The sequence below is a fragment of the Alexandromys fortis genome, unplaced genomic scaffold, assembly GCF_014885135.2.
Source record: "Alexandromys fortis isolate MF-2015 unplaced genomic scaffold, M_Fortis_MF-2015_v1.1 scaffold_156, whole genome shotgun sequence".
Taxonomy (NCBI): domain Eukaryota; kingdom Metazoa; phylum Chordata; class Mammalia; order Rodentia; family Cricetidae; genus Alexandromys; species Alexandromys fortis.
In genome coordinates, this window is record NW_026068028.1 from 3,529,296 (window position 1) to 3,672,604 (window position 143,309).

General features: G+C 44.4%; 3 protein-coding genes and 2 long non-coding RNA genes across 7 annotated transcripts; 4 read left to right on the top strand and 1 right to left on the bottom strand.

Moving 5' to 3' along the window:
* Positions 1-17,461: 17,461 nt before the first annotated feature.
* LOC126514991 (basic proline-rich protein-like) lies at positions 17,462-18,656 on the top strand. Its single transcript, XM_050164284.1, has 3 exons — positions 17,462-17,719; positions 18,090-18,209; positions 18,255-18,656. The coding sequence occupies exons 1-3, from the start codon at positions 17,462-17,464 to the stop codon at positions 18,654-18,656; spliced, it is 780 nt and encodes a 259-aa protein (XP_050020241.1).
* Prkar1a (protein kinase cAMP-dependent type I regulatory subunit alpha) lies at positions 17,726-35,685 on the top strand. Of its 3 annotated transcripts, XM_050164319.1 has the most exons (12): positions 17,740-17,862; positions 18,090-18,302; positions 20,978-21,160; positions 25,848-26,018; positions 26,744-26,835; positions 27,013-27,074; positions 28,000-28,046; positions 28,685-28,843; positions 30,631-30,691; positions 31,762-31,883; positions 32,652-32,733; positions 33,464-35,685. In XM_050164319.1, exons 3-12 carry the CDS (start codon positions 20,984-20,986, stop codon positions 33,634-33,636), a joined length of 1,146 nt encoding a protein of 381 aa, XP_050020276.1. In that variant the 5' UTR covers positions 17,740-17,862; positions 18,090-18,302; positions 20,978-20,983; the 3' UTR covers positions 33,637-35,685. The 3 variants fall into 3 exon arrangements, with proteins under 3 accessions (XP_050020277.1, XP_050020276.1, XP_050020278.1); XM_050164320.1 differs by lacking the exon at positions 18,090-18,302 and having other exon boundaries at positions 17,726-17,862; XM_050164321.1 differs by lacking the exons at positions 17,740-17,862; positions 18,090-18,302 and adding an exon at positions 19,935-20,086.
* Fam20a (FAM20A golgi associated secretory pathway pseudokinase) lies at positions 33,903-90,212 on the bottom strand. The gene is made up of 11 exons (XM_050164318.1): positions 89,161-90,212; positions 49,167-49,351; positions 48,447-48,497; positions 46,893-46,971; positions 44,327-44,419; positions 43,388-43,503; positions 42,765-42,945; positions 41,655-41,764; positions 41,484-41,565; positions 41,029-41,088; positions 33,903-39,754 (listed from the first exon to the last, which is right to left on the bottom strand). The coding sequence occupies exons 1-11, from the start codon at positions 89,562-89,564 to the stop codon at positions 39,490-39,492; spliced, it is 1,626 nt and encodes a 541-aa protein (XP_050020275.1). The 5' UTR covers positions 89,565-90,212; the 3' UTR covers positions 33,903-39,489.
* LOC126515015 (uncharacterized) lies at positions 76,450-89,154 on the top strand. The gene is made up of 3 exons (XR_007595725.1): positions 76,450-80,750; positions 84,469-85,978; positions 87,315-89,154. It is a non-coding gene; the product is annotated as an uncharacterized lncRNA (long non-coding RNA).
* A 14,543-nt stretch (positions 90,213-104,755) lies between the features above and the next one.
* Positions 104,756-119,665, top strand: LOC126515018 (uncharacterized). The gene is made up of 3 exons (XR_007595726.1): positions 104,756-104,831; positions 110,507-110,711; positions 118,231-119,665. It is a non-coding gene; the product is annotated as an uncharacterized lncRNA (long non-coding RNA).
* The last annotated feature ends 23,644 nt before the right edge of the window (positions 119,666-143,309 follow it).

Here is a 143,309-nt window from a genome sequence, read left to right on the forward strand (position 1 = left end):
CATGTCTACCTGGCACTTGTGTGACTTGGGGGTCTGAACTCAGGTCACCATGCTTGCATGGCAAGCACTTCACCTGCTGCGGCTTCTCTCCAGGCTTTGTCTTTGTTCCTTTATTAGCGACAAGTCGCCCATGTTCGTGTGGCTCTGTTCCTGGCATTCCCATTCAGTTCGTCCATCTATTCGTACATACTGATGTCAACAGACGTACGTTATTTTATTGCTAGGGCCGTATGATGACCTCAGCCCTTCGCCTCTGTTCTTTTTGTAGAGCTGTTTTGGCAAATCTTCATCTTGTGTATTTTTTTTTAAAGTATCTATAGTTAGTTAGAATCAACATGCTAATATCTGCCACGAATCGTTCAACAGGTTTATCTTTAAAGATTTTACAGTTTTTTCATTAATACACTAAACGCTTTAAGTCAGTTTTATTTTAAGAGTGTTTTGTCTGCATGGATGTCTGTGTACCACATCTGTACTGGTGTCCGCAGAGACTAGAAGAAGGCATCAGATCCTTTGGGACTGGAGTTACAGATGATTGTGAACTACCATGTGGGTGGGTGCTGAGAGTTGAACCCAGGTCTTCTGAAGGGCATCCAGAGTTCCTAACTGTTGAGACATCTGTCCAGCCCCTAAATCTTTTACAGTTTTGAAGCTGTTATAAATGGCTTTTGTTTTAAAGTTTTGATTTCCAATTTTTATTTCTAGTTCATAGAAACCAATTTTTGGATTTTTTTTCATGGTGTTCTACAATTTTGTGGTGTCTCTTCACAGCGCTAGAAATCCTAACCAAGACAGAAGTTGGTACCACAAACTGGGGTATTGTTGTGATAGACCTGACCATGATTTCATTTGGAGGAATATGGACCTTGGGACTGTGGATTAGAGAAACAGTTGACTTTTGACTGCTTTAAGTGCTGCTTCATAGGGTATCCTAATAGGAGCATGGAAGACAGTGGTACTAAGCGATTTGAAGTGTGTGTGTGTGTGTGTGTGTGTGTGTTTGGGGCAGGGGGAGGGCTGGTTTAAGAGACTTCAGAGAAAAGTTTTATGTTGCTTGAGATTGTTATTGTGATATTTTGGTAAAGAATGTGGTTTTTTTTTGTCCTTGTCTGAAGAGTCTGCCTGAGGCTAAAGTGAAGAGTTCTGGACTAATTCCTTTGGCAGAGGAAATCTCAATATAGCCTAGTATCAACTCTGTTGTGTGGTTATTATTGATCACTCTTAACTCAGATTTATAATAAAAAGGAAAAAGAAAATGTAAAATTTGAGGAGAAAAGGAGCACCAGGAAGTGAAATGGAGCTAAGTTCTGTGTTCAATGAGATAAACAGACCAAGAAATGGAATAAAGAGTGATGGCCTCAGGGTAAGATCCCATTCAGCTAAATTTCCAACTTGTGAAAAAGAATTAAATAAAAGTTTAGAGCCAGGTGTGGTGGCTTTAATCCCATCACTGGGAAGGTAGAGGCTGGCAGATCTCTGAGTTTGAGGGCAGCCTGGTCTACAGATCCAGTTTCAGGACAGCCAAGCTTAGGTAGTAAAGTAAATTATCGAAAACAGAAAGCTGGTGAAGATATAATTGAATGAGGGCTTCGTGTCCCAGCCCCAGTAAGTAGCAGAACTTGGTAGCTTTAGTCACATGGTTCTGCAGGTAAGGATAGAAGAAACAGGGCATGGAATTTGCCTCCATGCCTAAAGAAAGCCACTGAAGCCAAGCATGTGTCTGAGTGTCCCAGAATTAAGGCCTAGGCTATTGCACAAAACTGTAAAATTGAAGCCTGCATTGCCTTGGAGACCCCCAAAATATTGGAGATGCCAGAGCCGTGGGATACCCGCCAAGGAAAGCTGCTAACAGAGAGTGGAAACAGCCCAAGAGAAAGAGGCGTTGTAGTCAACAGAACTAAAAGTAGTTGGAGATCTGAAGAGCGTTTTAACAACAGACACGGAGATGCAGGGTTTGGAGTTTGCCCAGGTGATTTTCAGTCTTGCTTTGATCCAGTATTTCCTCACTATGTTTCCTTCTCTGTGTTTTAGAACTGTAATGTATATGCTGTGCCATTATTTGCTGGAAGCAGATGATGTTTTTTTTAGTTTGATTTTACAGGAAATTACAGTTAAGATAGTAGCTCGAATAAGTTAGCAATTTGAGTAAGATAGTAAAATGAATCTCAGAAGAGGTTTTGAACTTTAGACATTTAAACAAATTTGAGACTGTAACAGATTACGGGGACTTTTGAAGTTGGACTGAAGGCATTTTTTGCATTATGATGTGGCTAACAAGCCTTTGGGGGCCGGGGAGTGGAATGCGGTGGTTTGAAAGAAAATGGCCCTGAAGGGAGTGTGGCACTGTTAGGAGGTGTGGCCTTGTTGGAGTAAGTGTGTCACTGTGGAGGTGGATTTTGAGGTTTCGTATATGCTCTAGCCACACCTGGTGTTCCAGATCACTTCCTGTTGCCTGCAAGCTAAGATGTGGGAAACTCAGCTCCTTCTCCAGCACCATGTCTGCCTGCATGCCACCATGTCCCACCCTGGTGATAATATGCTAAATCTCTGAAAATGTGAACCGTCCTATTAAATGTTTTTCCTTTATAAGGGTTGCTGTGGTCATGGTGTCTCTTCACAGCAACAGAAATCCTAACCAAGACAATATCCGATAATGACAAACACGTTAGGCATCTTGTTTGTAAGCTATACGGAATATGTAAAGATATTACAGATGTATTTATGTATTTTTTTTAAACCAAGCACAAACCACGGAATTTTGTGACTTGTCGGACTCAAGAGTAGACATGGGCTACTTTTCTCCTTCAATATATTATTTTATCCATCAATCATCTTGGGAAATACTGTAGAAAGGAGTCAGTCATCTGTGCGAATGATCTAGACCTAGAGGTGCAATTCAGCATAGGTCGGGGGCAGGAGACGTGACTGACTTCACAGGGAGTGGAAGGACAACTTCTAAGACCAAGGCCGTCTGGTGCGAGGCTCTTCACTCAGACCTCAGGCTTCCTGCGCCTCCTCGGCCTGCACTGTGAGAAAGCAGTCATGGCCTTGCTTTGTGGTACAGGGAGAGCAAAGGACACGGAGAGGACATCTGTTCCTCCTAGGAAGTTAAGCTGTCTAAAAATATTTTCTCTGCCGGTGGCCCCTTGCTGCTTCGGCCCTTTGATCTTTGGCTCCAGAGAGAGGATGCTTGAAGTTTCTGTATCCCTCTGCCGTTAGGAAAACGGTGGCAATGTCTGCACCGCTACAAAGCGGACTTCATCTCAGGTGTAAAACTTTTGGAGGTGCAGGCGTTGTAGTGAATAGGAAAGGCAGGATTCCCGTGCGTGTGTGCGTGCGTGTGTATGTGTGTGTGCGTGTGTGTATGTGTGTGTGTGCATGTGTGTGCGTGTGTGTGTGTATTCATGAATGCATGTATGTAGAGGCTAGAGGTTGATGTTGTGTCCTCCTCAATCACTTTCCACTTTATTTTTTGAGACAGGGTCTCTCACTGAACCTGGACCTGCTAGATTTGGCTAGGCAGACTGGCCAGTGAGTGCCAGGGACCTCTCTTCTTCCCCAGGACTGGGATTGTGGGCAGGCACTTTCACTCTAGCCTTTTATGTGGGTGCAGGGGATTAAACTCAAGCCCCCCATGCTTATATGGTAAGCACTGACTAACTAAGCTATCTCCCCAGCCTTCTATTTTTTTCCCACAAAGCCCAAAGAACTACATTTTCTTCATTTAGAAAAGGATGCTCGAGTATGCTCTTTTCGCAGGTCCTAAAGGAACGTCCTTTAGATTGAGTGATGACGTTCCAAGCCCATTTCCTGGTGAGTCAGAGAGTACCGATGGACCAAAATGAGAGAACGGTTTTCTCGGGAACCAGCCAATTCTGCAGTCAAGTTAATGAGTCAGATTGATGTCTCAGCGAAGCGGCGAAGACCCCACGAGAGTTTTTGATGTCGGTGTGACAGTAGAGTCTGGAAAGCACAAATAGCTCTCAGGGCACTGTTCCATGAGAGTCTTGGAGTTGAAGTCCATTTATAGCGTCAGGAGTCATGAGCTCTCCACTTAGAGACTCCTTGTCTCCTCATTCCATCTTCTCCTCCTCCTCCCATGCTTCCTTCCTAGCCCTTTCCTTTATCTTCCTTCTCATCTCCATCTTCTTTGTCCTCCTTTATCCATTTTTCTTTTCTCTCTCCTCCTTGAAGACAAAAGTCCCCCCCCCATTCATATTATAAGAATAAGTTAGGCTCATTGAGGAAAGTAACAACCAGCATGGCATGACTCTTGCTTTGGAATCAAACTTGATTTTAAGACGGCATTCTCGCCAGGTGGTAGGGACACATACCTTTAGTCCCAGCACTTGGGAAACTGAGGCAGGCAGATCTCTGAATTTGAAGCCAGCCTGGTCTACATAGTTCCAGGATAGCCAGAGATACACAGAGAAACTCTGTCTTGAAAAACAAAACGAAACGAAACAAAACAAAACAAAGCAGTATCCTCTTGGGTTGAGGGAGATCACGCAGGTGTGAAGTTCTTGCTGTGCAAGCATGAGAACCCGAGTCTAGGACCACAGCACACACAGAGTCAGGCACGTCAGTGTGCACCTAGAATCCCAGCGTTCTGGAGAGGTAGAGTCAAGAGGATTCCTGAAGCTTGCTGGCCAGTTGGTCTGACTGAATTAGAGAATCTATGTTGAGTGAGAGACCCTGTCTCTAAAAACAAGGTGTAGGGTGATGTGGGATTCCCCTCTGTATGCTGTGATTACCATTGATTAATAAAGAAACTGCTTTGGATCTATAGCAGGGCAGAATAGAGGTGGGCTGGGCAGGGGGGGGAACTAAACTGAATGCTGGGAGGAAGAAGGTGGAGTCAAGAGATGGTATGTAGCTGCCACCAGGAACAGATGAGCTGGAACCTTGCCAGTAAGCCACAGCCATGTGGCGATACTAAGATTAATAGAAATGGGTTAAACTAATATGTAAGAGCTAGCCAATAAGAAGCTGGAGTTAATAGGCCAGGCAGTGATTTAATTAATACAGTTTCTGTGTGGTTATTTTGGGGCTGAGCAGCTGGGAACAAACAAGCGGCCTCCTCTCTTACTACAGTAGAGGATTTGAGGAAGACACTCATTGATCTGTGACTGTCACATGTACACACCCACACCCCCCCACCCCCCCACCCCCCACACTGGTGTCCATAAACACACATGCACATTGAACATGTGTGTATATGAGCATGTTCACACATACACACAAAGTTCGTTGTTGAGTAGCTGTGTAATCTTGGAGAAGTGACTCAAGGACACATGCAACATAGTGCAAGGGGTAGTAAGAGTGCAAAATAGTGTTTCACTAATGAAAATCGGGCAAATGTAGGTTATTAAAAGTGCCTGCAATTCAATGGCTGGAAAAGAAGCCTTCTGCTGAGACCCTATACAGCTCTTTATGTTGTGATGATCCCCCACTATAAAATTATGTTCATTGCTACTTTGTAACTGTAATTTTGCTACTGTTACGAATCATAATGTAAATATCTGACATGCAGGATATCTGATCTGCCACCCCTGTGAAAAGGACATTTAATCCCCCAAAGGGGTCATGACCCACAGGTTGAGAGATACCGTCTCAGAGGTTCTGGAATGTTCTCTTCACCCTTAGTGCTGTGCTGCCAGCCGGCCTCAATTCATCATTCCTTCCCCTTGCCTAGACTACGCTCCCCACCCTATGCTTCCTCTTTACCGTCCACCAATTCCTCCGCCACTCTGGCAAATCCCTTTAAAAATGAGCTCTAATGGTTCTTCTAGGAAGACTTTTCTTCTTCCCGGCCGCTCAGACAGGGCTCCATCTCCTCTGTGCTAATGTTGTGCATTTGTGCACAATGCTTCCTGTCATTCACTCGTCATGTAGACTATACCCTTGTTCTCATGGCTGGCTCTGCCACTGCTCTGTGTATCATTATTATTATTATTATTATTATTATTATTATTATTATTATTATTGTGGTGCTGTAACAAGTTGCTGAGCATGTGCTATAAGACGCTGGTCAAAGAATCCCAGGCTAACTACAAAATAGACCAATTAATTATATTTTCTTTATTATAAGGGGCAAACTCACGAAACAGGAACAAGAAGTCCAAACTCAGCTATGTAGTGTGGGAAAGAGAGAAGGAGAGAGCCCTGAGCGGGTGGCGGTTTTTCTCTGGGTACCCAAAAGGTCACGCCCTAACCTGGTCCCGCCTCTTAAAGATCATTGGCTGACAGAGATTCCCCATCAGGCATAGCCTTCCCTCAGCATCATGAATTTATTATCTCTACTCTGGAAGTCAGAGATTCTGTGTAGCTCTCACTAGACTAAAATCAAAATGCCGGCAGGTTGGGTTCATTTCTGGAGGTTTTGGGGGACGACCCCCATTCTTTTCTGTGTTATTTAGCTTTCTGTGGCTGAGACAAGATACTTGAGCTCAATCAGCTTAATAAAGAAGAAGGCTATTTTTTTTTTTTTTTTTTTTTTTTTTTTTTTTTTTTTTTTTTTTTTTTTTTTTTTTTTTTTTTTTTTTTTTTTTTTTTTTTTTTTTTTTTTTTTTTTTTTTTTTTTTTTTTTTTTTTTTTTGGTTTTTCGAGACAGGGTTTCTCTGTGGCTTTGGAGCCTGTCCTGGAACCAGCTCTGTAGACCAGGCTCTGCCTCTGCCTCCCGAGTGCTGGGATTAAAGGCGTGTGCCACCACCGCCCGGCTAAGAAGGCTATATTTTGGTTCACAGTTTCAGTCCCTGATTGTTTTGGCTTCGCCGCTTTGAGGTCCATGGCAAGGCAAGGACATAATAGAGAGTTGGCAGAACAAAGAGAGAAGAAAGGTCTGGGATACTAATGGCTCCTTCAAAGACTTACATAGCTCCAATGACTCTTCTTTCTTCTACTAGATTAGACTCCTCCTCTGAAAGAGTCTACCCACCAAGACTTATGCATTTGTGCCTTTGAGGGGGACACTTAAAAATCAAAACCATAACATTGTCTTTTCCAACTGCCAGAGGGAACTTGCATTTTTTGGCTTGTGATCCCTTCTCTCATCTTCAGCCTATGAAGCTGAGTCTTCTTGAGGTGGCTTCATGCTGACATGGGTTCTTTGTACCTTCTTCTTCGTCGTGGGTTGTCCTGTGATTGTTTTGGACCCATCCACATGATCCAGGATAATTTATCTATCTTAAAGTCTTCTGATTATCAATTTTAGACCCACCCAAAATGTTAATTTCTGATTTGTATGTATCACAGTTGAAGGACTCTAGTAGATCCAAGCACAGCAAACACGACTCTGGCAGGCCTTGCCCTTTCCCCGTTCCCTCTTCCTTGTTAAACCTTAGATTACATTCCCATTCCCTTATTTGGCCACTTCTTCCTCTTGAGGCTGACTACCAAGGTCCAGTTGTCAAAGTATTGAAGTCCAGCAATCAAGAGCCCCCCTTTGAGTACCCCAATTAGCATGCCTAATCAAAACAAACCAACCCATCCTAACATGGGGTTTCCCCTTTATAAACTGCAATTGCCTATGGGCCATGTATATCTCCTCTCTATCCAGAGGCAGTCCTTTCTCTCTCCAGGGCAAGCATCCCTTCCTCCTCTCTCTTGTTCCTTTCCCATCTCATTATACCGAGAACTTGGTCTTGGTGTGTCCTGTGACTATTCAGGTCCTTTAACCACTATACGCACAGATTTGGGGAGTAGGCTCAGGACACTTTGGGAGGGGCATTAGTTGGTTATCAGTGAGCTGTTTCAGCCCAGAGTTTTAATTTCTGCACCATTCTGGAGTATATCAGAAGCCTGGATATATTTGCCTCAGTTACTTTTTGCTGTGATCAACAATATTTGAGAATTTGAGAGAGGAAAGAACTATTGGCTGACAGTTTGAGGGTACAGAAGTCCTTCATGACAGAGAAGTCAGGAAGCAGGCACGGGAGACAGCTGTCTACATTGTATCCACAGTCAGGAAATGATGCTATTTGATCTGCTAGTTTTCTCCTGTTTTATTCAGCACAGGGCTTAAGCCCTTGGATGCCGCTGCTCCCCTCCAGGAGGTCTTCCCTGTTCTGTTAACTCTTTCTGAGAAAACCCACATAGACATTCCTGGAGATGTGTTTCCACAGTGATTCTAAATCCCAGAGAGCTGACAGTGAAGATTAGCCATCATGACATCACGCAAGAAGGAACATTTGATTTAAGGGAAATGCATGAACTTGTTACTGTGCAGTGTACAAGCCTAGTGTAGGTGTGTCTGTCTGAAGAATAACGTTTTGTGACACATGGAAGTTAGAAGGAATTTAAAGCTTCCATGGTTTCACTGGAATGTAGCAAAGCTTATTCTTCTTATGTAGCATCTATTGCCGTTCCTGCTACAATAGTAAAAGCGAGGAGTTGTCAGTAAGACCTGTGGCCACAAAGTCTAAAATAAATGCCTGGCCCTTTATGGGGAAAAAGCTGCTAATCCTTATGATGGTTAATTTTGATCATCAGCTGATTGGATTGAAAATGGCTAGGAGATTGGTGAGCTATGTCTATGAAGACAGTTCCACAGGCTGAGAGTTCTGGCCCAATGACCTGCTTAATTCAACAGATTCAAAGATTTAAAAAATTAATTTTATTATTATTATTATAGTGATGAGTTGTGTGCTTGCGTGTGTATGTGTGTGTACATGCGCGCCTGTGTGTGCTTGTGCGTGCATACATGTGTGTATATGTATGGCAATGTATGCCATGGTGCACAAGCAGAGGTTAGAGGAAAACTTGTGGGTGTCATGTCTTCCTACCTTGTGGGTCCTGGGGATTAAACCAATGTTGTCAGGATTGCATGGAAGATGCCTTTGTCTAACAACCCTGACTCCCAGGCCTAGACTCAGATTTTGAATAGACTAGTGGGAGGGTGGTAGAACTGTAGAAATTAGGTCCTGCTTCTAGGACAAAGTTTCATTTGGGAGGGCGTGTCTTTGATAGCTCTAGCTTGTCCTGGCCTCTTTTTACTGCAACTCCGCTCTGAGAAGGGGAAAATGTTGAACAATGATCAGGGACTGGGTATTTTCTGGTGCTAGCAGGCTGGGTCCTGACTTTACCAAATCTCTCAGCCTCTCAGGCACAATTCCCATGCCCTTATCTCCCACAGCCTTGGCTGGGATCTTGGCAGCTCCCCATTCAGTTCTTGGAAACTGGACAAATGACCTTCATTTCAACCACGTTTGCTGCCCCCTTGCTTTCAGAATGGCTCCAAGGTCTGTTGGCATCCTTGAATGTTAACTCCCCAAGGTTCTCAGTTTCGATCTTGCTGTTGTCATTAGCTGGCTTCTCTCTGCCCTTTTGACGTACCCTGCCATCAAGACCCTCCTCCCCCCTTGAGGGGATCCAGTAGTTCTCTGGTGAAAGGCCAACTTGTAAGCCTCACTCAAGGTCCTGGTCTTGCTTACGTGATTTGCGCAAGGCATTTATCTTCTTAGATGCCTCACCTGTAAAACGAACCTCAAATTTCACCTGTCTCACAAGCTGTGGCCGGGTCAGACGAGGTGGCACACTGGAAGCACTCCAGTGACTTCAGGCTCAGAGGAAACCCTCGAAAGTGTTGTCCACACTGTAGTGAGCAAGTCTCCTCCTGACGTTTTTAGCTTGATATTCACCCGATGACTCGGCTCTCCAAATGCGCGCAGCTAAGACCCTCCTACTTCGGCGTACTTTACGTCGGTTTCTTCTGCTCAAAATGTGTTCTTTCTCCCTCTTCGAGAGCTCCTTTTGTTTGCTTGGTCGGTTTAAGATACCATCTCACTTTGTAGCCCAGGGCTTTCCTTGGACTTGTAAGCCTTAACACTGTGTTACCATTTCCCCAGATGACCTGGGACTTCTGCTCCACACTCTCAAGTTCTGTGATGATGGCGTCAACTCTCCCTGTGTCTTTCCGTTCGTTTAGAGCCACCCTCTTCGGAAACGCTGCTGACCATTGTCTGTCAGAGTAGGCTCACATTGAATTGTAATAAGTCAATGCACAGGATACTTACAAACGTATGAGCTATAATTATACAAATCTAAAGCCAGGTGACATTAAATCCCAGCTGCAGGCAGCTTGTTGGTCTTCTGTTCCTATGGGTTCTGCGTCTGAGGAGTCAATGACCATGGATAGAAGATACCAGAAAAATCCTTGGCCTATCTTTTTGAACATGCACAAACTTTTGTCATATCATTTTCTATAAATAAAAATATAATAACTATCGAATATCATTTTTATTCACTTAAAGTGTAGATGCTTTCTGCTTAGCAGAATTGTTTTAATAAATTTGTAAGTTGAAGATGCATTTAAAATCCCATTAAACCCAGTGTAAAGTGGAAAACGGTTAGCGAAACCATCCTAAGTTAGGGATCATCTGTGGACAGGGTTAGATGCAAAGGCTGTGCCATTCCAAGCATTGCTGGATTTTAAGTGTTTGGAGAACTGTATTTCGAAAGCTAGAGTGACTCATGACTTTTGCTTACACTATTGCCCTTGACGGTGCCATCTCGGCTACTAACCACCGAGGCCCATCCTATCAGCCTTAAATCACAAGCACCCCGGACTTGTACATCACATAGTGCCGACACCTCGTTCTTCCAGCGGAGACTGAAGAGCAGGCTGAAGCAATCAATGAACTGTGAGAAAATGGTGACCTGCAGGGAAACACAGGGGCAGGGCCTTAGACTGCGCCATGGACACTGGAGGCAGGGAAGGGTCTGTGAAAACCTGAGTCATGGCTAGGAAGCACAGAATGCCATACTCAGGGTAGAGAGCAGAAATCTACCCCCTCCCCGTGTGTGTGTGTGTGTGTGTGTGTGTGTGTGTGTGTGTGTGTGTGTGAGAGAGAGAGAGAGAGAGAGAGAGAGAGAGAGAGGAGGGTGGACAAATGGATAATATAAATAATCAACAAAGAATGAAAAAATTCCATCTCGAGAGTCAAATCCAGGAGCAAGCAGGTCTGTAAGTTGAGATCCCCACCCCCCCAGGAAGACCAGTGCTATGAGCTCTTTATGAAGGCTCATCCTTACCATCATGGAGACTGTTTCACAAAGATGTTCAGTGTAAAGTTGGAGATTGTCTACACTCTTTTTATTGTCTAAGACTTTCATGCATGCATATAATACATTTTGATCAAATCCAACCCCCACTCCCCCTCCTCCTAGTCTCACCAAGTCGACCAGTTGTTGATCTGTGAGTGGATCACCATTTACTGCCAAAAGGAGCCTTCTCTGAAGGCTGAGAAATACACTCATCTGTGGGTGTAAAGGTAAGTACTCAAGGGGCAGCTTAACACTGTCCATTTAGCGGAATGATAATAGTAGATTCTCCTTCGGGGCCTATGAGCTACCCAGCCACAGGTTCTTGGCCTATTTCACAATAGTAAACGTGGTTTCCATTCTGTGGAATGGGCCTTTAAGCCTGGCTGGACAGTGGTTGGTTGCTTCTGCACCATTTATGCCACTATTGCACCAATGAGCACATCTTGTCAGGCCAGTGGTTAGTGTAGCTCACGGGCTTCACAGCTGGGTAAGGACTGTTCATTTTTTTTTTCCCAAGTATTGTGCCTTCTTATACCAGGAAAACTATCCAGTAGGGGTGAAGCTTCCAGGTTAGTAACAGGTCGATTTCTCTCTGTCCTCTGACTGAAGTACATGGTATCTTCAGCAATAGGGTCCTAGCATTAAATTCTGAAGGGTGAACAACAGCAATGACAATAGCCTGTAGAGTTTGGTGGGATGGTGGCATCTGTGGAATCCTACCAACTAACAATTTGAAAAGAGGCAACCCATACCTGGCACTAGGATTTTGATTTGATAAGCTTGTGGTATCTGGGAGAGGCATTGTTCCTTGGTTATAGGGGTAACTCCATTTAGACGCCTTTTATATATGTATATAATTTAGGAAACTTCTACAGTAGGTTTCCATGTGGCTTTTTCAGAGTCTTCAGTGTTTTACCCTGACCTCCCATCCCCCACATCACTTACACCTTCTGTTCCATTACTTTGCTCTTTTTCCCTCCATACCAACGCGTATCCTCTCCCGCCTCTCTTGAAATCTCACCATGGCCCCTCACTAGTTCCCTGTCTTCTCTGGGTATTCCAATTTAAACACATGTATGTAAAGTTCAAAGTTAGCAGTCACATATGAGACAGAACATTTGACATTTGTCTTTCTGGATCAGAGTTACCTTATTCACAACAATTATGTCCAGATACATCAATTTACTTGCAAATTTCATATTTTTCTTTACAGATGAATAAAATTCTGTTTGGTGTATGTACACATCTTTATTATCCACCTATAGTTGGCAGAGAACTTGGCTGTTTCCAGTTCTAACTATTGTGACTGGAATAGCAATGAATATGGATGAGCAAGTATCCCAGTCAAATGATACAGTCATTTGAACATATGATCAGAAGAGATATAGCTGGATCATACAGTTGACATCTCTCTCTCTCTCTCCTTTTCTTTTCTTTTCTTTTTTTTTTTTTTGAGGAATCTCCACCCTAATTTCCATAGTAGCCATACCAATTTGTACTTCCATCAAAAGTAAATAATCTTTCTCTTGCCCAATATCAAAGCCAGGATTTATTGCCATTTATTAATGTTAATTTTTTTACTCTCTTATCAGTTTCTGGAGGAGATTTGTTTGTGTTTGTCCTATATAGTGGTAGTCACAGCACTTGGCAGAATGATGTATTGAAAGCGATGGCCCCTGTCTCAGTTTCCTGCTCCGGACTGCTGGATACACGCCTGTGATAGTTAACTTAGTATGAACCAGAGAGGCTAGGCTAGACTCTCAAAGACCAAGGCTAGGCTAGACTCTCAAAGACGATGCTGGCTGTCCTGAAACTTACCCAGTAGACCAGGCTGACCTTGAATTTATAAAGATCCTCCTGTCTCTGCCTCCCAAATGCTGGAATTAAAGGCAAGCTACACCTCTGCCTGGCTAATTGAAGGTCTTAAAAAGACTGAAGAAGTTGGGGTGGAGAGATGGCTCAGTATTTATGAGCACTGGCTGTTCTTCTAGAGGACTCTGGTTCAATTCCCAACACCCACATGGCAGTTCACAGTTACTGTCTGTAACTCTACTTCCGGGGGATCTGGCACCCTCATGCAGGCATACATGCAGGCAAAACACCAATGTAAATAAAATAAAAATAAACAATTACAAAGAAAAGACTGAGGAAGAAGGTCCACTTGAGGGTTCAGACTGCAGCATCAGCTCTTCCTGGGTCTGGCCTGCTGGACTGTCTTGCACCTGCCCTGTGGGTTTGAGATTGGCCAGCTCCCACAGTGGCGTGAGCCAATTCCTAAAAATAAATCTCTCTCTCATACCCTTTAGGTTCTAATTCTCTGTTGAACCCCTACTAACCATTCCTTCTTGTTGCAGAAAACTGTGGAATTTAATATGCTATTTTGGATGAAAATATGTTTGGGGTAAAGATAGTTTTATTTGGAACTTATTTATTAGGGTTAGGCCCAAGATTGGAATCCTTTTTTTTTTTTAAGTGTTTCAGTACATGAGGAAGATAAACACCCCTCTTTAGTTCAGCTCACTTGCCATTGGGGAGCAAAAAATAGGACATCCATTGACATTTGGATATGTGCTGGGTTTGGGTTTTATTTGGGACCACAACTTTAGGTCCCTTAGGAATCATACTTAGCCCAGTTCATAGCTCAACTAGGTGGCAACAGTCCATAAAATTTTCCTTGGAAATTTGTGGATCTGTGTTTAGCTAACAGGAACTTTAAGCATAAGAAGCACTAAGAGATGAGCCTTCTTCTTAAAAAGTGTGTGGTGTGTGTAGCTGGTGTTGATATTTTCCTCGGTCTCTCTACCTCGTAGACTGAGGCTCTCTAGCTTGAACACAGAACTTACTGACTCAACTAGTCCAGCTAGCCAGTTTGTTCCAGGGATGAGTTTCCTGTCTCTACTTCCTGAGCCCTGGGGTGACAGGTGTGCTATTAAGTCAACCTAGCATTTAACTGGGTGCAGAGGATCAAAGAAATTTGGTCTTCACTCTTATGGGGCAGGCCACATTATCCATTGAGCCATCTTCCCAGCCCATATTCCTTACCAAAAAAAAAAAAAAAACAGATTTTATTTAGGTACACATGTGGTACCTATATATTTGAATGCATACAGCATGCAGGCCTGGTGGTCTCTCCCAAACATGCTTCTTGCCTGAGGAGTCCAGAAGCGAAGTTAGATGCCCTGGAACTGGAGTTACTGGAGATTTTGAGCTGCCATGTGTGTGTGACAGGATCAGACTCCAGATCTTTTGCAAGAGCAATAAGTGATTTAAAGCCTGAGCCATCTCTCTAGATTCCCATATTCCTTTTTTTGGGGGGGGGGGTATTTTTGTACCTTTGTATTTTTTTTGTTGTATGATGTTTTACTCTTTTGACTTTTGGGGGGACCCAGCTTCCAAATAAAGCACACACGGAAGCTTATTATTACTTATGAATGCCCAACCTTAGCTTGGCTGATTTCTTGCCATTTTTTCTTAACTTAAATTATCCCAACTACATTTTGCCTCTGGCCTTTGATCTTTCTCTATTTCTGTATAATTGTTTTTTACTTCTTTCTCCGTGGTTTGCTGTGTACCTGGGTGGCCCCTAGTTTCCTCCTCTCCTTGTTCTCTGGCTCCTTGCTCTTTCTCCCAGATTTCTCCTATTTATTCTCTCTGCCTGCCAGCTCCGCCTATCCTTGTTCCTGCCTTGCTATTGGCCATTCAGCTCTTTAGTAGGACCATCCAGTGTTTTAGACAGGCACAGTAACACAGCTTCACAGAGTTAAACAAATGCAGCATAAACAAAAATCACAAACCTGGAAATAATATTTCCCAACATCTTAAAATATCTTTTATTATTTTTTCACTTATTTCACGTACTGACAACAGTTTCCCCTTCCTTCTCCTGTTCCCTCCCTGCACCTTGCTTCTACTCCCCTCCCTCATCCACTCCTCCTCTGTCTCCATTCAGAAAGGGGCAGGCCTCCCACTGGGAGTCAACAAGCCTGGCTCTTCAAGTTGATGCAGGACCAAGCCTGCCCCCCAGTCCCCTCCCACCCCCGCTGCAACTTTGAGCAAAGCACTCAGGATGGGGAATGGGTCCCATATTCCTTTTTCTAAAAAAAGATATTTATTATGCATATAGTGTTCTGCCTGCAGGCCAGAAGAGGGTGCCAGATCTCATTACAGATGGTTGGGAGCCACCATGTGGTTGCTGGGAATTGAACTCAGGACCTCTGGAAAACAGCTAATGCTCTTAACCTCTGAGCCATCTCTTCAACACCTCCCCCCCCCTTATTTTTTATGCTACAATTTCCCCCCTGCTTTTGCTTGTTAATGTCCCAGTGAAGTTATTTTGATACTGTGTCACAAAAATTGTGATGGCAATTACGGAACTCAAATAATAAAATTTACTTATAAACGTACTGATCTAGAAATGTAAACTTCTTAATGGCACAGGCTGAAAGAAAAACGACAGCTCTTTAAATCTAGGGCAGATCGTCTTTAGGGAAGGGAAGTCTTGAAGATGCTGCAGTCAAACAGCTGTTATTTCTGCCTTGTAATTGACAAGTTGGTATTCTCAGAGCGCCCCAGGGAAATTGCAAGGCCATTTGCGCCCTTTGGAAAGCCCGGAGGCTGTTGGATTTCCACAACAGCTGTCTCAGCGAACCTTCCCAGGCTCAACTATCCACTGGCCAGTTCTCTTTTTGTCTTCTGAAGCCCTGACACGAGAATCTGGCAGCTAGAACAAGGCTGAGAGCAACTGACACAGGAAACGGTGGTGGCCTGATGCCTGCCTGCAGTTGAATGGGGACACACAGCCAGGTCTTAGCAAGGAAGCAGCTGTCACTCCAAACATCGGGCTCAATGTCACGAGCTTGCTTGTTTCCTTCTTCTAAAGTGGTTTAACTGCCTTAGGAAGGTAACACCAATGCTTGGACACAGTATCACTCGCCCTTAACCTTGCAGTTTAGGAGGCAAGAGAAATAAGAAATAAACTCTCATTCATTTACTGTTTCCTACATGGTATGTGATGCTGTATATGTGTGTGTGTGTGTGTGTGTGTGTGTGTGTGTGTGTATTGCATGCTGCTAGGGAGGTAATTTATGGTTACTGCCTGGGTTTGAACCACACTAGTTGTAAGTCACCTAACTTCTTGTAAGTCACTTAACTTCTTGTAACTCACCTAACTTCTTGGAACTCACCTAACTTCTAGTGTCATGTTCTTTCTGAAATGATAACACCTTAGGATGATCACGATGATGTCTGAAGCTACTAGGACTGTTTACAGACATGGTAGGCACTATATTGCATGTTTGCTTTTATCTATGTTAGTTAGTGTTAATACATTTCCATTTATTCTTTGGAGATGGAGGGAAATGAGGCTCATGGAGATTAGGTCCATCACCGGAGATGGCAGAGCATGAAACCAAACTCTGATTTATCTGCTCTGCCCCCCCCCTCTCCACCCCAGCACGACCAGGCATGCTCAATCCTATCAAATTTCCTCTCCTGTTTGCCAGCTCAGGGTTGAATTTATCAGCCTTTCTTTGTACTGGAGAGGCTGAAATCCTATATGACTGTCTTTAATCCTCCATTTCACCCATCTCTGAAGAAAAAAAAAAGCCAATATTCAACATGCTGGGGAGTGGGGGTGCATGGAAGGGAGTAATTTCCTTCTCCTAGTCCCCTTTCCTTCCCCTGACTACCAGAGCGTAGTCATAACTAATATTCAGAGCCCTTGTTTTAGTCTCCGGGATTTAAGGATGAAGACAGGTAGGTTCCTAAGACAGCTCTGCCTAACAGAAATGGGAGACAGGAAATGGAACTAAAAGTTTCTAATAGCGACATTGAAAAAGTAGGGGAAAAAACGTGAAATTTAAAAATACCATTTAGTTTAAATATCTTAACCTGGGACCAATGTGAAAATTATGCAGGAGACAGTATTACCTTTTTGGGTATTGTTTTCTACATACTGTTTTTTTTTTTTTTTATACACAGTGCCCCTGAACAGACATGATGAGGCCGTTAACACCCACAGCCACTCAGACCCGTATACTGCAAGAGCCTACTTTATGTATTTAGGCCCATTTTATTCATGTGACTTCATATGCCTAAAATTGTCTCCCCTGTTTTCATTTTCAGATACTTATGGAGAAAAGTTGGCTGAAGGAATAACGGAGTTGCCTTTTCTCCAAAATTCTCCTGTTTTCTTCCTGCAGCCGAGATTTCTTGTGTGGTCAGTGACTCGATCTGTCCCCTTGTACTGCTCACCACGCAATCAGACATGATATGAAGGGCATTAGCAGGACTCAGATCTCCTTTGGGAAGTTTTTTCCTCGTGTCTTGTGCCTCTGTAGGCACCATAGGGCCTCTACTGATGACAGCAGTCAGATTAGCCTAGCAGAGGCTTGACAAGGGCTCAGATTTCTTGGACCGGATGACAGGCCGAGTCCGGAGCCCCGGCTATCTTCGGGGCCTACTCAGGATGCGCAGTGTGTCCACCACGAGCATCCCAGCATCCGCTTGCGCTCAGCTGTGGCAGATCCGCCAGGGCCTCCGCCTCCTCCTCCTCCTCCTCGAGGGCCTGGAAAACAGCAGGAATCTCCCCGCCTGCCCGGCGTCCAGAGCACCCCCTCCCCCTCCCCGCAGGACCCAGGGCGGAGTCGCCCACCTGTCACCAGAACGTCCCACGTGGGTCAGCTGGAGGAGGGGTTGAAGGGAGGGAGAAAAGGCAGAGGCGTGGAGGGAGGCAGACGTGAGAGGAACCGAGGAGGAGAGAGGCTGAGAGCTCCGAACAGCAGAAGAATCTAGAGGACCCCCTAAGACACCTAGAGACAGGTAAGGATGGGGCAGGTGAAAGAAAGGAGACAGAAACTAGGCTTGCGGGAAGAGGAGGAAAAGATGGGAGCGAGGAAGGGGTTGTGCACACGCGACGAGATAAGATGGATAAATGCGTTGCAAGAGAACGATTCTAGCCAGAAGACGACGGGCTAAGGGGGGGGGGGGGGGGGGGGGGGGGGGGGGGGGGGGGGGGAAGGAGGAACTCAGGCGTCTGCCCCTTTAAGGTTGCCAAGGCAACCGCTCTGGCCAGAGCGAGGCGCATTGACGTCAGTAGCCGAGCTCTGATTGGCCGCGGTCGGCTCGTTTCCGGTGGAGCCGTCGCCGAGCCGCTATCGCAGAGTGGAGTGAGGCTGCGAGCTGAACCCTGAGGACGCCCGGTACCCCGGCAGCCTCGCCCCGTGCAAGTCTCGCCCGCGCCGCCGCCCGCCCGTCCGCAGGTGAGTGCGGGCCCGCGGGCTGCTCCGGGAGCCAGCGGCCGCGATGCCCCGCCGCGCGTTCCTGGAGGCGCGGGAGCGAGCCAAGATGGCGCCCCGGGGAGCGCGCTGCGGGGGGACGGCCGCACCCCCTGCGCCTCCGAGGCGGCCGCAGGCCTCGCATTCCCGGGTCGCATCTGCACCCCCTCCTCCTCACGGGGCCCTAGGCCACCCGTGTCCCCCACCGTCCCGCCCCCGGCCTTCGCGTCTCCGTCTCCCCAGCCCTGCGCGGCCTTCGGGCCTCCCTCGGCTCCCCGGCCGCCTCCGCCCCCGCGCGCCAGCGGCCTCCGCGCTCGTCCTCCCTCCCCCACTTCCTGAAGGACAACAGCTCGATTTTTTAACCGGAATCCGCCACGGTTCTTCGTTCTGGTCTTGCTACTCGGCTGTCGTCTTCATCTCCGCCCGGTCATTTCTGCGCCCGGTCATTCCCCTCCCCTCCTCGGGCTCGTCCCCCCCCTCCACCCCTCCACTCGGTGATTTCAGGCTCGCTCCCTTTCCCTTTGTCCCCCCTCTTCACTTCTCCTTTCCCGAGTTCCACCCCCCCCACCGCCCACCCCAGCCTTCCCAGGCCCCCTGCTCGGCGTCAGAGGCCTCCGGCCTGGTGAGGGATGAGGGGTCGCCCTTCTGCATTCAGTGCCCATGACCGTGGCCTAAGTGAAGTGAAGGGCACTCTTCTGTCCTCCCTCTCGAAAATACGCGGCGTCTGTTAACCCCTGCAGCTCAGTCCGGGTGCGGGGACAGCCGGTGACTCGAGGGAGCCACAGTGGTTAGGCTTCTTGAGCAGAAAAAAGAAAGCTGGAACCAGATGACGACCCCCAAGGCCGTGTTGGTGTTCCTTGGCATCCTTCAGGGGCCAAGCAACAGGCTCTCCAAACGTTTTAAATATGTCTTCCAGTGTAGCCCTTCTGCGAGCAAGAGTTTCGTTAGAACCGAATTTTCTTCTGTAGACAGTGCGGTGATGGCTTTGAAGTGTTTGTTTTGGAGGGTAGCTGAGTTGTTGGGCTTTGAAAAAATAAACACAAGTGTGGAATTAGGACATACCCGATTAAAAATATTCAGGCCATGAAATTAGATTACTTGGGGTTGGACATGGTGACTGCAGTAATTTGGGGGGGAGTGTTTGTATGTCTTTACCAGCGCCACCTTTTTGGTCTTGGTAATGCATAAACCATTTTCCACTCCTTAGGCTCACTTGAGCCATCTTTACCGACCAGAGTCCAGATCGGAGAACGATTTCTCTGGACAATTAAATATACATGTGCTGGCCTTCTCGAAATAAGACTAGTTGTTTTGAACCATAAAAGATCTGCGTTCTGCACGTTTCTGGTGGCCTTTGGCGTTTGAAATGGAGAAAATTCCACTGGAGTAGATTCCACCTTGCATATGGTTGTCGGACCTGGAATCAGGGCAAGGACAAATGCTATGTTACAGTGAAAATCTTCCCTTTAGAGTTACAGTGAAAATCTTCCCTTTAGAGTTATTCTGAAATACCAGCGGGCCTGCCTCTGTGGTTTCTAATTTGCGAGCTTATCCTGGAGCCACGAACTTTCCCCTGGTCTGTTAATTGCTTGTTATTGACTTTATTTTGAAAGTTGTCAAAACAAAATGATAACAAAATAGCACTTTGAAGTAGTTCTTTATCCTGCAGTTTCTCTTAATTTCATAGGTTTACTTTGCTGGTCTGTGAGCATTTAATCTGAAAAGCCGTTTGCAGAGCGGAGAGGGAGTCAGTCATCTTTTAATCTCAGGTGCTTAGTAATTAAGAGGAAAACTGAATGACAGCAGAGTACCAAGCTTTTAATTCTGTGACAGTTTGGCTGCCCATTATTGTGTTTCTGTTTCACATTATGTAGTTTGGAATGCAGGCAGTTTTATCTATTGGGCCATCCTGCAAGCTTCAATGTATTTTAGCATATTCCTGTCCAGATGAAGGAAATCTTAGTTTGCTTGATAGAGCTTATTTTCTTGTAGTACAACCTTTTCATCTCTTTCCACTGATAATTGTATTACCATCTAGGGTTTAATATGGTTCAGTGAAAGATTGCTGAGAAAAGGCACCCGAAGCCTCTTTTGTGTTTCAGAAAATTTGGTTCCGCTAATATTCGGCTAATCCGCTCTTTTGCCCTGGTGGTTTGCTGTGTGACATTAGCTGTGCTCAAGGGATGGGAGGTGTGCACAGGGGAGTGTCAGATGTTCCTCACTGTGCTCTGTGCTTTCACTTAGAGCCGACCTGTGCGCCCTTGTAATTCTCCGTCCTGTTTACCGTTTACACATTTCCCACGTCATCATCATGATGTCTTTTGCAAGACTATTACTGAGTGAAATTCCCTCAAGGCCTGAGTGCTCAGCACTGCCTTGCTTGCTCAGCAGGGCATACTGGCTCATGCTTCGTCAGAGGAGCTAAGGGTCTTCTCTGACTGTGCTTACTGACCTCAGATTAGGAACTAAATGAAATGCTTATTTTGAAGAATTCAAATTCTGTACATATTTTATATCCCAGTCCTCACCTCCTTTTAAACTCTATTGAGTAGAGAAAAGACTGATGTGAATCTGTTGTCTTAGTGAATTTAATAAGTCACAGGCCAAATTCGCGTCTGTACTTTATAGCTTACCCAGCACACCCGTGCTTTTTCTCCTAGAGAACCATGGCGTCTGGCAGTACTACCGCCAGTGAGGAAGAGCGGAGTCTCCGGGAATGTGAGATCTATGTCCAGAAGCACAACATCCAGGCCCTGCTAAAGGATTCGATTGTGCAGTTGTGCACAGCTCGACCCGAGAGACCCATGGCATTCCTTCGGGAATACTTTGAAAGGCTGGAGAAGGTAAAAATAAATGAGGGGAGATATGCGATGACCATGGCAGTTGTTGTGAGGGTTAATGCTTCTGGGTGTTGCTGATTGTGCCTTTTGGGAGAAGAGGAATTCTGACCAACAGTCGAACAGAAATTCTAATTAGCATACAGTGAAGGATTTCTTAGTAATTTTAATCAGATCTATCACAAATTGAATCAATATTGTTTGGCTATTAAAGGGTTTTCAAACGGATGGTTTTTGACTATTTTAAATAATATTTAAAGTTGACTTTACCAGATAGAGTCAATCAAATGTGGTATGACAGGTATATGAATTGAGAAATAGTTAAAAGCAGTTAGTGTTCTTCAAGAAAGTGGCCAGCTTTTAGTTTCTCCCACCCTTAAAACTACAGTCACACATCTACATCTAGCTTGGGGTGGTGTTATCAGAATAATTTCTGAACTCCTGTTTATTGTTAGATAGACGAATCAGCTGTAGGCTGGGAAGGTAGAGATTGGTAACTGTCAGTTTTACCATAGTTATAATTTTGGTTAGGACTTGTCTCCCAGAAAGTATGCAATTTGATTTTTTTTATTCTGTGTTGTTGCATCTGTATTTTGTGTGTGTCATTGTGACCCACAGACACACAGGTTGTACATTTTTTTGTTTTAAAAAAATACTTACTTACTTTTATGTGTATGAATATTTTGCCTAAACGAATGAATGTGTGTGCATTACGTGCTTGCCTGTTGCCCACCACGGTCAGAAGAGGGTGTCAGATCCCCTGCAGCTAGAACTGTGGATGGCTCTGAGTCTGAGTCCTCTGCAGAGAGCGGCAAGTGCTCCTAACTACCGAGCCTTCTCTTCAGCCTCCAGGAAGTGCATTCCTAAGCAGAATTGCAATTTTGCATCTTGGATCTTCTACGCCCTTTCCTCAAGAGATGATGTGTATAAAAGTTTGGTTCGCCCAGTATGATCAGTAGTTGGTTTGATTTGCTTCTGTCAATCATTGGGGGTGAATGTGCCACTTTGCTATGCATATTCAAGTTTTGAAGAGGTTCCGTATACTGGGACTCATTTCTCTGATAGCATATTTAATATCTGACTGTATAGTAGAAATATCTGCAATATTCACATTGGTTTGGACAGTTTCTTACTGTTGAAGTTTCTACGTAAAAGAATATGCATCTGAAGAAGTATTTGAGTAGCCAGTAAGCAGGTATTTTACACTATTTCCTTGGAAACCTTTAAAATGCTATTGTTCAGAATGATTAGACTGAGGGGAAGAAAGGAAAACTGCTAAGAAGTCCCTCTGAATACAGTCTTGCCACCTTGGGTTTGTAGTAGAAATACTGGCTTTCTCTTACTTAAGCAATCACTAAATAATAGACATACTTGCCAGGAGTGTGCTCTATTTTGAAATCAAGCGTGTTCCTGGAGATCTGGTTCTGAAATGGGTCACGGTAAGGCGATCCCTCTTCTTTGGACATCAGTAGAATCAAATGAGAGGATTAAGTCGGTGAGACATTAAGTGCCTATCTTTTTATAGGAAGTGTTGAGTGTGTGACACTAATTTCAAAGCCTGAATTTACCACAGGAGTGTTTAAGGACCAACTAAGGAAAGCCACAATGGTTATTGTAGTTTTCCTTGGATGGGATTTTAGAATTAATGTGCATGGACCCTCCTCCCTCAGTAAGTTACATTATAAAACACCTTTCTTCTATGTTGAGGTTCTTTGTTGACTTGCCAGAGTTGAATATGTATATAATATTCCACTTTGTTTTTTAATTAACTAGATTTTTGACCTTTTAACAAATTAGTTATTTCATATATCATGTGTTAATTTTTATTTCTTGAAAATGAACTCACATTCTTACCTCCTTCCCTATTAACTAGGGGTTATGTTTCCGGAACCTGCTATGGCTTCAGGAGAAATACACAAAAAGAATAGAGTTAGTCAATGGAGACAACTGCTTTTTAGTTCAGACCGTTGTGCCTGGAACCTGAGTTCTCTTATGTCTGTATTTACTAGGACTTTGCCTTTCTGCTGGATAAGAGGCGTTGTATCTACTACTGTTGAATGTCTCTTGTTTACTAAATACTGTGTGAAGTTCCACAAACAGACACACACATACACACACGAGAGACACAGAGTCTGTCTCTTTCCCATTAGTTTAGATGTGTAAGCTGGTATTGATACCATTTTGCTGAGGCAGCAATTGAATCTAAGGAGAGTTAAATCATAGCTGTGATCCTAGGAGTTAAGTATTACAGCCACAACATGTAACCCTGGAATTTCAGTGTATTTCTTGGTCATGTGCCTATCTTGTCTTTACTTTGTATCTCGTTCTCTGTCTGAGTAGAAAGAACAGCCATTATCTAGGGCTTGTTGATCTCCAGGCAGAGAAAGAATAGAAATCCAAGGCCTCTAGAGGCAGACCACAATAGCGTTTGTGGTGTGACATGTCCACTTCCAGACGAGCAAATCATGTGCCCAAGTCTCAAGTCTTGGGGTGGGAAGCTTGTCCACAAAGAAAGAAGAGAAGGGCAAGGAAAAACAGATACTTAGGAAAACGTATTTAAAGAGTTGTGGAAACAAATTTGAACCTAAGAGTTGAGAGTTTTAAGCTCAGTTTAGTGCAGAGCATATGCAGAAGAGTTAGGAAAATTACTAACCAGTAAATAGATTCAGAGCTAAGAGAGAGACTCACAGCTGACTGACAGTAGCAGAGTGAGGCTGTAAAAATGTGTCATTGTACACACTAGAAATTGATGATCTCAGTAATGTCTGAGTCATCAAGAGTAGCTTATATTCAGATTGCTGGTTTATAGACTCACTAGAATCCACAAGACTTAAAGTCAGAATGTGTTTTTTATTTTAGAATTATCTTTAAAATTTGGTTAACTAGAATACAGTCCCAAATGATAGCTCATTTGTGAGGCATGTATGTGTAGTATATAACGTTTGTGCATGTAGTGTATGTTAGTGGGTGCACGTGTGTGTATGCATGCGTATAGAGGCCAGAGATTGATGTCAAGTACTCTCTGTCTTTTGAAGCAGGATTTCTCACTGAATTTGGAGTTCACTGATTGGCTAGCTGGCTAGACTGGCTGATTCAAATGCTAAAGGGGTCTGCTTGTCTGTTAAGATGTGTGTACACACACTTAAGTCTTGGGGATCTGAACACAGGTCCTCATGCTGGCATGTCAGGCCTTTTACCACCCCAGCCATCTCCCTAGCCCCTCATTTGTAAATTTTTAAATGAAAATTTTCTGAAATGACAATGACTAGTTTGAAGGGTAGATCTTTTTTCATTGCTTTTATACTTGGAACTTAGGTGAGTGTTGTAGTTCTGTGCTAATGTGGGATAGGAAGGTCTTGTTAGTTACTAGGATTACCTGAATGAAATGAGAGTCATTTTCTAAAATGTGCAAAGTTTTAAATGAGTCACAGACCGGAATTGTGCCAGTATAGAAGGGTTCACAATGACAAGTCTTCCCCTCCCGTTACTGCCTCTGTGTGTAGCCAGTGTTCTGGAGGTAATCTCTGGGCGCTTACAGAGGCATTCATTTCTAAGAGTGGTTAACTTGCTCTTTGTGTATGTGTGTTTGTATGTGTCATATAGGTAAGTGTGTGGAAGACGGAAGACAACCTTTGGGTCCATTCCTTAGTAGCCATCCGCCTTGTATTTTTGAGACAGGTCTCACCTTGGCCTGAATCTTCAGTGAGCTGGCACTGTCTCCTCCCCAGTGCTGGGGTTACACATTTGTGCCATGTCTCTTTTTCAAGGAGGACCTCATGCATGCTCAAGCACCTGACTGCCTGAGCTAACTCACCAGCTAACACAAGGGCGACACCCAATTGTATGAGTACAGTGTAACCATTGCCACTGATCTTCATTTTGTTTTCCAATGTTTTATTTTGAAAAACAAAAACCAAAAAAACCAATCAGAAGAAATGTTTCTGTATAGATGTCATTTCACACATAAGCTTGTTTAAGACTTCCAGAAACAGAATTATTAGAATACTAAGTTAAGAAGTAAATGTACTTACAGTAAAATACACTCATGGATATATTTTTTGTTTTTCATTGTGTTTTTTTCTGGTTTGATAATTCTTCACTACAGCCCAGGCTCTGCTAGTACCTCTCTCAGGTAGTCACAGTTCTTGCCTTCTTTTGAGATGTATGGAGTCCTTGAATTGATCTGTTTGCCAGAGGCAGGGTAGGAATATAGGAGATAAGAAATGACTATCTTAAGGTGTGGTGGTCTTCCTCTTTTTTGTGTATGTCACTTTTATTCTAAATAATTTTCTTACTGCTAAGTTGATTTGAATTTGAAAGATGTTTTGAAGAGTCAAAGAATGGGTGAAATGAGTGAAGAAATAGAAAATAACACTCTTATTTTATTTCCTTCAGGCCCAAGAACTTTTTTAGTAAGAGGCCGAGTAGATAAGAAGTCCTTGTCACTTTTCATGTGACTTGGCTCAAGAAGCACCAATGGCGTTGCCACTAATAAAGTGTGCTGTGGCACCGAGTAACTGCGCTGGAGTGATTTTTCTCGGATTTTACTTTGTTGTGTGCTTCACCCCACCCCCATTTGGAACTGACTTGTTTGTTCTTTTGTTGGTATTGGAGTAGGTTTGAAGTGAGCTGGGCTGTCACTGGGATTTGAGAGTACCAGCTTTCAGATTCTGAAAAAACAACTTTCTTTCAGGAGGAGGCAAAACAGATCCAGTGTCTGCAGAAGAGTGGCACGCGCACCGACTCCAGGGAGGATGAAATCTCTCCTCCTCCTCCCAACCCAGTGGTGAAGGGCCGTCGGCGCCGTGGTGCTATCAGTGCTGAGGTTTACACAGAGGAAGATGCTGCGTCCTATGTTAGAAAGGTAGTTTTGATATCTACATGCTGGAAGCTGTTTCTGAGGCCCACCTTGTTGTCAGCTCTGTTCCTTTGATGAGTACATATTCTATTTCAAAGAAAGACAAAGACACAGTTGTTAGCGCTTGGGAACAGACGTAATAGCTCCTCAAGAGAGAGTGGGTGATTATAAACCAGTGAGTAATTGCATCTAGGCATTGCTGATTCCCATTCTTGCAGCAGAAGTGGGCAATACTCCTTTTTCTCTTAGTTCATGCTGTCAGCCTGGTTAGGGAAAGGGTATGCCACCGTGTGATTCATGTTTTGGCTTTTAACCTTTATCCTCCAGGGTGCATTCATCCTGCTCCGCTCTTCCTCATAGCTTGCCAACATTGAGTTAGGTTTTGTGAAGCCAGCAATACTGTATGATCACAGTTCACAAAATGATTGTTGTAAAATAGTTTTGCCTCAGAATAATGATATTGGTCTAGGTATTTTTGGTTTAACTTGGAAATTTTGTTAACTTGGAATCAAGTACTGACCTTTAAATATAAGCCTGGCTCTCGGCAAGGGGATTAATCAGTATTTATTGAGTACTTTGTGAATCATACAGGTGTGTTGTAGTGAAAATATTTAACTCAATAGCCTGGTTTAGATACCATTATGTGGCATGGTGTTTAATTGAAATGCAAGATGCACACATGAAATGTCTTTGGTTTCTAGGTTGTCATTTGGCCTTTAATATTTTTCTAGGTTATACCAAAAGACTATAAGACAATGGCTGCTTTAGCCAAAGCCATTGAAAAGAACGTGCTGTTTTCACACCTTGATGATAATGAGAGAAGGTAGGTGCAGGTACTGGTTACACTTTTCACAGTGGGGTGGTGGTACCAAACTTGTCATTGTTGCAAGTTCTAGGCCCAACTGACAAAACTGAGACTCAGAGAGCTTTAATGCTAAGGTTGTTTGAAATCTGTATATGAGACCTGTGAAGTCTAACCCAGGCCTCTTCTGTCCTGCAGTGACATTTTTGATGCCATGTTTCCAGTCTCCTTTATTGCTGGAGAGACGGTTATTCAGCAAGGTAAGGGCTGCTGTGCATTGTGATTATAGAAAAGGAGGTGAGATGAGGCATGCTCTTTTTGTTTTATTGGAGTCTGTTTACCTCATTGGCCTTTGCATTTTCTTCTTTATTAAACAATTCTCTAAGTTAAAAGTAATGCTTTCTCTGTGGGATCAGTATTTCTGATAACTTCACTATTAAAGGGAATGCCTATCTTGTCATTGTATTTTGTACAGAATTTCAGAACAGTAAGTCACGTTCTTTTTATTGGTTTTAAGATTAAATAAATAAGCAAAACCACCCACAGTCTGCATCATCTAGCCCATCTGTTATATGGTTCTGTGCCTCCTACAGAATCTTAACCATTTTTGCCCATGTAGACTAACATGAATCTTATTTGTTGAATATTTTCTTGTTTTCTTATTCTTAACATTTTTATGAATCTTCATAAGCCAAATCTTTCCCCATTTTGTGGCAGCCTAGCCTTTTATTACTGTTTTGAGTTGTTTGTTGTATTTGCACATTCTATAGCAGTTAACTTTTATGTGTAAGTAGCTTAATGTTTTTAAAATGACGTTTTATTGATTTATTTTGTCTATATGTATGTGCACATGTGCATGTGTGTGCTACAGCATTGGGTTGTGGAGCTCAGAAGACACCTTGAAGGAATTGGTTTCTCCTTCCTGCATGTGGGTCCCAGACATCAAACTCTGCTTGTCATATGTGGCAGTAGGTGCCTTTAAACACAGAGCTGTCTCATGGCTCCCATAAGTGGCTTTATTAAAAGTACAGTTTTAAAAGATACTGGGAGATGACCAGAAGGAGTGATTAATTTCACATCGGTCTTTTGAAAAAACCTTGCTTGTTTTTCCTTAAGTTCAGTCACTTAGCTTTCACCCACATGTTGACTGTTTTGTTAATGATCTGACTTTTTACTCTCTTCCAGGTGATGAAGGGGATAACTTCTATGTGATTGATCAAGGAGAAATGGATGTAAGATTTAATAATAGCAAAAATATGTTGATACTTTGGATTTTTAACTTTTAATTGTTAAGCAATAAGCATAATGTTTGCAAGGGTAGATGATTATGGCCTTGATAAGTCAACGCCCTCAACACTTGTCAAGTATTTTTATGAAACAAGCTTTTTATAGATGGCTTGCCTGTCCATACATATTGTTCACTACTTTCACTGGGGAAGCAGTTGAAAATGCATGTATCCTGTGGTGTAAGGAGAGCTCAGGGCTCCACTATAGGATAGTACAGCTTTTAAATTTTCTGTTTTTTTTTTTTTTTTTTGTCAGTGAAATGAGGGTAAAAATCACCTCATTCTCGTAGATTATTAGGAAATTCAGTGACCTAATACACATAAAGCCCCAGCACAACTTTCTGTAAATGTATGTCATTTGATACTAATGGTGTCTGAACATTCTCTTGGCATCTGCTTGGGTACCTGTATCAGATGATTTAACTTGTGAACTGTTAGTGGTTTTGCTCTGCTCTGTTTTGCAGATGTATATGTAGTATGTATGCTCTTGTTTAAAACAGGTTCAGAATTCTTCCTTCTGGAAAAGTCTGAGAACATTTGTATATGTAGATAGAAACACTTTTTTGCTGTCATTTTTATTTTAGGTCTATGTCAATAATGAATGGGCAACCAGTGTTGGGGAAGGAGGGAGCTTTGGAGAACTGGCTTTGATTTATGGAACACCTAGAGCAGCCACTGTCAAAGCAAAGACAAATGTGAAACTGTGGGGCATTGACCGAGACAGCTATCGCAGAATCCTCATGGTAAGAGGCCGAGTTTTTAGAATGTGATTTAGAATTCTTATCCTTTTTTATCACCAAGTTAAAATATTGCTTTCCCTACCTTTAATGGTTGAATAGTTTTGTGTTTAGGTTAATATATCACTTGAGACAAGGTTAGTAAAACAAAAGTTAGGTCAGGAGTAACCAGAGAAACTTGTGTGTGTGTGTGTGTGTGTGTGTGTGTGTGTGTGTAACGATCAGCTCCTCTTAGCAATCTGCTAGTGGGTGAATCTTAACTTAAAATTACCCCCTTTAGATTGCCCACTAGATTGGTTTTAAGTGCATGTGGTCATTTAAAGTCATTCAGAAAGTCATCTTTTCTCAACTGAAACGAGGTTATCAGTAATAAACGCATGCTGCCTTCTTAGAGGAACTATCAAAGCAGTAAGGCCATGGAGGCATTCTGCTCACAATGAGACTTCTTGAGAAATTTGTGATAATCTTACAGAGGAACTCTAGATGTTTTAATTCCCAGTGAACGATCCTGATGTTTTTTTAAGTTCCTGATGCTCATATGGCTGTTTGAAGATACAGTCTGGAGATTTCATATACCAGGCAGCTCACAAACACCTATAACTCCAGCTCCAGGGGATCTGATACCCTCTTCTCGACTGCATGGGCATTGCACTCGTGTGCACAAACCCATACTCAGACATACACATAATTTTAAAAAAATATGCCATCTTTTGTGTTTTGAAATCTTTGTATATTTCTTTTTGTTTAAAATGTTTTTCCTTATTCGTTGACACTTTCATAGTCCTGTACCTGAGAGAGAGGGAGTCTTGTCCCTCTCCCACCTCTGCATATATTTTTCCACCGAGTTTTGTTAGTGCTGCTGGAATTCACAGTGGTGCATGGGCAGCTTTGCAGCAGCCACACCCCTGCAGAAAGCTGACTCTTCTTCCCCTGGCTCCTGTCCGTTTTCATTAGCTCCTTAGCTGCAGGCTCCTCCCCTCTCCCCTCCCAGTTTTCTATTCTATGTGCATTAAAACCCATGAACGAATGTTCAAGTCCCTTATCTAAAATGACAACACTATTTGCACATAATCCGTGTACATAGTCTGTATGTGCTAAACTATCACAAGCTTAGCTGAGATGTTTAAAACACAGTAAACATTGTTTAATATATTATCCATACACTCTGTAGGAAACAGGAAGAAAGTCTGCCTGTTGAGCAAGTGTGTCACCCCTCCCCCCATAAAACTTTCTGTCTGCAGTTGACTGCAGATGTGGAACCTGTGGCTATGGTGGGCAGGTGCTGTGTGTCATATGCACATGTGTATCTTGTGTACATACTTACACAGGTATATGTAGTAGTACTGGGGTCATTTATCTTGTGTGCAAAGTTTATCTTAAGCACATACAGTATTCTTGTTTTCTTCCAAGTATACCCAGTAAACTTTGTCTTAGATGAGATCTTACGTTAGGACTGTCTTCCTCACTGCAGGTGGCAGTAGTGTGCTCCCTGCCTGCAGCCTGTGGGGAAGGAGATAGTCAGCTACACTGTTGTCATGCATTGGCTGCTTAGTTGGCTTTTTGGAGAGCTGCTTGGCATTTCACCTTGATAGAAATGTGCCCTCCCTTGGGCTGCACACCTGCTGCTGCTTTAGATCCTAACAGCTTTGTGCAGGAGCTCACACTTCAGAACAGAAGTAGCAAGCTTTGAGTTTACTTTTTCTTGTTTGTGCAAAATGAAAATAGATTATTTAGCAGTGTTATGTGATAATTGCATCTCTTTTGGACATGCCTTTTTTTTTTTTTTAAAACAGGGAAGCACTCTGAGAAAGAGGAAGATGTATGAAGAATTCCTTAGTAAAGTGTCTATTTTAGGTGAGTTTGGAAAATTATATGAAGAATTGATAAATTGGAGAATTTGTGATACTTGGCACAGCTTTTTTACATAAGTCTTCAAGCTCATTCATATGTGTTTTCATACATGTTTTTGTTTGCTTTTGCTAAACATGAACATATGTAATTTTGTCAGTGCTGAAAGTTTGTCTAAGTTAACAGTAATTTTAACGTGTATTCATTTAATTTGCTAATAGATGCCAAGCCCTGTAATTAGACCTGGGAAAAGCTTTCTGGTGCTATAGAGGTTGTTTGTTCCTTTTATAGGAGCAGGAAGCTCTCAGTGTCCTTTGTGCTCTGGACATTTAGTTATTCCTGCTTCAGCTTCTGTCCTGCTCCCAGGAATGGGTTTTGTCTGAGAAAAGTTAGATATCTTTATTGGTCTCTTTTGATAAGATTCAGACCTGTTGAAATTTGAAAATGAGCAGATTAATTGGACATACCTCTTGAGATTTCCTTACATAGACTGAGAGATGTTAAAACCTGTCCTTTGTAGGATGTGGGGGATCATTTTTCCCAGATGACAATCTGATGTTGTTTTGTTACAGTGATTTGACTTTCTTGCCTTATTTGTCCTTTATTTTAGTGTTTTGAACATTAGTTGGGTCTTTGGGAACAAAAGTTACTTTCTCGCTCCTTGTTGCTCACAAGGTAAACTGAGTTGAGGGGTTAAATGGATAAGTTACTTCTTTGAACCTTTGGAGTGGTGTGTGGGGAAGGTATTACTTTGGTTACTTACTTGTAGATTTGCTGTACTTGATGCTAATGTTCAGAATTGCATTTTCTTAGCCATTTGCCATGGGATGCCATTGATATAAGCTAACTAGAGTTAAAGGAAGACTCTGAGGCTATCTGTAGTTAGAGGAAAGTAGTCCTGCTGAGACAGCAGTGACTGAAGACACGTGCTGTTGCCAAGCACCTAGAACAGTCCTATTGGGATGTTGAGTGGGGATGCTATTTGGTTGTATCTCTGTAGAGTTTGCTTTTGCTTAAATTTTATTATTTTTAAGAATTCCAAATACATGGAGAAAATCTGGATTCTTGTCTTTCAGAGTCTCTGGACAAGTGGGAGCGTCTCACAGTGGCTGATGCATTGGAGCCTGTTCAGTTTGAAGATGGACAGAAGATTGTGGTGCAGGGAGAACCAGGGGATGAGTTCTTCATTATTTTAGAGGTAAAGAGCTTGCATTTGACTCCTGATAGTATTGTTCACCTAGAGGGAGTACAGCTGATCTGATTCATAGTTTAGTTTTAGGGCTACCTGACAGTTTTATTTCATAATTATCTTTTACTTCAGAATATAATTTTGTTTTTAGGCTGCTACAGTTTTAAAAGAATAGAGTGAGAATTCTGGAAGGGCTTTAGACACAATAGGTGATATTATTCTTTACTATGCTAAAAACCCCCTCAGTTGTAGTATGATTCTGAACCATTGTTTAAAACACAAGTGTGTAGGCTATTGGGTATTGATTTACAATTCTAAAGTTAGTGTTATCTGAAATAGATCTACCTATAATCCTGCTTGCTAAGCAGGTCCAAATAGCATCTTCAGAGAGAGAACTCTTGTCACACTGCAAATGCAGCCATAGAAGCATGAACCTTGAGTGTGATAGTCTTACATTTTATTTTCGAAAGACACAGCAAGCTTGGGCTTGGACCTTTACATAAAATTTACTAACCCAACTCCTTTTTAAGTGCTTGAGCTTGATAAGAACCTTGATAGCGGGGTCCTGGTTAAACGGAAATCACAGGGTTGGAAGTGTGGGAGAGGGGAGGGTGACGTGATTGACCCCTCTTTGATCCTTGACCATTAGTCCACAGACAAGTTGAAATAACTGCTGAGTCCTCCCTGCCCTTTGCAGAGTAGCTGAGATTGCACAGGTTCTTTCCATTTCCCTCGGTTAGGAAGCATCTATTTAGCTTCCTGCTGATGTTATTACAGGGCACAGCGGCTGTGCTGCAGCGTCGGTCAGAAAACGAAGAGTTTGTTGAAGTGGGACGACTGGGGCCTTCTGATTATTTCGGTATGTTAAACTTATTGACAAACAAATACATGGATTAAGTATCTCTTAGTTTTCCATAATTGGTTTTTGAATTTCTTTTTTACTTATTTACTTATTTTTGAAGCAGAATCTTTCCTGGAACTCACCCTGTGTCCAGGTTGCCCCCCAAACTCACAGAGATCCACCTGCCTCTATTTCTAGAGTGATGGGATTACATGTATACACCTCCATGCCTTGCCTTTGTTTTTGAGATAGGGCCTCAGATAACAGTGCAGGCTGCCCCTCTTTAGATCTACTGCCTTAGCCTCCTAAGTGTTGGGATGATAGTCATGATGCCTGCTGGATTTCTTAGCCTATACTCTTTTTTGTTCTCAGAGAAATACTGTAAGATTTAACTTTACTCAGTTAATAAATGGACATGGGGACACATAAACTCACACCTGTGTCTTATGTAGCCTAGATGCCTGGAATTCACTGGAATTCAGTGAGGCTGGCTTCCAACTACTAGTCGTCTTTCCGTCTGTCTCTGCCCCTTGAGTGTTGGGGCATGAACTGTAGGCATGACTGACTGACTGTAAGGACTTTATTACCTACCTGGTAGTCGGCAGTATTTTTAACAAGCAGTTCTTGTGTGGCCTCTTAAGTTAGTAGAAAAGTAAATTTTTGTTCTCATTCTCAGAAGTGGACCCTTTAAGGAAATGGCTTCCATAGCTGTTGGTTTGGTCTTAGTCATGGCTCTTCTCTTTTCCAGGTGAAATTGCCTTGCTGATGAATCGTCCCCGGGCTGCCACAGTGGTTGCACGTGGCCCTCTGAAGTGTGTTAAGCTGGACCGGCCTCGGTTTGAGCGTGTCCTTGGCCCATGCTCAGATATCCTCAAGCGAAACATCCAGCAGTACAACAGCTTTGTGTCGCTGTCCGTCTGAGACCCGCCTCTGTGCCTCTCTCCCCGTCCGTGCTTCACTCCTGCAGACTGCTTTCTCTCTCTCCGCAGCGCCAAGTGGCCACTGGCTTCACAGCTTCTGTCTCTTTATACTACAAGTTGCTTTATTGCACCATTTTTTCATTTGGAGCATTAACTGAGTGCTCATTCACAAATAAATAGAGAGTTGTATGGACTTGGCTCTTACTGCTTCTCTCTGTGCAGTGCTGGTGTCCACCTGGGCAGTGAGTGCCATGCTTTTTGGTGAGGGCGGTCCTGCACCAGTGAGTTACCATAATGTAATAACAGTGCAGGTTTTAAGTGACACAAATTTCCATTTCCATATGACACAAGTGACATACTTAGACTGTGGCCATGTGTGCTGTATTTCTTTATAGAATAAATGATTTTTAACCTTTAAAGAATGGTTATAAAAAAATCCTAGTACAGTAGAAAGACATCTGCCTGTAATTCAACTAGTTGAAGTGTGGGAAATGCCCATGTTTTGCTAATTACTAGACAGAAACTAGTGCAGCCCCATCAGCCTGGTTTTGTTTTTTATATTGCTAGTGTTTCTTCTCCAACCCTGAAATATTTGCTGTGACTGACTATACCTGCCTTTTACGTTTGAAATCAAGTTGTAGATGGCAACTGCTGGGTTGTGACTTAACTCACAGATTCTGATGATAGCTACTCATCCAGCTGGTGCCAAATACTGACGATGATGTGCAGAATTGTGAGTGACAGTTTGAGGGCTACACCTGTTAACTGTGCTAACTGGTGTGAGCGTTCGCAGTTACTGATCCTAGGAGATTGGGTTCAGGGAGAATAGACAGAGACAGGACAAGCCCCAGATAAAGAAATGGAGGCAGTGTTGCTGAAGGTGGGTGGGGTCAGGTGTCCAGAGACAGGAAACTTTGTTCTTGAGGTAGTCTCTCTCCCCAGTTTATGTTAATGAGGGTGGGTAGGATGGCTCAGACCATCCTGTCGAGGGTCCTGCCTTTTCCTGTCTAACCTTGAATTTCTCTGGTGAACTTTATTGATTTTTGTTTGTATGTGTCTTTGTGCATTTTTTTAAAAGTAAACTTGTGTTTGAGTCTTCACTGTATTTCAGTATTTTCCAGCCTTATGTGTTACATTATTCCAATGATAACCCAACAGTTTATTTTTATTACTGTTATTTTTTAAACAAAATTTCACAGTTCATTACTAGGCACGTTGTGATTTATGTGCAATGTCGGGTTCTGTATGGGAGTGACTACAAGCATTTTCCGTGTGCGTGCAAGTGCTTCTGTTCAGTAAGCCCCTCCTACCCGTTCCCAGTTAACTTAATTGGTTCATTTCTTTTTTCCTTGATAGCGTGAAAGGCTTTTAGGTTGTCACTGACTTGGGAAAGAAGTTTGATTTAGGTTTTAGTGTGGGGTAAAAAGCTACCTTGTTGCTGTTTCTAAAATTTCCATAACCTATATTAAATGAGGGTTTTCTGTACTTTTGTGTTTGGCTATCTTTTTTATATTTAAAAATAAAAATCATTATGTTATTAGATTAAAGCTTAATTTGATATTTGTTTAAATGCCAAAATGTACTTAAATGAATGATGTAGAATGCCATAAAATGCATTTTCATGTGTATATATCCTCTTTGTTCTTGTATACAGAGATACACACCTGCTTTCTAGAGAGTTCTACTCAAATGCTAGCTTGCCGGTTACTCCCTTTGTAGTTTTCACCCTTAAGACTTTTCAAGATAAGTCTAAATTTAAAAGTTAACACATTTAAAGCTTTATCTTTGTGCAATTTAAATATCAGTCAGCAGTCATGGTTGGCAGACTGTCTTTGTGGACTGTAGGCACCATTATCTCTGGATGGATGAGTGACTTTGGATCTGCTGAGAAAGCGGAGCTAGCCAAAGGGACAGTGGCTTTTTTTTTTTTTGGATACTAGTCTGATATATACTGTGTGCTAATCTAATATACGCTGTTCTTTTGTTACAGACTGTCTCAATGGTAGGTAACGGAATAAAAAAGATTAAATAATTTAAATTCTTAAATGAATCAGTTTTTCTTTTTTTTCTTATTTTCCCTCTGCTCCTCCTGAGAAGTTCAGTGGGCAAGAATGAACATGAATTTTGGGATTAATGGTTTGGTAAAAGTATTTATTTTTTAAAATACATTCCAATTCAGTTTGTCAAAGGGTGGACCTCAAAACCTTGCTGGGTTCATGGGTACATGACAGATTCACCAGCAAGCTGTGAAAGGAAGATTCTGTCCAAAGTCACAGTTTCCTTTTTCCAGGACAGATCTGTGTGCCTTGTGAATTACAGACTTGCTGAGAAACTTGGTTTCTACAGCAGCAGACCTTTGGTTAGTGAGATCTGCCCTTTAGCTACTTAGAGATGTGTTTGTCTTGCACATAGCAAGCCTGGTTTCTGATGTTTACTCCTCAGGTTTGAGGAGTGAGCTAATGAGTTACTCAGGGTATGGGCACCTGGGATCTATCTGCACGTGCCGGGAAGCCAGCATCAGTGTCCGAGTTCTGCTTTGTAAGGTGTACCTTGAACAGGTTCAGAATTCCCTTCCACCAGCTGAACGGTCCTCAGCATCATCTAATCCTTCTGTATAGCCATTGCCTGGACATTTTAAAACTGAAGTAGCACAGCGTCAGTGGGGTTCTGTTCTGTTCCTTGTATCACTTTATCTCCAGCCACAAGTGGTTGGACCCTAAGCCCTGGCAGTGTTAGGAACGCTGGCTGACCCTCCAGCATGTCTGTCATGGTGAACCCCAAGTATCTTTCTCCCTTCTTACATTTTGGGGTATTTTCATAGGAATCACCATTTTTGTATACATACACAGCTAAAATTTGTTTCTTGGCATAACCAGAGCTGTGACTTCATTGTGACTCCCTGTAACTAAAACCATCCGTGGTTCATTTTCTTTGTGTAAGAACTAGATTGACTAGCTTTGTGGTTGTAAAAAGTCGCCACTAGATGGAGAGCTTTTTCTTTATTTTTTGTCAATCCCTATGAGTTGCAGCCGGTCCTTGGTCTGCGGCTTCCGTGTTTGCAGGTTTGCCTGCTTGGTACATTTTAATGTGAGCCTGAGATCACTACACCAGCAGCAGCATTCTTGGAGGACTCGAGATTTAAGTGTGACCTGGGCACTATACCGCCTGCAGCGTGAGCTGAGCAGTGAAAACAGGCTTCTCGAGTGCATGCTCTCCTACCCAGCCCTAAAGGATCTGCAGCCTCATTTTAGCAGTCCATCGTGAATGTGTCATTTTTGGTGTGTTTTCACACTTACCACTATTTAAAAGGTCCCTAAGGATAGTGCTCATGTGTTGGCTCATGTTCCCGAGGGTGAGAAACCGTAGCTTCCTGTGAAAGTATAGAGTAGGCAGATGCAGTGTTAAAGGACCAACAGTGTAAACCGATGGATGCATCTTGACCACACAAGGTGAGATTCTGTAAGTACTGAGCTGGCGAATTTGACTGGAGAGTCCTCGGAGCCGAACTTGGCATTTCTCCTAGGGACAGTAATAATCTGCCGGTTCAGCGGCCAGGGGTTTCCTAGGACTGAACTGCTGCACACGAGAGAGTTGGTTTATCTTGAGGTCTAAATTACCTGGTTTTTGAGAATGCTGGGGCATATCCCTCCAGACTGGTTTCTACCAGTTCATACAACACACCGCCTTCGTCTGTTTCATTTGCTTGTCAGTAGTAACGTGGAAAGTTCCCACGCAGACCCAGAATACTTTTTTGTGGGAAATTGAGCAGTGATTGGGCATGAGCAAGCAGTAAGAACTTGATACCTCTGAGAATGGAATGCTTTTGTTTTCTGGCATGTTTGAAAAATGCTGGTCTTAAGGGTTTTTTTTTTCTTTTTGTTGTTGTTAGATTGAATTTTAAAAGTAAAAGTCTATGTAGTTATTCAGCATTATTTAACAGATTATGATCAAATTCAGTTACTTGGGTTTTGAAAAGTAGAGCAGAAATTTTCTAGAATGTTCAGAAAACTAGTCTATGTCAAGGGAGGGTGCGTTGGAGATGGGCTGCAGCTCACCTGAGACTGGTGGAAAGTCTCAGCCCTTCTTTGAACATAAGGGACCCCCCCCCCCCATTCTTCAGTGACTCCCTAGTGCTTCCCCGTGGGGAGAGCAGAAGCGCTGATGATTGGAAGCGGTGCCTCATGAAGGGGCCTCCCTGGATGGGAGAGTCTTCAGCACCACGTGTTCTCTGTTAGAGCTGGGTTTTGCCTTTTTTTCTTTCCGTAGCCCAGACCAGCTTTCTCAACTTTACACTTTTGTCTCAGTCCCTCAAGGGCTAGGATTTGCTCGCATGAGTCACAATGCCCAGTATAATTTTTCTTTACAGCTAACAAATTTAACTTCACAAACTTTCCAAAACCACAAAATGATATGATTTTAATCTTTTGGGAGCCTTAGTTCTCTTCCTTGCACATTGGAGGCAGGGAGTTGTGCACGTTCAGGAGGGTTGCAAACCCGTGTGTCAATTTTCAGGCTGGTAAAGTGTCTGGGGCATGGCAAGACTTCAGGGCGAACAGAGGCAAGGTTATTGAGCAAACTGGATTTAGGGATTGTGCACCCGTAATGTGGGGTGCTGGAATGAGTCAGAACCATCCACTGCAAGACAAACGCGGTGACTCATGCCTGTCACCCAGGCACTTGGGAGAGGGGAAGATGAAGAATTCCGGCAAGTCAGGACTACACGAGCCCTCAAGTCAGAAGACCAAAGCAGTGGCACCCTTGTCGTTTGTCCTGTCTGTCTTTGGACATACGTAGAAGTCTGACCATTTCTAGTTCTTGACTTTGCTGCTCTCTGGGCTGCCTCTTCTTCCCTCATTCTTTTTGATCCTCTGGCCTTTATCAGAAGATAAAGTGACCCGCTGAAGCCACTTATTTTTACTCGGCTCTTCACCCACGTGATCCGAACTTGCTGCCAGTTTCCCCTGGGTGTTGACCGTCAGTTTTGACTTAACCGTGTTATTTTCTCACTCAGCCTAGGCTAGCCTTGAACTCACTGTGTAGCTGAGGATGTCTGAATTTCTGGTCCTCCTGAGTGCTGGCATTGTGAGCTTTGCCAGCCTGCCCGGTTTTATGTGATGCTGGGGGGATGGGAGGGTCCAACCCAGGGCTCTGCATCTGCTAAGCAAGCACTCGGCCGGTTGTGAGGCACACAGCTCCTCAGTTGCCGGTACTCTTCAGACCGAAGTGCCCCTTTTCTGAGCAAATTTACCTTCGGTTAGTATTTCCAAGAAGTTACTGGAGAGTGACTTGGTGGGGATTATTGTATTTAAATAGTGTTAGGGACTGGAATGTCGGTGGAAAGGGTGATTTTTATTTTTGCATCAACTTGAGATGTATAGGTTTTAGGTCTGTTTGGGAGGTGAGTTTTTTTAAGTGTGGAACAGGCAATAGTATACTGTACCTGCATATACAGTAAGGACTTGGAGGAAGCCACTTGTCCATTTGATGTCCCTTTATTTGACATGGCAGAGTAAAAACTTCCCGAGAACAGGGCCTCCACACCTTCCAAGCCTGGCCCAGCTCTGGGTTTCACAGTGTGCTCAGAAGACAGTCCACAGCCTTGACGGAGCCAGACCTTGCTAGGAAGATGGAGCCCCAGCCAGTGCACTGTAAAAGCAGTGACCTCCATCCAAGGGTAAAGATAAGGCTTGGTGGATCCCACTTGCTCTTTCAAAGCATTCCTGCCTCCTCCCTGAGCTCATGACTTGGCCTGCTGCAGCACCCCAGGGTGGACTGGGGCAGCAGGGGCCCACACACCATCACCGGTCACTGGCTCCAATTGTATGTCCTGAGGTTTCACCCTTATAGCTAGCCGTTAGCTTGTCAGATTAGCCTGGCCAGAGTCTGGGGCTGACTGCTGTATTCGGCCATCAGCTACGACCCTCTGTTCCCCGTGGGCCTCTATGCAGTCCTCTACTGTCTTCAGGATGATTTGGAGTCTGCGGTCCAGGGCCAGGAGGTGGGGTTCCGTGAGGACAGGGGCAAGCTGGTCTTGTAGGAGTGACTCCCGCATCACGTCACTGAGTCTGTAGTCAGCCTGAGCCAGCAGCTGAAGGTGCAGAAGTGTTTTCTTTTTTATCCTGGTGAGACAAAGCCAGTGGAACCAGGTCAGCAAATTAAGGAGAGGAGCTTGCTCTGCACTTGCCCAGTTCCCACAAACAGCTCTTGTAGCTTGTATTCTTGGAGCTATTATTTCTAGGCAAACACAGTTCAGTGAAAGCCACATAGAAAAAGAATTAGCAGTAGGGGCAGCAGCCTTCGTCCAGTCGTCTTTAGTCAGGAGTTGCCAAGCTGTTAGCACTCCGTCACATCTTGTGTGTGTGCGCGCGCGCATGTGTGCGTGTAAATCAGAGGGCAACTTCGACTTGATTCTTTCTACCATGTGGGTCCTGCAGATCAACTCTGGTCCCTTTACCCACTGAACCGAGAACTCTAGTAATTGTAATGCCATCCATGGTGATGCTAAGCCATATGCAATTACTCTGATGGTGGTAACAGAGTCAAATGAAGTGGTACTTGAATTTGTTTTTTTTTTTTAATTTTTTTTTTAAGATTTAAAGCTGATGGAAGAAGCTTCCAGTAGGTGAATGAAATTGTTTAAAAATTTAACTTCCTCTTGCCAACTTCAGAATGTGTCTCCTGCGTCAGATTCTAATACCGTAGGAATGACAAGCCACTAGGTCCATTTTGACTTTAGAGTTTTGATTTCTTTTAGACTCAGGCAAGCAGCATAACTGGCTGATTTTGGATACAAACAACCACTCGGGGAGAGATGCTTAAATTAACCCAAGGTGTTGATTTGGATCACGCATGTGCCAAGGGAACCAATGGGATGGTTTTGTTAGTTCGGAGTCACACACACCTTTATAATTAGCTCTATCCAAAAGGGACCTACTGTCACCAGCCTGGTTAAAATGCCACAGATACAGAAGCAGGTGTCCTTTGGAGAAGGGGATGGAATTGGAGTCTGACCCAGCTTACCAGACGTCGGTCAGGGTTTTGCATAGATGGTGATGAAATACTAATATTTCAGAGCCTACACGAGGACCAGGAAAAGTGAAGGGCCACTTATTATTAATATCAAAGAGCGTTGGTATCTGCAAAAGTGGATCATTATCAGGGTGGGCCAAAGATTAAAGTTGGCGACTTTAAAAGATCAGACCTAAACTCGGTTTCTGCTAAAGCAGATTTTGCTGGGGGAAAGTTGCCCTGTGGAAAGCAAGGCAGCTGACATCATTCTGCCATAACGTCCTTGACCAGGGAAAACCGATGAAGGCTTCCATGCTAGGCTCCACGCAGGACGAAATGTCTGAATTGCCGCCTGCCCTTGGTATGTCATAGAATAAACACTTACATGCAACACTGTGAGAGAGGGGCGAGGATGGAGATTTCATCCTGGGAATGTCGTCCAAACCTAGGAGAAGAAACGGGCTTCAGCAAGCCTGGAGTCTTTCACTCTCTGGATGCTCTCTTCCCTCACACTTTACATAATTGGGGTACGGTGCCAGACATCATGGCAGCTGTCTCAATAGCTCCCTCCTCAGGTCACAAAAGCCTCTGAAGTTACAACCAAGCTCCGCCCTGCCTCTGCAGGCCAGCGGCTGAAGCTCTGCTTAGAGGAAAGTAAAGGCTAGTGAAAAGATACGGGGACTCTCAGCCTGGTTCCCTGGTGGGCCCCAGAGTGCTCTGACACTGGAGGCTCAGTGGTACTTAGCAAAGCGCAGGCCCTCCTCAGGGCCTCCAGTGTCCGAGCGGCTGCAGGAAGTACGGCTGGAGACGGAGAGCTGGGACGTGGTCACGGGCGCTTACCCTCTGGCATTATCAAGATGAATAAGGTACCCGTCATCCCCAAACTTGGTGAACATCTCATAATGGTGGCGGTCCATGTTTCCTGCAACGGAGGGGAGAGATCAGAGCAAGGGTTTGAAGGCAAAGCACAGACAGTGCAGTTCTGCCAGGTGCCCTGCGTGGGGTACCCACCAATCAGGAAGTCGAAGATGGCCATGTCGATGATGCCGAGGAGCCTGTTGCTGCTATTGTATGGGTAGATCTGCTTTACTGTGTCGCAGTAGAGGGGGTTGAGCTCCCACCTGAGGGGGAGAAGAAGTCCTGGGGCTGGAAAAGCCAAGATGCCAGGGTGTTGGGGGCCCTCTCCACACAATCCCCACGTTCCCGAATCCCGGCTCCCCCAAGCTTGCCCTGGGCTAGTGACTTCAGGATGCTAGGCGGTAGCTGGCTCTCTTCAGGAGGACTCGGGAAGGGAGGCTGCAGATTCCAGGTGATGGGAAGGCAGGCATCACACTGGGTTGCTCTTTGTCTTGGTTCTCTAGAACTCCTACACCACCCATGAACCCCCACAGACTGGCCTCTGCTACATGCCCCGCCTTCACACAGCCTCACAAAGTCCTGTCTGTCAGAAATTCTGTCATCTTTTCTTCCCATCAGAACTGCGGTGATTTGCCAATGGACCTGTTTGTTGAGCCCGCTCCTTTGGTGTGTCTGCTGTGCAGATATGTTAGGCCCTGGGCCTACAGCCAGTGGGTTTTGCTCGGGGGGTTTCACTCTCTCATCTCTGTGTGTTTCTTTATTGAGTTGCATGTGGTATGCATGTGTATATGTACACATGTTCATGTGTGTATGTACACATGTGTGTAGGGGCCTGAAGTTGATGTCCAGTGTCTTCCTCCATCCCTCCCCACTTTATTTATTGAAGTGATGTCGTTGCTGAACCCAGAACTTGCCACTTCTCTCTGGTCTATCTAGCCACTTTGAGGTGGGGAGCCAGCGTCTCTGTCTCTCGTATTCTCAGGTAGCTGCCATCCCTGCCTGGCTCTTTAAGTGGGAATCTGAACTCTGGTCTCCATGCGTGCACGGCAAGCACTACCCACTGAGCATCTCCCCAGCCTCCTATGCGGTTCTTTGCTATAGAATAAGCACTTTACAGCCTAATACATGAACTGCAGGAAGTGACCATCTAATCTGTTGGCCCTAGGATCAATAAGAGGATGGGGCAGCTGTTAGTGGTAGTTGTGGCCACTCCGAAGAGCAGGACCCCAGGGCCCTGGTGCTGTGGTCAGGAAGCCAACTCACTCCTCTTTTCCCGACAGTGAGTAAGAGCGTATCCAGGGGTTGGGCACAGACAGCCTGGGGGCCAGGTTGAGGGACGGCAGGAAGGCAGAGAGGGATCCCTCCAGCAGGTGTGGGTTGCCGCAGACCGCGTACTCAGTCTTGCACATGTACGGACACTTGGCAAAGAAGCACACGTTGTTAGCTGGAAGTGGAGGGAGGAGAGAGAAGTCAATGGGGGCTTAGAGCTATGTCATCTTTTGCTCTAAGAAACCCCTTGGGAGTAGGATGGGGACTTTTGAACTCCCAGCTCAGGAAAAGGCTGTTGGGCCTAGAAGATGGTACTGAACAGAACATCTTGGGTACCAAGTTTCAAATGTCTCAGAGCATCCTATCGTGTGGTGAACATTCTTTGGTAGGCTGGACGGATTATCTCTGGCTCCCGAGAGGCCAGCATTGTGGGGATGGGTCAGCATCTCACACACCTTCTTACTGTCCTTAGTTTATCTGGTGCTATGTTTAAGCAGGCATGGGTGGAAGTGTTGGGTGGCAGCACCCTCCCACCCCAACAATGCTTATGTTAATAGCAGAGCTCAAACCACCACTGAACCTAAGGGCGGACATGATACCTCTGGCTGATACTGCACCTGGAGAGACAAAGAAAACACTCTGCAGGATTTCGTTCTTGGTGACCTCTAGGATCTCCTTGGTGACATTCACTAGCCTCCCCACTGTTGGCGGCACCCGTCGGAAGTCCAGAATCCTGGAAGAGAAGGAGCCTTGTTCAGATTTGAGGGCCAGACAGGGGCTGGGGAAGAGCCCCGTACTTGTGCCAAAGCTTGTTAGGACCTGGCTTATATGTCTTAATATAGCAGTGGTGTAGCAGCTCAGGATGTTTCTGCTGCGTGGACCCGATCAAGTCCAGGGCAGATCCCACCCTGAATGTTATGCTGGATGGGTCCTTCTTCCATTGAGCTCCCGGGTGAATGCTCCCGGCATCCACATTGTGTCCTGGTCAGTATTTCTCAGACTTGAACGTGCATGATAGTCAGTTGAGGATCTAGACAAAATACATGTTCTGATCTCGTGGCAAATAGGATTGCATTTCTCATCTCCAGATCAGGAAGTAGGACAGAAGGCAATGTCATTGCTACCATGGCAATGTGACTGACTGTCTTCTAAATTGTTTCATTTTTCCAGGCATAGCGGTGTATACCTGTAATCCCAACATTTGGGAAGCAGAGACTGGAGGATCAGGAGTTCAAATCTAGCCTCAGCTTTGAAGTGAAGTAGAGGCCAAGCTGGGCTACATAACAGTCCATCTCAGCAAAACAAACAAAAAGATTAATAAAAAATATAAAGATAAAATAAAAACATGCATAAACTGTTCATTACATTTAAAGGCCTTGCGTGTTTAACCTAATGGGGTTGGAAGGAGAAATTGAAGGCGCTACACTTGAGGTAGAAGAGATGAAAAGCCAGAAGGAACAAGTATTGTCGAGTTCTTCCCAGAGGTCTGGGTAGCACCCCTCCCAGGAGGGGACTGGCTCTTTGCAGTCTGTGTCATCTCCAGGGGCTGCACCTACCTGTCCAGGTGGAAAGCTGCGACCTCAGCGTTGTGTCTCTGAAAGTCTATGAAATAGAAGAAGTTCTCGGGCGTCTCCTCCTCTCGTTGCTGTCTGGAAGGAAGGAAGGAATCATGCCCTGGACTCAGCCTTCCGTAGGAAGCCTGAGGAGAGAGCCTCTCGGATGCTTTTCATGTGGGTGTAGATGGTGGACCCACAAATTAGGACGGGGCCTCTCCCTTCCTGAGTGGGGAGGAGACATGTAATGTCGGAAGAGGCAGGCTTTTTATAGGCACCGTCATTGCGAAGTTTCCTGCTTAAGAGGCTTTGGGAGACAGCGGCTGATTTTGCCCAAAAAAAAACCGAGGGAAGAAAGCCAAACATTCTCGTGCAGGTGTTAGCAGGAGAACGCAGGCTATCAGAAGTGGTGGTGGGGGATCTGGATTGCCCAAGTTTGAGAAAAGGTGAGGTGTGAGCCAGAACCTGGCCATAGAAAGTGCGAGAGAAGGAATTCAGTCTGATTGTGAAAGATATGGATCTGAGGGAGAAATACAGGTGACAGAACTTTTAGAAGCTCAGGTGAGGCTTGAGAATGGGCCCAGCCAGAGGACTGAGGGAGGCTGACAGAGATGAAATTGATCTGGTTCCGTTTCCAAGTCGCTAGTGGATTGCTGAGGAGCGTCGCCTTGAGGAGTGTGCCGGGAGGTGTGGTTAGGAGATGTTAGGAAAGCGCTTCTGGCATCCTGGGCCGACTTCCGGCCTCCATACTGACTTCACTTTCACACTAATAAATGATAAGGATGGCGGTCTTGGAATAATTTTATAGTACAGTGTGTCAACCTGCTCCAAGGACTGGGAAAGCAAAGGTAAGCATAAACGGGCGTCGAGCCACAAAACCCACCACGCAAACAGCCAGCTTCCCCAAGCCAAATAGTAAGGCACGCTGCCAGAGGAGAGCCCAAGTCAATGCTGAAACCCCCGCAGTGAGGCTGCTGGAAGTGGAGCCTAGAGATGCAGCCAGGTCTAGCGTAGCCCTCACATCCAGGCTGAGGGCCTTGCAGGATGCTGCGTTCTCCTGTGAGAATATAAGATTTCTCAGATTTTACATGTGGAATATGATGGATTTAAAATTGGAAGGTGGCTGGGTGGTGGGAGGTCACACCTTAGCCTGGTCTACAGAGTGAGTTCCAGGACAGCCAGGGGTACACAGAGAAATGCCCCCCTCTTTCTCTCTTGCATATTCACACACACACACACACACACACACACACACACACACACACACCCCACGTTATTTTTACTTGACATCAATGGCTCTTCTATTGTGAGCACTAAGGGATGTGCGTCTCGTGTCCAATATATTGCACATTTTACACTTTAGAGGAGCACCTTGGAGTCAGTGAGATGACCCAATTGGTAAGGGTGCTGCCACCTAGCCTGATGACCTGAGTCCTCTCCTGGGTACCACATAGTGCAAGCCCACCGGACTCTGAGGGGGTGTGACTGAGACATTGCAGCTGTTCAAAGTTCCAAAGGGAATCCAACTCGCAGCTCACCGACTGCAACCCTGTACTTAAAGAGGTGCTTCTGTCCCCTAAGTCAGAAAGCTGAGACACATTCAGAGCTCAGGTCTCTCGGCTCCACCACCACAGCCCGTGACTGGGCTGTTCACTAGGCTTCTCCTTGGTCAGTGGACTGCAAAATGTGGATCTAAGTTAACACGAATAAACAGCACGAGAAGGCAGAAGACTCTGGAGGAACACACGACTCGAGCAACGGAACCCTTTATGGGGACATTCTTTCCTATTTAAGTCATCCACAAGAGAACATTCTAACGAACCAAGGCATTGCACTCTACTCCAGGAAACCCAGGCCTCTGGCCCGCAGACCCTCTGGGGGGCTGGTAGTATACACATGCACACAGACCCTGACAGACAGACAGACACCCACCCACACATACTCACACACACCCACACACATGAATGCATGCCCATACCAAAGTCTGCCATCATTTCACTCATGGACATGTACTATAAAGCCCGAAGACACGGAAAGTGTTGTTATGAATAAAATACAGATTAGCGTATACACGGACAGGACTTCATAGCAACCTTCCTCATTGTTTCCAGTCAAAGCGAGTATTGTGTGAAGTAAACTTTGTGATGTCAAAGGCAGGGTGATTGTTGGTGCTGGGCAAGGCGGAGGATTCATTATTGGAGCGAGCCAGCTCAGCAGTCTAGCTGCTTGGCTCTAATTCTTGGGCCTGCTATGTGCAGTGTGGAGTCTGGGAGAAGCTGGCTTCTCACAGGCTTGGTATGTTCACCTCGGGGTGGACATTATAGTAACACTTGGGTCACGAGGTTCATGAGACTGTTGATGTCCAAACCCACAATTCATGTTGTGTGTGAAGCGTTGAGGCTTCCGAGGACCCAGCTCAACAATAAGAGTGGCTATTATTGTTTTTAGTTATCACCGCTGTCACCGACATAGTTCTACATGTGAGGCAGACATGGATGAGGATACTGGGTTACCTTTATTATCTCCAGAGTTGCCACCAGGGGCATGGCGGTGAGGAAGGTTCACTTACCTCATGGGTTTGAACATGGCTTTCCCGAAGTCCGAGAACCTCAGAACCAGCTTCAGGTGGACCCCACTGGGTTTCACAACTACGAGGGGTAAAGGGTGATGTCTAAGTTCAGGGCTGACGCACCACTCATAAGCCCAGTCCTTTTCTGTTACTGAAGAAGACCCCAAAGGCAACATGCTTTGTGAAGCTTGAGGGGCAAACCCCACCCTGTCTGGCCGTGTTCAGAAGATTCAGTACAGTTATTCTGTCTGTTTGGGAAGAGGACAGATATTTGGGGAACAGGATTGCCCAAGTATATGCACTGAAACTCCCCATAGGTTGTTTTCCTAAAAGGACCAGGTTTCTCTTTTCATTCCAGTTGTGATCTTAAGATTCCCTGCTATGATGTCTTTGAATTAGATGTCCGTGTTCATAATGGCTTCCATTTAAGATTCTTTAAGACTGTAAAATTCTTGTTTTTATCAAATTTGGTTTGCGATGCTTGGATCAAACCCAGGAGCTTTTGCTTCTGATTTTAAAAGAGTATTTTTGAGAATGTCATGTATGGACCTGAGAATTCATGACTTTGAAGATTTATCATGACACTTACGCCTCTCGTTAACCTGTCATTCTTCCCTTCCCTTTCCTTGCCTCTCCTCCCTTCTCCTTCCTACTCTTCTTGCCTTTTCATCTCTTTTCTGTACCCTCCTTTCTTCAATTTCTTCCTTTCCTTTCCCCCTCCCCTCTTGTCCCCTCCCCGCTCTCCCTTCTCCTCCTCTCCTCTCCTTTCTTCTCCCTCCTTCACCTTGAGATAGGGTCAGCTGTGTATAGCATAGGTTGGCCTTGAACTTTTGAGTCCAGTTTGACCTTGGACTCAAGATTCTCCCGCTTAAGCGTGTCAAGTTCCCGGTTTGTGTCATCACATGCATATGTGTGTCAAGGCGTGTGTCATCACATGCATATGTGGAGATGTGTGTTCAGCACACATAATGAAGGCCCCTCAGGGCTGGGGGCAGCTTGCAGGCTTCACTGTTCAGATCTACCTGAGACAGGTTTGCAGCACCCTCAGGGCAGCCCCAATACCTTTTTCTCTTGGCTTTCCCATTCTGTCTGACATTTTCCCCAGTAAGTTTCAACCGTGGTTGCGTGAGAATCAGCTGGGATATTTTAAAAACATTGCCATGGGCTTCCCTCTCTGCAGCTGAGCCCAGATGTCTGGAGGCAGAGCCAGACGATAGCTCGTTCTAAAGCCCTCAGGGGTAAGATGCAGCACCAGGAACCACTGTCCTGTGCAAGTGCCTCTTGGATCTGAAATCCTATTCCAATCTCCAGCTATTCTGTCAACAGTCAGATTGTGATGGAGAGAGTCAGAGCAGAGATGGAGATTCTGTGTTTCTGACACGCTCCCTAATGATGCTGATGGTACTCTGGCCTGCATCACATTTGACCACTTTGATGCTCCCCAGAGTTTCTAAGATGCCTTTTACTATGGGAGGCTGGGGGGAGTGTTGAGTTCTCAGAGACTGGTCAGGGAGAGCCCCCGTTGGAAGCTGAAGGTTGGGTCAGGTCACTTACTCTGTGAGCAGTCACAGGCCCCCAGCAAGGCCTTTTCATCCTGGCTGTAATCTGTGAAGGAGAAGAAGGGCAATGAGCGATTCCTGCAGTGATCCCAACAAAGAAAGGCTCCCAGCTCTGACCTCGCTCCACAGGAGGAGGGACTGATGTAAGCTTGGGAATCTCAGGCATGAGGACCCAGAAGGCTACAGTGTCTTCCTGCTCCTGCCCAGACTCCATTCTTTCTAGCCCTTCCCTGGATACTCCAGCCATTCTTGGTCTATTTCAGTCTCTGCTAATAACTCCCCCATGTCACTTGTCTTGTCATAGGTGCTTGAAAGCACAAACTTGGGGTGAGTAGGCCTCTGTTTGAACCCTAGCTCCGGCACTGGCTTTGCCCAGCTTGCCTAACCCCATTTATAAATGGTAGTGATGTTTACACCAGATGGGTATAAGAAAGAACGCATCACCTGGTACAAAGGATGCACTCAGTAAACAATGACATCACTTTCCATGAAGAGAGCAGAGCATCTAAGTCTCTGTTGCGTCTTAGGTTTCTCTCTGTGATGAGATTAATGCTGTAAGATCTCCTTCAAATGGAACGCAATTTGCTTCTTATTAATCTTGTATAATCATATAGTGGTGTCAACCCTTGACTAGTTCCCGGAGCCTGGGCTGAGAGGGCTCAGTTCAGCCTCTGAGAGAAAGACAGCTCCTCCTGGCTAACCCCATGAACCTCACCAGCGCTGATGGTAGGGAAGTATCTCATGTCATGGAGGAGCTTGTTGACGACAGGGCTGGACCTAGAGTATAGGCCGTGGCTGTTGATCCCCAAGTGGAACTGCACCCAGCTGGCCTCTGGCCGGAACTGCAGCGGGGGATCCAAGGAGGTGAGGTTGAATTGTTCTTTGTATATCTTGTGCCGCCTGGAAGAGCCAGAAGAGTGATTGGGTGGTTAAATTGGCAGAATAAGAATGCAAAGAACCAGGGAAGCACTTTATCTGGACACTCTGTTTAGACTTTCATGTATTCAACAAGCATTTGAGCATCTACTACTGGCTAGGGCTTAGGCTGATTTTAGGATATCACAGGGATCAAACAACCCCTGTTTCCTCCTTGCCCTCAGAGAGTTTCCAGTCTTAACAAGAAACAGCCAAGTTACATGGTTATGCATAGACACAAATACTGGATTATGAACTGTCACGGATCCTGTGAAAAAGAAGGCAGGTGGCTAGGAGGAGAAGTAGGCATGTCCTATACTTTGGTACCCTTGCTGCACTTTGCCAATAAAAAGTCTATTTTTTATATCCCACAATATTTTATATCCCAAGGCGCCGGGAGGTAGTGGAGAGAAGGCAACTGGTGAAGAGAAAGGGAGCGGAGGGTGTGGGGGTCCTGACATCGAGGAAAAGGATGAGCAGCTGTTCACTGACTGACCTTACAATAGATTTTCCTGTAGGGATAAAAGCAGAAACTGACAAGGCATTGACACTTTCAGAGAGTCCCCACTTGGGAGGCAAGCACTATGCCTAGGAAGTAATTAGGGAAATAGAGAAAAACTCACCTTCAAATTCCAGTACCTTAGGGGCTAATACTCCTACTTATGAATGAATTCTGAGTGTGCAAATAGTCAACACATGGCAATGTGCACTCTTCCTCACCATCTCTGTCCATCTATGGTGAACACCAGCTCACATGGGTGGAAGGACTTAGAAGTTTATGATTTCTGTTAGATTAGAGAACATGGGCTGAGGACATTTCCTCTCCTTAGAAAGATCATTTTATCTGCAGACAGTGAGCTACTTTTGATCAGGTAACAGAGCTTTAAAACATTTTTTTTAAATTCAAACATTTTATTTATTTATTTATTGCTTTATAAATAATTTTTTTTAGAATTTCATACATGAGTACAAAGTATTTTCATCATATCCACCTCTCCTTGCCCCATTTCAACTCCTCCAGTATCCCCCAACACCACACTTCCAAATTCATGGCATTTTCCTCTATATTAGTCTCTCTCTCTCTCTCTCTCTCTCTCTCTCTCTCTCTCTCTCTCTCACACACACACACACACACACACACACACACACCCTACTGAGTATATTTAGTCTGTGCCTATGTACTTTGCTGTGGGACTGACCATGTAGGCATGGTCAACCTGCAATCTAGAGGTTTGTTCCAAAATAAAACTTGTTCCCCCTTCCTCAGAAGCCATCCACCAATGTGGGGGTGTGGTCTTGTGGTGTAGGAGGTTCTTCTGTTCATGTGTTACTTTCATTGGTTAATGAATAAAGAAACTGCTTTGGGCCTGATAGGGCAGAGCTTAGGTAGGTGGAGAAAGACAAAACTGAATGTTGGGACAAGGGGCAGAGGAAGGGAAGCCATGGATCCTCTGCTGGAGATGGACACCAGTTAGAATCCCTGGTAAGCCACTACCACATGGTGATACACTGATTAATGGAGATGGGTTAAACTAATATGTAAGAGTTAGCTAATAAGAAGTTAGAGCTAATGGTCAAGCAGTGTTTTAATTAATATGGTTTCTGTGTGGTTATTTTGGGTGTAAGTTAGCTGGGCGGCTGGGACAAACAAGCGGCCTGCTCCCACCAACAGCCTTGAGAGCCCTTCCCTCATCCATGATGCCGTGTTGATTGGTATGATCTTGTGTGGGTCTTGTTCGAGTCACTGTACTGTTGAGAGTTCATGGTTGCAGCATCCTTCTCATATACAGAAGACACTGTTTCACATCAGTCTGTTTGGTCCTCTGGCTCTTATGATTTCTCTGCTCTTTCTTCCTCAGTGTTCTCAGGGACCTCACCCTTTCTTGAAGTACATGTTAGAATACATCTTCGGCTAAGTGCAAAAACAAAGCTCAATGATGTGTGGAGAGTGGGTGAATTCCTGAGGAAATCTGTATTGTTGAGGTGGGTATGGTCATGCCAACAACCCCAGTGCCTCAACCCCATGAGAGTGGCAAACCCTTCCGCAGGGGAGTCCCAGAGAAACGAGAAACCCTTTCTCTGGTCCAAGTTTGAAAGTTTATGGATGATTGATCAGTGTGTGTAAAAACTCTCACTCTCAGCTTTCTCCTTCATGAGGACCACAACCTGAACCTGAGACTGCTCTCCTACTAAGCTACCCGGCCTTGCTAACCAAATGTGCTGAATTTCCTGGTTGCATAGTAGAACCCTCCATCAATGTGAGCGCAGCCTGCCTGATCCAGCTTTCTCTGTGTGTATTTCTTTACTATCAGTTGTTCCTTCATTCCCACGTTGCCCCTGCCTGGTTATTTTATTATTATTAAATCTTATGTTCATGAAAGTGATTTCCCTTCGTGTTGAAGAAGCCCTGAGGAGGCAATGACAAATTCAGTTTCTATCAGGCTTTTAAGATGTTGGCTGTAGAAGACCCTGGGAATCTGGAACATGATTAGGCTGTTCATCTGGGCATGCTGTCACCTGGGAACCAACCTTTCAGCATCTGGCCTTGGTTCTTTCTAAAGCCAATGATGAGTGACATGGTTTCCAACTTGTTGTTGGATGAAGACTTCCTTAGTCTTCGGGGAAGTTCTTAATACTTGGCATCGAATAGCCACTCTGACCCCTTTGGGCCTCTGCCACCTTTTGTTCTTGACATTTGAATTCACTGTTTGTTTGGTCTTTTGAGAACTGCTTTCGCATCTAGGGCTAAGTCAGGCTGCCTGCTTAGCTAGGTTCTGAGTCTGGAAGTAATGCCATCTTATTAAAACCAGGTTTATAAATTTCACTGAGCTTCCTACCACAAGTCTGTTGGATCAATCTTGTTCCTTGTGTTTTGTTTTCGCTGGCATTTATGACCCTGTGCTGTCTCCAAACAAAGCGTGATAGACCTCTGTCTTGCCTATACTTTATCCTTCTTATCCTTGGTTTTAGCTCTCTTTTCCGGAGTCTCACCCCAATGGTCACCCCTCAAAGCTCTGCTGGCCGGATACTTGTGCCTTTCAATAATAAACAATTTTTTCTTTCTATCTACATTCCATATTTTGCTTTTTCAAATTTGATTGTGAAAATAGGTAACTGGAAAAGAGGATGTGGTGAAGTTGATTTTAGACTCTAACATTTCCCATCATGATGGAGAACAAGCAGAAAAAACTGGAGGATTTGGACCAAAGAAACAGCTGAAAAAGAAGTAGCAATGTCATAATCAAACAGTGACCTCATGGTTGGAAAGACCTCAAGGGAATGCTGGAGATGTAGCTCTCAGTTCATGGAGTGTTTGCCTAGCATGCATGAAGGCCTGGGTTTGATCTTTAGCACAACATAAATTGGGTGTGAAACATGGGCTCGAAATTCCAGAACTCAGGAGGAAGGGGCAGGAGGATCAGAAGTTCAAGGTCATACTCAGCTGCATAATAAGTTCAAAGTCAGCCTGAGCTATGCCATTTTTTTTTAAAAGGAAGGATAAAATGTGTGTATGTGGGTGTTTGGGAGATGTTTCAGTGGTTAAAACACTTGCTGAACAAGCAAGATGGCCAGAGTTTGGATCCCCAGATCCTGTATAAACAGTGGGTGGATATGGTGGCTGTTCCATAATTCAAACCTTGGAAGGAAGAGACAGGGGATCCCTGAGAAGCAAGCCAGCCAGATAGACTAACCATATGAGTGAGCTCTGGGTTTAATTGAGAGCTCCTGTCTCGAGGAATAGGTAGAGAGTGATCAAGGAAGATGCCCGAACTCAACCATGGGCCTCTACATGTGCATGTAAAAACAAAGAAGGAGAAGGAGAAAGAGTGGGGGTGAAGGTGAAGGGGAGGGGGAGAGGAAGGCAAGGGGAACAGAAGAAGACACAGAGAAGAAGGAGAAGGAGGAGGAACCTAGAGGCCCACCTAACCCGACTCCCCTTCCTCTTGTCATTCTTACTAAGTTGTTACCTCTTCAGTCTGGAACAGTGCCAAGGAAAGCATCATGCCACAAACAGAGGAACTCAAACAATCTGTTCACCTCCCTTCGCACAGAGCCAAAAATCTTCTTATTCCTTCCCTAATGAGTTTTATTTTAGGCTCCTGGAGTTGGGCAAAGAAGTGAAGTATCGCTGCACATTCCTTTCTTACATTATAGCCTTTAAAATATTAAAAAATAGTTATTGTGCGATCTTGGCACTATCCCATGTCCATGTTTAGTTTTCCTTTCTCCCCCATGACTCTGCCAAGGCCAGAGGTTGCGTCCATCTGTGATCTTAATTGTTATGGTGGACAAAATGTTCCTGCACCCCCCTCCAGTTCACAGGCTGAAATCCTGGCCTCCTAAGTGATGCTATTAGAAGGAGAAACCTGTGAAAATGTTTGGACCCAGAAAGCAGAGACCTCCTAAATCAGATCAGTGTCCCGTGAAGAACTACAGAGACACAGTCTTGCCTCTTTTGAGGTACAAAATGATAACAAGAAGCTAACTGACTACGAACCAGGAATAGGTACATATTAGATGTTGCATGGACTGGCACGCTGATTTTGGAAGTTCCAGAACGGTGGGAAGTACATTTCTCTTATTTATGAGCCACCCAGTGTGTGGTGTTTTGTTACAGTGGTTTAAATGGATCGAGACAGTTGTGTTTACACATTCTTTCTTATTCCTGACCTCCAGAATGAAATTTGAGACCTCAGCTCTAGGTTGCCCAAGGAAGGGGAGAACGGGGACCAGGCACTGCCCTCATTATGGGCATGCCCCTTAGATTACTGTAACCAAAGGCAGAACACATTTTGAAAAAGCACATCTCACAGTGCTAAGAAAATATGAGCATGTTTTCATAGATAGAATTCTGAAGTTGGCCTCACACATTCCATGATCTCATTCCCAGACCTGGTCTAAGATCCCTGTTTGTCATCATGGTCACGCTAGTGTTCTGTGATACAGCTGAATGGAACGAGATTATTGAGCTCTGTCTGACCCCTCCTCGCCACCGTGACCACACTAGTGTTCCACGGTACAGTTGGATGGAACAGGATCACTGAGCTCTCTCTGCTATGACCTTTAGAAGCAGAGGTCTTCTCTGACCGTCAGCAAACATGCTGGTAGCATAGAAAAGGCGGGTAGAACACAAAGCATTAGGAAGAACCGAACCATGGTGGTCGGCTCTGAAGGTGGAGTGGGTCAAGTTTAAGGACCACCAAGTCATCACTAATGGCTGAGACTGCTTCCTGGCTGAGGGCCAGGTGGGGAACTCAGCCTACCAACATTTGGAAGGGGCTCCAAAGGGGGCCCCTTAGCTCCAGATAGACAGTCCACACCTTGGTTTTAATCTTATGCGAGAATAAGCCGACGTGCGTGTCCTCGTAAGACTTCTGACCTTCAGAACAAACTGGTCTCTAAGTTGAAGGGAGTTTATATAAAGGAGTAGAAGATGGTACATACTCTGTTCACAAAGCAGAAAGGCCACACACTAGTGATTTAAGCCTATGTTTTCATCTAGTTTTAAAATATATCCTATAATCTCAGCACCTAGCGGGCAGCTCTCGGTGAGTTCAGGGCCAGCCTGGTCTACGCAGTGAGTTACAAGACAACTAGGGCTACATATTGAGATCTTGTCTCAAAAACCAAAACCAAACCAAACCAAAACTATGCCCAAAATTCCTTTCTCTTTTCTCCCTTGCATCCTCCCACCCTTTCTCTCTCTCCCTTTCTCCCTATCATGTATATATGTATGTATCATTTATTGTGTATCTATGTATCTATCTGTGTATATGTGTGTATGTATGTATCTACTATCTATTCATTTATCTATCCATCCATCTACTATCTATTCATTTATCTATCCATCCATCTACTATCTATTCATCTATCTATCCATCCATCTACTATCTATTCATCTATCTATCTATCTATCTATCTATCTACTATCTATTCATCCATCTATCTATCATGTCAAGGCTGGCCCAGCATTTGAAATTCTCCTGCTTCAGCCTCTGGAGTACTGAGATTGTGAGATTATAGGTATGTACCACCATACCTGGTCTAATATTTTTCTTAAATTAGACAACTTAGTTCATATTTCAGACTATTACTTTGTCCCTCGAGTGGTTAACCAGCTTTTGGATGGATTTTTTTTTCTTTGAGTTCTCTGGGGTCACTGGGCAGGAGACATATAAACTTTATAACAGTCACAGAGAGAGGGCCGACTGATTCAAATGCCTGAAGCAACTGCCAACTCAGGAGCAAAGAGTGCTCAGGCTGGGCAGGCGGCATAGCTGAGCAGAGAATGCAGGCTGAAGGCAGCAAGGAGCAATGAGGAGTTTGTCAAATGCGAGAGCAGACTTGCAGGTAAAGGGAACGGCCGCTTTCGCTTTTCGCTCACTGTTGTTTGAACCGACACCACTCATTCATCAAACGTCTGCTGAGAGCTAGATATTGATCTGTATTTTAGAACTAGAGCTGTATACGAAAGAAAATGGTTTTCTTGGTCTCACAAAGCATTTTCCAGGCAAATAATTTATTCTGAGTTTTCAAAAAGGAAGCTGGAAATCCAGATTGTTATTCCAATTAAGCATCTCCTTTTGTAAAGAATAAAAAAATGTCGGTTCAAATTAAACATTGTCTCACGCGAGGCCAAACGAGTTCACGGTTGTTGTGAGTTTGCTGCCATACTGGAGAAGCATTATCAATGTTAAAGCCCCACTCACTGCTCTCCTGATACGACACCCTGAGCAAAGTATACAAATGATTAGACAAGACAATGACATACTCTTATTATTTAAGACATTAGATCCAGGAGCAGAAAAAAAAACCAGTGGCTGAATCTTCTTTTCCACAAGAGTAAGCCCCTTTGGCCTTGATCTTGAGGTGGAGGGAGGGAACTCAGGCTGGAGAGGGCTCTGAAGTTTAGAACCAAGCCTGTGAGTCACTCCTCTTCCCCCTCCCCAACAAAGGATCAACGCGTACTATTTTTTATAATTACTGAAAACGACCAACATTACATTTTTCTAGACCGTAGCATTTTATAAAAATCAAGGGAAAGGGCAAATGGTTGACCAGGTCTCTAGCCAACTTCTCCCTTATTAACATTTTATTTTTAGGGGAAAAATAAAGAAAACAAAAACAAACCCCCAAATCTGGCAGGCTCAAGTTCCCAGGGCTCTTTGGAGGCTACAGCTGTGTGATTGCTAGACTCTCCTGGGAGTCTTCTGGAAAGAGTAGGAAGTCTCCGGCCAAGTCAGTCACCCTGAACCAGAACAACACAGAACATGGAGGAGGAGAAACAGTTTTTTTCTGGCCCAGCTGGGTTTGGGGATGAGGTGACATTTTCTCAAGCGATGTCAAATCGATTGCAGCTTCAGCCACGGCTGGGGATGCAGCATCCAAACTGAAACACCCGTTTCAGTCAGCCGAGTACAACGTCAGTACTGTCATTGGCACAGTTTCCTCTCAGGTGGGGACACATACGTCTCTGATTGGTTCTGCTGGCCTTACCAGAGCCAGAGGTCCACTCTTCCTGGGACAGGGTGGCGCTGTCAATGTCCCCCTGTGTGTCTTTTTAGTGGTTGAAGTAAAACTGCAAAGACTGACCTATTTCTTGCGGCGACTAGACAGCAGGGGGTGGGGTGGGATGGGAGGTGAGGTAGGGTGGGGTGGCGGAAGGTGGTGGGATGCTGGGGTTGGCTCGGACACAAACATGGAGTTAGCTATGAATGCAACCACAGCTGGAGCATTTACACCATGGCCATTGGCAAAGGTTGCAGCTTAGAGCCTTTTTACCCTCAGAAAAGCTGGCTGCCCAGATCTAGCCCATCTGATGGTGGCTGTGTGTTTACAAAATAAAAATGTTTAAACACTCAGAGAGTCCTTTTGCTTCCGCCATCCTGTCTGTCAGGCTTGAGGGAGACATCAGGTTTCCAACAGAGTGTCTCAATGGATTGTAGCTGGGGGTGAGGTCGTCAAGGTCACCAGATAAGACAGAGGACAGGACTTGGGAAAAATTGACAAAGCTGGCCTTGGCCGTTCTGATGAACACCCGTGAAACCTTCCCGTGGAATACACTGAAGACAAGGCTATTCTTGAACTTATTCGTGTATCTAATTCATGTAATTGCAACAGACTAAACCGTGGATAAGGATGGCTTCTAAAAAGAGCCTCCACCTACTCTAGGAAGGGACCACCACAGAGCACCTTCAGACAAGGAGCTATCCATGAGGTAGCTGTGGACGATGCAGAGTGTCAGGTAACTGTGCCCCTTGATGGTCAGAATATCCCTGTATGACTCAACATCCTTGAAGCTGCAGTTAGCTTGATCCCACTTTATCAGAAACTAAGGCACCAGGGCTTCCTCCTACACTTGTGTAGTAGTGAGGTCTGCATCCTCAGAGATATGATGACAATATAAAGCCCTTGCTTTGTGGTTTTGCACAGGAAGAAATATCCTAAAAGGGAGATCTGGTTCATCATAATTTGGGGAAAAAACCATGCCGTTTAAGCAGGCATGAGGTTAGACACACAGCAGAGAAGCAGCCCTGTGATGAGAGGGGGTGCTTTGGAAGAAGGGTAAGGAAGCCGGAAGTATCAGAAGAAGCAGACTTAGGTTCCGGTTAGCCTTTGAAAGAACATCACTATATTTTAAATGGATATATAAAAATTGGTTTATATAATGTGAAGTTCTGTGTGACAGGGTGAACTATCATGACAGTACCCCAGTTTTAAAACTAACTTTAGTTCAAAGGAAAAGAAAAAGCACACAGCATGAAATCGAAGCACTAAGTATTAAACGCTCTATACATGGCTGTTGCTCCCATCAATAAAATACCTTATTTGCAAGTCATGTGACCTTGAGTAGTAAAAGCCACTCTCCACTCCTTTCCCCAGGCAGAGAAGAAGTTCCTTTGGTAAATGTTCCCTAAAAACCATGGCATCTCTTTTGGGTAAAAAGTGCTATAAAATGTTAAATGTTGGATTCTTTTTTTTTTTTTTAACTTATTTAGTTTTGAATAGAAACCATGTTTAAATAACTCAAAACTTTAAATTTCAGGCATCTTCTTGTTCCCTGGAGGCAAAGGATGTTGCCAGTTATTTATTTTTTTCATTCTTTGTTTTCGCCTTTAATTCTAAATATGCGGTGCAGTAAGATTTTCATGAAGCTTTGTTGCTTCTCATCAAAAAATATTGGGAAGTTTTCAATTCAGTATATAGAATTCTGTCTTGTTTTTTTTTTTTTTTTTTTTTTTTTTTTTTTGATAAGGTCTTGCTATAATAGTCAAGATGGGTCTGGAACTCCCAGTTTTCCTGCCTAGACCTCCTGAATGCTATAATTACAGGCATGTACCATGGTGCCTGACTTCTCTATTTAGAATGCGTTTTTAAAGACCATGTTATAGTCTGGTGTGTGGAAATCATGTAATTAACCCGCTATGGTATGATGGTTAGTGTTAAATGTCAGCTCGCCACAGCCTAACATTACCTGGGAAGAGAGTCCCTGTTGAGGAATGATCTAGGTCAGGTTGGCCCATGGCCAGTGTCTACGGTGGTTGCCTTGCTTGTTAATTGAGGTGGGAGGATCCGCCCTCACTGTGGGCATGACCATTTCATTGGGTTGGAGCCTGCATTGTCCAAGAGTAGAGAAAGCAGACTAAGCGCTAAGCAAGGAAGCAGCTAAGCAAGCAAGCAAGCAAGCAAGCAAGCAAGCAAGCCAGCCAGCCAGCAAGCAAGCAAGCCAGCAAGCAGCTAAGCAAGCAGGCAACATGAATTCCTTCACTTCTCTCTGCTCTCGGCGGTGGACGTGGTATGGCCAGCTGTCTCAAGCTTCCACTGCTGTGGCTTCCTCTCCACCTTGCACTGTAACCTGGAACTTTGAGCCTGATAAACCCTATTCTCCCCTACGATGTTTCCAATCAGTGTTTTTTTTTTTTTTTTTATAGCAGCAACAGAAAGGAAACTGTCACGTGCGATGTGGGTGTTCATGCCCTCTCCAAATACAAAACGTTGAGTCCTGTTCTCCAAGGTGATAGTATCAGGAGTTGGGGATCTCACAAGGTGATCAGGCCTTTGTGGTGGAGCTCTGAGGACTGGGGTTAATACTCTTTTAAATACCATCCCAGACAGCTGGCCCGGCCCCACCACCATGGGACTCACTTGACCCCGGGTTTCCCAAACATTCTGAATTGTGGGGAATAAATTTTGTTTATAAGCCACCTGTTCCATCGTGCTTTATCACAATAACCCCAATGCATAATACAACTCCCTAAAATTCTGAGTTGTTGACAAGCAGCGTTCCTATACGTGAGGGTGCGTCTGTGTGATAAATTCCTAGGAAGGTAACGTAATGGATAAAGGTAAGTAGGTCCTTGCTGGAGCTCCTCAGATTGTCCATCCCTGTTATGCATGGTGCAGGAACATCTTCACCACGGTGTTGTTATGCCTCTTTGGTCTTTGTCAACTTGGTAGGTGAACAGTGGTATCTTGGCGTGTTCTGAGTTTGCATGTCTATATTGTTATAAGTGAGGCTGTCTTTTTAGATGTGCTCAGGAGGCATTGGTATTTTTCTTTGATTCTTTTGTAGTGAGTTGTTAATCTTTCCCCCATTGTTTTGATGTGATTGAAGTGACTCTTGCTAAGATTTACAGATAATACAGGCTGGACTGTATGATATCCTATCATGGGAGGAAGGAGGATGAGACTAAAAATGAGAAGCTGCTGGCAGCCAGCAAACCCTCCCTATTGTCATCGTTGGGAGAAAGGTAAGCAGAGAACAAGACGTCACCAGATGGCCCAGTGGCATCTTTTGTGTATCTGCAGTCAGCTGCTTGGACTTCATGCTTATCCCATTGAAACGCATTCCCCCACAGGCTTGGGTGAGATTTCTTTCTGCTGCCCTTTCAAAGAGTCACGTCTTCCTGCTACGCCACAGGACAAACAGAGACCATGTCAGCTCCTCTTCTACACAGCCCAGACCACAGCGGGACAGAGCCAGCCACGTTCTCTACCTTATAGTGTCCAAGTAAGGATCATCTGCCAAGTCCACAATTATAAAGGACTTTCCCTCACCCCCTGCTTCTTTCTACGTAGTTTTGTCAAGACACAGTCTTGCCATGTAACCCAGCCTAAGTGCTGGGATCACAGGTGTAGCCACCATGCCTAGCTTTGACTTTTTTTCCCTGAAGGAAAACCACTTCCTTACTCTCCTCTATGCGAAAATGAACATGGGAGGTGCCTTTCTCCTCTGTCATGACACCACTGGTGCGTAGTTAACCCTTTGTTACATCTCTAAATCAAATTATAGTCACTGCTGTCTTTCTCCCTGACAATCCCTTCCTCAGGAAGGACCTACATCCAGTCCATCTTAACATCAGTCTTTACCTAGATAGCTCCTTCAAGGACCATTCCAAAAACTCACAACAACCTATCTTTGACATTCTGGATAAAGAATAAACAGCACAAAGCAAAACACAAGGTCTATTTTTATCAGCAATGATGACAATGGCATGTTTGGAGCCCTGTTGGAATGATGAGAGCGTGGTGTCAAAGATACACAGCAAGCTGAACGAGACTGAATCAGGAGTGCTCTCACAGAAAAGGACACAGCCTGTGCCCCGGGGAGATGTCACAGTGGATGAGGGGCTTGTTTATATAAGTCGGAGGACTGAGGCTAAGTCCCCAGCACCCATGCACAATGTGGCTGCATCCATACTTGTTACGCAAGCACTGGAAACCCTAGCATTGAGGCAGAGACAGGAGGGTTGCTGGGGTTTGCTGGCTGCTGGCCTAGCACTAGGTTCAGCGAGAGACCCTGCCTCAAGGGAGTAAAGCAGAGACTGTAGAACAGGAGTCTCCATTCCTCTTCTGGCCTCTATTTGTGCTAGCGCACAAGCACACGCATATAGCGCCTCCCCACAACCTGTGACCTTGAGGGTGGAGCAAATGCTGAGGTTGTACAACAACATTTCAGAGGAGCCTCCCACTCCTGGGCAAGATGCCCACTCTTACCCACAGTTTGCAGATGAAACAACTGAGAACAAGACGTGACCTTAGGATCAGGTTACTGTCTCTGAGCTTCAACTAACCTACTGTGGACAATGGAGGTCCTGATTGCCACCTCCTTGTATACCACAAAGATTAAATGCATTAACAGGCAACCAAAAGATAAGTGTCCACAGTAGACTCTTTTGTTTTTTTTTTTTCAAGACCAGGCTGGCTTTGAACTCATTTGTCTCTGAGAATGCCCTTGACCGTCCTGCTTCTACTTTTCCAGTTCTGGGATTGTAGGCAACAGCCTGCTTGGTTTGTGTGGTGCCAGGCAGGCAACCCAAGCTTTGTCCATGTTAGGCAAGCCCTCTGCTATTTGAAGTACATTCCTAACCTTTGAGTGCTATTTTTAATTGTTATTATTATTATTATTATTATTACTACTACCAGTTATAAAGATGAGAAACCAGGAAGGGGAGTTTCAGAACCACAATTCTACTGAGTAACTAGAAACAGCCTGTTTTGTAAGCTAGAGAGAAATCCCTGGAACACACCACAAGTAAGGGGGCAGTGTCTATGTCACAGGGTTTTCCCCCACCATTGCACGCCTTGGTATGTCTTCAAAAGCATCCAACTGATCTCAGAGACCCGCCGGAGCTTGTTTGTGGTGTCTCAGTGTGCAGGCTAAGTTTTAGTCAAGCTAGAACAAGGGAACCCAGGCCGGTCTGTGCTTGGGATGCAGACAGGGACATCTGTTAGTGTGGGACCCACAGGTGGTCAGCCTGGAGGCGAGACTCGGGTGGATTACACAGGACCTTGAGCTTCATTAGCTCTGTGTGATTCAAGGAGCTGAGGGTGCCAGATAGCACTCTGTTTCCTTCCAGAATCTGGAGGGCAGAGCCACTGGGGTGTGGTACCAACTAGACAGGGACTGTGAGACTCTGAGGGAAGACAGCTGTGACTCAGAGGATTCCAGAAGGATCTAGAAGGTTTTCACAGGCTGGGACAGGTTCCTCACACACCTAGCCACCGGCCACATAGCTTCAGTTCTAGAAGCAACCTCCTGTATTTTGGTCTTGAGGAAATAGAAAAGCTCGGATTGACACCCCCAATCCATACTTCATTTTAGGACACACGTATTGCTTTCATTATATGCATAGTTTCTTATGTGCTGGGTCAGGCCCTTTTGGAATAATTTTGGCACCAGACCAGACAGATATAAACACAAACGTATTTTCTGGTGGCTGTTATAGATATAGAGATATGGGGACAGGGTTGGAAGGGAAGGTAGAGAACACCCCTCTCTCATATGTGAGTGAGTGTGTGCGTGTGTGTGTTTTCTTCTGACAGTGTGGAGTCAGCTCTCTGTTCCTTAGACCTCCCGGCTTCACACGCATCTTTGACCCCCTTTCCTTCCACATTCTATACTTCTGCACCCACAGACTCTTAACTTTGCATGTCTTCCTGCAGCCTGTGTTGTAACTCAATTCTCTTGCTCGGATAATGGAATAGTCCCGTAACAGGCCTGGCATAAATGAAGCCATGCTAAAGGGACACCTGTGTCTCTCAGTGTGACTACCAGACTAATGAAACAATGGACCCCAAAGAAATGGGACTGTCCCCCCAGGAATCTCATCCTGGGAGAAGGAAAAGCACTAGCGAGAGGGGGAACTTTGTCTTCCTAGAAGAGATTTCAAACAATTCTAAGGACCCTTAGATTGAGCCCAAATGATGGGTCAATGGTGAGCAGGACCACACCTTGGTCAGGACCGCTAAGATGTACATATCCTTGGCTCTATTTAAACTTGATCTCTGGGCTAGAGAGGTGGGCTCAGTGGTTAAAAGCACGGGCTGCTCACCCTGAGAACCTGAGATGAGTCTGAGAATGCACTGCATGGATCCCTTTCTATCTCTAACTCTAATTTCAGGGCATCTGACACTCTTCTGTCCCCATGACACTGCATGCTCATGATATACAAACATACGTGGAGGCAAAACACCCATATACACATAAAAAACCTTAAACTTTAATCTCATTTCAGAGCACTGAAGACGGACACAAGGGACCCACTGGCTCTCCTTGTCTTTCTTCTGAATGTGGCCATATTGAACACATGTCATTTTTTCTGCTTTTCATTTTTAATTTGGCTCTTTTAATTGGCTTATCAAGGATGGGTGGCTCAACCTGACTCAGGGCACAGATTGTGACCTCCACGTTTGATAACAGCCTCTTGTTTGCTTGAGACAGAGTCAGATATATCTCACACTGGCTTCAAACTTGCCCTGTAGCCAAGGACGAACCACTACGTCCAGGTTTACGTGGTGCTGGGGATTGAACTCAGGACCTCATGTCTTCCAGGCAAGCACCGTGCCAGCTGAGCTGCATCCCTCCCCAGCACCTGAATAGCCTCTTAACTAATTTTATGGTATCTGTCTTTCTTCTTGTTGTTCTTCTTGTTCTTGTTTTTCTTCCTCAAGTTCTTGTTGTTCTTGTTCTCCTCCTCTACCACCTCCTCCTCCTCTTCTTCCTCCTCCTCCTCATCCTTTTCTTCCTCCTCCTTATGAAGTCGCTGTCCCACTGACCCAGACTGCCCCTATGGCTTCAGGTGAATTTGCTCTATAGACTAGGCTGGCCTTGAACTCAGAGATCTGCCTGCTCTTGCTTCCCAAGTGCTGAGATTAAAGGCCATTCCAGGTAGCTTGTTGGCTTTTTTGAGACAAGGTTTTCAAGTGGCTCATACTGGTCTCAAACACTGCATTCCCCTGCCTCAGCCTCAGCCTCAGCCTCAGCCTCAGCCTCAGCCTCAGCCTCAGCCTCAGCCTCAGCCTCAGCCTCAGCCTCAGGGGCCCTAGGACTGTATACAGATCACATCTAGCCTTGCTTCCTTATTTTCTTAAAGTCAGTGAACATTCCTCCACCCACACAGTTGAGTTTATGATTTTGCTGCTATCCTGGTGAATCTTAACAGCGTTCTCTTTGTGGGTGTGTCCTGGCAAAAGAAGGAGGTCCACAATTGTCGGTTTATCCTATTTAACCTGAAATCTTTAACGCTCGCATTTGAGGAAGGAAGAAGAGCAGAGGTTTAAAAAGATGATCAGGGCTGAGTACAAGACGGGATTCCTCTTACTGACTGACGAGATGGAGCTGCGTGTTCTGAGAATGGCAGCCTGTAGATTTGACCCGGATTTGAAAGAAGCTCATCAGAACCAACTGAGGAAGTTTAGTACTGAGCTCAATCGCAAGTCCCGGGAAACGCTCCAGAAACTTAGCCACCTGGGAAGAGAGAACATGATCAGACAGAAGACCAGTGAAGTCCGAGTTCGGAAGCACCAATACAGCCTCCGGAAGACGGAGCTGGAGAAGAAGCATGGGGAATCTGCCAAAGTGAAGCATTGCTCCGGAATGCAGACTGCGATTTAGAAAGGAGGGAGTCTCTATTGCTTCACAACCCAAAGCCGGCTCGGACCGCAGGCCCGCGTTCCTCCCTGATAATAAGAATGAACAAAATGCTATGAAGTCTCCTAAGACATGTCACTCCGGACCCAGACACTGCTCATTCTTCCCTTGTCTTAGCCGAGGACCTGAGAAGCACGGGGTTTGGAGAAAAACCACAGAGTGTGCCAGACACTCCAGGGAGACTGGACTCCGGGGCCGCCCCGAGTGGATGCTCTCTGCACCCAACACGGAAGCACTGAAGAGGCAGGCAGATCTCTGAGCTTGAGTCCAGCCTGGTCTACAAGAGCGAGTTCCGGGACAGGCTCCAGAGCTATACTGCCTTCTGACACACTTGCACCCACAGTTGTGTCTTCAGTTGCTGCTTCTACGCAGAGGACTCACAAATTGATACTCCAGCCCTCCGAGGTTCTTATTAAAGTCCAAGATAGCAAATATTTAAGTCTTTGGGGGGACGAATGGTCTGTGCCAACTGCTCAGTTCTGCTGCGGCAGTGTTGAAAGCAGATGTAGCCAATTTGTAAGTAAGTGAGAGGGGTCTGCTTCTAGAATCCAGGTTCTAAAGTAGGTGGTCATGGACAGGGTTGATTGGCAGGTCGCAGCTTTCTAACATCTGTTTGAGGAGCGCCAGCACTCACCATGTTGAAAGCCAAATCCATGACCACCCCTCTAAATTTGGGCCTCAGATATGATTTTGTTTTTTGCCAAGCACAGGCCACATATCTTGGTCATAGACGTTTCTAAAAGTCAGCCTGGGGGATGGCTTGACTTACAGTTGATGAATAAATCCAAGAAGAAACTGGAAAAGAAGGAAGGAAGCAGGGCAGCTTGAGGAGGCAGACAGTGGATGTTGTGATCTCGGGCTTAGCTTTATTTTCTGCGAGCTCCTGAATTGCTATCCTGAAAGCTGATCTTGTCCCGAGTCTGAGTATCTGGGATTTTGGGTGCCCTTTGGTCTGGCACAGGCTGTCATCCTTCGGAGGTAAAATGACAGAGCAGGGAGTGTTTATGTCCTGTGGTTTCCATGACAAATCACCACCGTTTCGATGTCTTAAAGCCACGGGAATGTCTTATCTCATTTCCGTGGTCCAGAAATCCCAAGTGAAGGAGTCAGCAGGATGGCGTGCTCTCTGAAGACCCGTGGGTAGAATCTATCCATGAATGTTTGTTTTGTTTTGAGACAAGATCTCACTCTATATCCCTGGCTGGCTTAGAACTTGTTATATAGTGCAGACTGGTCTTGAATTGTTGCAATCATCCTGTCAAAGTGTTGGGATTGCAGGTGTACTGCATCACACCCAGTTCCATTCATCAGTTTTTTTTTTTTTTTTCCAGCTTTTGGCGCTCTTGGCATTCCTGGGCTTGTGGCTACAACATGCTAGTCTTTGCCCACGTGATCATCTTGATTTTTCTCTCTTATAAGGATCTGTACTTAAGGCAGCAATTAGAATTTACCCAGTCTAGGATTATCTTGGCCATTTCAAGATCTTTGACTTAATCTCACCTGCAAAGACCCTTTTCCCAAACAAGGAAATCCCAGCATTCAGAGGTATTATGAGCAGGGTAGTGACACATGCCTTTAATCACAGCACTCAGGCGGCAGAGTCAGGCAGTAACTCTGTGAGTTTGAGGCCAGCCTGGTCTATATAGTAAGTTCCAGCACAGTCAGGGCTACATAGTGAGACTCTGTCTCAACAAAACAAACACAAACAAAACACAGAGTTATGGTTTGAATATGGACTAGCCCTCATAGGCTCATGTGTTTGAATGCTTGGTCCCTTAGATACTGGCATTGTTTGGGAAAGCTAAGGTCAGTTGTTTTCAACCTGTGGGTCATGATCCCTTGGAGTCAAACAACCTTTTCACAGGGGTTGCCTAAGACCATAGGAAAACACAGATATTTATTGAAGAATATTTGTTTATACTCTGTGAAGATGTGTCACCATGATTGGTTTAATAAAGAGCTGAATGACCAATGGCTAGCGAGGAGAGAATAGGTGGGACTTCCTGGCAGAGAGAGGAACTCGGGGTGAATCTAGGCATGCAGGAGACCAGCCAGACACTGAAGACATCAGACATATAGTACAGAAAAGAGGTAACCAAGCCACGTGACAGAATGTTGATGAATAAAGACAGGTTAATTTAAGTTTTATGAGCTAGGTGAGAAAAAGTCTCAGATAAGGCTAAGCTTTCATAGTTCTGACTACAGATATTTACATTATGATTCACAACAGTAGCAAAATTACAGTTATGAGGTAGTAGCAAAAATAATTCTGTGGTTGGGGAATCACCATGACATGAGGAACTGTATTCAAGGGTCTCAGCATTAGGAAGGTTGAGAACCACTGCTCTAGGAAGTGCGACCTTGCTGGAGGAAACAAGAGACTGATCTTTCTCTGCTTCCTTACTGCTGACCAGACTCACACCCCAGCTTTCTTGCCTTCCTAGCCTTGATGAACTGTGTCCCCTGGAGACTACAAACCAGCAAAAAGCTCTATCCGTTAAGCTGCTTTTATTAGGGTGTGTTATAACAGCAACAGAAACTAAATCAATGCAAAAGCCTTCAGGTATTTCTTTCCTAGAGCCACTTTCCTCTTAAGTGTATAAAGTAGAGCTCTCAGATACATCTAGGTCTTTCTAAGGGTTAGGTCAGTGTCTTAGCCACTTGGCAACACAGCGTACAGAAACTGGAGGGTGAGTGTAGAGCTTGAAACGGACCATGTCACTATCCATCTGGTTGAGCTAGAATCCCAGAAGTATCCTAAATTCCCTCCTCCCACAGCACCAAATCATGCAGTTGTTACATCTTCACTAGTTTTTGGCTCTCTCTACTCCTCTGCTCTCTGCCATCATCACCAGAGTCTAAGTCAACTGGACATCTTCAAGAGCGCCCCATGTGGCTCTACCCACTCACACGCTCCTTAATCTGTTCTTACTGTAGCTGGAAAGATTGCTTTGTCCAAATCACAGTTCCTGTCCTGCCACCCTCCTGCTCAGATGTGTTCAGTGTCTCTGCATTGCTGTTAACAGACAAGCTTCTTTCACAGCAGATTCGGACCCTGTACCGGGAATATGTGACTATTTACATTTGAACACATTACTATTTAAGCACAATAAAACTGAGTTTGGTTCAGCAACAGTGTAGCCACCTTTCAACTTGGTAGTGATCACTTGTGATTATAGGAGAACATCTCTACCATGTGCAGAGTTCTCTGGGTCAGGTGGTTGAGGCCCATGTTCTTCTCCTCTGGCTGGGGCCCAGTGATGCACCCATCAGGAGGACTCGATACATGCTACTTCCCCAGCATCGTTCTTCTCTTTGTCTCTCTTATTCCCCTTTCTGTTCTTGCTATGTGTCTAAGGTCAGTCTGGAACTCCTTATGTAGGAGTAATTTGTGATGTTTCTGCTTCAGGCTCCCAAATGCTGAGATTACAAGTGCAACACCAGGCCTGGATCCTTATTTTCTTCAGCTAGAATCTCAGTTCTTGGGCAACCATATCATCCCCCAGACAGGCCCCACATCCTCCTTTCTGTGTTCCATTGCACAATCCCTCACTCTTTCATATATTTTACACTCTCCATTTCTCCTTTGTTTATGATTTTCCACCCCACACACTATGGAGAAAAAAAATCTATCCCTATTTTTTGCTAAACACTGGGTTCTTAGAATTTGACGTGTAAGTAGGGATTGGATGAAGGAGTGTGTTCCGCATCCGACCCATGGTGATGTGCAACTCTATGAGAATTCTTCCCTGTCTCTTTCTGGAAGGCCAGCACTGAGACCCACAGACTTATTCAAGGCCTCGGTAGACGAGGACCAGACTTTCATGTCTATAGCGTTCATATGCTTGCTTTATTGGCATTGTACGTTTGTCTTACGGATATTGTATGCTTGCTGTACTAAAACATCCAGAAATCTCTCCCTTACCTTCTCTTCCTTCTGTGGAAACTTTCAAGTCCTCCTGAGTCAGGAAGGACTAAACAGAGCACGGCAAGGTCTTCTGTCATTTCTGCTGAGCTCACTACTCTCCTGCTGGCATCTTGCCACAGCCTCACTTCCAGGAGCAAGGATGCAGAATCCCCTCAAGCATAGCTCTTTATATTGCATGCCAGGGAAGCAAGGTTTTGTTAAAGTCACTGTTAGCAGAGCAGACATTGACCATGAGGGTCCTCAGGGAGGAACTGGGTGATAATACTTTAATTATTTTCTAATTGCTTGGACCACAGCTCATTTCCTAGAGCCATGCAGCCTTGAGCAATTCCAGGAGGTGCCGTTGGCTGGTGGAGCACTAAGATGCGTATCCCCCTTCCCCATCCTCTGGGCTGAGATTTGTGGACCTTAGCACTGGTACCCGGGATCCTGAACAGAAAGGCAGGAAGCGGAGGGGTGGGGTGTCTGAGTTTTTTTTTTCTATTTTTAGTGTTATCAGAAGGAAAAAAAAATGGAGTCAGAGTGAAAGGCCTCCAGCCATGTGTCATTTTCTTGACCAAGTTCTAAAGCTCTTGAGGACATGACTCTGTTGATTTCTTTCACACCCTCTTCAGTGTTTGGTAAAGTGCAACACACAGTAAATTACCCTATAAGTTACTAATTATTTCCTGATGTATAAACACTCCCCAGTTCCAAACCTTGGGGGAAAGAATCTCTCAAGGGACGGAATCCCGTCTCTGTTAGAACAGAGTTCTCTTACTCATTTGTTGACTCCAATGCATTAGGGCAAGCATCTACAGTGCTCAACCTTCAGTAAGGTCTTGCATCTGTTTGAGAGTATCATAAAAGACATCAGTTAGGAACCAAGATCAAGGTGCCTATCTTAACTGATACAGGATTCTTAGATCAAATCAGGAATCCCAGGTCCTTAGGAGTCTAGGCGTGACTTCTTTTTCTTGGTTTAACAATATGGCCAGACTTGTTACCTGGATGATTTTGGATGATCTCACAGATTTGGGTCTAAATGGCTCCCAGATGGAAGGAGATGACTATGGCAAGCTAGAAGGGACATTCCTGGAGCTGGTGTTAAGATTTCTCTCTGCTGCAACATTGAGATTGATCGCTGGAGCTGTGGGTATCTATACACTCTGGAGGAAATCAGAAAAAGGACCCTCTAGTCTAAGAGATTCCCAGCGTCACAACAGGGGACTGACAGATCCCTTCTAGCCAAGCAGTTTCCTAGACTTTAGTCCTGGGTGTGGAACTAAGAACCAAAATGGTTAATAAGCATCACTGGTCCCAGACAAATGATTATGCAAAGAGAAGCTGAACTGTGACCTTGTGGCTGAGGGACAGTACACAGAAGACAGGTCAAGGTTTGGAGAATTCCTGACATGAAGCCTGTTGTTTGGAGAACACCTCCTCCCAGAGCTCCGGGATCCTGTGCTGTATGCACATTCAATGCACAATCAGGAATGTTAACTGTGACTACTAGTCCAAAGAACTTCTGGCCTCACTGTGATGGTGCTGAACTGAGCAGGGATCTCACGGCCACAGACTTTTCACATAACTGTTGCTTCCTTTGCACAGGCCTGTGGGTCTCAGCAAAGACTGATTTCACTCCCAAGCAACAGCTGACAAAGTCTGGAGACCCCCGTAGTGGCCATAACCAGTGGACAGAGTACTGTGAGAGAAAGAGAGAGGGGGGAGAGAGAGAGAGAGAGAGAGAGAGAGAGAGAGAGAGAGAGAGAGAGACTGGGAGAGTCCTATGATGCAATTAATGAAGTCTCACCACAGGAGATTATCTGGCCCCAGAGGTCAGTAACACTGGGGTTAGACACCCTGGATTAGAGCCACGGAATCATGAGGAAATAAAGCACTTAATCCTCTGATGACAGCCTGAAAACGGCGATGATGGATTTTGGACTCGGAGCAATTTAATATTTTCCATAGACAGCATAAAAGCCTTCCTTAGGGCCCCATACGCTGTATTGCTTCTGCACAGCAAAAATTAAAAATGTTACTTAATTTGTTTGATGTAAATATGTGTCAGCGAAGATTTAGCTGTCAGATTCATCCCAGCCTAACGAGCATATTGACAAGTCACTGAAACATATTAGTTCCAAAAGATGCAGTGTTGATGTCCTTAAATGCCAAATTGTATTTCATCCTTTAACTGTGCAACCCTAAAAATAAATAACTATACACACATATGCTTACATATACACATACTCATATATACATTCATACCTATACATACACACATGTATACACATACATACAAATACACATACACATAAGCACACACGTGCACATATATGTGTTGCAGGAGCCCGCTTGTTGGTTCCCAGCTGCTCAGCCCCAAAATAATCACACAGAAACCATATTATTTGCAATAGTGTTTGGCCAATAGCTTAAGCATATTTCTGGCTAAGTTTTATATCCTAAACTAGCCCATCTCTATTAAACTGTGCATCAGCACAAGGTTGTGGCCTACCAGCAAAGTTTCAGCACATCTGTCTCAAGCAGCGGCTCCATGGCTTCTCTCTGACTCTGCCTCCTTTCTCCCAGCATTCAGTTTAGTTTTTCCCTGCCTAGCTCTGTTCCCCTATAGCTCTGCTAGAGGCCCAAAGCAGTTCCTTTATTAACCAATGATATTCATAGCATATGGAGGGGAATCCCATATCACATATGCATATGTATATGCAATGCACACACTTACATACATGTATACATGTACACACATTCATACAAATATACATACACATAAGCATATACATAACACACATATATGCATACACACATACTCATATACACATATGCATACATAGATACATATACACATGAATATCTTCACACACACACACACACACACACACACACACACACACACTCCAGTTTTAGTAAATGACATTGATTTGGTGGATATGAGTCCTTTCTTTCCTCTAATCATTTTTCCGAGCATAGAAAGCAGAAATGTGGCCTAAAGATGACACTTTGAGCAGACCAAGAAAACTCAGGAGGTTTAAAAATACACACCCTGGAATCTAAAATAGTCAAGAGTTTGCTAGGATATATTTATTTTCCAACAACAGTTTGAACTTTGCCCCATTGCCCATGTCACAGGCGTGAGTTATTGGAAGAGAATGGTATCTGAAGAACGGAGGGGCTTGCAACAGGCTTATGTTTTCTGTGGCTTGTAGGCAAATTTCCTTGTGATCCACCCAGATTAAATTTTTTCCAGTCGCTGGCCTATGAACCAGGGCTGATTTGCATGCTATTATTTTCCACTTGATTTACAAATGGATCGTAATTGTGGATTTGGCCTCTTTCCCTCCTCAGCATGAGCAGTCAACCGTGTGGCTGGAAAATTTGTTGAGAAATTCATGCTGGTTTTTTTTTCTTTTTTTGTCTTCTGGAACTTCCTACACGTCTGTTACAAGAAGGTAGCTGGGCCCTTCATGCTTCCTTCTCTAAAAGGGCAATTATGATTCAGGACCAAGTAAAAGTGGAGACAGCAGACTGGCGTTCTTTTTCCTCCTTCCCTGCTTTATTTATTTATTTTTTTGAAAGTGTAGATTTGGAGAGGGAACATGCTATGCATACTGATGGGGTAGGACGTGGATAAAAGTTGGGAGAAGCATGAAGTTTTTTTCCCACGGGAGGAGAGGAAAGTTGGCTGCGTGGTCTGGTGAGGCTCGCCTGGGTGGTACCAAGGAAGACTCGTTTTAGGCATCGGGATGGGAATTCAGCCTCAGCCAATCGTCTTGTGCTGGAAACTGACGCAGAGCAATGGTACCACCCACATGTGTGTGGCGATGCAGCAGGGATGTGCCTTCTTCAGATGTAGCAGCGCCTGGACCTTAAGGACCTGGGGTATAAGGGGTTTGCTTGAAGGGGCTCTGTGATGACTGAGATGGAGTTTCCAGCCATCTTACTACTAAAAAGGGTCTTAGATTACCATTTGACCTGATTTCTGAAAACTAAGTCAGTGTTTCATTTCTTTCATGATTGAGTTGGTGGGGCACAATTCATCTACTCATTGACTTTCCGTGTTTGGTTCTGTTACAGTGACATTTTAATCGCCTACCCTCAGGGACTTACCACAACCAAGATGGATTTCTCAGTTCTACTGCGTGCCTAACCAAATTCGTAAGGGCTTCTGCTCCATAGAATGACCAGTGTGATAGCCACCGAGGATCCCAATAACATGGACTTTGGTTCCTCAAGGCAAGAAAGGAGCCATAGGGTTCAGCACTAGAATCTCAGCACTTCTTCAAGAAGTGATTGGCAACTGCTACTGAATTCCCATTAGCTAGAGCTGGTCACACGACCCACCTAATTGCAAGGGATCTGTCACACACAAGACAATATATCGATTTTACTGAATAGTATCGCCTCTACTAAATGATTTCCTTGACCTTAACACCATTAATAATGTACATTTGTGTAAAGCTTATTGAAGGCAGAGATTTGGGTCATTTGGCCATATTATCTTACCATAGTACTCTCAAGTCCTGAACATTAAGAAGACCAAGGTCCACAAGAAGAAGTAGTAACAGTTAAGTGGAAAAGGATTTGAAGCCGGTTTTGACCAGAGCCTCTCCCATTCTTCCCCAGTGGCTTGAGAGGAGCCGATGCCTTGTTAAGAATTTAATTTGATGGGCAAGCAAATTAGCAAAGTCACTATGGAAAGCAGTATGGCGGGTCCTCAGAAAACTAGAAATAGATCTACCACACAACCCAGTTATGCCACTCAGGTACATTTTCAGGCTAGCACACACAGAGAGACACGTGCACACCAGTGTTTACTGCTCTGCTAGTCCCAAGAGACAAGATAGGAAACTAATCTAGAGGCTCATCCACCGAGGGATGGATAAAGAAAGTGGGGTGTGTATCTACACATATGCATACACACCTACAACGGTGTTAAATAAAAATTAACATGTCACTTGCAAGAAAACGGACTGGAAACAGAGAGCATCATGTTAAGACAGATCAATCAGATGAGAAAGATGAATGCCGCACGTGTTTTTCATATGCAGAATCTAGATTTTATAGTGACTGAAAAGTAGAAAGGGTGGCGTGGCGGGAAGGGGGATAAGACACGGTGATGGGGAAAAGAACAAATTGTCTGCTTTCTCTGATATGTGGAATTAAGGTTTATCTATTATATATGAAGGGACAAAAGAAGTTAATGAGTGACTATGAATGATCTACACATATGAAGGACACATAATGAAACACATTATTTTTGTACGCTAAAAAATTAATGAGGAAGCTGATTTGACTTTTTGACGTCACTATCTTGAAAACTGTGATCGTGGTGTGGGGGGAAGCACAGGAGTTTGTCATCTGTTTGCTCTTACGAAAGCAATGACTGGACTGATATTTTAGAGAGATTTTAGCGATAGTACCCATTTCCTGACACGTTAGTCCTCCCTCGGTGATAAGGACACATTGCTTCCTCTTCTTGGAGCTGGATTCTGGCTGTGTTGCAATGGGACTCTGCAATGCCTGGGTGCCGACCTTGTCCTGACCCTGTATGTCCACAGCCCTGGCTCGGCTATTGTGTAATACCTATCCAGAGGGTGGCGTGGCTTCTGGAGAGGCACCCAAAGGAGAATGTGTTCATACCCTGGGTTGGAGACCATGGAGAGGTCTGCCCCAATGAGGAAAACAAGCAAATTATATTCCAGAGCAACCAGTGACCCCAAATGAGTCTGAATGTAGACAACAGGTAAACTTTACACAGCACCGATCTTGTTCCAATTTAACCTGTTCTGTCCTCACAGATGGTCCTCACGCTATCAGCATTTTAAAAATTCAGGAGCCAGGAACTTGTGCCAATGACTGTGGCACTCTCAGCAGCCGGCCTTATGACAAAACTCAAGAAGACACCAGAATTTGATCAGAAGACCCTATCAGCAACAATCCCCCATCAGTCATAGGAAGTCCAACACTTTGGGTGTAAAACAGCAGCAGCAGCAGCAACAGCAACAACAACAACAACACAACTATGTCTAAAGAATGATGAGCCGCTCTGTCTTTACAGCTTTCATGGTTTACACTTCCATGGAAGTCTCCCTGATGTCTGAGCCTCCACAAGAACTGAAGCCCTGAGAACCCCTGGGCCGAAAACCTCCTGGACTTGTGTTCATCTCATCCTTGTTTCTAGGACCTGTCTGAAGCATGAGTTGAAGTTAAACTCAGTGTTGAATTTCACTTCTAGAGTTGAAAAGACCTGACCTGAAATCCAGTGTGTGTGTGTGTGTGTGTGTGTGTGTAGCGTGTATGTGTGTGGTGTGTATAGGAGGATGAGGATGTGAGTATGTTTTTGGGAGCCAGAGGATATCCTCAGCTCTGGTTCTTCAGGTATTTTCCACCTTGTTTGCTTCTGAGTCAGGGTTCCTCACTGAACTGAGGCTGGTTGTTTTAGGAGCCCAGGAATCTTCTTTTGCCATCTCCCCAGTGCTGATATCAGGTGTACACTACCACCCCACCCCACTTTTTCTTTTATGTCAATGCTATGTGACTTACAACACAAGGAAGGATCTGAGTTTCTTGTGCTGGAAGCATCTCCTTGACTCCGAAGTCCAGTTTCTTGTGTAACCTAGCCTGGATGAGCCTTTCCCTAGTCCCAAAACGTGGATAGTAATGGTACCTGCATATGGAGTTCTGAGGGTTAAATGACACTAGATATTAACACTGTGCTGAACAGTGCTGGCATGTGTCAGAAGCGTCTGTCTGACAAGGTCCATAGAGATAAGGCTTGATGGGAAAAGTCTCCCATAAGCTGAGATCAGCCCATTTAATACAGTTTTATGAGAGGCAAAGAAAAGGGGCTTCCTAGAATCTGGAGAGAGAGAGAGAGAGAGAGAGAGAGAGAGAGAGAGAGAGAGAGAGAGAGATTGATTCTGAAACAGGTGAGCACACTGCAGACACAGACCACCCTGTTTTCTCTCCACCTCCAAGGTCTAGTGTTTGACATCTCGGTGTTGAGGGAGAGAGATCATTTCATAGTTTCTTTGTGGAAGAGCCAGCTCTGGCTACGTCAAACAAGGGCAATGATCAGCCTGCAAGCGAGGGTACTTTTTCCTGGCATGGGAGACCACAGACACTGTTTCTTCACCATCAGCCCAACCACCAAACATAAACGGAGAGGGCAGGATTTTGCTGGGAACCAAAAAACTCAAGTGGAATGTTAGCGGAAACCAACTTGTGTCTTTCACGACTGGGGGTTCAGTGTGGAAGGCACCAGGCACCCACAGGATGCGAATCACACCCTCCTTCACAGACCAGGAAACTCAGGCTGGAGGAAATCAGCCTCGGGTTTCACGGCACATAGGAGGTGGCCATGACAGAATTCAGTGTTGCCTACGGAGCTCCTTAAGCTGTCTAGGCTTTCACCCCACCCACTCACCCAGCCACCCACTCACTCATTCATTCACTGACTCATTCATTCACTCATCCACTCATTCATTCGTTCATCCACTCATTCATTTACTCACCCACCCACCCACTCATTCATTCATTTATTCATTCACTCACCCATTCATTCATTCATTCATTCATTCAATCACCCACTCATTCCACCTGCTCACCCACCCACTCATTCATTCACTCACTTACCCACTCATTCATTCACCCACCTACCCACCCATTCATTCATTCATTCATTCATTCACTAGGTATTTTATGAGCACCTACACCATACAAGTAATATTTTAGGTAAGGGAACAAACATCCCTTCATCTTTTTATGAATGTCCTCTGTCTGCGGCATCTAGCCATCACAAATTTGGTGGCTTAAAATAACATATTCTCTCACAGTTTGAACCTAAGAGTCTGAAAGACAGGTTGCCAGGAGGGCCAAGCTCCTTTAGGGACTCTGGGTGAGGATCCATTCTTTGCTTTTTCCATAGCCGTCACTGTCACAATGGATGCCTCATTCCAGCCTCTGCAGGCTTGGCCACCTCCTCTGTTTGTGTCTAATCTTCCTCTTATAAGGACATTTGACAATGGATTTGGGGACCATTTTGATAATCCCCCAATGAGCCTTCCTATCATCTTAACTAAATCAACCAAAAGTTATTCTTGATTTAATTATTTAAAAAGAGTTACTCTCCAGAGCAAGATGCTGGCCCTAAGACCTGGAGGTTAGAACGTGGAGCCCTTATTTAATCCCAAACAACCCTTAAAGAGCTTAGAATCCAGTGAGGTTATTGATAAATCAGTAACAGGACCATAGCAAGTTGTGATATGGGAGAGTAAAACAGGGCTTGGGGAAAAGAAGCACTCAAAGATCCCCTCTGGTTGGCAGGAGAGAAAGCTTTCCTATTGTGAGGAAGGCCAGGAGAACAGGAAGAGCCAGCTGGCTGTGTCCAGAGGAATTCAGCTCTTCCAGTGTACTGCTTATTAAATTATACTTTTGTCGGTAGAGGATACTTCCAATGAATGGAGCACAGCACTCCTTACCAGGAGATTAGGGAAGACACACTTTTCATGGATGTAGGTGACATGGTTTTGCTATCATAAAGCATACGTTATTTTACTAGACCATAGACTCCATGGCTGCCAAAGAAAGGGATCATAATTATATAAATCGAAGATTACAGTTTTTGGCTGGCTTCTCCTATCTTTTAATGGGTTTATAGCTAATAAGGGAACAGATGTTACCCATTGTAGGTAACTGGGTGTTTGCTTTGTAATGAGTTTAACCTGGAGAGGCCACGGTGCATTAGGCATTCAACGATGGTTTTATCGATGGTTTTCATTTGGTTAAGATTGATTTAAATTTTTTCTTAGCTCCCAATTTTGCAGCCACATCCATGGCATATTGATTAATTACTCATTGGCTCATCACAGCAGACCTGAAAGTATAGTCTGGGGAGCATCTAGCTAACCTGGGGACCTCTGGTTTCCCTTTGGATGGAGGTCAGTGACTTGGAGTCCACCTACCTAGCCTGTTTGGCTGTATGGCCTGCACAAAGGACCTTTTGTTCCCACTCCCAACTTCATCTAATTGCTAGTTCTGTTTCTTTGCACTGAACGACAGCCTTGAAAATCTGCAGTCCAGGTTCTGCTGGAGTTTTATCTTAATGAACTGTCACTCAGGTGCCCATCAGGAACTCTGTCAAAAAGGTAAGGCTCATGGAGGATGGTCCAAAGGATGTTGGGTGCCCACTGCACCAGATCCTCAAGACTTTACCTTCTTTCAAAAGCAAGACAGAGGCTTGAGTACCAGGACCCTGGTGTGGGTCTGAGTGAGCATAATTACATGGTGCTTATGCTGAGGGATATCTGGGGGAGGCTCTCCTAAGAATGTGGAGGAGGATGCCAGTCCTTACGCAACGCTATGACTTGTGGTGGTGGTGGCAGTGATGTGGGGAGGACAGGAGGGCCTTGGAGAAGACATTCCTCGGCTGAGTCATCTCCAGGGGCTCACTGTGCTTTTCCAGGCCTCTGCTTATAGACATGGTGGTTTCTAAGTAGAGCTGACTCCGGCAGGTTTTCTCGGCAAAGGTAAGGAACTCCATACAAACCAGCTCCACTCATCTTGAGTCTCTTTTCTCTTTGACCTATTTTTCAGCTATGTTTTATTTTATGTTGAAACAGATCATGATTATTTTATGATATATCTGGAAGCTTATCTAACAGATAATCTTGGATTCTCTTTTATCTAAAAGGTTTCAAAAACATTTGAAAAGATAACTACATAGAGCTTAAATCTGTAATGAAATATAACTGTCCCTGGATGAATGGTTTTCCAAATAATACTTTCCTGGCCTATTACCCCGAGCTTGTAAATAGGTCTTCATTTGGCAAACGACTCTGTGGATGTAACTGAGTTAAGGCTCTTGAGACGAGATTGGATTATGTAGATAGGTCATGAATTTAATGGCAAATGTCTTGGAGGGGAAAGATAGACAGGGAGGAGACACGTCCAGACAGATGGGGGGGCATGTCCAGACAGACAGGAGAGATGTGTACACATAGACAGGAGAGGAGAGATGGAGATATGGATAGAGGAGACAGGTACACACAGACAGGGGACATGTACACACAGACAGGAGACATGTACATGCAGACAGACAGGAGACAGGTATATACAGACAGACAGGGGACAAGTACATGCAGATAAACAGGAGACAGGTATAAACAGAGACAGACAGGAGATATGTACACATGGATAGAAGAGACATGTCCACACAGGCAGGAGAGAAGACAGGTGCATATAGGGATAGAAGAGGCAGAGCTGTGGCCCTGAGACCCGCTGTAGTGTTGGCCAGAGGGCATGGGATGCCATCAGCCCCCAGAAGTCAGATGAGGCAAAGACTAAAGTCTCCCTGGAGCTGCTGGAGGGGGCGTTCCTGGCTGGTACCCAGGCTGCGTCACTCCAGTGCTGCAGGGTGGCAAACTGCTGTTGTTTGAAGGCACCATCATCGACAGAGACAATGGCAGCCTTCATGTCAGTACCACACCTCATTTCCTGTTGTTTGGGAGCTGCAGGGTGATCCTGTAGTAGCTTCCAACAGGCTAGAAGTGTGACGTCTCGGGTACCCAGCTGGAACCGGGTGGACCAAGAAGAGTTCTCTGTAGGGGCTCCAGGTTAGGGAGGCAGAAACATTTGTAGTAGGAACTCTGGCATTTTTGTTTTCTCATAGTAAACTGAACTAGGGGATCTCCATTCTTTGATTCTGACCACTATACAAAATAATATTATATATCAAAATAATGCTGTGGTTATAACTATAAACACAGAGCATGCATTTTTCTACATATTGCTTTGGTGCCATGGAGTTGCAGTGAAGCTATTTGTTTACTTTTAAATATTTATTTATTTGTTTATTGTGGTTTTTCAAGACAGGATTTTCTCTGTATAACAGTCCTGGCTATCCTGGAACTTGCTCTGTAGACCAGGTTGGCCTCGAACTCACAGAGACTTGCCTCTGCCTCCTGAGTGCTGTATTTATTTCTTTGAGTGGTGTGATGGTTAATATTGATAGGACCTAAGCTCACCTGAGAAACAAACCTCTGCACAATTCAGTGAGGTCATTTTTAGATCAGGTGAGCTGAGGTGGGAAGGCCCACCTTAAATGTGGGTGACAGGATTCCATGGGCTGGGGAGTCTCTACCTGAATACAAAGGAGAAAGCAGGGTGAATACCAGCATTTTCTCTCAGCCTCCAGGCTGCACTTGTAATATGAACAGTTGCTTCAAGCTCCGGCTGCCATGACTGCTCTGACATAAAGGATAGCACCCTCCAACTGCGAGCCAAGACAAGCCCTTCTTCCCTTCAATCGCTGTGCTCCCGGCAGTGTTTGAAGCAGGTAATGCAAATAGTGGCTTTTCCCAGAGGTTCTTGGTTTCTGCAGTGTCCTAGCCTGAGGCCCGCACCTTTGATTCTTTTTTTTTTTTTTTAAAAGATTTATTTATTTATTTATTATGTATACAGTATTCTCAGTATTCTGTCCGCATGTATGCCTGCAGGCCAGAAGAGGGCACCAGATCTCATTACAGATGGTTGTGAGCCACCATGCGGTTGCTGGGAATTGAACTCAGGACCTTTGGAAGAACAGGCAATGTTCTTAACCATTGAGCCATCTCTCCAGCCCCCGTACCTTTGATTCTTATTGGATATTTTTGCCAGGGTTTCTATGCAGAGACACCTGAAGCCATAGGGGGAGTCTGGGTCAGTGGGATAGTGACTTCATAAGGAAGGGAAGGAGGAGGAGGAGAAGAGGAAGAAAAAGAGGAGGAGGAGGAGGAGGAAGAAGAAGAAGAAGAAGAGGAAGAGGAAGAGGAGGAGGAGGGGAGGAGGAGGAGGAGGACGAGGAGGAGGAGAAGGAGAAGAAGAAGAAGAAGAAGAAGAAGAAGAAGAAGAAGAAGAAGAAGAAGAAGAAGAAGAAGAAGAAGAAGAAGCAGCAGCAGCAGCAGCAGCAGCAGCAGCAGCAGCAGCAGCAGCAGCAAGGGGCCTCTGGCTCCTGCTGGAATGTGATTCTCAGGAATAGGTGAATACAGGTGAGCTGCAGAGAGGGAGAGCAGGGACAGGAAGGGCTGGACAGGGAGGGGAGCGGTGGCCAGCAGGAATGGAGACAGGTCAGAGGTTGCTTCTGCTGCATGTGGCTAGCCCTCTCTTTCTCCTAGGTTTGGCTTCCCAAACCTTACTTTTGTTCCCAGCCCTGCTTGAGCTGCCTTGAGTTGGGTTTCTAATTCATTAAGCCAATGTATCCCAAAGAACACCAGGAGTACTTTGCAAGTCTAATGAACTGTTTCCTAGGAGGCCGAACATATGCTCAGAATGCAAATTTTGCATAATTTAAGGGAAATGTGGATCCTACCTGAACTCAGTTGGATACAGTGACCCCAGTTTAAATCCCCCCCACAATGAAACTTTGGTTAATATAGGAGGCTGGATTTGATTATAGAATTGGGGTCACTCAGCCTGACCTTTTCTTTCCTGAGTGCTCAGGGAGCACAGGGTGTAGGAATAAGGGGCATTACTGGGGATGCATAATTCTTATCAGAGTAATAAGGAGCAGGAGCTGAGCTGTGAGAACAGATACGCACTTTCCCTACAGGATCTGCGAGTTTTCTGCCGTTAAAGAAAAATGAACCAGACATAGACATATGCCCATGTCAACTGCTGAAACTCAGCCCCTCTGGGACATGTGACTGGGCCAGGAGAGATGATGATCTGTCCCTTTGTGTAGATTTTATCTCGGTTAGCACCATCAAATGCTGGCAGCTGAAGCAGGTTTGCGGTCTGCAAGCCGCGCTTAGCTGAGTAGATGAACAGCTCTGATTTTCCTCAGTGTGTGTCTTGGGCTCGGTGGTGGAGCAGTGGCAGGGGCTCTAGCTTGGGCTTGGCATCCATTGTGGGAAAACAAATCGAGGCCACCATGCTTCTTATGATCCAATTTCTCAGTCACATCCTCCTGTGCCATTGTGTGTGTGTGTGTGTGTGTGTGTGTGTGTGGTGTGTGTGCACGCGTGCATGTGCATGCATGCACACAAGTGTTCATGTGCAACAAGGACAGAGACAAAGACAGAGAGACACACACATATAGAAACACAGAGTGAGAAAAAGAGAGAGAGAGGGAGAGGAAACGGGGAGGGAAAGAGGGAGGGAGGGAGAGAGAGAGAGAGAGAGAGAGAGAGAGAGAGAGAGAGAGAGAATGCATATGATCACAGAGGCCAGAAGTTGACATCAGGTCTCTTCCTCAGTTGCTCTCCATCTTATCTATCTATCTATCTATCTATCTATCTATCTATCTATCTATCTATCTATCTATCTATCTGCTGTCTGTATATCTATCTATCTATCTATATGCTGTCTGTATATCTATCATCTATCTATCTATCTATCTATCTATCTATCTATCTATCTACCTATATGCTGTCTGTCTGTCTATCTCTAATCTATCTATCTATCTATCTATCTATCTATCTATCTATCTATCTATGAGAGAGGGTCTCTCACTGAACCTGGAGCTCACCCATTTCTTAAGACTGGCTGGCCAACAAGTCCCAGGAATCTCCTGTCATTACCTCCCCAGTGTTAAAATTACAGGTGTGCACCACTGAACCCGAATGCCTCATGCCTGTGTCGCAAAGCACTTTACCCACTGAGCTGTCTCCCCAGCCCTTCTGCCAGCCTTTGTTTGGCTGAGTTTATTACAGGCACTGGACTTCTTAGGACCCAGAGTCCCTTATGGTGCTCTGTTTCCTGTGGCTCCACAGATTTATTATCTGGCTTATTACTAGCAAATCCAATAAAACAGGCCCTTTCTGGGACTTCACTTTGTCTCTTACTGCTCCAGCCAAATTCTCCTGGCTGCCCCCAGGGCTTGGCCCCTAAAGCCAAGCTCCATGGGTGGAAAGTCTTGAACACTGGCCTCTCCCCAGAGTGCTCAAACTCAGTTGTGTCCTGATTTCCCACTTCAGTCATAGGACATCGTGCCAAGGGACAGGGCACAGAGAGAGTTAAGGGTTTTTTTTTTTCTCCCGTACTTTGGTTTTGATTAGGCTTATACGTGAGTGCCCGCCTATAATAACAGGTAATCATTCATGCCCAGTAGCTTCTGCTCCGCTGAAGCCACAGCTGTTTAGAACACTATCCCCACTGGGCTTCGAGCCATCCGCAGGCATACTTCAGCGAAACCCGCAGCTCCTCATCGGCTTCCAGCTTAATGAATAATCACGAGAAAAGTATAGGTGGGTACCTGCCAAGGGACAGGGCAGGGACCATTTTGGCAAAGCCAAGGCCTCTGTGTTTCCCATTTTTATTTCATGCAAGGCTTCTTGGCTGCTCTTCTTAAGGGAGCAAAAGATGCTAAAGAAATTCCTTCATCTTAGCAAATGGCACCGTCTCAACTTTCCATTTTGCTTCTGTCTCAGGCCCCAACTTGATTTTCTTCAGGCTCCTACCATAGCGAGTGAACCCAGACCCAGATCTCACATTGGCTCCTCAGGGTGGTTTGGCTTTTGACTTTTATAGGAGAGGAGTCATGAAGTCATACGTGGGGTGGCTTTACAGTCGAGGTCTGTTTTATCCAAGGCGTTTCCCGTAGGAGACGGTTAGCTACTGATAGCCCCCAATCCCGGCGTCATTCTTCACAATTGCGCACTCCACAGACCTTTACTAGGGATCTACACCATGGCAGAACATGGGGCAGATGTACGGGGTGATTGTGCACAGCTGGGGCCTACAATGCAAAGACCAAGTCACCATTCATCTTCATGTCTCACTCCAGGCTCCGTGGAGTGGTAGCCGGGCATAGCAGACGGGCATGTGAAACTTTGTGGCCTACGCGGAGAGCGTGCATACAGCACAGCAGAACCAGGGTGGGGACTATTGCCAGAAGAGGCTTTCCCCAAGCTGGGGTGTGGCTGGGGAGTTGCTAGTTATAGACACGATTCTGGAGCCACCCTTTCTGAGTCCAAAGCCTGGTATGGTTTGCTTTCTGCAGCTTTGGTGACTTTGGGCAGCTGGTATGACAGTCTCATCGGTCTCCTCCACACAGCAGACTAAATAGTAGCAGGGTGTTTACCTCCCATTGCTGTGCTGTGGATTATTACAAAGCTTATAGCTTAGGCTCCTCCCCTCCCTATATCGCCCTCCCCAGGTTTGAGCGTTCGAGGCCTGGTTCTGGGTGGATCTGCAACCTGTGTGTGTGGGGGGTCACACAAGGTTGAAGTTGAGGTCCTGACTGAGTTGGATTCTTGTTTAGAGGCTCTGGGGAGTGTGGAGTGAGGTACAGCCTGTACCTCCCTGTTTCCAGGTTCATTCCTACAGACAGAATTCATTTTCTGGGGGTGTAGGACCTAATATTCTCTCTCTCTCTCTCTCTCTCTCTCTCTCTCTCTCTCTCTCTCTCTCTCTCTCTCTCTTGCCGTGTGTCAGCAAGTGTCAATCTGGAGCCTGAAAGGTCATTTATGTCTCCTTTCCCTTGAAGTCAGCAAGCAACAGTCAAACTTTCTGGTTTGCTCCTTGCCTACAGACTCAAGGGATCTTGATTTAGGGATCTGTGATCAGATCAGATATGCCAGACAGTTTCCATGTTCTGAGGCATCTTACAAAATATATTTACAGCAGACACACAATGCAATTGGTCTGGGTTACTAGAATAGGTGTGTGTGTGTGTGTGTGTGTGTGTGTGTGTGCATATACCAGGGCTGGAAATCTTAAGAGGCCATCCTGGACGTCTTCTGATCACATCTACCTACTTCTACACAGACCCACGTGAACAATCATGTGTGAAGGAACTGGTGTGAAACAACCGTGCTTCAGGTAGGAGGATTTACACATGAAGGATTAGCCACTCAAGTTTCCAGAATTGATGAAAAAAAAAAAATGGTTGAGGAGAAAGATGGTTTGGGACTGGAAACAACGGCATGACTTGTGGCTCTTCACTGAGGGTCTTCCTTTTGATCCGTTTGGAAACAGATATGACAGCTTCCTTGAATGGCCATCAGTGGTACTCCCCTGCTTTAGTTCTTTGTTGAGGTGAAGGCAGTGAGAACCAGTGTACAATGAGAAAGGAGCCTGGCCTGGCCTTCTGGACTAACTCACTCAGAAACCATCTGCCTGTGGTTTCTGATTCTGAGCAGCCTGAGGTCCCTGAAACCACCAAAATAATAGTTTTTCCCAAATCAGCCCAGCCAGGCTCTAATTAAGACGAATGGAAATGAATACCCACGCCAGTTGCCCACCACATGGAGGCTGTGGCTGGGGAGCGTTCCCAAATCCTGGGAGACCATTTCTCTCTCAGCCTGGCATTGCTGAAAGAATGCTCAGATAAAGACCAAAGTCCTACTGACTCTGGGAGAAAGGCGAATGGCCACCGTCTATGACAGTGTGCCTGAACTCTGGGCACCCTGAAGGCTGAATTGTTCGTGAGAAATGGATGCGGAGGATGGTCTGGTGTAGCCGCGGGGTAAGCCAGAGAACTCTACAAGGGCACTGAGGAGGGGAAGGGAAAGAAGAGGTGCCCTTGCTCCTTGCACACTGCCGTGGGAGGAGGGAGTTAATCCTTTGAAAATCCTTAGCTAGACAGTTCTTATTTCCAGCAGAGTCCTTTTTTTTTTTTTTTCTCCACTCCTGGCCTTTTCTCCCTGTTTTCGTCTGTCAGCCCTGTTTCTGGATCTTCTCAGGACTTCCCCCAGAAAAACTTTGGCCAACTTGCTCCTCTTGAACAACTGTCACTTTTGAAAAACTGCCCAGTCTCTTTGCTGTGACTTCTAAAGAGAGACTTTGGGCCAGGGTTCCTTTCCGTGACAACAAGGATGCTGGAGAGGGGAATGGTAGAGAAACTTGGGATAGGCACACATGCGCACGCGCGTGCACACACACACACACACACACACACACACACACACACACACCCTTCTGAGAGATGCTGAATCTGTGATCGCCGGCCAGTATCCACATCAGTGGAAGACACACGGGGAGAAAAGCGGAGAGCGGAGAACTCATACTTGCGTTCCAGCTGCTCAGCTGCTGCAGTTTCTACACAAGGGCAGCCTGACCCTGTTTGACCTTGACCACCGAGACCAGAGGATTATAGAAGAAGAACTGACCAAAGATATGTGGGCAAAAGGCCAGGCCAAACTTTCCAGTTGTGACATGTCTGTCTCAGGACAGACATTCTCTGGCTGGGGAAGCTGTGGACTACAGAAGAAACTCCAAGATCAGTCACTAAGAGTGTCAGGATAGCCACGAATGTGAACCCTTACCTCGGATAAAGGTAAGCCTCATGGCCACCGCTGCCTACTAAGGAAGAGCAATAAAAGTGGGACGGTTCTGAGTAGTTAGTTTATGGCCTGAGATAGTGAACCCTGCTCCTTGTCCGCCTGCCTTTTTGATATTCCAGACAGGTGCCAGAGGTGTCATCAAGGCTGACGGAGCCTGGCATTGGCTTGCTCGCTGTGATCAGCAGCTGACACCCTGACAGGAACTCTTTCCCTGATTACATTTTAAACTTGGACCGTGCCACACTCAGTTGCATTTTGAATAAGAGAGAGGCAGGCAGGAAGGCGAGGAAAACCTGTCGAGGAAGGAGGCTGGCCCAGTCTTCAGGGTCAGAGGACACACAGCCAGCCCACCCAACACAGTGTCGCTTCCACACTTTGACCTAACTAAAATACTGACCTTCAATAAATTGCCATGGGGTGAGAATCGAAACATTCAAGACAGTGCACAAACTCCATCTGGCACTGTGTGAAATCAAAGAGGAATGTCCAGGGGTGGGGAGTGGAAGAAGCCATATATACCCCCTACTGGAAACTAGCTCCAGTTGCTTGACAAAAGGCATTTTTTTTTTTCTGACCGAATATCATCATTTCTTAGTGCGGTAGTAAAACGATAGAACTCACTAAGATTATAATGCTCTCCTCTAGGCAAGACATGAAGAATGCTGGCTTAGCTATTTTATTGGCTCCACCTCGCCTACTGTGGTAGATAGTTTGCTTATAGGTTTGGTTTTGGATAGCAATTAATGTTAGGTAATTATTGGCAGGGAGGTACCACTTATCACTAGTTTTTAAATGCTAGCAGAGTCGTGGCTACAAACAAGGACTTGTCTGTGCAAGACACAACACTTGGCCAGGTCATTCATTATTTCTCCCTACGTTGCCCATTCTAAATGGCAGCTTGGGGAATCGGGATGCTGTACCAAGGTCCTTGGGGGTTCACAAATACATCCAGGTATCCTTATAGTTATCAGGATCTAAGCCTCAGTAAGGGTTGGTTACAGTAGAACTTTTGATATGATTCAAATCCAATGAGTCTTTTAGGTTCCATGCGTGTGGAGACAGGGTCTCATGTAGCCCAGGCCTGTCTCAATCTCAATGAATAGCTGAGGATGGCCTTGAATTTCTGCTCCTCCTTCTGGCTCCTGAGGGTCAGGATTACAAAGCTGCACCAGTACACATATATATTCTGAGAGTTGAACTCAGGGCTTCGTGAATGCCAGGCAAGCCCTCTACCAACTGAACCATCCCCCACCCCAGTGGGTTCCAGTTTTGATGCTGGCGTGGCTCTAGCACATTTGTTTATTAATACCCTCCTATTGCTGTTTACAGAACTCCTTCAGGTGGAGGGAATACGGTTTCCGTCTCTAAGGTCAAAGTTCAACACAATTAGGAGCAGCTGAACCTTTCGCATCATCATCCAAGGACCTTGCTGGGGCAACTGTTACTTTCAGCGACACTCTGAAGACAGCAAGGCCACCAGCCCCCACTGGTCTCTTATTGAATGACCAACATTTCTGGGTAGTCAATTGCATATTGCACTGTATCCTTGTTCAAAAGCAAGCTTGTAAATCAATTGCTCAACTTGGCGAGGCTGACTTTTGCTCCCCCCCCACCCCTCCAAAAAAAAAAACATTCCCATGGAATTTCCTTCAAGGCCTAAGTAACACAGGGGAATGAATCTAAGAGACAGAAACGAGACTAGGCAGACATGCATCTACATTCACAACAGCAAGCAACTTTGCCCATAGCCTGTAATCCTTAAATCTTCTTTTGGTGTGTGGATAATTTTTCAAAGGGCAAGATTTCCTAGTTCACTGATTCAAGATGCTCCCACACTATTGATGAAATTAAGGTAATATTGAAAGTGACGGCTCTCGCGAAGCAATCTTAAACTGCCTTTTTATTGCATGCAATTAGCAGTAGAACCAAGCGCCACTTTCTAATATAAAATCATCAACCACAGAGGCTGCACACGGAATTCACTGTCGTGATCTCAGCCAGTAAGTTTCAACTTCTCCTCGTTTGCTGAAGTTCTCCCCCGCCCCCGCTCCAGTTTTAGCCCCGCAGAATAATGAGAAAACAGTTAAATTGGGCTAGCAGCGAGTTTCAACGGAGATTTATGGTGTTCTCATCTTCCCGAGGGACTATAAAACCATTCCTGACATCTCATTCTGAAAGCTCTGGTATTAACAGATGGGTGTGGCATGGAAAGGGGACTCTGGATTCAAGTGACAGACAAGTCCTGTACTTTGAAAAAGAGCCCTTAATTCATAAGAAAGCTTCCTGCCATTAGCAGTGGGACCCCCCCCCCAGCAGTCCCTAAGTCCCTACCACGCCATCTCCAACCCACTCCTGCAGAAACACTCTTAAATTTACCATAAATATTTTAATATTTCTCTCTAAATTTTGCTTTCAGTTTACAAAATTCGTAGCTCTCTCTCTCTCTCTCTCTCTCTCTCTCTCTCTCTCTCTCTCTCTTCCTCTCCCTCTCCAGAAGCCTCAGCCCAAATCAACACGATAATAAAAGATAACAAACTGCCTTCAATTCAGAACACTGGCCAAAAACTGACAAGCCAAGTTCAATGAGCAACAGGGATTGCCCATGTCGGAGAGCTGAGAGTTTAACTCTCCCTCCAGCTGACCTCCTTGGTTTCCAACCCTGGGCAGAGAGAGAAAGACGACTGGGTGGGGGTGGGGGAAGACGACGACAAGGTCTTTGGGGATTTGGCATAGCTTTGTGCAAAGCGCTCAGGTTTGACCAAAGAGCAGAGGTGCGTGCTGAATTCGAGCCAGCTCTGCTCTGTTTGGAAACCTCATTCTGGAAAGCAAAGGCCTGAGGGCAGCTGTCCACATCAGGACGGAGAGAAACGCGCTTGAGAAGGCCCTGAAATCAGGAAAGAGACTGGCAAGAGAACCCGAGAACTCAAGGGGAGTGGCTGGGAGCATGTCTTCGCTGTTGCAAAGAAATTATTCACACACTGAGACCTTACTCCAGGGCTAACGTCTGAAGTCTGCAACAACTGGTGGGGGTCCAGATGGGGAAAGAAGCCCAGTGCCAGGCTGTGAGGGCAGGGTGAAGTCCCCGCAGCCCAGGAAGGGAGTGGGCGTGGGTAGCCAGTGCAAGGGACTCAGACAAGGGAGCCCGGCGCCTGGGGTTCTCCGGCAGGGTCCTCACCTGTTCCAGCGGGCCACCTTCCTCCGGTAATACCGTAGCGCCTCCTGGCTGGCCAGGAGCCAGTCTTCGGGCCCCAGGAGAGGTGGCTCCTCCGGGATTTGGTAAAGCGAGTGGGCGAAGAGGGCCTGCAGCTTGGAGCGCGGGCTAGGGTGACCGCGGCTGGGATGCTCAGCCCCGGGCCGGGCTTGGGAAAAGTTGTGCGCCGCGGTGCCAGGATCCCGGGAGGCTGCGGCCGAGTGCAGAGACGCGGAGGGGGCGCGGCCGGAGCACGGGCACCCTGCGGGGTTCTCGCGGGGCCGTAGCTGGCGCTGCACTCGCGGCCAGAGGTGGAAGTAGAGGTCGGCGGAGAAGAGCGCGCCCAGGAGCAGCAGGGCCAGCAGGCGGTCCCTGCGCAGCCCGGGCATGGCCCAAGCAGAGACCCGGGAAACACTTAGGGTGCAGACGGAAGAAGCTCCAGGAGTCCCGAAGGAGCTGGAATGTTCACTGCCGGGGATTAGCTCCTTCTGGAAAGGTGTCGCCCCTGAATTTGGGGACCGCGTGCAGGAAGCTCACAATGTTGACAACGTCACCTTTTCTCACCCAGTGGAAACCGGGGGGTTGGGGTTGAATACCCGCTTCTCGAGCCTTCTGTGCTCTGTGTTCCCCTCGCCTGGGACCCGCGCAGGTGGAGGTCCCCGAGACACGGGTGGTGGCTCTGGTAGCCGGTGGCCGGGTAGGGGTGATCACGAGAAGGAGTGCAGGGGAGCTCTCTCCCCTAGGAGGAGGCTGCGTAGTAGCCCCGGGTATCTCTCCCAAGGATGCTGTCGCTCCTCCTGCAGCGGCTCCTCCTGCAGGCGACAGGGACTCCCCTGGTCCGGGCTGGCAGGAGGGGAGGGAATGGAGAGTTGACGAAGAAGGGGCGCCCCGGGGCGAGCTTGTCTCTGCGCCTGAACTCCTAGAGGCAGAGGTAACGCCTGGCCACCCCCCTCCTGCCTGGCCTGGCGCCGGTACCTCCGCCCACTCTCAGCTGGCACCTGCCTTTGGCGTAGCTCTCCAGCCAAACTCCCAATCCCTCTGCCGCCGGCTCTGCCCTTCCACCTTGTCATCAACCCTCTTCTCCTCCCCTTTTCCTCCTCTTTGCTCCAGGCCTCCCACTTTCCCTGGTCAGGGCTCTTCATATTTATTCTGGTAGACTCAAGTGAGGTGGGCTGGAGCCTTTTATTTCCGTTTTTAGTTTTTAGGAGGGGTGGAAGGACAATGCAAACCCTTAAAAGCCTTTCTCCTGCAAGCTTTGCCAGCTGTGTGTATGGGGTTTGGACTTCATCTCTGAGCATGCTCCCTGCAGGGCATAAACACAACAACCACGTGCCCAGAACATAGTAGGCACTTGCTCTGGAGACACTCACTTTGTGCACAAAAGAACTTGCCCTTTAAAAAAAATAAGGCGCTTTTTTTTTTTTTAAACCTAGAACCTGGGTGATTTCCTGTTTGGATGGAGTTTGACTCCAAATCTGCCAGTACTTTAAAAAGAGGAAACGGTAGGGAGGGAGGGGCCCCTTTGGAGGGGCCCCAAATGACCCCACTCCGAACTCTTGAATGTAGCTTGGTGTGAAAGTAGTCCACCCAGATGAATCATTGGAAAGCCCGCTTTCTTAGTTTTTTCTCCCGATATTCTGTGAGGTCATTTACACCTCTCCACCCGTGTTCCTTCCTTCTGAGGAGCCCGGTGGGGATGGCGGGGCGTGGGGGTGGCCCTGAAATCCTGGCTCTCTCTGTTTTATAATTTGGAAGTATAGCAAAATGCGAGTCTGCCTGGGGAGGTTGCCCCACCCTGGAGAATGTTCAGGAAAAGGCATTTTTCTTTCTGCCAGCTGTTGCCTGTCTGGGCAGCAAAGTGCCTATGTATGCTAATTTTATGGGTTAAGGATCTCCAGTCTCTTGCTGGAGTCTCCAGCCTGAGACACTGTATGTGGCTTGTGGGTTCACAAGGATGTTTTCCCTGCCCTTTGTCAAATATTTCTTATGTTATCTGCTGTCCTCTTATCTTTAGATGAATGTGTGTGTGTGTAAATGTATGTGTGTGTATCTGTGTGCACCCGCGTGGAGGTCAGAGGTCAATCTTAAGTGTTATTCATCAAAAGCCATCCACACTGCTGTTTTTAAGGCAGGGTCTTCCACTGGGACCAGGTGTTCATGGATTAGACTAGATTAGATTGTCTGGTCAGTCAACCCGAGACATCATCCAATCTCTGCTTCCCCAGTGCTGGGATTATAAACCCATGCCACCACAATTAGCTTGGATTTTATGTGGGTGTTGGAGACTGAACACAGGTCCTAGTGTTCGCGTGGCAAGGAGTTTACTGACTGAGTTATTGCCTCAGCATCTTGTAAATGAAAATTTGCCTTGTGAGGCCACCCAGAGGCTTACGCTGAGTTCAAGCATATAGACTTCTCAGGTTATTCCCTTACCCGTGCTAGATAACTAGGAGATAAGCCAGCTGTTACAATTACTTCTTGTAATGCACCAGGTTAGGTTGGAGACTCTTTACAGCTTGGTAAAGAACAAAACAAAACAAAACAAACAAAACAAACCCCAGAAAAATATGGAAATGCAAAACACCAGAAAAGGACAAGATTCCTTAAAGCTAAGTTCAAATCAGAAACCTCAAGATCCACCGTCCCCAGCCAATTCACATGAACTGGATATGGTCGTAGGCCTCGGAGAGGCCTGTGGGACTTTGACTTTTTATCTAGAGTTAAATTTTAACGGGTGGTCAGTTTCTGAGAAAATTCGCAACTTTTGTTGTGTCTAGTTAGGCACCACGGCCAGGAGATTAAAAAGCCAGGTAATGGATGATGATATGGTACCTATGATAATAAGCTAGCTGCCTGTTTCTGGGTTGGCAAAGATGCCATAAGCCTTGTGACTTTGATTCTCCCAGCCAATGGAACCGTGTGTCCTCAACAGATATTTTCATCTGGACCCAGGACAGGAAGTGCTATTTCTAACCTGCTTCAAAATTATCTAAAACAACGGTCAAGGGCAACACTGTGTATAGAGGTCAGACAGGAAGTGAGTGCAAAGCTAAGTCAGAAGAGTGGGTACTCGGCATGTAGGACCTGCCATCCAGCCACCATTTTCAAGGTATGCCCCAAATCTCTTTCTTTTTCAGGCATGAGCTCTCCTCCTTGGCTTCTTTATGTCTGGGCTCCCAGGTTTCTCAGCTCGGGCTGAAGCTACTGTACATGGTTTTCCAAGACCTGCCATTCTCTTCGGTTTCCCAGTGGAAACCCACCTCCCTCTTCCCCTCTCTGCTGCTCTTGGAAGCATCTCGAGCTTCATAAAGTCGTAGACTTGCAGACAAACAAGTCTTGCATCTTGGCTTTCAGTATGGCTCCGTTTCAGCGCTCAGCCACACTCACCAGAATGGGATTCTATCATGCAGATACATACAGCCAGGGTGTTACCCGTCTTAGCTTTTCATGCGTGGAGACCAGGCCATTCACTGTGACGTGGCCCTCCATGTTCTGACTTCTAACTTCCTTCCCAGCCTCATTTCTGAATACCTCCCGTCCCGGGTCTTCACACCATACTGTCTTCTGCTCCTCTTCAAATGTTCTTTCTCTTTTCCCCATGAAAGAACATCCATTTATCCACTGGCATTTTGGCATGTGTCCCTTCCCCCCCTAATGCATTCCCTTGTGCCTATTTAACTCAGTGCCATTACCTTTCATGTGCCACCCATCCCCTGGCTCCCTGTATAGTTCTCATAGTGCCCATGTTGTGCTTCATTGCTTATGTGGCTTTGGAGTTGAAGTGTGCCCCCTTCTCAAATTTGTGTGCTAAAACCCTAACTTCCAATACCTCACAGTGTGACCATATTTGGAAATCAGGTCAGTGCAGGTACAGTCGAGTCAACCTGGAGTAGAGTGCATCCTTAAGGGGACCTTTGGATGGGGAGATGTGCAAATCTGGGCAGAATTAGGTAAAGATGGAGATAGAAATTGGGACAACGCAACTACAAGACAAAGCCTTGCTCAAACGGCCAGCAGCCACCTGGTGCGGGACAATTGTCTACATTCTGTCAATTATATTTTAAATAAATGCTGATTGGCTAACAGGCAGGAAATATAGGCAGGAAAAGCAGACAGGAAGTAGAGGTGGGGCGATGAGAACAGGAGTATTCTGGGAAGAAGGAAGCTCTCTCGGGATTCTTGCCCAGATCACCGAAGAAGTAGGATGTGACCTACACTGCTGAGAAAGGTACTGAGCCATGTGGCTAACATAGATAAGAATAATGGGTTAATATAAGCTACAAGAGCTAATAAGAAGACTGAGCTAATGGGCCAATCAGTTTATAACCTAATGCAGACTCTCTGTGTGATTTTCTCTGGGACTAAACGGCTGGGGGACTGGGCGGGACAGAAACCCCAACAAGCCGGCCCTCATGTAATAGCCACCCCCTCCCAAAGTAGGCAAGAGGTGTAGAACAGAAATCTCAGAAGAGACCAACACGGCCCACTTCTTGAGCCTGGACTTATAGCCCCTAGAAGTGTGATCTAATGCATTTCTGTTGCTGGAGCGACTTGCTTTGTGATGCTTTGTTATAGCTGCCCTTGCAGGCCAATACGGTGTGCATGTCTATCCCCCCTCCCCCCATGGAGCATCGCCTCTGAGCGCAGAGAAAGCCGAGCACTTATTACCTGACACAGATCTCCACGTACACACACTTCCATTTGAGGGAATGCTTGCTGAGTGAGACACAGGCACACACTGGCGGTCTCTGCCATTACAGCATTTCACACAGGGCCGAGAACACCATAGGGGATTGGTGATTGGCGTTGATAAAATGACATCATTTTGAACCCTGTAGGAGACGCAGAAGAAATATCTGACACAGTTACTTCCTGCCTTCGAGCATCTCTTATGATCGTTAGAGAGACAGATCTATCTGTACCTACAAGCCAATTAGGAAAAAGAAGGAGGCAACGCACAAAACAGATCAGGGAGTCTGTGCCACTGCGTCCCTCACCAGGAGCAAATGCAAAGGGCGTCCATGTTCCCCTTCCATCTTGTGAGATATTGCCCGCAGTCTCCCTCCAGGAATGAAATCGTGAAGACGACAGAGGTAATATTGAAAGACAGACGCTCTTCATCCGTGAAGTGTGAGCTCTATTTTTACCACACACAGTTCACATACTGCTTAAAACATGACTTGTTATTTCTTATTTGTATGGCTGAGTTTCTATGTTAAGCCATAACTCATGAGGACATGGGGCTTTTGTTCTTTTCCCTCTTCCTGGTCTTTACAGGATATCATAGACAGTAAGGCCTATGGATGAAAATGAATAGTCTTTTTGGGTAGAACAAATGATGTGTGTGTGTGTGTGTGTGTGTGTGTGTGTGTGACTGTGTACTCACACGTGGAGGTGGGTGGTAAAGAGTGACATGGGTTTCCATTTATTGGGGGTCGGGAGACATGACTGAGCAGTTAAGGGGAATAGTTGCTCTTGTATAGGGTCTGAGTTTGGTTCCCAGCACCCATCTCAGCTGGCCTACCACTGCCTGTAACTCCAGTTCCAGGAGGTCTGACGTCTTCTCCTGGTGTCTGTGGGCATGGCGTGTGTGCAGGCCAAACACTTACTTTAAAATAAACAGATCTTAAAAATAATCTGTAGCTCTGAAACCCAGCCCCAGGTTTCAAGCAGTGTATAATCTTAATGGCCCTATCTAAGGAGGAGGAGGAGATGAGAGCTTCAGGGAAACAAGCATCCATGTCCCCAAGGCTTTTTTTCTAGAATATGATGGAGGAAGGTCATTGGTTAAATAAACTGCCCTGGCCCTGATAGGTAAGAACATAGGTGGGTGGAGTAAACAGAACAGAATGCTGGGAGGAAGAGGAAGTGAGGTCAGAAATCATGCAGTTCCTCTCAGAGCCAGACGCGATGGAGCAAGCCGCCAGGTCAGACATGCTGAATCTTTCCCGGTAAGACCGGTGTTATGTAGATTATTAGAAATGGGTTAGCAAAATATGAGAATTAGCCCATAAGAGGCTAGAGCTAGTGGGCCAAGCAATGTTTAAAAGAATACAGTGTCCGTGTAATTATTTCGGGGCATAAGCTAGCAGGCGGCGGGGGTGCTGGGGACGCAGCCCTGCCACCCATATTACAACAAGAATAGGTCTATGTGAGGGCATTGCTGCCATAGTGGCCAGGCCTCTCAGCTGTCAGTGAGAGGAGAGAGGAGGGAAGCCTTTGAAATGACCTCGAATGGTAAACTCAGGATAGAGTGACACCAAGCTAGTGTTTGCCAGATCCAGACAGTCGAGAATCCCTTCTCCTGGTTCTGTGTGGTGCTGGGGAGTGAGCCTACATTTTTAAACATGCTAAGCCAGCACTCTAGCACTGACTTACATTTCTGGCCCCCATTTCATTTTTTATTATCAGACAACAAGTGCCTTCTAAGTTACTCAGGCTGGACCTGAAATCACTGTGGAAGTGGCTGGGGGCTGGGGAGATGGCTCAGTGATTAAAGCCCTTATGTGGGCTTTAATTTGGGTTGCATTTGGGTCCTCAGAACCCACAGAAAACTGCATGCAGGGGCTATGGGAGGTAGGAAACGGTGCACGCAGGGAGTATGGGAGACAGGAAATGGAGACTGGAGGGTCTCCAGAAGCTCACATTCCACTAGACTGGGGCCTGCATCAGGAGCAGTGAGGGACGCTGTCTCAAGGTGCAAGGTAAGGACCAATACCTGAGGTTGCCCTCTGAACTCTATGTGCGTGCAATAGACCATGCATGTCTGCACTTACACAAGCATTCAAGCATGCACAAATACACAGACACACACAGAGAGACAGAGACAGACAGACATACAGCTAGACAGACACATGCATACAGAGAGGGGGAGAGAGAGAGAGAGAGAGAGAGAGAGAGAGAGAGAGAGAGAGTACACATACATGCTTGGAAGAGGGGAGGAGCCTGGTATGGGAATGTGTATTTTCAATAAGCCTATTTTCACCTTAAATGATTTATTTATTTTATGTGTATGGGCGTTTTGTCTGCATGTATATCTGCACACCCCGTATGTGCTTGGTGCTCTCAGAGTCCTTGGGACTGGAGTAAGAGAAGATGGCTGTGAACCACCATGTGAGTGTTGAGAATAAGCCCGAGTCCTCTGGAAGAACAGCCCGTGCTCTTTAACCACTGAGCAAAACATAGGCCCCCACACCTAGCCTATTTTTAGAAGCCTGTAAAGAACCAGACACACAGTGAAGTCTGGGAATCGCTGGCTGGGACGACAGTGCTAATGACTGTGGAGACGAACGTTTGATCCCAGATCTCCAGCAAGGCTGTGCAGCCTAGTGCTGCCCATGGCAGTCGAAATGAGGGAGTCCTAAGGGGGCTAAGGAAAGTGTGTCGGCTCAGCACAGGCCGTCACTACGGCTCGGGAACACAAACAACAAAGCAGCTGTAGCTTGCACTTCACAAACGGCGGGTGTGTAGTATGATTTTGCCATTAGAAAGTCACGGATCTAATTAATATAATTTCTTTAGGGAGCTGCGGTGCCTTCTCTGGGCCTCATTTTCTACACTTTAAAAATACGGAATATCGAAGCTCATGATCTCTAGAGCTCCCTTTGGTTCTAAAAAAAGGATAATTTTACATTGTCCCTAATAAACAAGAGTCTATTATTGCATAAATGTATTCCCAGTACAAACCAAATAATTGAAATAACAAGTGAGGACATTATATATAGAGAAGGAGCACTGGCTTGGGAGTGAGGGAGTTAGCCCGTCACCCTGGCTCAGCCGTTAACCATCATGATTGCGCGGGTTACGTTATTTAATGCCTCTGGGCTTTGCTTCAGATGCAAATGAATATTTTGAGCTAGACAATTTCAAAGTCCCCTTCCAGCATTAATTTCTTTCAGGGATGAAGATGAAATAAGGACATTCTCGGATCATAAAAAAAAAAAAGAGAGAAGAGAATTTAGCCCTTACAAATGTTAAAGGGAATTTTCCGAAGATAAATGCTTCCAGAAGGAAGCCTGGACCATCAAGGATGAAGGAAGAGCAGAGAAACGGCAAATATCTGAGTAAAGTTAATAGATTATTCTTTTCTTAAGCTCTTTAAAACATAGGATGTGATGGTTGGTTTTAATTGTCAGCTTGATGCAGCCCAGAATCATCTAGAGGAGAGTCTTTAAGGAGGGATCATCTATACTGGGTTGGATTGTGGGCATGTCTGTGGGGGATTGCTTGAATTATTTAAATTAATTAAAAATAATTCTAAAAGGAAGGTCAGGTATCATGACTCCTGCTTGTAATCCAGTAGAAGGAGACAGGAAGATCCATGAAATTCAGTGGCCAGTGACTCCCGGCCAATGAGAGATCCAGTCTTAAAGGAGGTAGATGGTAGATATCCTTGGTAATGTCGCTGGAGGCTGTCCTCTGGCTTCCACATGTACACTCATGAACATGCCACTTGCATACATGTGTACTCAAAACACACATATACACTCTCTCTTCCTTCCTCCCTCCCTCCCTCCCCCCCTCTCTCTCACACACGCACACACGCACGCACACAAGCATTAAATATTTAAATGACATTTTCTGTGCAGAGCAGTACATACTACAATCCTACACTCTGAAGGCAAAGGCAGGAGGGCAGCCTGGTATCTGCAACGAGAACCCACACGATAGCATATGACTTAGTAAGATGAAAGGCCATCACATGGAGACACACGGTAGCAGGATAGATCTGAAAGGCATTGTGCTGAGTGAGAGAATCTAGTCTCAAAGGACTGTATGCTGTTTGATGACTACAGTTACATGACGTCCAAGAAATAGAAACAAAAGAACTATGGCATTGCCATTGTTAGATTATAGCACTGGTTGCTGATGTTGGATGCCCTTCTTTAAATGTGTTGCTTCTACTGGTTGATGAATAAAGATGTTTCAGCCAATGGTTTAGTAGAGCAAAGCCAGGCAGGAAATGTAAACAGAGATAGATAGAGAGAGTAGGAGGAGTCAAGAGAGATGCCGTGTAGTTGCTGAAAGAGACAGATGCTCAGAACCTTTACTGGGAAGCCACAGCCTTGTTGTGATACATAGATTAATAGAAATGGGTTAAGTTAAGATCTAAGAGGTACCTAGGCATACACCTAAGCTATCGACCAAGTGGTGTTGTAAGTAATGTAGTTTTGTGTGATTATTTGGGTCTGAGCAGTTTGGAAACGAGGGAGCATTCTCTGCCTACAGTTGTAAAAACAATGATGTGATGAAGGCTGGGCTATAAAAGAGTGGTGTTAGGTAACTGGGTGATGGAAGTGTTCTACATCCTAGTGACCATAGGAATCCATGTGTTTAAAAACACCAGGCACACACATTAAAAAAGTAAAGCCAACGTTATTGTTCATTTGTCCAGTTAATGTCATCAACTCGACAGAGCCTAGAATCACTTGAAAAGAGTCTCAGTTGAGAAACTGTCTTGATAAGGTTGGCCTGTGGGCATCCATGTGAGGGATTGTCTTCATTGTTAATTGATGTAGGAAGGTCCAGTCCACTGTGGGTGGCACCATTCCCTGGGCTGTGTAAGCAAATGAGGGGTAAACTCTGATCTTTCATCCTCTTAAACATGAACCAGACAACAAACCAGCAAGCACTGCTTCTCCAGGGTTCTTGTCCCTAGGCTTTTTGCCTTGAATCCCTGCTCTGACTTTCGTCAGTGATGTACCGTGGCCTGGAAGTGTAAGCCAAACAAGCCTTTCATCCTTCAGTCGTTTTTAGTCAAAATATTTTTCATTACAGTGATGGAATTAAACCAGTACAGTTATATTAATGAAATAGCTATAGGTTAAGACCAAAATGGAATTTTAAAAAAGGCTGCACGTGTTTCATCCAAAAGAATTTTCCATGTTGTCTGGCTTATAGTAGTAAAGAATTAAAATAAAAATTAAGTATTCAATTCATCTATAGAAGTTAATAAGCTGTGACACGGCCATGCAGTGGGAAATAGCAGTTAGGGTGGGGGAGTATAACTATTATTTTTGATGCTGATACATCCTCAGATTGCACGAAGATAAAATGATTCATGATGTGTGTGCGTGAGTGGAGTGACTGTTTTAAAATTGGAAACATAATTCTTGATATTAATAAATAAATACATATACAGTAAAATAATAAAAAGTAAGGATGAGAATGATGACTACCATCTTAGTCTGGGTGAGTTTAACAAATATGTCACCGGCTGGGTGACTAAACAGTGGAAGTTTCTCAGAAGTCCAAGACGAAGGTGCTGGCAGGTCCAGTGTTTGGTGAGGACTGTTCCTGGTCTACAGACTGACATCTTAATGTACCTGTATGCAGTAGAGGGGGTCAACTCTGACCACTCATTCTCCTATAGCTCACTATTCACACCCATCAGAGCTCCATCCCCATGCCTCCACTCGCTGCCAAGTACCTCATCTTCAATCACCCTGTCTTTGGGGGTTTGGGCCTTGACTTATGGGTACCTGGGCTAAAGCCCCAGAACTGCATAAAGCTGAACATGGTGGTACAGGCATGTAACCCTAGTGCTCCTAAGGCAGAGGCAGAAGGATCAGAAGTTCAAAGTCGTCTTTGGCTATGTAGCAAGCTGGAGGCCAACTTGGACAACCTGAGACCCTGACTCAAAAAAAAAAATCTTAAAAAAGTTTGACATGATATATTTCATGGCATTATATCCTGGACTATTTTAGTTTTTTAAACTTCATGTTAATTTTCTTTTTGAGGTAGGGTCTCACTCTGTAATCCTGATGGGTCTTGATCTTGAACTTACTATGTGGGCCAGGCTGGTTTCAAACTCCCCACCTCCTCCTGCCTCCTGAGTGCTGGGATTAAAGGTGCACACCATCATGCAGAACTAAATTCATTTTTAATGAGTACATAAAGCCACAAAGCGTACGTTTTATGGGATGCCATGTGATGTTTGGATGCATATGGACATTGTGTAACATTTAAAATCAGGTCAGACACCTCTGCCTTCTCAAATGTTTACCCTATTTTAGTTGATGAAATGGACATCTCCAACAGTGTTGGGTTTTAACGGCAAGGTGGAACAAGGTGAATCAAAGTCAAACATTTACCCCACTTCCCGAGGAGATAGACAGCAAAGGGGAGAAAACGGCAAGCTGGAGCACCTTTGACCTGAAGTAACTGAAGGAGAAGAAATCCACAGACCCTTGCAGAGCAGGCTGCTTCCAGACCTGCTGATTCCGAGCCGCACCCATGCACCACGGGTGAGCCACAACTGTGTCTCCCTGTCACGCTTAAACAGCGCATTCAACCTGTGTTGCAGGAATTCAAAGTTCAGTACAGAGCGCCAACACAGCTAAAATAAATTTTAGCTATTGGTCATTCAGTTCTTTATTAGACCAATAAAATGTTTTGGACAGGGAAAGTAGCACAGCTTCACAGAATTAAACAAATATAACATAAAGTAATGCAACCTAACTTAGCATCACTAAACAAATATTCTACAGCATAAACGAATGTAGCTCATCCTAACAGTTTCATTTTCAATTCGGGAGGAAGGATGAAGAGTTAAGAGATTGCTTGTCAGTTCAGGAGCAAATGAATGTCTGTAACCCTAATCTGTGCCTCTCTGAGTTAGACTGAGTCCCCATCTGCAAATGGACCCAATGACTCTTACGCTTTCCCTGTACCCTTCCCCAGGCATAGGTAACCACCCCATGAACAAAAATCTATTCTGGGGCTTCAGCTCAATAAAATCTTTCATTGAGACACATTGCTAAAAACAAACAAACAAACAAACACATAACAACAAACAAACCCACGACCCTCATCTGAGAAAACTCTAGAAGATGCACAGACTCAGCCCTCATTGCCCTTTGGGGTCCTAGAGGGATGCGACTCAGAACAGCACTGGAGCCTGCGGTGCCTCTTTCTGGATAGCCATTTGCAAAGACAATTAGCCCTGCCAGGAAAGGTGACTTCGTCTCTTGGGTTGCTGTTCCTAAATACCAGAAACTGAGTATGTCATAAAAAAGAAACTTATTGTAGTTCACAGCTCGTCTACTGTCGGTGAACACACACTGGAAGGAAAGAGAAGTGGTCACGGGGTAAGCGTGGAATAGGAGGGGAAACTAAGGCTTCTGAACTCACATTGGACAATTTGCTCTTCCCGTGACAAATTCAGTAATGTGAGTTCTAACCCAGGTTGGGAAGAAGTAACTCAGTTTCTCAAGGAGGATATTGATCCATTCATGGTGTAGAATCCCCATGGCTCCAGAAGCCTCTTCAGGGTCTCACCTCCTCAGTAGAACTCTGGCAAGTTGTCTACATGTGAGTTAGGGTGATGCCTGCACTCACACCCCAACAGAAGGCAACAGCTCCAATGACATCAGCAGGAGTAGTTTATTTTCATGGCATTGTTATCTTTTATTCTACAAGTAATACCTGAATATTTTCTCCTTGTAGAATATTCGAATGACAGACATGATTTTATAATAACAATTGGGCCTCCCCCTTCCCCCCTCTGTCTCTTACATTGTTGTGGGATAATCTTTTTGTACACTGTGAAGATATGTTGTTCTGATTGGTTTAATAAAGAACTGAACGACTAATAGCTAGGCAGGATTTGGGGGGCAGAGAGGATGCTGGGAAGAAGAAGGCGAAGACACCAGGAGATGCAGAACTTGCAGGGTGGGCACTATGGAGATGAGGTAATAAAATCACAAAGCAGAAAATTAACAGAAATGGGTTAATTAAACTTGCCAGAACTAGTTAGAAACAAGCGATTAGCTGAACTTTTATACTTATTAATAAGTCTCTGTGTCTTTAGTGGGGAGCTGACAGTCCCAATGAAAATGCCCAACTATATTATATTATATCTTCTTTCCTAGAAGTATCATAAATATATAACAACATTTCACGGGTTTCTTTGGGTGGTAGGATTTGTGAACAATCAATGTTTTATTTTTTTCTGGTTTTGAGTTATCAGTATTTTTATGACTTTTATCCAAAGATCTCTGTGCTACTTTTGAAGTGAAGAGAAAGCAAAAGGAGTCAGTATTTGACACACAAACATGAAAAACCATTTGTGAAAAATGACCCTGTAGTTCGCAGGACTGAAGTAACAGGAGAAAGTAGAGGGAAGTTAAGAGGTTCAGGGAGAAGGACAAAGTCACACAGAAACTGTATTCATTTTCACGCTACAATGAATACAGAGCCCTTCCACAGGAGAGCTGATGCAGGAAGCTCATAGAAGTCCGCGCTTAGCCTTGTGGGTATCTTTGGCTCCACTTAGCCTTGTGGGTATCTTTGGCTCCACACTTAGACTTGTGTGTATCTTTGGCTCCGCACGTAGCCTCATGGGTATCTTTGGCTCCTAGCATTCTGAAGCTCTGCGCACTTGTTGAAATAGGAGCGGCGGGGCTGCGTCCCCAACACCCCGGCCGCTTGGCTAGCTTATGCCCGAAATAACAACACACAAACTGTATTCATTTAAAGAACTGCTTGGCCCATACTCTAGCCCTTATAGGCTAATTCTCGCACCTGGTCTAGCCCATTTCTAATAATGCGTGTAAGCACCCCAAGGTGCGCTTACCGGAAAGATTCTAGCCTAAGTCCATCGTGGGTTGCAGCTGCCTGGGAGAGCTGAGCATGGTGTCTCTGCTCCAGCAGCGCTGTAGGGTCTCTCCGGGAGCAGAGCAGAGTCTGACCTCACTTCCTCTTCCGCCCAGAATTCTATTCTGTTTCCTCCTCCCATCTATGCTCTAAGCTAAGGGCCAGCCAAGCAGTTTCTTTTATTGCTCAGCCAATGAAATCAACAGATTGATATATGACACTCCCACATCACTTCCCCTTTTTCTGTTTAAACAAAGAAAGAAGGCTTTAACGTAATATAGCAAAATTACATATAACAAAACAGTTATCAAGTAACAATTACAATAATCTATAGCATAACTAAGGAAAACTATAACTATAGCTAACTATTCTTAACTCCATCAAAGATTCCAGAAAGATATAATATTACCTATCAAACAAGAAATAAGAAAACTCTAGAAATGACAGAGACATCTCGCTGCCTGGACAGTCACCCAAAGTTCCTCTGTACCGTTGGGGCATCCATCTTCGGCCTACAGGCCCATGGTATCCAGAGACATTTCCATGAAGCAGGAAATTTCAAAGACAGTTCAGTCATTTGCTGCTGTGTCCTGCAGAATGTCTCGCAGACTCTTTCATGAATCAGGAACCCCAAAAGACCATCTCACCTTTAGGCAAGTCCAGTAGTCCTCTCTCTGTTATAATTTTCTTAGGCCAAAGGTTAATTTGGGAATTTTACCATCATTTGCTTTCACAGGAGCCCCTAAGGAGAACATCGCCCCCATGTCAGCTTGAAGCAATCTTAGAGGACGGCGTCCCCTCCCCCAACAGAGTTTGCCCTCAGGGTTAGGGACATCTTTTAGTGGTTGGTTTGGGGTTGAGGGGATGGGGAGATGTTTTATGGAGTTAGGGGTATGTTAAAAAAAAAAAGGGGATTAACTGGTTTGATGGGATGATTGGTATTTGTGAGTTACTGTTTTTAGAAAATTGTATTGGTACTGTTTCCTGTATATTGACATATTGAATATTGAATGTGAGTGTTCCTACCTCTATTTTTGTATAAGAGTATACTTATATTGTATTGATACATCTACCATATCACAATGTACATTTCTACCTCTGATACTATTTATGTAATAACATTGTTTACATTTGATATGTAATGACATTGTTTACAGATGAAGATCATTGTCTTCATGTATTGCACAGTTGTTTATTTTTTTTAGTCTTCAAGTTAGATAGGTATTGAGAATTTTATGTTGTTCATGTTTATTTTTAGGTTAATAAGGTATTCTAGATACATAGAGATTATATTTAGTATAGATAGTATAATCTTCAGCCTCTTTAAAGAGCTGTAGAAAATGGCCTTTAAGCTAACCTAGAATTCTGTGCCGAGACACAATTACTCCTGGCGACACCACTCTACTCCCGAGAGAACGTTGAGCACCAAAGACACTCCACTGGGAGTTTGTATTCTTGGCAGAATTGGCCTTTGGGTTAAGAAAAGCCCATACCTCATCTACTGACAAAGATATGAAACAGGATTTTCTTATCTTGCCAAGACAGGGTAGGATAATTCTAAGAAAATTCCTTACATTTGATAATGGTATGTCAGTCATGCTAGGCCTTAGCCAAAGTTGGTTGACTCAACATTGCGAACGAGAATTTGGGTGATTGCCCAGGTAGTCTGTTGTCTCTGTCATTTATGGCACGCTTTGGATATCGCTCATTTGTTAAGTAATATTTATTCCCTTCTCGGATCTTTGACGGAGTTGAAGATTATATAATTGTAATTACTCTCTACATTATTTAGACTCCTTGAGATAGAATGTCTGGTAAAACTTTTGTTCTCAATATTGTTTGTTATACCTATTATTTATTATTATTGTTTATAGTTGTATTTAGGTTAGTTCTGTCTTATTTAGACAAAAGGAGGGAGATGTAGGGATAAGCCCTCCCCTTGGGGGCGGGCTGCCCTCAGGCGTTTGTTTACGGATATATTGGGCGGAAAAAAGCTGCGCGCCCCTTGCTCCCCCTGCCTCTCCTGTCTCCGCTGGTTACTCCGCTGGAACCTTGGTTTCGTGAGTCTGGTTTTGTTATTAAATTTGTTCAAATATCTATTACTGGTGATTTATTAATCCGACCGCTGCAGTACTTGCCATATACAGCAGAAGATCAATTTGGTTCTCCCTGCATCACTTTTGCTTAATGTAGAATTCCCTCGTTTGCTATGATTCATTGATAAATTCTTAGAAGATTGGTCATACTATTAAAAATAGGACAATCTGTGACGTCAAGAGATCCGAGGCTGAGAGGCATTTGAAAGGCTGTCATCTTGTTTTTAGAGACAGGGTTTTCTAAAAGGGAAGAGCAGAATATGTAATCACTTTCCAAGTTAGAAACTAATTACTTTACAAAATTTCTTTTAAAGTTATAGCTGTTTGATTTCCATTTTTTTGACAAGGAATCTTTTTTTTTTTATTGTTGCTTTTATCCTAAAGCTTGAACCTGTAGTCTAAATCAGACTAACCATACCAACTGTTGGACTCAAGATGTTAAATGCTATTTGGAAGAAGATAATTAAACACATATATGATTAAAAAATAATCGTTTAAAAAAGCAGGAGAGCATGCTTTGCGATCTTTTACAAACATTGGTTTCAGATTGATGTTTATATATGATGGCACTGACATGTAAAAATGCTAATGAAATAAACTTAAGATATCTGAAAGTAAAAGAGCAAGTCATGGGTTTTAAACTAGAGCAGAAGTTAACAAATGTTTTTCTCTTCAGGGTTGGAAAGTAAACATTTGGGGCTTTGTAAGCCAGATGGTTTTTGTGCAGTGACTCATGTCTGCATCGTAGCACTAAGTGGCCACAGATAGGATGTAAACTAATGGGAATGGCTGTCTTCCAATAAAACTTTATTTATAAAAGTAGAAAAGAGGCCAGAGTTAGTCTGTGGATGCTGGGTGCTGACCCCTGAGAGAGAACAGCAAGGAGAGGAAACCCATGACAGTGGCTTTCTGGAGCTGAGAAAGCTGATTTCTATCTGCTTTGTGGGTTTCCTTGTAAGGAGGCAGTGCTAACAGATTTTCAGGTATACGTGGTTTTTCTCTGGAGGTTAATTTGAGCTCAGCGATGATTGACATGAAAGGAAGAAATAAAATGAGCCTCTTTGTGAATTAAACAGCCGGGTTCTCAGAAGGAAGAGTGGTTTCCATGAATTCTAGCAACAATACTTCTGGCCATTGTGTTCTCAGAATGTGTCTCATACCTACATGTAAGTTGATCTTCGTAGAGAAAGCTTCCAGAAATATGGAGTTACATGCTGAATGACTTCGGTTCACGCTACAGTAGCTGTATAATAATCAGTGATGGGGCACGTGGGGTTTCTATGGCTGTCTCTATACTTTCTGTGCTAGCAATTCATCTTTACTCATTTTTTTCTATGTAGTATTCAGTTGCATGATAGAACTCAGAGGGAAAATGAGATCCTAGAAATGAAGGCTATTTCAGAGGGGCTGGGTATGTGATGGCTTTATGGGGTTAACCGAGTTAAAACAATAATAAAGGAGAGGGGGCTTTGCTTTGGGTAGAAATACCTGTTTTGGTAGATCGAGGTGGTTGAGGAAATCACTAATCTTTCTCCTTTTACTTTGAAATTAAAGGGCTTAATGCTTACTTAATAAAATCATGTAACAGATAGGAACTTCTCCCGGTCACTTGAGTTCCCTGTCAAGCAGATACCGAATTGATTAGGAGCACTAAAGACTTGCTGGGCAGGGGGAGCAGCTGTCTGTGGAACAGATTTGAGGATCTCTCTTCTTGCAATGTGGAGCAAAGAGCACCTCAGAGAAGAGTTCTGTGCTGCATAGAAACTCTGAACTGTGCTTCGTCAAACCAGCAGAAGGGGTGAAGTAAGAAGAGTTTTTGAGCACAAAGCCAGAAAGGGGTATAACTGAATGTTTTCTGAGTCAGAGGCTGAATATGAATTCTAAATGCTCGTCCAATAGCTCAGACTTGTTATTAGCTACTCTTTCACTCAAATTAACCCATAATTCATATCTACGTTTAGCCATGTGGCTTGGTACCTTTTCTCAGTATGACATTCACATCTTTTTTTTTTTAAGATTTATTTATTCGTTATGTATACAACATTCCTTCCATGTGTGCCTGCAGGCCAGAAAAGGACATCAGATCCCATTCACATCTTGTTTCTCTGCGTTTGCTGGCCACTCTCAGACTCTGCCCTTCCTCTTTGCAGAATTCTCTTAGTCTGATTCTTGTGCTTAATTTCTTCCTTCCCAGCTATTGGCCAATCAGCTTTTTATTAGCAAATGTGAGTAATACATATTTGTAGTGAAGAAAATAGAAATCTGGTTATATTGTCCTATGGCTGAAAGTCTTCCACTATGGCCACTAGATAGGGAGAACCCTTTAGGAAGCCCAGTTTCATGGTGTGATCATCACTCTCATTTTGTCTTCATCTTTGGCCACTTCTTGCTATGGACATTGTGTCTCATACATGATTGGTCCCTACACCCCACTGGGTAGCATCTAGCCTACCCAGGCAGGGCTGAGCCACATGGACGCATAATCTTCAAATCTATTTCACCTGTTTGCACAATGTCTTCCTTATTTAAACATTTGGAAATTAGGATCTCAGCAAGGTCAGTATATTCATCCCTGCACATTCTGTGAAAATGAATGAGATGAAGACTTTTAGAAGAAACCTCCAAGATAGCTGGCTGAGATAATCGGCATGCTGTTATCCAGGTATCTGAGTAATTGCCGCAAAGCTTGGCCATTCTCTGGATGTTGGAGTACAGTAATGCCTTCTGTGCTCTCGGTCATCCCTTAAGACAGCGAGATAACATGGCCTAGTGTTCCATCTTCTTAGATAACAACATCACGGAGAGAAAGGAAGGGTGGAGAAGAAATGAGTTTCTCCTTGTGTGTCTCTTTTACAGATAGTAAATGTGTCTTAGTAGCTTTTGGGAGACTGGAAAGCTAGCTCAGTTGGAAACATGCTTGACTCTCAACTATGAGGACTTGACTCTGATCTCCAGAGCCTGTATAAGAAAGTCTGAATGTGGTGTGGTTCTTGTTTGTATTTTTAGCACTGGGGAGCCAGATCCACACATGTACATCCCTGAGACTCCTTGACCAGTCAGCCTAGCCCGCACAGCGTTCTCCAGTCCAATGAGTGACCCTGTCTCAAACAGTAAGATGAAAGATACTTGAAGACTGACACCTGAGATTAATCTTTGACCTACACACACACACACACACACACACACACACCTGTGCATGCATAGCTGCACATCCTCCTCCACACACACAAAGAACACCTTGTATGTCTATCCTTATCATTGATGGGGCATGGATAATATTCCTTCCAGGTATGGCTTGGACATCCCTTGTTTCTTCCTAACACTGTTGGGGAAATCTGTCTTTGTGGCAGTGTTGGAAGGGGTTAGGTTGGCTATAAAGGGTGACTATGTCCTTCAACACAGTCTTCATATGGAAGTGGGTCCGTTTTTATGAGAATGGCTTGTAAGTTGAGTCTGGTCCCTTCTGTTTGTCTTCCTCTCCATAGTGAAGGACAGGGGGCAAGAGAGGGAGGTAGCTAGAGGAGAGCTTCAAGAGAAGAGAGAAAGAAGAGGCTCAAAGCAAGGAGGGCTTTGTCAGAGGAAAGCGGGAAGGGGTCAGTGTCAAGACGTAGGAGGATGAAGAAAAGGAGCTCTGGGAGCTCAGGAGGATGGGAGGGAAAGGTTCACTTTTTAGACAAGGCAAACAACGAAAAGAAAATCTACAGATGTTTTGAGATGAGGATCAAAAAATGGAAAGTCCACAATGGCTTCCAGGAAGGCAGATATATTCATATTTAGAATCATTGAGAAAGGAAAGTGCAGAGGAAAGACATGGGCCAGATACAGAAGATTAAACTGAGAAATCTGGGACACAAAGAATAGGAAAAAGGTTTTGTTTTTTTGTTTTTGTTTTTGGTAAATTTAGAGTGGTAACTGAAAGAATACCCCCCAAACAAAATACAACTGGGAAATTAAATCCAATGACCAAATGGAAATAAAATCAAATTGCATGAGAGGAAAAAGAAGTTGACATAAAAACTTTTTTTTTTTTGAGATTTCCCAACCTCCTGTTGTCTGAGAAATAACAAAGGGTGCTTTTCAAAGTCCACGTTTCCCTTTCCTTGGTTGAGAGACGCCATGTGGCTGTTACACTATCCATAACATAAGGCTTTGTTTGTTTAATCATCCTCAGGATGAACAAATGGAAAATTGGTGTCTGAGACAGATTTCAAGTCAGCCCTATCAGGATGCTTTCAGAACACATGCAGTGTGTTTGTCATGCTGAGCTTTTGACATGACCCAAAAACCAAATTGCTGAGCCTGCCTTAAATGGACAGAATTGTGAAACAGACTTAATAACCAAACAGACATAGATTAAAAAGTACTTTGAACTGTGAGATTGAGAGGTGTGATGTGTATGAACTTTCCCACGAGGCATTATTGGGATAGTTGGTGAAATTGAATGGGGGTCTGACTATTAGGTCATAATAATGTAGTCAAGGTTAAGCTGGTTTCCTGTCTCACATGCTGGGATTGTAGATATGTCTTTGTTTCTTGGAAATAAGCTTCAGTGATCAGTGTTCAAAGCAGTTAAGACATCAGGTGACGAACTTACCTCAAAACCAAACAAGGAAACAACCAAAGTTTTTCTACTGTTCTTGCAAAGTTTCTGTAGGTTTGAAGTTATTTCAACGTGCACCCACACACTGAGACAATGGGGATGTTCTATCGGGAACTCACCAAGGCCAGTTGGCCTGGGTCTGAAAAAAGCCCGGGATAAAAACGGTCTCGCTGAACATAGTGGACAAGGAGGACTACTGAGAACTCAAGAACAATGGCGATGGGTTTTTGATCCTACTGCACGTATTGGCTTTGTGGGAGCCTAGGCAGTTTGGATGCTCACCTTACTAGACCTGGATGGAGGAGGGTGGTCCTTGGACTTCCCACAGGGCAGGGAACCCTGATTACTCTTTGGGCTGACGAGGGAGGGGGATTTGGCTGGGGGAGGGAAATGGGAGGCGGCGGTGGGGAAGAGCCAGAAATCTTTAATAAATAAATATATAAATTAATAAAAAAAGGAAAAAAATATATGTGCACTTTCCAACCCAGCACCACCACTTCTAGATATAATTAGAGGAAAAAAAACCCACTGGTAACATGGACATAAAAAAGGGTGTACAAAGATGTGGGTTGCAGCTGAGCTGACAGCAGCAAAACTGAATGCAGGTAGAACAGTTGTAGGCAGAGAGGAAGGGCTAAGTGGGAGAGAATCTGTATACAATAGCATAGCTGGTAGAAAAGAATGGAGGATGTCTGCATGTTAACATGAGACACAGTATGAAATACAGAACGCTTTGAAAAAATATTCTTCCTTGTGTGTGTGTGTGTGTGTGTGTGTGTGTATTTGTATTTGCAGCCATAAGAGTTCTCTAGACATTCACATGGGGGAAACTGATTATGTGAGGGACGAAGGGTAAGAGTTATGGGGAGGGACAGTTTCCTGTTGTGTGAAATCCTCTCTGCCTATTTTTCTGTCTTTAATCATGACCATGTATTTTTCTTCCAACGATTAAAATGTTCTTAATCAGTGTCTCCAAAAGAAAAAAAAACAATTTCCTTTGTTACTCACAGAGTGTTTTTTTTTTTTTTATTATATATAGGCTGTGACTCAGATCTGGTTGACAACTTGTGTGGAATCCCTAAGATCAAACCAACAGCGCTCACCCAAAAATGAAGACTCCCTTTACAGGGATAAACTCTCCTAGAAGACTTTGGGATGGCCGAGAACAGGCGATGGATGATCTGCTGAGAAGATGGGTTTCCCGCCTGTGGTTACCTCTTCTAAGGAAGAAGATGCTGGGAAGGGTGAGCTCAGATCTTTTAGCCAAACTCTTGAATCAGAGAAGTCCCCCTGGTCATGGAAGAAGGCAGAAATCCTTGGAGCATGTGTGTAATAAATGATCTGCCTATGGGTTAGTAATTAAATCCCTTTGCACCAAACAATGCACTGGGTTAGGTAGACATGGGACCCAGTGGAATATAAAGATAGCTACAGAGGAACAGAAGATCAAAGGAATTTATAATCTGGCACCAGAGTGAAGAAACAATGGCATAGGAGTGGGAATGCACACACATTTAACAGGCACAGGTGGTGTTCAGCATGGGTAAGAGAAATGGGAGAGCTTGAAGTCGTAAGGGGCCAGCGAGTGGAGCCTTCACAGCTGCTGCTAAGAAGGTCAGGCTCTTTATTGGGTAGTTGACAGGAAGCTAGAGGATTCCGAGTACAAGAATGAACAGCTAGGTTTCCTTTTCTTTTCTCCTTTCTGTGGCATGCCATGGGGAGCATAGGACTTTGGATAGGGCTGGATCTTTATTCTGTGTTATACAATCTCTTCTGCAGTTGACGTTTCCCCTGAGCCCAGACTTTCATAACTCTAGTGGCTTCTATATGTGAAGTGTGGGGGGCCTGGAAGGTTGGGTGGTGTGAAGACACGGCTTCCTTTTTTTTTTCTCGTGTCCTTTATCACTTCTTTAGTCCTTTCCTCAATTTCACATCTTTAGGATTTTCATTTCTGTGTGTCTATTTATATGTCATGAAGCTGCTTCTAGCTTGTGCTAGTTACAAAGGAGAAAGGTCTGGTGCATAAGCAGGTGGTGTGAGTGTGTGTGTGCATGTGCATGTGTGTGTGTGTTTTGTCTGTACTAGTAGCAGGCAGTTCAAACAGTTTGCTATTTAGGTAAATAGGTTGAACTAGACTGGCTATCCCAGAAGAAATGTTATGATCAGAACAAAGGCAGGTAGCTCTGGAGATGAGCCCAGGGCAGTAACCCCCAAACCTCCAGGGTTCACAGCATCCTTAGTGTCTTGACCATTCTTTCACAGTAAAACAAGGCAAGAGAAATCTGTAAGAGTTCTCTTTAGTAAGTCATTAGCATCTCCAAATTTTTTCAATATTCAAATTTTAACAACTTAATGTCTATTTCAAAATAGATACAGTTACAGGGCTAGAGAGATGGCTCAGTGGTTTAGAGTACTGCCTGCTCTTCTAGAGAACCTAGTTTTGGTTCCCGGTACCCACATGATGACTTACAACCAGATGTAACTCCAGTTATAGGGAGCTGCTGATTTTGTTTGACCTCCTTGGTAAGTTAGCTTCCACATGATATACAGACACACATGCAGGTCAAGCACTCATATATGTAATAATATCTAACAAACAAACAGCAACAACAAAACACAATTACTTTAGTTGCTGCAGATAGAATTTGAAGTTAGACTAGACATGGCCACTTTCGTTTTCTTTTCTGCACTTGATTTTCTGGTGGTACTTTAAAAAAAATCACTTTATCCAAACCAGACTTTCAAAACCAGGATGTGATCAAATGGAATACAGTGACCAAGTGAGCAAACTGAAGTACCTTCAATTATGGATTTCCACTGTTTTTTGACAGATGTCATCTATTATTGAGGTTTTTTGAAAAATTCTCATACCCCAGAACACTTCCCATAGGCTCACTCCAGTGCCCCAGACACCTCCATATCCTAAGGAATAGGGGCTGAGAAAGGCCTTTGTAGCGAAAAGATGTTGAATGTTTGAAGGAAGGCATCAAGGATGAGATTAAAAGTCCAGGCAACAAGGGCACTTGTGCAAGCTCTGAAAGTGATGATGATATTCTATTATTAATTACTATGATTTATTTATCTATCATCTTTAGTCAAAGTCTGCTCTTTTGTTCCTGACTGCTCGGACCCGAATACTCACACAGAAACTATATTAATTACAACACTGCTTGGCCAATAGCTTAGATGTCTTTCTATCTAGCTCTTATATCTTAAATTAACCCATTTCTATTATTCTGTGAATCACCACGAGGTTGTGGCCTACTGGTAAGGTTATGGCTGGCAGCTGGCGTCTTTCTCCTTGGGCAGCTATATGGCATCTCTCTGACTCTGCCTACTTTCTCTCTATATCTCTGTTCCAATTTCCTGCCGACTTTACTCTAAGTCATTGGCTGAAACAGCTTTTTAAATAACCAATGGTAATAAAACATATTCATAGCCCAAGAGAGGAATTCCACATCAATCATCTATTATTTTATTTATATATCAACAATCTATTTTCTATCTACATACATACTGTACATCTATCTATCTATCTATCTATCTATCTATCTATCTATCTATCTATCTATCTATCATCTATCTACCTATATCTATCTATGTATTTTTGTATTTTTCTATGTATCTATGTATTTTTTATATCTATGTATCTATGTGTTTTTCTATCTATCTATATATCTATGTATTTATCTCTCTCTCTATATATCTATCATCTACCTACCTACCTATCTACCTGTCATCTTTCTATCTATCTTATGATCATTGATCATCTATGAGTTAGTCATCTATCTATTCATCCAGCCAACCTTCCTTCTCTTCTTCCTTCCTCCCTTAAGGTCTCATATATGCCCAAGATACCACCCAGTGTCTTAGACCGCTTCCTGTTACTTGTAAGCCAGGATGTGGGACACTTGGCTAATTCTCCAGCACCATGTCTGCCTGTACACCACTGTGTCACATTATGATAAAAATGGACCAAATTTCTGAAAAATGTAAGCCACCCCAATTAAATGTTTTTTCTTTGTAAGAGTTGCCATGGTCCTGGTGTCTCTTCACAGCAATAGAAACCCTTACTGAGACAGAAGCTCAGTTACAATTGTTGGCCAGTGGAGAGCTGCAGCTGCCAGCCTAGCAAATTGGAAGAGTTGAAAACTGCCTACACGATCATCTTGGAAATGGATTCTTCTTTAGTCACATCTGAAAGTAACACTGGTTCCATGGATCTTCTTCACAGAAGCGTAGGCACGACTCTGAGGCAGTATGAAGCCTGGATCCCTCACCCACAAGTACCTGAAACAGCTAACAATGCTTTACGCTGTTGTCATGGAACCATTTGTTACGCAGCAGAAGATAACACATATGCACGCATCATGGAGGCTAATGTGCTGTCACTTGTAAGGCACTATTGTCTTATTTTCTCTGAACAGGAAACACTGTTGCCGTATGATCTCTCAGAAAGTGGCTAGCACAGTTGGTTGTAGGAGGTAGCCTGCTTTTAGGGAAGCTAAATGTGTTTCTATCATACTTTGTGTGGTCTGAATAATTTTCTTAGCATGTAGTCATTATACAAAGTAATGAGTTCCATTTTCATTTCAAAGACATTTTCATGACTGACGGAGGAAGGTCATTAGCTAATAAAGAAACTGCTTGGCCTGATAGGTTAGAACATAGGTGGGTGGAGTAAACAGAACAGAATGCTGGGGGGAAGAGGAAGTGAGGTAAGACGCCTCAGACAGACGCCATTTCTTCTCCTCTCTGGGGCAGATGCAATGAAGCTCCGACCCAGGATGGATGTAGGCTAGAATCTTCCTGGTAAGCACACCCCGTGGTGCTACACACATTAATAGAAATGGGCCAAGCAGTGTTTATATGAATACAGTTTGTGTGTTGTTATTTTGGGGCATAAACTAGCCAGGTGGCGGGGAGCTGGGTAGCAGGAAGTGGCCCACAGCTCCTTCAACACATGACTTTGACATACTCAGCCTATTACGCTTTCCTCACTTTCTGGCTTTCTCCCTTTTTTCAAGTAGCCATTTCTACTATTCTTTATTAACAGAATTATGCATTTTAGAAGATTTAGTTTACTTTATTTATGTGTATGTGTGTGTATGTGCATGTGTGTGCTGCTGCCCATGGAATCCAGAAGAGGGTGCTTATCCCCTGGAACTGGAGTTGGAGGTGGTTGGGAGTGCTGGGAAGAGCAGCAAGTGCTCTTAACTTTTGAACCACCTCTCCAGTCTCCTTAATGGTTTATTAAATGATTTCTATCTTTTCTCCATTGCAGGTAGTCAGCAATCCGTATCTTTGTGTGACTCCTAGGACCGTGACTGCCTGTGGACAGTCTTCACTTATGTTAGATACACATTTGTCAAACCCTCCTTCAAGAAGGGAGGGTACCCATCGGGTCCTTTTTCACTAGTAAAATCTATCTTTCTTTACTTTTTGATTCTTTTAAAATGTCAAACCTTTGGGAATTATTTCTTCAAAGACTTGGCACATCTTTATGTCATTTTCTATAATTTGATAAAAAGATAAAACTTTAATTTGCCTGAAGCACACGTGGGCTTTTGATTTCTAGTTTTATTAGAAATCCGGTGACAGATCTTTTCTTCAGGGCTGAATAAATCTTTCTTCAGATAAGAAAATAGTTCCTAATCTGACACGAATGAGGTAGGGGTTCTTTTTAAAATATTTATTATTCTTACTCATAATGATTTATTCATATCTCACTCTTGGCAGATAGCTCAGTCTGTAAAGTTCTAGGTTGGCAACCAGGAGGACCTGAGTTCAGTCTGCAGAAACCACACATAAAGCCTGACATGGCGGCACACACTGATTCCAGTGCTGAAATGGGACAGCTTGCCAAGCTGGTTTTCTCAGTGAGTCCCAGTCCCAATGATAGACCTTGTCTCCAAAAAGAGAGGTAGATGGTGTCCTGAGGAAACCACCTGAGATTGACCTCTGGTCTCCACAAAGATGTGCACATGGGCACACATGTAACTGCACACACAGGTGTATACACACACAGCAAAAAGAAGAAAAAGACAAAAACCAACCTATGTAAGATGTATGACTACCTCTGACCTCTTCAACCTATTCCCAAGTAGCTGTGTTTGTCACATTGGTGTGTTAACTCCTATAGCTCTTTTGCATTTGCATATACATCAGGCATATGAAGAAAATCACATATCCAGTGGGTTTGTCTTAATGAGTGTGATGATATGTGTGTGATTCTGTATGTAGAAACGCATATATAAACACACACATATATATGTATATACATACATACACACACTCATATATATATATATATACACATACACACAGAGATACTCTGTAGCCACAGGCTTTGCATCTGTAGATTCAATCAACTGCAGATAGACTATAATTTGAAAAAGCACTCATATTGAATGTGTATAGATAATTGTCATTATATCCTAGACAATACAGCATAAGAGCTATTTGTACAGCATTTACATTAAGTCAGTTATGATAAGTAATCCAAAGATGATCTATAAAGAAGAATAGTCTGTGCCAATGTACCATTTAATTACTATTATTATTTTAAATTTTGTATGCATCTGTGTGTGAGTGTGTGCATGTTCATGTGTGTGAGGGTAGGTATACATGTGTCATGACACACATGAAGACGTCACAGGACAGCCTTAGATGGTGGCCCCACTCCCCACGTGTTGTTTTCTGATGAATACTAGCTAGTCTTTGAACTCCCCAGAATTCTGTCTCTGACCCTGTCTCTATGGAGGAGCAACAGATTCACAGATGAGTGTCACCAGGTCTGGCTGTACATGGGTCCTGGAGTCCCAAATCAGGTCCCCATGTTTGAGCAGTGAGTACTTCACACATGAGCCATTTCCTCATCTCCCTAAACACCATTTTTTATGAAGGATTTTGACCATCTTTGAGGGGTCTTGGAGCTAATTCCCTTCCAATGTCAAGGAATCACTATATTCTTCAAATGGCCTTTTCTAGTCAATAAAACAGCAAAGAGGTTTCTCATGTGAATTTCCCAAAACGGATGCTCCCGGCTTTATCAAGCTGCTTCTGGTTGATGGATACTTAGATGGCTTTATTACTGAGGTGTTGATGCAATGAGCAGCTCTTTCTGAGACAGATAATAGCAGCCAACTTGCCAGTACAGACAGATGAGTTGATATTTTTTCTTTATTTTGATAAATTTTGATCAACTTCTTTCCTTTCTGTTATTACCCCCTTAAGAAATATATTTAACTTAGATTATTGAGTTAATTGCTTAAATCAATTAAAGTTAAATTAAATTTCTCCCTCATGGGAGACATGAAAGATGAGCCTTGTGTTTTGGTTTGTGTATCTTACAGAAATGTAAGATAGTTTTGCTTCCAAGAGCCATTATTTTTTGCTCCCAGGCAAAGTTGCCCTATTGAGAATGCAGGGTTTAGGAAAGCATAGTTGGAAACTTTTTTGTGGGGTGGCCCCATGGAATAGACACATATTTCTTTAGAGAAGTTCAGTCTATACCACATTGGCTCTGGTGGCATTCCAGCACCTAGCCCTTGAGGTTGGTATGGGTGGAGTTGATTGCAGATGAGGTAACCTGGGATGTTCCCAGGTCCACCAGGAAGCACAGGAGATAGTGTGAATTTATTTTTCTTCCTTGTATATGTATTAAGCTGTCACAAATCGCCAGAGGGGCTGGAAAGATAGCTCTGTGGTTAGGAGTTCTTGAGATCTATGTTCAGATCCCAGCACCCATATATCAAGGACAGCATGATCTCACACAGGTCCGTAACCCCAGTGCTTTGCGGGTGCTGAGACAAGAGGATCACTAAAGCTTGCTGGTTTCCAGCCCAGCTGGAAAATTCAAGCTCTAGAGTCATAGAGAGATTGCTCCTCGAAGGAATCAGGCAGAGTGATAGAGGAGGACACCAATGTGCACACTGCATACACATGTATGCATAAAGTAATACACATACGTCACACTGTCATCATGACACTACGTATAGATCTCTAGAACACCATCATCTATAATATACAAAGAGAGGAGACACAGGAAAGAAAAAGCAGTGGACTGGAGGCTGACACTAGAATTTGCTCATTTCCATGTTTTACAAGCAGCTTTCCACAGTGAAAAAGATGGAAGATCATTCTCTGAAAGATGCTTCATGACAGGCAGGATGAGGCTGAGAAAATTCCCCAACATAGATAGACTGCAAAAAGAAAGCCATCATGGTCAGGAATAATTATTTGTAGTTCTGTTCCATGACTTCATCAATTACATTAGATACAAAGGAAAATTATCATCAGACAATGAGAAGACAAAAGTTACCAAGCAGGGAGGGTAGGGATAGGGACATTTGGGATTCCCCTCTGTGTGCTGTGAATATCATAGGTTAATAAAGGAACTGCTTTGGGCCTATAGCAGAGCTATAGGGGAACAGAGCTAGGCGGGGAAAACTAAATGAAATGCTGGGAAAAAGAAGGATGGAATCAGAGGGAAGCCATGGAGCCACCACCAGAGACAGATGCTGGAAACTTTACCTGGTAAGCCACTGCCACATGGCAATACACAAATTAATGGAAATGGGTTAAATTAAGATGTAAGAGTTAGCCAATAAGAAGTTAGAGCTAATGGGACAAGCAGTGACTTATATAATATGGTTTCTGAGTGATTATGTCAGTTTTGGGCTGTTGGAGGAAGGGGGCCACTAGTTAGTTTCCAGCTGCCTGGCTAGCTTTGGAAAAGAGGTTTTTCTTTTGTTTCCACAGAGGATGAGAAACTGTGGAATCCTTCCAGACTGATGTGATTTGATGGACCAAGATGCCCTGAAAGGTTGCCTTGAACACCCCTCAAAAAATTACTTCACTCAATAAACAGCAGGAAGACATTTGGGTAGAACTATGCCCATATTTCTAAATATTGTCTATAAATGTTTATTTACATTTAGAGGAGGATATGGTATACAGATTTGCATTGGTATGGATCTTGGTTTATTGATACAAATTTAAAGTCAATTTTGTTATACTGTGTATAGATATTTCTGATCTTAATTAAGTATTGTGTTTGTCCAGGTCATTTAAAAATGTTATGTATAATTAGTAAATATAGGTTAATAGATAATCATCTATAACAGTCAAGCTTGTAGTCATGTTAGTTAAATTTTTTTTAGATGGGCAGATATGTATTTCAGTTGAATAGGCATTCTTCAAACCTTTCAAAGACTATGGACTATGGCATTTAAAATGTTTTAAGAGCTTAAGATTTTTCATGACAATGAGATACATCTGCTCCTGGCAGCACCAATTACTTCAAGATGGGTACTTCATCCTCTTGAAGAAGCTCCTCATGGAGTCTATTAGCCATTGGGGCCAGAAACTGCTCTTGCCTGGGCTTCTTGATGAACTGGATATGCAGGAACTGCAGAGAAATGACTACTGAACTTGCCTAAAGGTGAGATGATCCTTCAGGGTTCCTGCTTCATGAAAGAATCTGCCAGACATTCTGCAGGACACAGAAGAAAGTGACTGACAAACTGCCAATATAGGCAGAATTGTCTTTGAAATTTCCTGCTTCGTGAAAAAGTTTGCCGTATACTATGGGCCTGTAGGCTGAAGATGGATGCTCCAACATTACAGAAGAACTTTGGGTTCTTTTGGGTTCAGGCAGTGATATGTCTCTGTCAATTCTAGAGTTTTGGAAGTTGCTTACAATGCATTTCCTGTTTACTTAGGTAATATTATATTCTTCTGGAGTCTTTTATGGAGTTGAAGAATTTATAGTTATAATTATAGTTTTCCTTAGATATGACAAAAGCTAAAGTAGATATAAATATTTTAATTTTAATTCTTGCTTGATACCTGTTTTGTTATATGTAATTTTACTATGTTAAAGTTAAAACCTTCCTTTTTATTTAAACAGAAAAGGGAAGGTAATGTAGGATTCCCCTCTGTATGCTGTGAATATCATTGGTTAATAAAGAAACTGCTTTGGGCCTATAGCAAAACTGTAGGGGAACGAAGCTAGGCAAGGAAAACTAAATGGAATACTGGGAGAAAGAAGGGCAGAGTTAGAGAGAAGCCATGGAGCCACCACCAGAGACAGATGCTGGAAACTTTACCAGGAAAGCTACTGCCACGTGGTGATACATAGATTAATGGAAATGGGTTAAATTAAGATGTAAGAGTTAGCCAATAAGAAGTTAGAGCTAATGGGCCAAGCAGTGATTTAAATAATGTGGTTTCTGTGTGATTATTTTGATTCTGGGCGGCTGGGACAAACAACCAGCCCCTGCAACAGGATATGTACGGCATGGCTGATGCTTCCACGTCCTTAGGGACAGCAAAGGTGCTCTGATCTGGGTCTCATCTCCTGCCTTCCCAGCACTAGCTGTGTTACTTTGGGCAAGTCACTTGGTAGCTCTGGTCCTCAGTTGAGCAGAATGGGCCTGAAGCAAAAGCTTTGCACAGACTACTTGAGAGATTTGGTGTCAAGGCAGTTCGAAGTGCAGCTGGAAGCTAAGAACATACTAACATAGGAAGCAAGAGATGGCCTGGAGCTCTCTCAACTTTTTCACACACACGTGAGCATATTTATCCTCATAGTTACTTTAATACGCAACAGGAAGAAATATAACCCAGTGCACTGAGCTTCTGATTTTAGAGATGTGATTTATGGCTTTAGGATGTGACTTGTAAAAAGTCAAGTTCATTGTACATTGATTTAAATAATAATAGCACATAAGACTAGTTTTTTTTTTTAAAGAGTTAACTCGGTAGTTTTTAACTCTATAGTTTCTCACACTGTTTTGAGCTTTTCACATGGGGGAATCGTGTATGAAAATGGAACACTTTCTAATTAAAAGGACCTGGTCTGGTGTCCTGTGATGGGCTTCTCTGTCATCTTGGTTCAACTTCGAATCACCTGGTAAGAGAATCTCCATGAGGGGCTGTCTACACAGAGGTGACTTGTGGCTGTGACTGTGGGGTACTGTCATAATTAAGGTAATGGATGTGAGATAACCCAGGCCAGCACGGGTGGCGCCATTCCCTAGGCAGGGGTCCTAAAGTTTCATGAGTGGAGAAGTTGAGCTGAGCACAAGCAACGGAGCATGCACACATAGACTTCTCTTCGTTCTTGACTATAGATGTGGTGTGACCAGATGTCTCAAGCTCCCACGGCTGTGGCTTCCCTGCAGCCATAGACTGTAGCCTGGAATTGGGAGCCGACACAAGCCATTTCTCCTTCAGATTGCCCTTTTTCAGGGCATTTCATGACAGCAACAGAAATGACGCTAGCACAGGCTCCCAAACACAGCATTTGTTACAAGGGTCCAAGCATTGCTCTTTCTGCCGAGCCGTGGGTTTGGAAAGAAAAGGTCAAGAGCCTCTTATGAATGCAGGATGCTCTTCTCTTGCCCTCCTCTCCTCTCCCTGTCTCCAAGGCATTCATTGGGCTCCCATGTGTATGAAGCTACATCCCAACCTATAGCAAAGAAACAGGACACTTGGCATTCAAAGGGCACCTCTTGCCTTTTCTCATTTGTTGGCTAAGAGCAAAATGAATAATGGCATCCAGTCCCAGGGGTGCACAACCATGGTCTTCCTTTTCAGGGAAACAAACCTCCAGACACGTTTGAAGAGAAGCCTTGGTCCGGGGACTGTGCCTTTGGCTGTAAATTGCCTTTGAACTTTACGTAACCTCTTGGACCCTTCTCTCAGAAGTGTTTCGAAATTGCTGGTGTCATTGTTGGGGGTTGTCTGTAAAGAGACAAACCGCTCTTTCGTCTGAGCTGACTTGGCATTGAAGCGTGCGCTGCCTGTCCCTTTGGCTGTCCAGAGCTCTCCCAGGCTTGGCGTTTGTAACCTCATCCTTGCTAGCCTCTCCTAGAGGCCCCTTGAGACAGAACTCTGCTGTTGGAGCCCTGTTGATCTGCACTCAATGGTCCGCATTGTCACCCATGTGAATCTCACTCAGCCCAGGAGCTTAAGAAGTGTACAAAGAAAACAACTCATGGAGTTTTGAAATTCAGTCTACGTCCTGTTTCATTGAAGGTAGAAAAGTTTAATCTCAGATAATACGAAGTCTCTTCCGGTGCTAGGATCACATTTAAATTTTAGGCACATAATCTGCTATATGGGCATGGGATAAGACATCTGCCCCTCCCATTGGATCCTCTCCTGTTGGTCTGTGACACCACAGACTTCCTTGTTCCTCTTGGTGTGGTCTTACTCTTTCTCCTTAAAGGTGCTTTCCAAGAAATATTTCATCTAGGTTGTGAACTCTTTCCCGGCTTCTGACATCATCAGCTTTGAGCCAGGGAAAGTAATAATTTCTCTGCTTTCTTCTTTACCTTTGCTCTCCCTTCTCTGATGAACCAGTAAACATAGCTTTGATGTTATGAAAGTGGAGGTGGAGACTCGGCAGAGTCAGTAAAGTGCTTGCCACACAAGCATGAGGATCTGCATTTGAACCCAGAACCTACCTCAAAATCTAGCTGTGATAGCATATATCACCACAATGCTGTGGGGAGACTGAGAATCCCTGGGGCTTTCTATGCTGGCTTGAATCTATGACCTCTAGGTTCAATGAGAGACCCTGTTTCAAGGAATAAGGTAGGGAGAGGATGAGGAAGGCACCTGACATTGACCTCTGGGCTCTATACATATGCATACAAATATGCACACGCAAACACACACACACACACACACACACACACACACACACACACTGAAATAAGGGTCCAGAAGGTCAATATGTAAAATCTATCACTTAGAAGGAAGAGCTGGTATGAGACAAACTGTCATACAACTTGTGTAGACTCATGCGTCTTAACGCTTTTTACTCTGTGTGAGTTTAGACAAATGCTTACCCACTGAGCTATAAAGCACCAGCCCTTGACTTCATCCATGTTTAAATGTTACTGTCATATTCTTAGAAGAAGTTCCTCATAGTTGTCCCCTTTGCAGACTGGCTCAGAAGTCAGTAAGACTTCTATAGCAAAGACGAGAGAGAGAGCTCCCATGCTGGAAGAGAAGGCGGGACAAGGCAACACATTTGACAATGTGAATAGATCAGTTTTGAAAACAGGGGTTTGCTCACCCTTGGTGAGTTTATAGTGAGAAGAGATAGACTAGGGCTAATTAATTCAATTAACGAGATAGAACAAGCGGTAAACTCATTTTAGTATGTGCTGCCGTGTGATGGTCAAAGACATAACAAGCTTTGGAGTCAGAGGCCAGTTTTGATTATTGACCTCAGCATTTCCTGTATAGTTGACCTATACAGGGGCAAGCTATTGAACCTTTCCAGATTTTCAAATGGAGACAATAGGAGCACCTGGAAGGACTGTTGCAACGTCTGAATGAGATAATAGAATGCAGTTGTAGAAGAGGAAAACAAACATTCAACTCAAATCCAGAATAAATGTTAACTTATAATAACACAGTTGATACTTTGAAAGCTTCCCCATTTGAAGAATGCCCAGTGAAGCTCTGCTTCTCACTTGTGAAGAAGGAAGAGTCCCAGGAGAGGCAAAGACCTTGATGGAACTGACATTAAGGCCTGAAGGCAGCCCAAGCTGTGAGCAGGAGACTCCATAGTTTCTTCACCACAAGAAATATGGCTTCAATAGATCTTTGAGAATGTCAATTTAGCAAGCCCAACACCCTCATTTTAATATCCAAGGCCCAAGTAGAACCTTCTGTGAGATATCTCCATAGGCTTGTGGGAACAGTGGGTTAGGTGGTACCTGTCACTATCACTCCCGGAATCATGTCGTTAATAAGACCCAAGATGTAGAGCTGGCAAAGGCAAGGGCATTTCCACCCCGAGTCTGTGGCTTATTTGCATTAATCGAGGCTAAATATTCACAGGTTGCAAAGCTCTAGATAGGTTTTCCCAAGCCCGCTAACAGGATGACAGTATTTACAGTACTCTAAGATAACTCTTATTGCTGGAGAGTTCATAAATATGGAGAACTCTCACCAGCACTCACCAGCATGATTTCTGGGTCTCTGCTCTTATTTTCTGCTTTCCTTTAAGACAGCAACTTGGCTGGGAATGCCAAATATTTACCAACTTCTGAATTCCAGTGGAGGTCAGGGTTACATTTCCCAGATCACCCTCTTAGGTCTCTGGATGTCTTCCAAGAGCCCCTATTCCCATCTACAGACTCTCCTTCACACCGGATATGTGCCTGCACCCTTTCCTTCACCAACACCACTAAACAAACACCACAGAAATGAAACAGCATCCTCTTCTACGTCAGTATTTATATATTATGGGGAACAGCTGTCTGATTTCGGTGCTTTATTCTCTTAGAAGTCTAGAGTTTAGAATTTCATCCGGCCTCTACTTCCCTTCTCAGAAGATTAGCATCCCTTTTCATGTGTGCTGTACAGGATAGCATAAGAAATAAAAGAAACAGACAATTGTGTTTCTTGGACTAATATGCAAACAAATGGAAATTTATATGGATTGCATAATAGTAACAATATATATTTTGAACTTAAATATAAATAAAAACAACGAAAACATGAAGAGGTGGGGGTAAATAGAGTTAAAGCGTTCCAAGGTCTTTGCAGTTTCTAGAAATAGATAAAGACCTCATTTGTGCTGTGCTTTGATAATTTAGGAGTACATGGTCTACACTAAAAGTTTGGAATGTGCAGGGCTTCACATTAATAGAGGAAAGATTGGACAATAAAATCCATCCCTACCCTCAAGGTCAAAAGGAAACAAAGAGGGAGCGAAAGCTATGTGGAACAAACACAGAGTGAGCGGTTAGAAGATTTATGACTACCATGGGCCGAATTGTGCACCCTAGTTCAGTTGTTCAGGTTGTACCTCTCAACATTGGAGAACCTGGCTCCAAGGAGAGTTAGGAAAGTAAGGCTAAATGTGATCATTAGGGCAGGCTTTTAATGTAATAATTGTTTTTCTTCAAAGAAAAGGTGTAAGATCACAGACTCAGAAGAGAGACCCTATGAAGAAGAAGGAAGATAATAGCCATCGCTAAGCCAGGACAAGATGCTGCAGAAGAACCCACTTCTTGCTCTCAGACAGGTGGACTGTACAACTGCCAGGAAGCATGATTTGAGCCAGATAACTGGTTTGTGGAAGCTCTTAGATTTGTCAGTATTTACGTCAAATGTACTCACACTGTATTCTCCGTTTGAAAGACACAGACAGGAAGTAGTTAATTACTTTGATTACTTTGCCATGATTGCACCAGTGGGCATAGCTTGGCAGGCAGGTCAGTATGGCAGCATTTGGGCTCTGTCATCATTGTGATCTTTCTCCTTCAACAGTCTGCATGGCACCTTCTGGCACTATGGCTGCTAATCATGGGAAGAAGCTTCTAGTTCAGTTTCTACTTTTTTTTTTCTTTCAGTTTTTGAGTCCTTATATCCAGAGTGTGTGGTGTCTTTACCAATGGCTTTACTATTCAGTTCCTTTGGGTAACCAAGAGCAACAACAGTAGGCTATATTGCTAAGGCAGCCTTTGGGGGCTTTTTTTGCCAATAACTCCTGGGGAGGTACCTTGCACCTGGCACTGGGATTTTTCTTTGAAAACCCATGACTTCTGGAAGGAGCCTTAAGCACCCATGGGAGTACTTCCAATCAAGCTAACCCCTTTAAAATCACATTTTAGAGTTTATAAAACAGTAGATTTCTTTTTAAAAATAATTTTATTTTGGAGAGTATAATTACATCATTTCTCCCTTCCCTTTCCTCCCTCCAAATCCCCTCTCGTGTGTCCCTTTTGCTCTCTAGCTTTCTTTAAAATTTATGGCTTCCTTTTTTTAATTGTTGAGAAACACACATGTACACACACACACTGATCAGTTCATATCATGTTGTACATGTATATACCTAATACATTTATATACATACACATTTACACACACACATATATACAATATACACATATGTGTACATATACATATGAGTATGTGTGTTCATGGCTGATGATTAAATGTTGGATAGCCAATTGGTGTGCTCCTCCCCTGGGAAAACTGTTTCCCCTACTTGCAGTACTTCGTTGTCTGTAGTTCTTTGTCCAAGGTTGAGGCGGTCATGGAGTTTTCCCTCATCCACACTGACATGCCCATGAGTGTCACCCTTGTAGAGGTCGTGTCTAGGCAACCGTAGTAGCGAGTCTTCATGGTTGTAGGTTCAGACATTTCTAGGAGATACAATCTTATAGCAAACTTCTTGTTGTCTGGCAGTTAGACTCTTTCTGTCCCCCCCCCCCTTTTTTTGTAATGATCCCTGAGCCTTGAGTGTCAGAGTAGTTTTGTAGATGTATAAGTTGGGACTGGAGTGCACAACTTCTTTGGATCGACTGTGGTTTTCTGCAATGGTCTCTGCTTCTGCCGCAGAGACACATCAAGGAAATGTTTCCTTGATGAGAAGTGAGGTCTGCATTTTGTTGTGGGTTTAGGGACAAATATTCAGAATGTAGCTAAAGATCATGCTGGTTTAGTAAAGTGGTGGTTGTAGGTTCTCCTCCAAGGTTCATGACTCCACCAGCTCTTGGTTGTTGGCTAGGTTTCCAGTACGAGGCATGATTTTCCTCTTGTTGATTGGGTCTTAAGTCCAATTAGAGAACTGGTGGTTACTGCCAAGGTAGGCATTCCACCACTAAACCCTTAGGGTTTTCATGGCATACTGGTTGTTGTTGTGGTAAACAGTAGGTTTCTAGGTGTGTTTTCTCCCATCCATTCCAACTGATTTCCGATTGGATCTGAAGCCTGCTTCGTCAGGAGGAATACATGCATGGCATTGTAGAACTGCTCAGAAATTTGTGACTAGGGAGGCCACAGGCTCCACTGGGGAATGACAATTTACATGCGGTTAAACTGCTTGCAAATATTTATGTTTATACTCATAGGCGAGTGCAGCTCTTGGCTTTGGTCAAAGCATGCAAGGGTCCAAGTGGGGACTCAAAGTGTTGAGAAGTGACTGCGTGGTGCTTGACCCTAGATGGGACCTCTCCCCATGTCACCCCTTTCAAGGCCCAGGGAACATTGCAGAAGAGGAAGTAAAAGTACTGTGGAACTAGAGAATGGGGAAGTGTGAGGTGGGTGCTGATGGGGAAACTCTATCAACCAATCACATCTAGTTAGGGTGTGGCTACCTGGGGCCCAGGTAGAAAAACTGGGAGGACCCAGGTTTGTGCTCTCTCTGCATGGTGCCTGCTGGACAGATAGGACATGGTACCTCCCACTCTTGTAGTGTGAGTTTCCCCTTTTTAACCATTAAAATATAGTTCTTATTCTTGAGCTGGCCCTGTTATTTATCGTACCGACCTAATTCGCAACAGGGTGTCATCTTCTGGTTACACAACAGCTATAGCAGCCAGGAACAAGTGTGGCTGTGATTTCAGGTCATGGAGAAGACAAGACAAGGCATGAGAGGAAGTGGAGGGCCAGATGGGAAGAAGGGAATTTGCAGAAACTGGAGGGCACACGAGAAGTGGGGGTGGAATGCAAGCACAGTGCGCTACCTACAAGTTTAACATTGACCCCTAAATTAAGAAGACCTGATGTTTATCAATATCAGTTCATCCACTCTCTCATCCACCTACCACTCTTCTATCTCCCCAGAGCAGAAGCAATTTGGTTGAATGATAATGGCTAGATTCTGGATGAATGATAGAGCCCCTCTACACTGTATTCTTTCTCTCTCCAAGCCAGCACTTTCTTCAGTAAGGATTAGACATGGGGTTATATATTGTTGGTCTTATCTACTTGTAAGAACTGTAGTCGCTGCTGGCCTTGGGTAAGCAGGCATTCCCCCTCATGTCTCTCTTACACTGCACTTGTGAACAAAGATCATCTATGATCTTTTCTCATTGAGTTCCAGACTCAGTGTAGCACAAACATCTTAGGGTAAATAGAGATGAGATGGGCCTTCAGCCCTCCTAGATTCCAAATTCGATCGTCTGGAATCCCGTGAGCCTCTCTTCTCAACTACTGAAAGCTCCCTAAATTTTGCTTAACCTTAATGGTAACAGTGAGCTTTGGAAACAATTTATCTTCTAATAAATTTATTTCAGAATAGCATACTACTGGAATATCAATTCCACAGTCTGCTTTTAATGAGGAAAGTGTTGGCTTGCAAAAGACTGTGATCCAGTAGGGGGCTCCACAGTCAGCTCCCCATGAGTGGTTACTTCTGAAAAGCCGGTTTTTAGCACAGAGGCTTAGCGAATAATGGTCGAGTAAAGAGAATGTAGAAGCTTCAATGTCTAAGCTGTGCTCTGATGACTCACATGGTTCCAGCTTAGACACACCTGACCTCATGAGCTCAGTGGAAGGGTCCCAGGCTTCTGAGTAAGAAGACTGGGGAGGAGAACCATTTGGTGCTGGATAAGTCACTTAACACCATTGTTATTTCATGTCGTTTCTTCATTGAGAAACGGTGTAAAAGTATATATCAGTATTATTTAGACTTCTTTTTAAGTATTAGACCGTCATTTAAGCAAATTTTAGCAAAACAAAGATTGATTTATTTCTAGGTTGCTGGAGTGCCATATATAACCCAAGAATAGCAGGAATTTGGACTAGAAAAGCCATGAAGGACCAGGAACAATGAGGTCTTTTTTTTTTTTAATTAGTCTTTGGAGAATCCCACTATCCTCTTCTCAAGACTGGCCCCTTGGCTACTAATAATGGGCACTGGATAGTAGGGAGGATTGTATTGAGCGATGTACCAGGAAATGCCTGTATTTTAAAATATTTGTATGGGGTTTTCTCTTGCTAGAGACCAAGGGCTTATTCAGAACTGGTTCTCATGTTGGTTGCAATGTCATGGGTCACGTAGCCTCTGCAGTCTGCTAGTTGCTAGAGAACTCTTGCCTTTAAGTGTTCAGGGAAAAATCACAAGATGATCTGTGCACAACTGAGCTGTTGGAGAGATTTGTCCATCTCTTCAGCACACGGTTTTGTCCAGCTGGAAGATTATTTCACGGCTTAGAAACAGCTGGTTGAGAATGGGAGCTGTGGATGCAGCTGCTTTAAAAAGTGCCCCGGAACGGGGGCAAGTTGCGAGTTCATCTACCCTTTGTTTATGTATGTGGTTGCAAACAGATTGGAGAAGGAGAGGGCAGGGGGAAGGAAGGGAAGGGAAAAGAAGGAAGAAAGTATGGGAGAGAGGGTAGTGGGGAAGGGAGAGAGGGTAGAGCCATAAATAATTTAATAGGACAGTTTCAATCTTTCCAGACTTATTACTCTTTCTATTGAGTCCAGACAGGAGTCAGTGAAATTTAAACAACAGACAAACAAACAAATAAAAAGCTATTTTAATAGTTGTGAAGAGGAAAGTTACTATGTCATCGCAGGGTTAATATTTACAGCTCCAGTCAATGGCGCAGCTGATGTTTTCAAAGTTCCTGGAGGAGATATTCTGATTGTGTTCCTGGGATCTTGGCTTGGCTTCCTTTAGCTTCCCAGCGCTGTGATTTTTTTTTTTTTTTTTNTTTTTTTTTTTTTTGCAGAAAGAACTCGAATGAGATGCACAGAAGGTGGGTTAAAGACAGGAAGGGTTTATTACAGAATCATATGAGAACTCAAGGGTGGAAGGAGGCAATGATTGACTGTCAATGTGGAAACGGTTCTCCCCTCAAAGGGAGTAAAGAGTTTGTTCTGGAGCTAAGCAAGAGTTGACTAAAGCCCATGGACACAGATGCAGGCTATTCCAGACACCACAATCCATATGGGAGCAGTTTTAGGAAGATTTATAGTTAACAAAACAAAAAAAAGTCATAAGTCAAAGTACTTTTAAGCGTAAGTAGTCAGTAAAAATTATAATCAGAGGGGACAGCGGGATGATAAGTGTTCTGGAAGAACATAGGAAGTGCTACAGGCTAGAGGTTTACGTGGCGACGATATAAAGATGATAGAGAAGGCAAGATGGCTAGGAATGGGTTAACAAAAAGTCAGGGTGAGCAAAGAAGCATTACAGAAATCCACCAGTTTGTAAGCTACTTAAAAACACAATATAGGGCTGGAGAAATAGCTCAGCAGCCAAGAACACTTGCTACTCTCTGAGAGAACCTAGGTTGCTTTCTAGCATGTACGTCAAGTAGCTTTCAACCTCCTAAAACTCCAGTGTTAGAGGAGTGAATGCCCTATTCTGACCCCATGCATTCACATGGTACACACACACACACACACACACACACACACACACACACAGAGAGAGAGAGAGAGAGAGAGAGAGAGAGAGAGAGAGAGAGAACCATATACTTTTCCAGGAGATGACCTTCCCTTAATGAGCTTCAACAAAACCCTGCTTTTTCTACCTTCTTCCTCTTTGTCTAATCCACAACTACACTTTCAGATAATATTTTAAATCATAAGGAGAAGCAACCGCAATTATCTTTCACTTCGTCTGCACATTACTCCAAATTCTAAGAAGAGGCCGTTGTAATTCTCTCCTCATTTATCACTTATCACTATTTTCACTTGCTACAGTAGTGTGTTACCAGGGATGTGACAGGTGAGACTTGCAACTGATTATGAGGTGGTGGCAGGGGGTGGGGTGGCTTCCATCCTCATTGACCTCTAATTCTGACTAAGCTGTAGCTAATTTTAACTAGCCACCTAATGGCTAGACTACCTTAAACGATCCTTCAAGCAATTATCGGAGGCCAGGTGTTGAGATCACATCACATACAATGGCTGTAAGGTGTCCACAGCTCTGGTCAAGGGACAACAGGGAAGTCACTGGATGCTGAACCTGTAGTCCAAAATGCAATCACTCCTACCTCAGAACCAAGTCTGAAGTAAAAGTAGGGCAAAGGTTTGTTTACTTTTTCCAACTTCTAACTCTACTCTGAACTCCTTCTAGCCTCTGCTGATAGGCAAATGGCAGGGATTTGGCAAAATGGTTGTTTCCAAGAGTCAGAAGCAATTGTTTCTTGAGGAAAGTGATTGGCTATCATTGCCATATTCGTCTTCATTTTACTGTAAGAAATAGCTAGACTTGATAAACCCCAAGTAGACATAGAGCGAATGATCAACCTGGTAGTTTAGTTCATTGGGTCTCATGGTAGTCCTGCAGAAGGATAGATGTTATCCTCATTTTAAAAGCATGTTATTTAGAGCCCAAAGAGATGGAGTGATTAGCTCAAGCTGACTGGAGTCACGAACATGGAACTTAAATTTTTGAAAATTCAGACTAAAATCATTTTCACTGAATAGGAAGGGTCCTTTCAGGAATGCATCTTCTTACAATTAGCTGAAGCAATTAACAGGACTTGCTGCTCAAACCAGGCCTGGGAACATCCATTCATTCCATGAGGACTGTTGGTTATGGGATGGGCACGAGGCATGCGTACCTTTAGGGAGCTTGTGGAGTGACAACAGAACTAGTTCTAAAATGGATAAGTTCAAGGTTGTCTGATTACCTTTATCCTAAGTTCTCTGGAGAGAATTGTAAGCAGAGACTGTTCTTTTGTTCCTAGCCTCCCAGACCCATGATGTGGACAAAACCTGAGACCTTGGGCATGCTGGGTAAGGACGCTAACACTGAGCTGTAGCCCCAGCCCCAGGATAGTCTTCTGACTAGGAGCCCAGAGTTTATGGCTGGAAGTCAATGTCCATCCCTTGTCCCCCAAGTGCAATTCTGGGCTTTGACCTTTCAAAACAAGACAAGACCAAACAAAACAAAACTAAAATCAAAAACAAAACAAACAATGAAAAACTCAGGGATTTCTCTCTCTGCTGCGCTGGTTTGGGCAATTCTCAAAACTAAAGAATTAAATAGAAATTTAATTTGCATTACGAGGCAGAGAGTAATGTGAGGTCGAGGAAAACCTTGGGCAAAGGCTCAAAATTAACCTTTGAAAGAAACTAGTTGGCAGAGAGAAGGTTGGATGCTTCCCCTGGGGTCACTAAATCCGGCTACCCACACAGGCTAAGAAGCCCTCCACGGTGTCAGAAGGTGACCTCGCTGAATATAACACTAAAATGTACAGTCTGAGGTGAAGAGCTTGGATTCCAAGGGGACACATAGTAAAAGCTGTTGTATGTAGAACTACATGTCACAGAACACACGTGAGAATGTTTTCACTATGCAAATAAACTCGAAAGCCTGCATTATGTGGCTCTCCCCCCTCCAACTCTTTGTAGATCCTTGGTACAGATTGCTGGTTAACTAAATGTTTTCCTTTGCTCTAGCCTGCTTCCTTCCTCTGTCTCCTCCTAATTCACTGTCTTTGCTTCTGCTACTACCCATGTGTCTTTGTTCAATTTCTTGTTCTGGGGGTGCCCATGGAATCCCGGTACCTTCAGATCAATTGTGAGGTTTTTTTTTTTATGTGTACGAGCATGTTCATATGTGTGTGGGCACATGTGTGTGCTATATGTGGAGGCTAGGTGTCAACCTCAGATGTCATTCCTTGGGCACCATCCAATTTCTTGTGTATGTGTGAACTAGGGTCTCTGCCTTAGTAACTTCTCTGCTGCCGTGATAAAAATCATACACTAATAAAAGCAGCTTGTGGAAAGGTTTATTCTAGTCTCTCGTTCTAGTACATCTAGTCTCTCGTTCTAGTACAGTCCATCACGGCAGGGCAGTGAAGCCAGGAGGAGCTTGAGGCAACTGGTCCAGTTGCATTCACAGTTAGAAAGCAGAGAACAATGAATGCGTGTGTTCCCAGCTCTCCTCTTTGCACAGTCCAGGTTTCCTGTCTAGGGAATAGCGCCGCCCACAGTGGGGGGTCTTCACACCACAATGAACATGATAAAGCTAACTCCCTATAAGTATGCCTAGAGACCGGTTTCCCGGGTGGTTCTAGATCTCATCAAGTAGACAACTGAGATTAATCGTCCCAATTGCCCCCCCTCCCCACCCCCAACAACTCAATTAGGCCAATCAGGCTAACCAGTGAGTTCCAGGGATCTGCCTGACTCTGCCTCCCCAACACTAGGATTACAAGTGTACACGCCTGGCGCTTTTAATGTGGGTTCTGAGGATTGAACTCATGCCGTGTGCTTTAACAACTGAGATATCTTCATAGGCTCCAATGTCACTATACTAAGAAGTGGGAGCAGGTGAGACCTTCAGGAAGAAAGTAGGTGATGTCATCTCTTGAATTCATTAACCTATTTATAGATAGTGAATCAATGAGTTATTTCTCAAATTAATTTATTCTCTGTGTGACGTACATCTGTTGAGGTGATGTTGAGTGTCCTTCTCTATCACTCCCCACCTTATTCCCCTGAGACAGGATCTCTCAGGAACCTGAAGCTTACCTGTTTGGGCTAGTCTTGCTGGCCAGTGGATTTCTGAGATCAGCCTATCTCTGCTTATCAGTTCTGGGGTTACAGCCTTGTGTGGTCACGCCCAGGTTCTATGTGGTGCGAGGGATATGAACTAGGTCTCCATGTTTACATTGTTTACCTCTGTCTCTTATTGGGGCCTTTCTCACCGTGTAGTTTGCTGCTTTCCCTTGGGTCTTTTAAGGATTATCCACCAGCAAGAAAGGCTTCACCGTGCAGCCTCTTGAGCAGAGGCTTCCAAGCCTCCAAAGCCATGAGTGGAATAAACCTTTGTTCTTCATCAATTTCCCAGTCTCATGTATTCTCTTACAGTAACGGAGGGTAAGTTGAGAGATGTCTCAAATCTTATTTCTTAGAAAGCCCTTGGTTCTTTCACTCGTGGCGAATTGAACAAAGGCCATTTGGAGTGAAGAAATGATTAACCTTGATTTAAAAGTTGAGTTAACACATTCTCTACTGAATGTTGTATTGAACACTCATAAGCTACAGAAGTAAGACATAGTCTAGAATGAACATCCAGCCTAAGGAGCAGAAAAAGAGAAGAAAAGCTAACACATCCACAGAAAACTTTACTGCTATTAGATTTTTAAAAAAGAGTGACTGAGATCATGTCGAGAAGATCAGAAAAAACTTGCCTGTTTAAATGAGGTAGTGAAGCATTAATTTAATTAATCTTTATCAATAAAAGATTCAGGAGCCAAATAACAGAATAAGAACCTGAAAGATCAGAGAAGCAGGGAGCAGCTGTCACTCGCCTCCTTCCTCTTCCATCCCTTCATCCAAAAGGCCCAAGATCCTCTCTCCACCTTGTCTTACCACTTCCTGTCTCCTCTCTGCCTATAGTCCTCCAAACCTCTATGGTTAACTTAGGTCAGCTAGTGGCTAACTGCCCTCTGACTCCAAGCAAGCTTTGTTTGTCAGAATACAAGCTATCACACAGCAAGGCAGGGCTGGAGATAGGGCTCCGCAGTGAAGAGTGCCTACTGCTTGTGCAGAAGATCAGAATTCAGTTCCCAGCTCTCACGCTGGGAGGCCCACCGCTGCCTGTAACTCCAGTTCCAGAGGATCTGGTACCGTCTTCCGGTCTCCCTTGGCACCTACTCTCATGTGAACAACCCTTCTTCCAGTACACAGATACACATGATTAAAAAAAAATCATATAATGAATGAACGGACGGATGAGTAAATAAAGTAATAATGCACCTGGAGCACCCATCATTCATCAAATTTAAAAAAAAAAGGTGGATTTGGTGTAGTTTCTAAACACTGGTGAGAGTCTGTCAGGTGGAGATCATCCACAGAGGCAGGAGGAAACCAGCAGATGAAAAATGACCCAAGTTTCGTTTTGTCAGACTGTGAATACGGAACTAAAAATACAGCATGGAAGTGCGTTGATGGGGTGTAGCTATTTATCCTCTCCTCCTGTGAGAATGAAACGGAGAGGATGTGGGTTTGGGGGGGGAGGGGCAGCGGTGGGACACTGGGAGGAGCGGAGGGAGGGGAAACTGTAGTCAGGATGTGCTGTATGAGGGAAGAATACATGTTCAATAAAAAGAAAAGTAATTTATAATGTAACTCCTAAACTGGTGGGCTGGCGGCACAGCAAATCATGTTCAAATTTTCACCGAATATCACTGCCTCTTTTGTGGAAAAGAAAAATAAATCCCTCTCAATATCCACAATGTTACTGTTTCATCTGAAAACCGATCTACTGTTTCTAGGTGTTGGAAGCTTTGGCGTGGTAATTATGTGCTGATATCTGAATAGCTCCTATCATTGCAATTTAAAATATCTTATATGCTTAACAATATCATCTAAGTTTTTTATTGTGTGCTGGTGTTGAGTCTGGCGGAGAAAAGTGTACCTAAAACCCCACAATTGTGGAATGAAACTAGATGCAGCAAAATGCTCTAGGGGAGACCGGATAGGGCTTGGGACGAACTGTCATGGCTTTTTAGAAGACCAGGTAGTGAAGAAAATTAGGGGAAATGGGAGTTAAAAAAAAAAAAAGCAAACAGTACTTCACAGGAATAACTTGGATTTAATTTTTAAAAATTAGACAACAAAATAAAAGCAAAGATGGGAAAATAGATAGCGATATATCCGTAAGAACACTTTTGCTTACAGTCTTCTGTGTTCAGAGTTTATATGGCAAACACTCTGTATGTCCATGCAGCATAATGGGTCATAAGGTGCGTGAGGCAAAGGAATGGGTTGCTCGTAGAGAATATGGCTGGGAAGTCACTCTGTCGGGAGGAGAAGACGAAGAAAGATTAGTGGGAGAAGAAGGGAGAGGACACAGATACTGGGGGCCTTCTCTGGAGACTTTCAACACCTGGTAAGACCTAGCACTGACTTGGTTTCAGCACAGAGAGGCTACCGACAGTCGCTATGAGGGTGGCTGTCGAATTCATCTGCTGCTGCTGTCCCTGGATACCTGCATCCACTCGTACTTGCTCAGCATCTGCCGAGGGCTTTCCTGATGTGTCCTGCCGTGGTGGAGGGCGCTGCATGGCGAAACAGAATCAAGAGGCCGGTTCCGGTCTCTTCCTCTTCATGCAAGTCCACCAACGACACCATGGAACTCCCACGCTCACGGTCTCCTCTATTTATATCCCACAGGCATGCGACACATTTTATGCAAGAAGCGATCTCTTGCTTTGAGTATCTTACAACAGGGGGAAGATCTGTAGTGTTTTGAGTGTTCTCTGTGTGACAGACTTCCCCTGGGTAGATGTAACACACACACACACACACACACACACACACACACACACACACGCACACACACGCACACACACGCGTTCCCAGTATGTGAGCTTTTAGGGGATGCATTCAAACTATAAGAATAGATGATGCCATTCCTGAGATGGTAGGGGCTCAACAGAACTAAGAGACAATTGAATGGCGGACGAGGACGTCACCAGTACATCTGTACAGGAGACACTGTACGAGATGAACCTGGATCCCGAGATCCAAAGAGGGGCGCGCTCGGGAAACTCCCGCCAAAGTGAGTTGTCCTTCAGACCCAACTGCTGTCACGGAGCTGGCAGTGAGAGCCTCTTGTGCTTGATTCCTGGACCGTCAGGACTCTGGGAATGCTGCTTGGAATATTTGGCTGAGAGAAATGACAAGCCCTTTCTTTTTAAATACGGGTTCGTTATGACAGACCCGCACAGCTGTTTTCTAAATCAAAGATCAGTGTGTTGGATTGCATTTTATGACCTGTATCTGGGTAATCGCTTCCGGAAAACATCTGTTCTATAAATAGAAAATGAAGATTTTGTTTCTCCAATGGAGCATAATTACTTTCAGACATCAGAGGGAGAATTTTAGGATCGTCACGAGAATTCAGCAGGGTTACTCACAGGGGTAGTTTTTTTTTTTTTTCTTTTAACTTCTTCTAAAGAAACTGGGAGAGCACAGGGAAAAATCCATGCTTACTTGCATCTTATAAGATGTAATAAAATGAATCAAATCCCTGAAAGCCACGCGAACTTGCTGCTACAAATAACCCCATTGAATTGAGTCTAGCCAACTCAGAGCAATTCCATTCTGAAAAGGAACGCAGGGTTTCCCGAGTACTAAAGGCCTTTTCTGGAAAGTTCGGTCAGTACCGGAGAGCCTCCTCAGTCCTCCCAGCTTCCTGTGGCCTGGTAGCTCTAGCTGGTGACAGCACAGCTTGCCCCCATCTCCATATTCATGCTGTTATTGTCCCTTTGTGATGCCAGCGTCTAAATTCTCCTGTCCTTATCGTCGTCCGACTAGGACCTCTGAAATTCAGCATGAGCCTGTGTCAAGTTCTGATCTGCAAAGGCCCTACTTCTAAACAGAGTGACATTCACAGGTACCACTCCATCCCATACAGAGGTCTCACAGTTTCCTGAGGCTCAAATACTCCACAGGGAGTTCAGTATCTCCCACTGAATGTATCCTTCACCCAACTTCATCAGTGAGTGCCACTGCCATCATCCCAACTGTCCAGGACTTAAGCCCAGGAGCCTTGGTTAACTCTTTCATTGCTTCCCATATCTAGGCCAATGTCAGGTTTTGCAAATGGACCTTCATGTTTGCCTAAGCACCCAGCCCGAAGTTCATCATCGAGGTTATACCATCTCTCTTGCAGATGTTTGTATCAGTCTCATGTTTGGTTCTGATCTTTACCTTGAAAGTAGAGCTGTCCTCATCACCCATCCCCTTGCTCAGACCACTGCCTGGCACAGTAGCTGAGACCCTCAGTAAAGACTGGTCAGGCAGGGGTGGCCACCAGGGAGAGGGAATAGCAAGCTTCTTGGTCTAATACATGTGCCAGGGTCCTGTGATATCCCTTCTGCCTACTACCCAGGTCACCATGGCTCATTTCCATAAATACCCACAGTCTCCTGGGTCTGTGACTGCAGAACCAGCCACAAATATCAGCGAGGAAAGTTCCTGCCATTGCCATCAGATTCCCGTTCCTACTGAAATGCTTGACCCCAATCCCATTGAGGACAATGATGCTGTATCCAGTGTGTGGCAGGTGAACCCTGAAGAGTACAGCCCATTTCTTCTACCGTAGACAAAAGGACCTTTGAGTTCACTCCTTGCTTCCTGAATTGTCTGGCAATGGAACGTGCTGGAGTGTGCCAGGCTTTTGTTTCCTCCTGGAAACATTCAGTAGTTTTTATGCCCACAATAACTTCCTTTGGGGTCAACATGCCTCTAGCTTGGAAGATATAGATCCTGGACTCTGAAGCACATGATCTGAGCTCTCAGTTATGATTCTGTCATCACCCCTATGCCTTCTGGGTAAAGAAGACTCTCAGGTCTCAACATGGAAGTAGAGGCATGAGTAAAGAGAGGTGTGTCTTACTTCATAGAGTTATTCATTTGGTCAGGCATTAAGTAGGGGCTGGAGAGATGGCTCAGCAGTAAAGAACATGTACTGGTTCTGCAGAGGACCTGAGTTTGGTCCCAGCCCCCATGTCAGGCAGCCCATAATCACCTATAACTCTAGCTTTGGGGAATTCAATGCTCTCTGCTGGCTTTTGCAGACACACGAACCTATGTGCAAAGACCAATACACAGACAAACACATCTACATGGAATTAAAAATAAAATCTCTCAAAGACAGTCATTAAGCATGTGTTCTGTAACGTGCACTTTATAAGGACAGCAGTAATGAGTAAAGATATCTACTGGAGAGGGGAGGTGGCCCTGTACAATTTAACAGGATGATAAAACAACATATAGGGATAGGCCCTAAAAAGAAAGATCAATCAGGGGGAGGGATGGAATAATGGGGCATTGCTCTCAGTGTGGTATTCAGGGAACCTTCTGGAACAGGTGACATTTGAGAAGACACCTGAAGGAAGTGAGGGAGGGAGCCCTGTTTCTATTCCAAGAAGGGGGATAGGCAGCCAGTGCAAAGGCCTGAGGCAGGAAGGAAGGTCAGGTTGTACCAGGGTAGCGGTAGCACACAGCGCAGAGGAGTAGGTGCATAGTCAACCAAGGCGGCTTACCAGGTCATTAGCAGGCTTTTTGCTGCTTGTTGTTGTCATTGTATGTGTGTACATACATGTGCCTGTGGGTGTCTGTGTGTAGCACATACCTGTATGTGGGCACCCGTGTGGAGACCAGAAGAGGAACTTGAGTTTCTCTTCCTGCTACTTTCTGCCTTTTTTTTTTTCTTTAAGGAAAAGTCTCTCACTGAACTGGAAGCTTCCCATTTTGGTTGGCCATCCAGCACTCGAGATCTGCCTGTTTCTACCCGCCAATGCTGTTGTTACAGGCGTACAAAGCCATGGCCAGGATTTCACACAGGTGGTAGAGATTCTAACTCAGCTCCTCATCTTGTAGAGCGCATGCTCTTACCATCTCCCTAACCCTTACGAAGGGCTTCAGAGTTTCTTCTTAAGAAGCCGAGAAGCCATTGGATAGTTCTAAGGAAATGTCTGCCTCGTGCATGGCAGAGAGGACGCCAAGAGGGTAAAGGAAACAACATGGAGACCGGCGAGAAAACTACTGAAATAAACATAATCCTAAAAACAGGCTGCAAAAGCAAACGTTTACCGCCAACTAGTTTCTTTTGAAGGAGGTTTGCAATAAATCTTTTTGTAAAGTGTAAACCTTCTTTCTCGCCATGTAGCATTACAGGCACTCACAAAGCAAGATTTGTGACTTTCTACCTTCACTCATTCAGCCCCCCACAAAAGCCAAAGAAGGGACTTTTTAGGTTTATATATATATATATTTATGAGTGTGAGTGTTTTGTTTGCATGTGTGTCTGGGCCCATGTGCATGAAGTGCTCTCAGAGGCCAGAAGAGGGCATTGGATCATTTAGAACCGGAGTTATAGACAGTTGCGAGCTGCTATGTGGGTGCTGGGAATAGAACCTGGGTCCTCTGCAAGATCAGCCAGTACTCTTAACCACTGAGCCATCTCTCAAGTCCAAGAATGGAACCTTGGATAGCAGCTTTTGGGAAGAATAGAGAAACAGACCAGGTAGATAAGTTGTCCCGATTTGTAAAGCTGTTAAATGGGAGAACCAGGACTCGAATGATACAGGGAGCGCCAATAGGAAACCCCCACTCTAAGTTCCATTTATGCCATTGACTTATCTATGCTATCTGAGCTGTAGGGATTACTAGCTCCCTGTTGCATTGGAAAACTGATGTCAGAAAAACCAAACGATGGAAAAAAAAAAGATTCTTTAACTACAAAATCAAATGCAGGCTATGAAAGAACAAATTAAAACTTCGGGATGGGCTGATAATGTGGTTCCATTGGTAGACTGCTAACCTACATGAAACCTCAAGTTTCATTCCTCAAACCTCATAATCGTGGCATATTGATACACAACTTTAATTCCAGAATGGAGGAGGTGGAGGCAGGAAGGTCAGAAGTTCAAAGTCGTCACAAGCTATGGTTGATTGCTAGCACCATAAATTAGGGTCAGGTAACTGTATTTTGCTTGCATCAGCTTTGGATGGTCCAGTGGCTGCCTGTGCTCTCCTCTTCCTCCTTTCCATACTTCTATTTCCTTTCACTTGGCCTTCCTTCTCTTTCTCCCACCCCATCCCTATTTATCTGTGTTCTCCAGAATTTCCAGGCATTACCCCCAAATTCCCCTACATCCTCTATCTCCCTATAGACTGGATTTATGTGCTTATACTTACCCAATTAAAAAATTTCCCCTTGTATACCCAATTCCCTACTGAACTCTATTTAACAGGGGGGAATTTAAACACAGCACAGATAAGACAGAAGTCTTCATCACTGTCCTCAAATATATTCTTTCCTTTATTCTGCTTTTAATGAAATATGAAGTATAATTTATGCACACATTTGTCATTCAGCTAGTCAAGCTTTGTTTCTAGATATTTCATTCTAATATGAAGGATGGCACTTGCATGGGATCTACTGCAGGGGAGTGTCTGGTTAGCCATGTCAGAACTGCTCACTTACAAGAGTTACTCTCCAGCTCTCTGTTGTTGAGACTTTGGTCAAACTCTTAGACTCTGCTAGGTAGCATAGCAATACTTTATGTGTTCACTGGTGAAAGCTGACCTCTTCATGGAGAAATGAAAGAACCCAGGTTTTGTATGTTGCATGTTTTATGGCTACCTCTTACTCTTGGGGACCAGTATGCAAAACTTACAAGGTTGTAGCCCTTGACCCTTGTAGATACATCTGACATCAGAGGGTCACATGGCCTTTGTCCACCTCTGACTCTGAACCATTTCCGATCGTTTGAACTAAGTAAGAGTTACTGAATCATGCTGATGGGACCATCTATCTGTCTTGACCAAACCTTCCCTCAAAGTTGTATGTTCAAGTTTCCAAAAGCCACGAGACTTCTTTTGACTTTACAGAAACAATTATTTTGAGCCTGCTTGTCAATAAATGGTCGTTGAATAAGTAGCTCCACAATAGAATAGATTTAGTCTGACCTTTGCTTTTCTTACAGTCTAGAAAGTTGTTAAAGCAACAGACCATTATTACAGAAATAGGTTGTGCGTAACCCTTTGACTGGCTTATAATGGAACTATATTGCAAACCATAGAGCCCTCTATTCATTGATGTACGCCTTTCAAAGTTGCCCTTACAAGAGGCAAGTACAAAGTCATTGATTTGGACAGTTTAGAAGGAAAAACGTAAACCATGGGAACTATCTTGTGTCAGTGGACTATTTCAAAAGTCAGCTGATGGCCAATTGAAAGTCAAGAGGGTGAGGACAGGACCACCCACTCTGAGAAGACAACTGTGGCAGGGAATATTGATCCAGGCTCCTTAATATTCTAGGAATATTGATTCCAGTGCAGAAAAGACCAGTTAAGAAAGGCATGTCCTATTGCAGTTAGCTCTACCCACTAATATTTGTGACATTTCTACCTCTTAAATCAGTGTTAGACAAGATTCAGAGGCCGGGGGAGCATAAGAACAGTGACCTGCCAGCTAAGGTCAGAACCACCTGGTCTGAGGAAATAGCAGTAAAGGTCAACTTCCACCTCCTCGCTGACTTCCCATTCTGCTTTTCTTCTGGTTTGAGACTAAAGTCAATATTTAAGGGATCAAAAATCAAGTCACAAATGACACACAGGAGATTTTATTCCTGGGTAAAATAACCCGACTAACTAAATGCTTAACTACACATTTTAGTTTCTGGATAAGACTGTGGTGTGAGTGAGAAATGGGTAACTGAAGGAAGAGCCAGCCTGCTAGGGTGTTATAAACAAACTACTGAATACATTGTACTGGCAAACCAGCTTGAATGAGAATGGCGGGGACTTTTGGAAAGGATTGAAAGGTGCAGTCTTTGTAGCAAGCTTTCTTGTTGGACTATCTTTGGGCTGCCATCCTGCAAATGATCACCTGGAAACTTATTATTAATTATGAAAGCTTGGCCTTAACTCAGGCGTGTCCCACTAGGTCTTATAACTTCAGTTAACCTACTTCTATCAATCCACATTTTACCATGTGGCTTTTTACCTTTCTTTCAATCTGTATGTCTGAGTTCCTCCATGTCTCCTTGGTGTCTCCTCCTGTCTTCTTCCTAGAATCCTTCCTGTCCCCAGAAGGTTAGTCCTGCCTAACCTTTTCCAGTCTATCTGCTGGCCATTCAGCTCTTTATGAAACCAACCAGAAAGTGCTTTAGTAAAGACATCTTCACAGTGTAAGCAAATATTCCACAACAGGTCTTGTTGGAGGAAGTGTGTCACTGGGGGTGAGCTTTGAGGTTTCAAAAAAGCCCATCCCAAGCCCAGAGTTTCTCTCTTCCTGTTGCATGTGCACTGAATATAGAACTCTTCACTACTTCTCCAGCACCATGTCTGCCTGCATGCCACCGTGCTCCCTGCCACAATGACAGTGGACTAAACCTCTGAAACTGAAAGCAAGCTCCAATTAAATGGTTTGTTTTATAGGAGTTTCCATGGTCATGGTGTCTCTTCACACCAGTGCACTCACTAAGGCAGTACCTTTATGAATGACAGAAATTTACTTCTCACAGCTCTGGAGACTGAAAGTGGGAGCTGAGAGGTTAGTGTCTGGTGAAGGCTTCTCCTCAAGACCGCTATCATCACTGTGGCAAAATACCTGCCGTCAGCACAAGGAAAGAAGGGTTCGTTTTTGGCTCACGGTTTGAGAGTGCAGTCCATCATTGCGGGGAAGGCATAGCCGCAGTGTGAGGCAGCAGATCACAGGGCATCCGCAGTCAGGAGACAGAGATAGATGAACAGAGATAGATGGTCCTCAGCTTCAGCTGTGAGCCTAGGTCATGGAATGACGTAGCCCACCTTAAGAGTAGGTCTTTCCTGCTCTGTTGAACATTTCTGAAGACACTCTTATAGACACCCAGAATGTGCTTCTGTGGTGCGTCTAAATCCCATCAAGTAGACAGTAAAGTTCAACCATCACAGGCATTGTGCCTGCTTATGAGGTCTTTCTATGCTTACAAACTAGTTACTTCTCAAAGACCTCACTTCCTAATCCTATCAGAGTTCAGGCTACAGATAAATGATTAATTGCACAAATTTCTCCTGCAGTTTATAAATATGTTGTTTGTAGTTTCAGGAGGCAAAGGAAAATTCCTTATCTGGAAGTAAAGGAGTTGAAGGGAAGGGGAGGGAAGGAAAGGGAAAGGTGGTACGATTTTGATAAATCATAAAGAGCAGCACCCACCCTGAAGGCTGGAGCAGTTTTCTATAGGTGTTAGACCCTCCACCTTATAAAGAGGCCCAGCTATGAAAGCGCTCATGCTGGGCCCAGCTTGGAGGCAAACCAGTTGTGTGTCTCAGGTAGAGATAGTGACAAACCTGTGAACAGCTTTCCATCCGAGTCTGTGTGGCTGGTTGACATTTTCATTTATGACCACATGAGTCTGCTGCCACGGGCTCTGGAAATGCCAAGTTACTTCCTGAACAGTTGCTCCCGAGCCAAATGACCATTCCCAGAGCCTGGAGCCCAGACTGCCTTTTTCCTTTTTAAAGTTTTGTGTTAGCATGCATAAATTATACATAATAATGGGGCTCGTTTTATTTCCATACCTGAGTATAATGTATTTTGATCACATGTA

What these genes read in the sequence shown, in the direction of transcription:
- LOC126514991 (XM_050164284.1), top strand. Translation starts at nt 17,462, where the DNA reads ATGACAGGCCGAGTCCGGAGCCCCGGCTATCTTCGGGGCCTACTCAGG. An exon ending in CACCAGAACGTCCCACGTGG is followed by an intron (nt 17,720 to 18,089) that starts GTCAGCTGGAGG and finishes TGCCCCTTTAAG; the next exon opens with GTTGCCAAGGCAACCGCTCT. An exon ending in AGCCGCTATCGCAGAGTGGA is followed by an intron (nt 18,210 to 18,254) that starts GTGAGGCTGCGA and finishes GTACCCCGGCAG; the next exon opens with CCTCGCCCCGTGCAAGTCTC.
- Prkar1a (XM_050164320.1), top strand. Translation starts at nt 20,984, where the DNA reads ATGGCGTCTGGCAGTACTACCGCCAGTGAGGAAGAGCGGAGTCTCCGG. An exon ending in ACTTTGAAAGGCTGGAGAAG is followed by an intron (nt 21,161 to 25,847) that starts GTAAAAATAAAT and finishes ACTTTCTTTCAG; the next exon opens with GAGGAGGCAAAACAGATCCA. An exon ending in GCTATCGCAGAATCCTCATG is followed by an intron (nt 28,844 to 30,630) that starts GTAAGAGGCCGA and finishes TTTTTAAAACAG; the next exon opens with GGAAGCACTCTGAGAAAGAG.
- Fam20a (XM_050164318.1), bottom strand. Translation starts at nt 89,564, where the DNA reads ATGCCCGGGCTGCGCAGGGACCGCCTGCTGGCCCTGCTGCTCCTGGGC. An exon ending in GCAGCTTTCCACCTGGACAG is followed by an intron (nt 43,504 to 44,326) that starts GTAGGTGCAGCC and finishes CTTCTCTTCCAG; the next exon opens with GATTCTGGACTTCCGACGGG. An exon ending in TGTTTTCTTTGTCTCTCCAG is followed by an intron (nt 42,946 to 43,387) that starts GTGCAGTATCAG and finishes CTCCACTTCCAG; the next exon opens with CTAACAACGTGTGCTTCTTT.